Source organism: Manis pentadactyla, chromosome 2 (genome assembly GCF_030020395.1).
Source record: "Manis pentadactyla isolate mManPen7 chromosome 2, mManPen7.hap1, whole genome shotgun sequence".
Classification (NCBI taxonomy): Eukaryota; Metazoa; Chordata; class Mammalia; order Pholidota; family Manidae; genus Manis; species Manis pentadactyla.
The window spans coordinates 157,689,715-157,791,703 of record NC_080020.1 but is presented as its reverse complement, the minus strand read 5'-3'; the positions used below and the strand labels follow the sequence as shown (position 1 = coordinate 157,791,703).

At 37.2% G+C, this 101,989-nt stretch overlaps 1 protein-coding gene across 1 annotated transcript; it reads right to left on the bottom strand.

The window, feature by feature from the left end:
• Positions 1-17,859: 17,859 nt before the first annotated feature.
• On the bottom strand, positions 17,860-99,347 carry ZC3H6 (zinc finger CCCH-type containing 6). Its single transcript, XM_036905051.2, has 12 exons — positions 98,361-99,347; positions 53,384-53,564; positions 47,716-47,838; positions 40,516-40,840; positions 38,479-38,612; positions 33,969-34,085; positions 33,304-33,415; positions 31,114-31,223; positions 30,419-30,672; positions 28,685-29,193; positions 28,139-28,366; positions 17,860-25,659 (listed from the first exon to the last, which is right to left on the bottom strand). The coding sequence occupies exons 1-12, from the start codon at positions 98,390-98,392 to the stop codon at positions 24,191-24,193; spliced, it is 3,594 nt and encodes a 1,197-aa protein (XP_036760946.2). The 5' UTR covers positions 98,393-99,347; the 3' UTR covers positions 17,860-24,190.
• Positions 99,348-101,989: the final 2,642 nt, after the last annotated feature.

Sequence of the window (101,989 nt, the reverse complement as noted above, 5' to 3'; positions counted from 1 at the left end):
TGAGAGTTCTTTGCATATTCTGGATACAATCTGATAAGTTTGTTGAGTATGTGATTACAAACATTTTCTTCCAGTCTGTAGCTTAATTTTTTTAATTCATATAATGGTATCTTTCAATATTTAAGTATAATTTATCAACATTTTTGGTTTATTGATCATCCTTTTCATATCCTAAGAACTCTTTGCCAAATTTATGTCACAAGATTTTCTCCTGTGTTTTCCTCTTAAAAATTGAGAGTTTTACATTTTACTTTTAGATATATGATATTTTGAATGAATTTTTGTTTAAACTGTGAGGTATAGGCCAAGGTTTGTTTGTTTGTATCTGGAATGCCTAAATGCTCCAACACGATTTGTTGAAAATAGTATCTTTTTTTTTTTTAGCATTGAATTGCATTTGCATCATTGGCAAAAACAACTGACCATATTTGTGAGGATCTGTTTCTAAAATCTTTATTTTTCTTCCATTGATCTGCATATCTAAAGATTTAAAATTGGGTAGTGTGAGACCTCCAGGTTTGTCGTTCTTTTGCAAAATAGTTTTGGCTATTTATCTTTTCTTTTCTTTTTCTCTTTTTGCTTTTGTGTACATTTTAGAAGCAGCTTGTTTGTATCTCCAAAAAAGCATGCTTGAGTTTTGATTAGAATTATATTAAATCCATAGATGAGTTTGGGGAAATTTGACATTTTAATTGTGTTGAAACTTCCAATTCATGAGCACAGGATATCTCCAACATTTTGTAACTTTTAGTTTAGTGTCCTATATATGTTTTACATATATTTATATCCAGGCTTTTAACTTTTCAAAGTTATTGTAAGTGGCACCGTTAAGAAATCTGCTTCAAGTTTTTTTACTAGTATACAGAAATATGACTGATTTTATGTTGACTGGGTGTCCTAGTATATTGCTAAACTCACTTATTGCTCTTAGGAGCTTTTTTTTGCAGATTCCTGAGGATTTTCTATGTAAACAGCACTGTCATTAGTGAATAGGAAAAATTTAATTTTTTTCCTTTCTAATCCATATGCATTTTATTTGTTTTCCTGGTCTCATTGCACTGACTAGAACTTCTAGTATCATATTGAAAAAAAGGAGTGGGGATTAAAGATGGCAGCGTGAGAGGAGAGACAGAGGATTCCTCCTAAAATCACATATAATAAGAAAATATAATCAATACAACTGATCCTGAAAGAGCAACAGGAAAGCAGACTGTACCAGACTGCATACACGTGGAGAAAACAGCAGACCTCACAGAGAAGGGTAATGTATCAAAGTTGTGGCCTGGTGGCGGGACCCAAGACCTTCCCTCACCCCAGCTCACTGGCTGGAGGAAGAGAAATGGAGTGGGGAGGGAGTGGAGGCCTAGGACTGCTGAATACCTAACTCGGGAGATCTGCATTGGGAGCACAAACCTACATTTCAAGGTGCTTTCATGATACTCTCGTAACTAGGCAATTGAAAAGCTAAGACAGGCAGAATTCCTGGGGAGACTGAGACTCCAGCCGCTTGTGGAAAGCAGGGATCCATATCCCACTGCTCTGGGACCAAAGAAACATGGGCAGTCTGAGAGATTTCCTAACAAGGAAGCCCTTAGCAAGAGGGCTGCTAAAGGGGCAGGGATTGCACAGAGCTTACTGCTCAGGAGAAAGGACAGGTAGACAAAATTGTCTGTGTGCACTCTGCTCGGCAGGCAGGGAGCTTTCACGATTTCCAGGTGTTCCAGCTCCCGGGCTGGCTACACAGCTCCAAGGACCCCCTCCGTGATAGGCGGCCTACTGCGTCTTTCTCCTGGCCAGCCCCACCTGGTTCGCAAACCGGCAAACCCTACCCTGGCATTTAGGCCAGCCAGAGGGAAGATCTGTCTACATCAAATACAAATGCACAGCAGAGAGGTTTATACCTGTGTGACCAGCCCACTGACTCAGGCAGTGGAGACAGGCATAGCAGCCAGGAAGCAGGAAACAGCGCTTTCCTCCCCCCAGTCACCAATACCACTCCCCTGTGACCCCTGACATTGCCTCAGGGACTAAGCACCTCCAGAGTGTAGAGTTTCTGGGCACCAGAGGGCACCATATACAAATATGAAATGCCAAAGGAACCTGGTTCAGAGTAAAATTATTAATACAACTCCTGAGAAAGATGACATGGATCTTGTGACTCTTCCTGAAAGGGAGTTCAAAATAAAAATCATTAACCTGCTAATGGAGGTATGGAAAGATATTTAAGAACTCAGGAATGCATTCCAGTTGGAGATCCAATCATTGAAGAGCACAATGGAGGGTACTAAAAGCAAATTGGATATGGTGGAGGAGACAATAAATGAAAAAGAAACTAGAGAAGAGGAATATAAAGAAGCTGAGGCACAGAGAGAAAAAAGGATTTCTAAGAATGAAAGAATATTGGGAGAACTGTGTGACCAATTCAAATGGAACAATATTTGCATTATAGGGGTACCAGAAGAAGAAGAAGAGAGAGAAAGGGTTAGAAAGTGTCTTTGAGGAGGTAATTGCTGAAAACTTCCCCAATCCGGGGAAGGAGATAGTCTTTCAGGACATGGAGATCCACAGATCTCCCAACACAAGGGACCCAAGGAAGACAACACCAAGACTTATAGTAATTAAAATGGCAAAGATCAAGGATAAGGACAGACTATTAAAATCAGCCAGAGAAAGAAATAAGATCACATTAGAAGGAAAGCCCATCAGGCTAACATCAGACTTCTCAGCAGAAACCTTACAGGCCATAAGGGAGTGGCATGATGTATTTAATGCAATGAAGCAGAAGGGCCTGGAACCAAGATTACTTTATCTGGCAAGATTATCATTTAAATTTGAAGGAGGGATTAAACAATTTCCAGATAAGCAAAAGCTGAGATAATTTACCTCCCACAAACCATCTCTACAGTCTATTTTGGAGGGACTGCTACAGATGGAAGTGTTCCAAAGGTTTGATAGCTGTCACTAGAGGTAATAAAACCACAGTAAAGAAAAAAGAACACCTAATTACTAAACAAATGCAAAATTAAATTAACTATCCCCAAAGTCAATCAAGGCATAGACAAAAGTACAGAATATGATACCTAATATATAAAGAATGGAGGAGGAAGAAAAAGGAGGAGAAAAAGAAAAGAACCCTTAGATTGTGTTTGTAATGGCATATTAAGTGAGTTAAGTTAGACTCTTAGATAGTAAGGAAGTTAACCTTGAACCTTTGGTAGCCACAAATCTAAAGCCTGCAATGACAATAAGTACATACCTATCGATAATCACCCTAAATGTAAATGGACTGATTGCACCAATCAAAAGACACAGAGTCACTGAATGGATAAAAAAACAAGACCCATCTATATGCTGCCTAGAAGAGACTCACTTTAAACCCAAAGACATACACAGACTAAAAGTGAAGGCATGGAAAGAGATATTTCATGCAACTAATAGAGAGAAAAAAGCAGGAGTTGCAGTCACAAGAGACAAAGAAGGACATTACATAAGGATAAAGGGGTCAATCCAACAAGAAGATATAACCAATATAAATATCTATGCTCCCAACACAGGAGCACCCATATATGTGAAACAAATACTAACTGAATTAAAAGGGGAAATAGAATGCAATGCATTCATTCTAGGAGACTTCAATACCCCACTCACTCTGAAGGACAGAGCAACCAGATAGAAGATAAGTAAGGACACAGAGGCACTGAACAACAGAATAGAACAGATGGACCTAACAGACATCTACAGAATTCTCCATCCAAAAGCAGCAGAATACACACTCTTCTCAAGTGCACATGGAACATTTTCAAGAATAGATCATATACTATGCCACAAAAAGAGCCTCAGCAAATTCAAAAAGATTGAAATTTTATCAACCAGTTTCACAAACCACAGAGGTATGAAACTAGAAATAAATTACCCAAAGAAAATGAAAAATTCCACAAACACATGGATACTTCACAACATGCTCCTAAATAACCCATGGCTCAATGACCAAATAAGAACAGATCAAGCAATATATGGAGACAAATGGCAACAGTAATTCAACACTGTACAATCTCTGGGACGCAGTCAAGGCCGTGCTAAGAGGAAAGTATATTGCAATACAGGCCTACCTCAGGAAAGAAAAACAATCCCCTATAAGCAGTCTAAACAATTAATGAAACTAGAAAAAGAAGAACAAATGAGGCCCAAAGACAGTAGAAGGAGGGACATAATAAAGACTAGAGCAGAAATAAATAAAATTGAGAGGAATAAAACAATAGAAAGAATCAATTAAACCAAGAGCTGGTTCTTTGAGAAAATAAACAAAATAGATAAACCCCTAGCCAAACGTATCAAGAAAAAAAGGGAATCTACACTCATAAACAGAATCAGACATGAGAAAGGCAAAATGACTACAGACACCAAAGAAATACAAAGAATTATTAGAGAATACTATGAAAAATTATATGGTAACAAACTGGATAACCTAGAAGAAATGGACAACTTTCTAGAAAAATACAACCTTCCAAGGCTGACCAAGGAAGAAACAGAAAATCTAAACAGACCAATTACCAGCAATGAAATTGAACTGATAATCAAAAAACTACCCAAGAACAAAACTCCTGGACCAGATGGTTTCACTGCTGAATTTTATCAAATATTTAGTGAAGACCTAATACCCATTCTCCTTAAAGTTTTCCAAAAAATAGAAGAGGAGGGAATACTTCCAAACTCATTCTATGAGGCCAGCATCACTCTCATATGAAAACCAGGCAAAGACACCAAAAAAAAAAAAAAAAAAGAAAAGAAAATTACAGACCAATATCCCTGATGAATATAGATGCAAAAATACTCAACAAAATATTAGCAAACCAAATTCAAAAATACATCAAAAAGGTCATCCATCATGATCAAGTAGGATTTATCCCAGGGATGCAAGGATGGTACAACATTCGAAAATCCATCAACATCATCCACCACATCATCAAAAAGAAGGACAAAAACCACATGATCATCTCCATAGATGCTGAAAAAGCATTTGACAAAATTCAATAACCATTCATGATTAAAAACTCTCAACAAAATGAGTATAGAGGGTAAGTACCTCAACATAATAAAGGCCATCTATGATAAACCCACAGCCAACATTATACTTAACAGCGAGAAGCTGAAAGCTTTTCCTTTAAGACGGGGAACAAGACAAGGATGCCCACTTTCCCCACTGTTATTCAACATACTACTGGAGGTCCTAGCCTCAGCTATCAGACAACACAAAGAAATAAAAGGCATCCAGATTGGCAAGGAAGAAGTCAAACTGTCCCTGTTTGCAGATGACATGATATTGTACATAAAAAACCCTAAAGAATCCACTCCAAAACTACTAGATCTAATATCAGAATTCAGCAGAGTTGCAGGATACAAAATTAATACATAGAAATCTGTGGCATTCCTATACACTAACAATGAACTAGGAGAAAGAGAAATCAGGAAAACAATTCCATTCACAATTGCATCAAAAAGAATAAAATACCTAGGAATAAACCTAACCAAGGAAGTGAAAGACCTATACTCTGAAAACTACAAGACATTCATGAGAGAAATTAAGGAAGATACCAATAAATGGAAACACATCCCTTGCTCATGGATACAAAGAATTAATATTGTCAAAATGGCCATCCTGCCTAAAGCAATCTATAGATTCAATGCAATTCCTTTCAAAATACAAACAGCATTCTTCAATGAACTAGAGAAAATTGTCCTAAAATTCACATGGAACCACAAAAGTCCTTGAATAGTCAAAGCAATTCTGAGAAGGAAGAATAAAACAGGGGCATTACACTTCCTGACTTCAAGCTCTACTGCAAAGCCACAGTAATCAAGACAATTTGGTACTGGCACAAGAACAGACCCATAGACCAATGGAACAGACTAGAGAGACCAGATATAAACCCAACCATATATGGTCAACTAATATATGATAAAGGAGCCATGGACATACAATGGGGAAATGACAGCCTCTTCAACAGCTGGTGTTGGCAAAACTGGACAGCTACATGCAAGAGAATGAAACTGGATTATTGTTTAACCCCATACACAAAAGTAAACTCAAAATGGATTAAAGACTTGAATATAAGTCATAGAACTATAAAACTCTTAGAAGACAACACAGACAAACATCTCCTGAATATAACCATGAGCAACTTCTTCCTGAACGCATCTCCTCAAGCAAGGGAAACAAATGCAAAAATGAAATCATGGGACTACATCAAACTAAAAACTTTCTGTACGGCAAAGGACATCATCAACAGAACAAAAAGGCATCCTACAGTATGAGAGACTATATTTGAAAATGACGTATCTGACAAGGGGTTAACATCCAAAATATATAAAGAACTTACATGCCTCAACATCCAAAAAGCAAATAACCTGATTAACAAATGGGCAGAAGATATGAAGAGACAGTTCTCCAAAGAAGAAATTCAGATGGCCAACAGACACATGAAAAGATGCTCCACATCACTAATCATCAGGGAAATGCAAATTAAAACTACAATGAGCAATCACCTCACACCAGTAAGGATGGCCAGCATCGAAAAGACTTAAGAATAAAAAATGCTGGCGAGGATGCGGAGAGAGGGGAACCGTCCTGCACTGCTGGTGGGAATGTAAGCTAATTCAACCATTGTGGAAAGCAATATGGAGATTCCTCAAAAAACTCAAAATAGAAATACCATTTGACTAGGGAATCCCACACCTTGGAATTTCCCAAAGAATACAACTTCTCACATTAAAAAAGACATATGCACCCCTATGTTTATCACAGCACTTTTTACAATAGCCAAGATATGGAAGCAACCTAAGTGTCCTTCAGTAGATGAATGGATAAAGAAGATGTGGTGCATATACTCAATGGAATACTATTCAGCCATAAGAAAGAAACAAATACTACCATTTGCAACAACATGGATGGAGCTGGAGGACATTTTGCTCAGTGAAATAAGCCAGGCAGAGAAAGAAAAATGCCAAATGATTCCCTCATTTGTGGAGTATAACAATTAAACAAAACTGAAGGAACAAAATGGCAGCAGACTCAGAGACTCCAAGAAGGAACTAGAGGTTACCAAAGGGGAGGGGTGTGGGAGGGTGGGAGAAGGGGATGAGGGGTATTATGTTTAGTCCACATGGTATGGGGAATCACAGGGAGAACAGTGTAGCACAGAGAAGGGACATAGTGGATCTGTGGCATCTTACTGCACTGATGGACAGTGACTGCATTGGGGTATGGGTGGGGACTTGATAATATGGGTAAATGTAGTAACCACATTGTTTTTTCATGTGAAAACTTCGTAAGAGAGTTTTTCAATCATACCTTAATAAAAAATAAAAAATAGAAAAAGAGTGGGAGTGGACATCCTTGCCTTGGTAGGGGGAAGCATTAAATCTTTCACTATTAAGTGTAAGACTAGCTGTAGGCTTTTTTGATGAATGCCCTATATCAGACTAAGAAAGTCCTACTATTTTTAGATTGGAGTATTTCAGCATGAATGAATGTTAAATATTGTTAAGTGCTTCTTATGCATTAATTAATATAACTGTGTAGGGTTTTTTGTTTTGCTTATTAATATGATAATTACATTGATTGATTGATTTTCAAATGTTTAACCTACCTTGCATTCTTGGGATAAATCTCACTTGGTCATGATGTATTATTCTTTCGATATATTGTTAGATTTTGTTTGCTAATATTTTTGTTTAGGATTTTTATGTCTATGCTTATAAGAAATATTGGACTGTAGTTTTATTTTCATGTACTGTTACTGATTTTGGTAATAAGGTAATCCTGGCTTCATGAAAGGAGTTCAGTGTTCCCTTCTATTTTCTGGCTGAGAATTGGTATTATTTCTTTTTTAAATGTTTGATGGAATTCAACAGCAATACTGTATGAGCCTGGTGTTTTCTTTATGGGAAGATGTTAATAAAAAATTTTTTTCTTAAGTAGGTGTAGGATATTTAGGGTGAATGTTGGTAGTTTGTGGAATTCAATGAATTATTTTAAGATCAAATTTATTGACAAAGTTATTCATAGTATATTCTTATTATCCTTTTAATATCTGTAGGATATGTATTTATGTCATTTCTCTCATTCCTGATGTTGGTAGTTTGTGTCTTCTTTTTTTTCTCAATCAGTTATGTAGAGATTTCTCAGTCTTATTTATCTTTTTTAATAGCCAGCTTTTGCTTTCATTGACAATCTCTCTTAGATTCTGTGAATCTTATGTCATGGATTCCTTGTCTTATTGATAAAATTTCTTTTCTTCTGATAGCTTTGGGTTTGATTTGTTGTCCTCTTTCAAGTTTCTGAATGTAGAAGGAAAGGTCAATGTTTTGTGGCATTTTTCTTTTCTAATTTTTCATCTCTCACCTGGGAGACTGCAGGTTTCTGCCTGGATTCCCCCTCCTTGCACTATATCCTTGAATTCCAGAAAGTGAGCTGGGTTAGTCTAAGGGCTCATCTTTTTTTGTTTCTCCTCTCTCAAGGATCACTGTCCTGTGCTGCCTGGTGTCCAGTTTCTGAAGACCGTTGTTCTGTACATTCCATCCGGCTGTGCAGGTCCTCTGGATGGGGTGTATGTGTGTGTGAATCTACTCTTTGTTGCTCTGTCTTGACCACCAGTAGAAGTACTCCCTCTCCTTTGAACTGTATTTCCTCTGGCTCATGTTGAGTCTCCTTTTTTTCAGTAACATTTTCTGCTTCTTCTCCTTCCAGTCACAACCAAGTTCCTATAAAGAACAGTCTATCTTTATTGTTTTGTTTTTTTACCAGCCACCAAATCTTCAAAAATCTGGATTAGTTTTCCATTTTTTCCAACTCATCAGATCCGATGAGGTCTTCTCAGAATGTGCTTGACTCTTCCAGTTCCAATGACCTCTTCCTTCTTGACTCTGTCTCCTCCGTTGGCCCCTCTGCAGTTTTCCTTTTTGCTGTGTATGGCTTTTTACTCCTGTTGCTCCACCCCACCTACACCGATTACCTCCTCCATACTGTTGTAATTTTAAACACTCTAATTTACAATTTTACTCATGTCTCTGGCTTTAAATCCTTTACCCCAAGCACAAGGCTGAGCATGAATGAGGAGCCAGCCTGTACCCACTCTCTAGCCCTTTCTGAAGAAACTTTGCATCATCAGAGCAAACTATGGTAAGGGTAGGCTTGCCCCCTCAGGAAGCCAGTCTCTACCTGGTGCCTTAATGGGAAGAGAGAGAGAGGCCTTCCCAGGGTGTTCCAAACAGTTGTGGGGGAGGCTTGTGTGTGTGAGGAGGGGAGACAGAATGTTCTGGGGGTTGAGGCAAAGCTGGGTTGAGTTTTGCTAGATCTCCAGACCGAGCGCACCAGAGGCATGGGATCTTGTGTGTGTGTGTGTGCCTTCTCATTTCACCCCTAAGCCTAACACAGAGCCCAAAGTGTTCATGTTTGTGGATACAGGCATGGGATGGATGTTGGTATTCCATCTGTGAGCATTTATTCATTCTGCCTTCTGTATGGCAATCACACTCAGCTGTCCTGCCTGCAAGAGGCTGAAATGGTAGACAGGCCAGGTTCCTCCCTGGAAAAGAGGGAGGGTCACACCTGTGTCTTTCTCCAGTACACTGTGTCTCAGCAGCCCCAAGATGTGGCACTTGGCACATTGTAATCTCATGCTTAATGCATGTCAGGCTCCTCCTTGCAACTGTAAACTACAAGCCTGTCTGTCCCACTTACTGTTGAATCCCAAGGGCCCAGTGCCAAGACAGACAAAGAGTAGGTACTTACTATCTGCTGAATGAGTAAACAATCAAAGCACAGGCAGTTATTCACAACTAACTGATATATCTTCCTGTACAATCTTGCAGCACAGAAAACTATGCATATGGACATCCCATTTTTCTTAAATCTATGTAGTCAATGAACAAAAATTTAATGAACACTCCATAGCAAAGCTCCAGATTTACAGAACAATGAGCCCTATTCTCTCTATTCCAGGATATTTTTTATATGTAAATTCTGGATTGGAAATAGAGACATGTGATGACCTCCATATGCCCTAGGTACACTCATTTCTAAATATTTTATGAACCCCACTAATATATATATTTTAAACAATAAATTGTCTTTCAAAGAATTTAAAAGTCAATTTAGAAAAATATTTATAATTTCTAATACTCTTCATTCCTTTATACCATTTCATTTTGTCCACCCTAAGAACTTACATTAGTATGTCCTATTTAAATATTTTTTAATTTATAGTTTTTAATAAATGTTTTATGAATGTATTTATATTTATATTTATAAAATTAATTTTATTAATCTGAGGGCAAAAGAGTCTCTCAGCTTTTGTTCGTATAAAATTGCCTTTATTTTTTCCCTCATTTGTGAAAGGTACTTTCACTGGTTACCTAATTCTACATGGACAGTCCTTTAAAGAAGTCTTTCCATTGTCTTATGGTTTCTGACAAGAAGTAGGCAGCTGTTGGTAGGCTTATTTCTCTGTGTATAATGTAATGTGTCTTTTGTTTCTGTCAAGTTTCTCTTGCTCACTGATTTTCAGAAATTTGACTGTGATGTGTCTGGGTGTGTTTTTCTTTGTGTTTATCGTGCTTGGGGTTCATTGAGCTTCTTGTATCTGACCTTAGTTTTCATCAAATTTTGAAGTTTCTGCTGTTATTTGTTCAAAAATGTTTTCCATTCTTCCTTCCTCCACCAAACCACCTCTTTGAAGTCCAATTACATGTATATCAAACTGTTTCATATTGTCTCATTCTGTTATTTTGTTTTCTTAATTTTTTCCCCTCTGTGCTCCATTTTGGATACTTACTCTTGCTACATCTTCAAGTTAACTAATGTTTTCTTCTGCAGTGTCTTACTGCTTTTAATTATAGAAAGTGAATTTTTTATTTCAAATATTATATTATTCAGTTCTAGAAGTCCCATTCTTTTTTTAAAAAAATTTTTATTAAGGTATGATTGATATACACTCTTATGAAGGTTTCACATGAAAAAACAATGTGGTTACTACATTTACCCATATTATCAAGTCCCCACCCACACCCCAATGCAGTCACTGTCCATCAGTGCAGCAAGATGCCACAGATCCACTATGTGCCTTCTCTGTGCTACACTGTTCTCCCCATGATCCCCCACCCCATGTGTACTAAACATAATACCCCTCAATCCCCTTCTCCCTCCCTCCCTACCCGTCCTCCCACACCCCTACTCTTTGGTAACCACTAGTTCCTTCTTGGAGTCTGTGAGTCCGCTGCTGTTTTGTTCCTTCAGTTTTGCTTCATTGTTATACTCCACAAATGAGGGAAATCATTTGGCACTTGTCTTTCTCTGCCTGGCTTATTTCACTGAGCAAAATGTCCTCCAGCTCCATCCATGTTGTTGCAAATGGTAGGATTTGTTTCTTTCTTATAGGTGAATAGTATTCCGTTGAATATATGTACCACATCTTCTTTATCAGTCACATTCTTTTTAAAAAAATATCTTCCATTTCTCTCCTCACTTGTTTTCTCTTAAATACATACACTTCTTTATAATAACTGCTTTAAATCCCTGTTGGCTAATTTCATCAATCTATACTTTCTGATTATGTTTCTTTTGACATTGCCTCCTGACAAAAGACCCTACATTCCTGCTTCTTGGAATGTCTACCAATTTTCGGTTGGATGCTGGACATGGTGGATCTGATGTCACTGATTGTATGGATTGTGTTGTCTCTTTAAAGAGCATTCAGCTTTATTCTGGCATGCTGTGAAGTCATTTGTGGTTCAGTTTTGTCCTTTTAAAGCTTATTTTTAAGCTTTGTTATGTCAGATAGAGAGTAGTACTTAGGTGAGGGATACTTTAAACCTGCTATTAAGCTGTGGCCTTTCTGGAGTCTCTGCTGAATACTGAGTCAATGAGAACTCTCCCTACTGGCTGTAGGAAGCCTAAACAATTCCCAGCATTGGAAGAGTTCCTGGAACAGTATAACTCACAGCTCCCCAGCCCTCTTTACCCAATCTTTTGGAGTTTCACTCTACAAATTCACATTTTAGTATTCAAAGGAGGCTCAAGGGGACCCCTAACACATATTTCTGGAGTTCTGTTTCTGCTAGCTCAGTCCTCTTCAGAACTCTGCCACACAGCTGCCTCTGCCTCCAACTTCCATCTTTGCCTCCCCTGGTGGCATTGCTGTGCTCTGCCTGGAATCCTCCTCCACACTGTGGCCCAGCATGTAACCACAGGCAGAACGCTGGAGTGAGTATGGGGCTTCCCTAATCAGTCTTCTTATCTTAGAGATCGATGTCTTTCATGGCCTGTAGTCCAATGCCTCAGAGTAATTTCACACATTTTTCCAGTTTTCTAGCCGTTTAAGGTAAGGAGATAAATCCAGTCCCTGTTACTACATCATGACCAGAAAGAGAAGTCCTGTTCAGTGGCTTTCACTGGGGAAATAGAGGCATGTGTATAGGTGAAGTTAGTGTAGTACAGGGCCTGAATAGAAAAGGGATGCCTGGAAAAGCAAATGCTTAGGGGAAGGAGGAGAGCAGTCAAGATTGGGAAGTGGAAAGGTAGACAGATAACCCTTCTCTGCAACAAAAATAAGGTAAAAACTGATTTAAAAAAACCAAACTAAACTAAACTAAAAACCTCAGTATGTTTGGAGATCACAAAACAGAAGAGGACTGGGAGGGGGTCTTGGAAGGAGCAGATAGGCAAGCAGGCCAGTTCTGTTCCTTCAGTCCTGCACACCAAAACTGGAATATTCAGGAAAATCATATGTTGAGGAAAAGGAAAACATTCTTTTTCCCTTCATTTCTTAACATTATTATGGGACCAAACAGCTCCTATGATGGTTTATACATAATTCCCAAAATAATTCTCTTAACATCCTACATATAACTCTGAACTGAACTGGTAGTACCTTTGTCCTGATTATCTGGACCCAATAAGTATCTGGCACCAATTCCAAAACCAAACTAAACCCTGGTACATCTGGTATGTCAGCAAAACACACGCACGTGCACACACACACTTAAAATGGACTCATAGACCCAGAAACATACATAATTACTATTTTGAATTTGGAACAAGAAATTTCATCCTTCAAGTTAAACAGGTTATTTGACTGAGGAGACAACCAAATCCCATATATAGGGCCATGGTATAATGATAATAACTTAAAAACTCCAAGCCAGTCTTAGCGCAGTTGCAAAATGAATGAAAACCTTTGTGAGACCATCTTACTGCTTCCTAGGCCAACTATGTCCGTATCAGTTGTTTGCTAAACTTGCACTCAGCTCATCAAACGAAATCATAGTTTGGCCTTCTATTTATTTTTCCTCTGGCACTCATTTATTTTTATTAAGGTGTCATTGATATATAATCTTATGCTAAGTTTCACATGAACAACACTGTGGTTACTACCTTCCCCCTATTATAAAGTCCCCTCCACATACCTGTAACAGTCACTGTCCATCAGCATAGTAAAATGTTATAGAGTCACTATTTGTCTTCTCTGTGCTAAACTGCCTTCCCCGTGCTCCCCCATCTTTTGTGTACTAGTCATAATACCCCTTAATCCCCTTCTCCTTCCCTTCCCACCCACCCTCCCCAGCCCTCTTCCCTTTGGTAATCACTAGCCCCTTCTTGGAGTCGGAGTCTACTGCTGTTTTGTTCCTTCAGTTTTGCTTTGTTCTTATACTCCACAAATGAGTGAAAACATTTGGTACTTGCCTTTCTCTGCCTGGCTTATTTCACTGAGCATAATACCCTCTAGCTCCATCCATGTTGTTGCAAATGGTAGGATCTGTTTTCTTCTTATGACTGAATAATATTCCATTGTGTATATGTACCACATCTTTATCCATTCATCTACTGATGGACACTCAGGTTGCTTCCATATCTTGGCTATTGTAAATAGTGCTGCGATAAACATAGGGGTGTATCTGTCTTCTTGAATCTGTGATCTTGTTTTCTTCGGGTAAATTCCTAAGAGTGGAATTCCTGGGTCAAATGGTATTTCTATTTTGAGTTTTTTGAGGACCCTCCATATTGCTTTCCACAATGGTTGAACTAATTTACATTCCCAACAACAGTGAAGGAGGGTTCCCCTCTGGCACTCATTTTGATTACTTTTCTATCTAGCCTCTCTAACTACGATGCACTCAGCCTTGCCATGACACATTCTTCCTTTCTGTGTATCCTGAAGAGCTCATTGCCAGATTTTCAGTGTCTTCCTTCCTGGAAGTAGATGGCTTAGCCCTGTCTCCTAGACATCTAACAGGGTATTTTCTCAGTAAACCCTGGCTCCGTGTAAGAACGGCACACCCTTTGGAACATCTTGTGGACTCTCTCTGAGCCAGTGTTTGAGGGAAATAGCAGCCAAGGCCTCAGAGTAAAAACTGTTATTCAGTTTGCTATAGTGAGCTCTGGGGTACCACAGGCTCCAGATGCTTGAGGGAAAGTAGGTTCCTTTTCAGTGTCTATGTAGCTACAGACTTGCTCACACAACTCAGATGTGCAAAGGATTTTTTTGTAATCTATCTGGCTTCCTCCTGAACTCCCACTCAGTGATTAGCAGGTTTAAATGTCCAAACTGGTTTAAAAGCTTAGGAGGATCTAATCTCGCCCTTAAATGGTTATCTACGTGTGTGAGGAGGTGAAGCAGAGGATATGGTAGGAGTGGTTTTTATGCCTTGTTTGGCATTGGGATAGGAGGCCTTGTAACTGTGCTGGTCCTGGGGTGACTACTGGTTGATATCCGTTGTTCTGATAACTGACCACACCTGCTGGCCTTTCATGCTGTGTCTACAGCGGGGTGAACTGTAAGCCTTGTAGGGGGCTCCACCAACTATCCTCACTGACTTTGCATCTCCACTCTTAATAGCTGAAGCCCACAGGGGATTCCCTTCCCTGTTTTCTGCTGTGTTCACTTCATCTCATCACAGAGGGTACGCGTGCCACACAGGAACTGAGTGAGTCCCAGAGAATCAGGACATTTTTGGCGAATGCTCTCACAGAAGGTTGGCTGCCCATCGGTGATGGGATCTCAGCACTGCAGTCTTCTCCCAGAATCTCAGACAAGGAACTAAAGCTGTCATTACCCTCTAACCCAGGAAAACAACTCTAGACACACATCTGATGAATCCACTCTTCTTTTTTTCAGAATTCTCCAGGGACAGAAAGAAAAAGGCTTTCATCCTTCCCCCATTCCTCTTCTGCTTGGCCCTCCTTGAAGCGTAACTCTGGTCATTGATATTGAAGGGAGAATCAACATTAGAAAATCATTTCAAATCAGGTTATGGTATTACTGCAAAACCCCATTTTAGTGTCAAAGCTGAATATTACCTTTATTCTCTGTATACTTTTTAACCAGCCACAATAGTTTCTTCCTCTCCTTTATTCCGTCATCCATTTGGATGGATGTCAGAAGCCAATGAGACAAATAGTTTGCAAACTATTCAGAAAGACAGAAAAGAAAGCCCATTAATAACTTAAAAAGGAACACACCTTTTAAGGACTGTTTCTGATGCTACTTAGGGACAGGAGATGGATATCAGGGATGGAGAGAGGCTTGACTCACTTTTGGGAAAAGTGCTCCTGAGGATAATTAAAGACACTAATTATCCTTGAGAGACCTGCTGTGTTGCACGCCTGTAAGATCAATGGAAAGCTTGTTCTCAGTTACTGCTAATACATTCTATTTTGGAACTCTGCTTTGCTTTACAGGAACATTTCAGCCTTTTCTCTTCTTCGACTGCCATCAATAGGACAGTGGTGCCCATAATTCAATTCACCTTCCCCAGCTGATTGATTTATTATCTTAGAAACATCAGAGAAAGACCCATAAGCATTCTTTCCTACTTTTTAGGTACTCTATGTGTGCAAGGCACAGAAGGAGGTAATTGCAAGTGTATGAGCCTTTCTAAAGCATATCTAAGTTGAAATTTATCCAGTCATTAAATATTTATTGATGGAGTTTAAGAATTTGTCATAGTGAAAAAAAGTAGCCTACATGTACATATCATGGTGAATATTTAATGAATATCTACTGCCGGGCTATATTTATTTAATTCTGGTTGGTTCCCTACTTTAGCTTAAAGTAAAACTGTAACCACTTACAGAAACAAGTTCTTTATTCTTTCTAACCTTTGATTATCAAAAAGGGGGATTTAAGATCATCTTGTCTGAAGTCTCAAGAATTTAAAACAACTATGATTTTAATTCTTTAGATAAAATTAAAGATTTTTCTGCATGTAAACATGTCTTCAGTAGACCGGAAGCTTTGCTGTACAAGAGGTAGCCAGACCCAACAATCTTTGGAAAGCTAAAGTGAATATTTGAGGTCCTAAAAAGGATCTACTTACCACTCATTTCAACAAAATTCAGAATGTGTTTCTAAAGCCCCAGAAAAGAGTCTAGGAAGACCATGGAAAATAGTCATTCCTAGTTCTGATGGTGTGAAACCTGACAACCATTGCTTGAGAAGTTGTTGGATTAGCAAAATGAAACAAATTAGTTTAAACTAAGCAGGGGTAAAAATAAACAAACACCTACCAGAGGGCACTTGAGGACAATGGAATGAGGTCTTACGAGCTGCAAAGTTGGGGATTGCTGTTCTAAGTCTATGCCCTATGTGAACACTGGAAAGCAGTATGGTACTATAGTTAAAAATACTAGTTTGGGCCCAGGTAGGTATGTTTAAATCCTAGCTCCATCAGCTCTATGACCTTAGGCAAGCTGTCTGTCATCTCTAAATTGCTCACCTTTGAAATGGTGATGAGGGCCTCCCTCACTGGAATTTGCTGGGGTGGAATAATTGCCCCAAATACGAGCTATTGGGTTGGTGAGATGATGCATATAGATCCCCAAGCACACTGCCCCTACCCAACTAGCATGTATGGAGGTTTTACTGTAATTATAAACACTTTGGGACTCAAAAATGCTGAGGAGCCAGGTAGGTGTGCTATTGTGGGAGACCAACTACCAGCAATGAGAGGATGTTGGAGAGGGGCATGGTTTAATTTGAAAAAGTCAGATAACACTATGTCTACCATACCTTACATTTGTCCATTATAGTTTCTAAAATGTATCTTCTATACCTGAACATTTGATATCACCACAAAGCAGTGTGACTTCATTCACTTTTCAGTAAGTTTTATTCAAAACTTATGTCATATCCATCTGTGCAACTCAGCACCTAATAGCACATGTTAAGTGCTCAATCTTCCTTAAGTAAGTGTTGAATCCCCATTTTGTTGATGAGGAAAGTTGACTTGTCCAGTGTTACCTTGCACAGGAGTGTACGAGAAGTAGACTGTGTAAGTGCTCATGGAAGAAGTTTCTACAGAGTCCCTCAGTAGTAAATCCAGTAAAGAACTAGGCTTCCTTATTCGGGGCAGTGCATCATTGGCCTCTGAACATACTAGAACAGAAGTCAGAAAACATATTTTAAAGAGGTTTCCTGACCTCAGAGGGAAGCATGGCCAGTTGCTCTCTGAGCCTATTTTGATCCTGCAAGTTCCTGCTCTACTCTAGCAGCTCGTTTGCTAGCAACCTGTTTGATTCAAATCCTTTAAAAGAAAATTAATTTAAGCTAATGTAAGAGATACTCCCAAGTTAAAGGCAGTATCAGGAAATAGGACTTTAAATGCTGTTAATCCATGTGGTAAAGTGAGTCACAGTCTGCCTACTAAGGAGGTGCTGGAGAGCAAAAGGCTCTCTGCTGTCCCCTTCTCTCAGGAAGGCCAGTGGGGGAGCCATTTACAAGTTCTTACCAGAGTACACTGCTTCCCAACATGCTGTCTTTAAATGCTGAAGATTTATTAAAGCAAAGCAAAACACTGCCAGACAGATATTACTAGAAATACTTTTATTTGAATTAGGACAATAGAAAGTATCACAGCAAAAATTACAGAAACTTGCAATAGAATGTAACTTGGGCTAGTTATTAGTAAATGAGAAGTAGTAGAAGATATTCTTGATTTTACCAAGTGATTTGTTAGTCCTGTAACAGAATAATTGACCAAGTCAGCCAAACACACCCCTTGCTGGTATCTTTTGAACAGACAGTAGATTAACAACTCAGGTAGTCCACTAAATTGGTATCTGGTAACACCTTCCAAACTGAAACAGTAAAGGCAGCATTTCCCCAACACTTAAGATACAACTTGGGGAATTGAAATAACACTAGGAAGTTAAAAAAAAATTCCATCTCATTCTGAATAGGTTTAACCTGGATTTCAGCCCACAGCTGTTGCCTGTGGATCTGATAGAAAATGGGTGATCATTACGTCTGGACACAGTAACTCCCTACACACACACATACACACAGCGTCCCTAGGACACAAGAGCCATCAAGGCCCTTGTCATGTGCAGGCACAGAAGCCCTAGACTAACAACAAAATTACCGGGGCCCTGGAATCCTGGGACTACACTGAGCCCCTTCTTAGTGGTGGATGGGGAGCAGAGGATTTAGGGTAAGGAACGTACATTTTTAAAAAAACTTTGGCAAATAAGTATACAAATTACTATTTCTTGTCACTTTTATAAGGAAATATAATTCTACCTCTTGAATAGATATTCTATCTTATTTGACTTCCCTCTCAAACACTTAAATGGAGGACAGACGTAAAATAGAGGTGGACAAAAACCTCCTACCTGTAGTAATAGATAATTTATTATTTTTCACCTCTATTTAAAAAGCATATAAAATGTGTAGTCTATCACTGACATCCCCAAGATACTGCTTGTAATAGAGGTTTGGGAGCAACATGACTAATTTTTTAAAAAGTCAGGCCTATATATATGTAATTCCTTTACAATAAACTATGTATCAGACCCCTGACAAAATATTAGCTAAAGCAAATTTCATTGCTCCTCTCAACCTTAATATATTCATAGAGATATTAAATCAGTATAGTAGTAAGCCAAGAAGTATGGGGCCCAATAATTCACAGAGGTGATTTTTTCCTAAAATACTGTAATTAGCTGTATGTCAACTTTTTTCTTATAAATTCTTGGTTTAAAAAACAGAGATTCAAGGATAAACAAAGCTATAAAATACTATTACAAGAACTCACAATCTCATTTGAAGATACAGGTTTTCTTTAGCCTACAATGAGTTTGCCAGTTGTAGCACGATTGTTCTATTCCAAAGGGTAATGAAGGGTGTTTAAGGACCAGACACAAGACCCAAATTTAGAGTCCAATTCATGACATGAAGGGGTAAATTACTGTTTATGGTGTTAGGATAAAAGAAATTTTAAATGCTATTTTTAGACGTATCTTCATAATCTTAGTTGATATTTTGAGGCGAACAGGAAAATTAAAGAAATACATTTTGAAATAAAAATACAGGACTCTGGTTATGCAGTTCTTTCGGATTACAGAAAGAAACCCTCATAGATCTACAGGAATAGATTATTGACTTATTCAAACCTCACCACGAAGTAGTAAAGTTACCTTGTGAGTCTGGAGGACTCTTAAGAGTTATGAATTACTGTAGAAACATTTAACTCTTAAATTAAGCTGCCACAGCCCTACCTTCACATTGTTTGGTTGGTTTGGTGGATGGGTGGACAAAACAAGAGAAGGTAGGTGTCCTGTATCTCCTTAAAGAGATACAATTTATGAATAGTACTCTTTCTAATTATGATATAATACAGAATGGTCTGCCACGTCTGCTCTAATGGGCGACAGCCCCTGTAATACCTAAGCTTGGATGGATGTGGGGAAGCATCAACAAGCAGTTAATAAAGTGCCCACTGTGCACCTAGAACTAGGCTTGTTGCTATGGGGAAACAGAAAAGTCTGGAGACACGTAAGGATTCTGTCTCCAAAAGCATAAAGTACAGTTTAAAATTCCTTATTATTTCTTATTAAAAAACAGAAATTCTAAATATTATGTTGGTATTATCTCAGAATCCTTTCTTTGGTCTGTATTCTTTCCAAGAAAGGCAGTTTAATTGGGGCTTTTACAACTGGCAGATACTGCTAACATACTCAAAAACTAAACTCCAGCAATATAGTGATTGGTAGCTACTGAAACTGGTTCTGCAAATCACAAGCTACTTGGGGAAAAGGCATTACATAAATGCTAACTCATAACAGGTAAGTGAAGAAAACAGCTTTAAATGCTCAGGTCCTATTTGGTGACATTTTGTCAAAGCTTAGATTCCCTAAAGTAAGCCTTATTAAGTTTACTAACGACTTTTATATCTTACTAAACTTAATTTTGAAGATATTACCAAGTGCTGCCAAATCATTTCTGAGAACATAATTACAACTCTTTCTTTTATAGGAATTTACAGAAAGCCAATCAGTTAAATTTGCAGGGGCTCTATCAGTGAACTGCTTGACTGCAGACCACCCCTCCCAGGTACAGCCTTTTAACACACACTACCCCTCCCAAGTGTAACCCCCAGCGAGAAGGGTGAACTCAGGAAGAACATCTCCACCATGAGACTCTAGGTTGTGCAAATGGAAAGATTTGGACAAGACCTCACATCTAAGCCTTAGGAACTTCCAAATTTCACGTTGCCATTAACTAAAGGAAAATGATACCTTTATCAAGCAAGTGTTTACTCAGAAAGACTTCATTTTACATGTTTGTAGAAACATATACTAAGAGGTGGGAGTAAATATGTTTGTAATTTCTAAGAGCAAATGGCTTTTATTCTGAATGAATTGGCCACTTTGCCCACACCACACAGGCTATGATTTAAACAAACACACCATACAACATGGACAGTCACAGCATTTTTAGCCCTCCATCAATATCCAACCTGTACAAAATGGGCAGAGGGGTCAAATCTTGAACAGATACTACAAGTCTATATAGCTCTGAAGTAGGGAAGTCCTGTGTCTTACTAAGACACAAAATGTTTAAGGAAATTGCTAACTTGATAGGTTAATATTCTCTGAAACAGTTTCTTAGGCAATTCTATTGTGTCTTCAATGTATATTATCTGAAACTTCATAAAACTGGTGAACCACACAAACCAGAGCATATTATTTTTGCATTTGTATAACTTAATGCACCCTAGTGGGTGATTTTATAATGGCCAAGCTTGCAGAAGTTGTAAAGCAACTTTATATTTACAAATACTTTAAAATAATAATTTATTCACTCGTATCAAATCTGTGAGCACTCAAAATTATACCCATTTCACAGATAATGGACTAGACATAAGACAAAAGGCCTATAAATAAATTCAGAGCAAGAATATGAATTCATTGTCTTTAAACCTCCAGTCCTCGTAAATTCTCCTTTCTTCCATCTTTTCTAATTAAGCAAAGTGACATATTTGAACACTCTTTCAAGATTTCCTCACTAATCAACCATCAATTCTTAAGACAAAGACTAACAAAGAAAACTACGCGAAGTTCCACAGCAAGTTAACAGAAATAGAAACCTCAGCAACATCATTTCATAATTAGGCTGCTTTGGTTGCAACCTTATTCTGGGGTTTGGTGCACACAGCTGTGTAAAGACAGAGGTTTCAGACAGAAACAGACCTAATGCTGAGAGAAGCAAGAGTTGGAAATCACTCCAACATATGGTTCATTTTCAAGGTTCAAAACGAGTTCCTAACTGGGAAGTGCCAGAGATAGGAATTTTAAATGAAAACTAAGCAAGATATGGGAAAGTAGTTGCTCAAATTATGATCATCTGATTGTACCACTTCAATGTCCTGTGGTATATCCCACTTTATTTAACATCAAAATGAACAGGTGGTAAGAATTCTGTCACAAACCAGTATGAACAGATAAACTGTATACCAATTAGTTTAATCCAGATTCTTAAGATACACTTCTTTCTGCTATCTATAATGTATGGCTCCCAAAAATAGAGATATCATGTACTTTTTAGTGTACTGGTGTAAATTAAATTATATGGATTATAAAAACACCAATTCCCCTTAAAAAGGAGCTTATTTACTGGGGGAAATGGCTACTTTTTAAATTTTGGTGAGAAAGTAGGAAAAAAAAGAGTATTAAAATAATCCAGGCAGACAGGATATAATAGAATATTCCCTAAACTAAAGATATCTCAAGTTAAAAAGCATCAGAAATAAAAATTCTTATTTTAAACATAAATAAAACATTTTCATATAAATATATTCTTAAATTTGAAAGTAAGCCCAAATTTTGTTGTAAAATAGATTCTGTAACAGGGAGTCAAGAATTCTGAGTAAATGAACATCATAATTTGCGTTGTTTTTGAATCTGACTTTTAAATTAGTTTTTCTCTTTCTTAGTAAAAATCATACTCTATTAAGAATTTGGATTCTATTTTGATCTCTAACAAGTCAAATTACCTTTTTTTTATGATATCTAAAATATCATAAAAACAGCATTATTTACTTAACAGTAGTTATAAAATATAAGAGCGAAATAAATATTTGCTAAACATTTCAATTTAGTTACTAAAATTCAGATATTTTTCTGATAAAAAAACATTGCATGTAATTTTTTCTATCAGTTTTATCCACTTTATTGACTTTTTAATTATCAATAAAGTTCACTTGGAGAGTAACTCAGAAAATAACTTCTGTGGTGGTTTTGAACTGAAATTTTTAACCCCAAAATGTTATCCAGAGCCTTTTTGGGCAACAATGGAATCTAGGTATAAATAGAAATTCACAGTCCCTTGAACAACTAACTGTACTTCCACCTATAATGCAATGAACTTCTTAGGCAGGCAAAGTCCCTGTTCACATAACTGCAACCCCATTTCAGCATGGAATCAAGAGAAAAAAAAAAGTGTATGTATTAACATTAAACCATTTGTTGAATGTTAGGTTCCCACAGAAATATTTGCTGTGTATTTTTAAAATCACTTCTCAAGGTTAGTTCTTCATCTAAGGACTGTTCTTGTACTTTGATTATCTTTCATAATGAGATGCTTCATTTCAAGTTACTTGTTGGAGTTGCTACCAGTGAACACTGTCATATATACCTCCAGTTCAAGATATATCAGTGTAATACTTAATTTCAGTTATAAATAATACATATATAAAACAAATAGGGCTGCCATTATTTGTATACTGCAACAAATACACAAGAATGAATACAAATTATTTTTCATAAAAATACAATTTCTAGTCAGTTTAGGAGATTTCCAAACTATGAGGATATTAAATACTTAAAACACCAGACAGTCTCTGTTATAGAATGCCAGTCAGGTAAGATATGAAAAAGATTCTTTATTGGTAGCCATATACAGCTGACTATACCATCTCTGTGTTTTCTTGCTATTTAAGAAAAAATACAGAACCTGGACATTTAAAACATTATTAATGCAATAATCACTAAATTTTCATAAATTTATTTAAATCACTAACTTTGTTAAAAACTGCCAAAGTCATGATGAATACAATTATTGCAGCTACATCATTTGAAAAAGTAATATAAATTATGCTGCTGAAGACAAAAAACATTAAAACACATAAACATCACAATATAACAAGGCAGTAACTTATAACTAATGTGAAAAATTAAATTTAAAAAGTTGTATTAGAGAAACTGGGAATATTTCACTTTAGCAAACAATCTATACATCTCCAACTTCTATGATAACAGTATACAATAAAATATTTTAATGACATTCAAATGCTTCCTTTACACAAATAATATTGTCAATACTAACAAAAGTGATGCCCTTAACCATGAACTGCTCTAATTGTGGTTTAAAAATGTTTTCTTTACTTCATTTTACATTTTAGTTATCAGTGAGCATTACATATTAATCAGTTCTGTGTGGACAAATAGGATCCTAGTCAAAATACTGTTCTTCAAAAGTAATGTACATCATATTGCTTGAAACTAACAACCATATAAAATTGGTAATCATTTATCTAAACATCAATTATGAAAGACAATCAGCATATATTCAGGCAGAGTGTTGAGTTCATGATGGTTTATTTACAATAAAAGTACTTTTACTGATGCTAACATGATATATAGGTTTCTATGTCAATTACTACAGTTTCTCAAAGTTATAAAAATATTATATAAAATACTACAGGCTTCAGATGATATAATTTCATGTGGTTCTGACACTAGCAGCTGAAAAGTGTTTATAATTTAAAAATAAATAAACTATAGAGGTAAACCAGTTACAAAACAGCAGAGGACTGCAACAGTCACAAGAGTGAAAAGAATTGCTTAGTTACACAATAGCTAACAAAACGGTGAAGCAGTTGGATCAAAAGTTTTAAAAACCTCTTTCAGAGATTTATCATCAGTTTCTCTACTGGGATCATTATCTGGATTGGGGCTCACCTGTCCCGGCTGCCGTGGCTGCCTTGGATCGCTGTACTGGGGTCTAATTAAGCCTGTTAATGCCTGGATAGGGAGGCTGTGCACTGCTGGGGCCTGAGCCATGCCGGAACTCCTGAGGCTATCTCCCTGTGGGTCAGCTGGCCCATCAGCAGTCTCTTCCACATTTGCAGTGGTTTTCTGTGGCAGGATTGCTTTTCCAGGAGAAGAAGGCTCATTTATGTCACTACTTTTTAAACCATCACTGTTTTTCTGGTTCTCTGCATTCTCTGTTGCTAGCTCTGATGCAGACACTGACCCATGCTCCCTGGGGTCATACAAACTAATACCACTAAGAACTGAACTTGGAGTTCCCAGTAAAAGGCCAGCTGAAGAGAGTTTCGGAGCATATGGAGGCAATGCCCCAGGACCAGAATTGCCAGTTATGGCCCCTGAGGGCTGTGAGGGCCTGGGGTTTGATCTGGCTAACTGAGGGGCACCCTTTGATGTATGTGAATCCTTCATAACCGTCACTTGATGAGACTCTGTATTGTGCAGTCTGTGAAGTCTAGGATCAAAATTTTTTTGGAGCCTCGGGTCTCCTAATTTACTTCCTGAACCATGTAAATCTCCAAATTGTTCAACGTGGCCTTCCCTGTTTGTGTTCATTTTGGCTTTCACTGCTAATTTTGACTCAAGGGGCACTGTGTTTTGATGAAGGTCGCTTTTTGTATTCAATAACCTATTGAGTCTCTGGTCAGCTATAAGAGGGGGCAGAGGTAAATTGATTGAAGATACTGGGTCAGGTTTAGGTAAAGGGACTGGAAGTAAGTCTTCTGGAGCCCACACAATATGTTTTGCAAAGTTGGGTTTGGTTAGGATAATATCCATTTTAATGTGACTGAATTGTCTCAATTGTGACCTTGGATCTTGGAGTACTACACCAGGGGAAGAATCCAAAGGTATTAAGAAAGCTTTTTCTCTCAGTTCTCTTTCTGCATCTTCATCATCATCATCTCCTCTTTTGTGTTTGACATTAGTGCCAGCACTTGCATGATGTAAATCAGACTTCGCTCCCCCAGAAGAGCTAACATGACCACTTCCATTCCCTCTCAGTTTCCTGGGATCCCATGCAAGTCTACGGTCCAGTGGGGCAGACTCAGAAGACTTCCTAATGTCTTGCCTTTGGATAGTCCTAAGTCTAGGGTCAACAATTTGGTTCCCTTTATTTTTCTCTTTAGCAAGTCTCGGATCAGTGGGAGTGCTGAGCTCTGTAGAAGGCTGTTGCTGATTCCTTAAAGTTTCTGTTTGTTTCTGTAATGTTCTCAGTATTGACTTGACACTGCTTCCTTCTTCCTCTTCACTACTGGAATACCAGTTAACAGTATCATCTAAATGCAGACAAAAACTTACTGTAAAGAATGAAGCATTCATGTTTGGTTTTAATTAAGATAAGAACACCACATGCTATTTCTGAAATAAGTGTAGCGTAACCAAGAAAATGCCTCATGAAAAAGCCAGAATTTCAACACTGGAACAAGATAAGATGTGGGATGACAATTACCAATTCAGTTACTATACTCTGTAAAGTAAGAGGCATGGTATTACTACACGTGCAATGTCCTTCAGTTAGGATCTTTCATTCTGAGTGGCCAAAGGGAAATCAGAAACGTGTAGTATGACAGGGCTGGGGAAGAAGGGAAAATACCCTTGGGAAGGAATGCTAAAATTTGGATCTCTTTAATTCAAGTGATCTTTAAGCTTCATAGCTCTGGATTTTATCAAGATAACAAGGGAGAGACATAAAAAAAATCTGCAAAGAAAAAAATGCTAATATTGATAGTTAAGGAAGCAATGGGAACTGAACAAATGAAGGAAGAGGCAGAGAATTCATTTACACTTTATTATGTTTTTAGATGTTTGACCTATGTGAATATATTAGCTAATCAAATATTAAAAATATTAAATTAAAACTAACAAATAAAACTAACATCCTAAAATTTATATACTTTAACATCATGAGAACATGTGGGACCTTACTCCTAAAGCCTATCTAACCTCAGTGTGTTAGACACGTTAAGAAGCTTAATTGTCACAGGTCTTCTCTCTGGTAGAGTGGGAGAAACTGTAAATTGATGCTCCAGGAGGGTGTGTCTCCTTTCTCTCCATTAAAACATCCATAGGTTGACCCTGAATTAGCTACATACATTCGCGCGCACACACACACACACACACACACACACACACACAAACCCTAGACTATTTTAGATCGATAGAATATTGTAGATACTCTCATTTTCACTTCATCTCACTGCTCACTAAGGTATTTCTATTACATGGAACTTTAATGGGAACAGAGTAGTGCTTACAAAACAAGCATTGGGCTTTGGGTGGGGATTTGGTTTAAAATAGTACATACCATATCATACTGGAAAAAAGATTTACTTGGATCTTGGTATCTGCAAAAACCACTTTTAGACACTAGATCTCTTTTCTCCTTTGGCCTCCAGGAAGTCTGGGGCTCAGCCTGTGATTCATTTTTGCCTGTTTCAGTTATTTCAGAGTCCAGAGTGCTAACCATGTTTCAATTATTTCAAATATTTCTGCATACCATTTCATTCCTCATCGAATTTGTTCCTTAATCCAAATTGGTAAGATGATCCAAATCTGATCCTAATAGATAGGATGCTATTTTATTTTCACTTTCATATCAATATACTTTATAAACAGTCTTAAAAACAGTCTTAAATCCTTTTTGTTACGAGAATGAATATAGAAGAAGGAAAGTAGAAAAGTACAGATAGGCCAATAGGAAGTAGATATTAGATAGGAGATGATAGCTTTTTATCAGCTTTTTATCATAGAACCGACAAAATGTATAAAGGCATTAAACTTTATAAAAATGAACACGAAAAAACTCTAGCTGTTCAAGAATATTTCCTATATACAGAGAAAACAACCCCCTTAAATACCACCAATTATATATTATAGCACAAAATTTTCTATCATCTAGAAAAGTTGTAATTTTCTTGTTTATGAAAATATAAAGTTTCATAAGACTTCATATAAAGATTACCATTAAAACAGCTGTTTCTTAAAATTAAGTTTTAGCACTTAAAGGAGTAAACATATATCATACACGAAATAAACCTATTAGGAATCTTTTATTTCCCTGTGATGTTAAATAAATGAAGAGAATATTACCTTCTTTGAATATGTACCAAATAATGTTCAAAGAGTAGCTTGTAACTACCTAGTGTTACCTAGTTTTACATAGTTACTTCCAAATTTTATATTTAAGAGTGGCCAAACATATCAATTTAGTAATTCATTAGAACTGGGTGCTTTAAATTTTTCTCTCTTTAACTGAATTAACTAATTGCTGTAGACTTATTGATACCAAAAACACTAAAGTAAAACTAGTGTCTCCACATTATCTTTTAAATTAACAATAATATTCATTAATAATATACCAGAATCTGAAATATATAGCTGATACCCATAAAAAGTTCTCTAATAACTGAATCATTTTGAACTTGAGCTAGAAGTAAAAATTCCTGAACTGGAAGGTGTCCTGCTTCTGTTCTACTTCTTTTATTCCAAATAAAGAAGACTTAATTGCAAGTCTGCTTGACCAGGCCTCACACTCTAGCCTCAGATCTATTCACTGCTTCAAGGTAAACCCTTTGCAATTAATTACTAATGGCACTGGAAACCACAATCAATCCCAAGAAGACAGAAGCTACAAGGTAAATTGGAAATAGAATAAATAGTCCAGAGCAACTCAGTTTTCAAAGTCTAACCTATTCAAGACCATTCAGGAACTGAGTGATCCAAACAGGTAAGATGCTATCATAACAACGAACACACCTTCTTCCTTGCTTGGCGCCCTTTGAAGCTGGGTGCTGCTTGGCTCTTCATCTTGGTACTTCTGAGTAAGTCGGACAAAAAGAGCTCTCTGCACTGCAGGGAGCAGACCCGGAGTGGGCAGGGGGCTGGGGCCTGTCCTGTTGCTGCCATCAGACCCACTCCCGTGGTCAGGTGAGTCTTGAACTATGGGAGGCTGATGCGGGGCAAATTCACCAGGCCACATTCCATCTACATACATAACATGGAAAGAGACAGGCAGTGATTGAGCACATAATACTACAGAGTACCACTGTAAGTTACAAGAAACTGAAGCTCTAATACAATCACATTTGATTATCAAATTATTATGTGATTGTAAATGTTTTTAAAAGTTATCTGAAGTTCTATTGTTACAAATGTTTGGTCAAATTTAAAACATATCTTAAGATTTCAATTCCGTCATATTTTACTTAGCTTTACTTAAAACATATATTCTTACCATGCTTTTAATGTAAAATAGGACTCTGCTTACTTAAAATGATAAGTTATTTCAAAAGGTCAACTTACCACCAGAGTTACTGGGTGGCTGAAAAGTATGTACGGCATGCTGTGAATAGTAATTATCATAAAACTCAGCTGGGTTCTGTAAGGACTCATAATTGGTGCTGAGCTGCACTTCACCAGTACTTTGCATGTGTGCTGAACCCGGACAACAGTGATTCTCTCCAGGCACTTTCACCATGTGCTCTGGAAAGCCTGGGCAATGGTAAGCACCACTCATACTTGGTGGTGTCAAAGGTATGTCTGGTTGAACAAGTACTCCAGCTTGACCATGAGGGTCTACAACTGGTGGACCAGGCGGCAATGGTGGGCTCTGTGACATTGGGAGACCAGGAGGTCCTGCACAGGGATGATGCCCAGGGGAGCCTAGGTGCATCACAGGACTATGGTGTCCCTGAGACATATTAGGTCCAGGACCTGGACTTGACCCAGAACTATAGATATGTTGAGGATGTGGGCTGCTATCCTGAAATTGTGGTCCTGGTGGTGAGGCACTGTTATAAAATGCTGGTGGCCTGTAGACAAAAAGAATAATATTTCTTAGTTCAAAGAAAAGAGACAAACAAGAATGTTACATTTCTAAATAGAGACTGGTTAAGTGTTGGTTTCTATATCAGAATAGAATACTATGTTTTTAAGAAGCAACTGATTCCACATTATCTGTAAGTGGAAACACCAACATATGTATCTTGCTTTCAGTTTAACCCACAGTTTTCTTAATTGCTGCTTACTATCAGCTATTCTAGAACTTATTTCCTGATAGTTTGAAAAATACAGAAAAGTACAAAGATAAATAAGAATCACTTCTAATCCCCTCACCCAGCAATAAATTTGATTAGTTTTCCTCTAGTCCTTTTTTAAAGCATATGCAGATCTTTTTTGTAACAAAATTTATATTATACTATACAAACATATACAACTTTTCAATTTCTAATTAGTTATTGCTGGCATATAAAAACACTTTTTGAATGTTGCTCTTCTTTCTGGACACCTTATTAATTTAACTACTATTTCCAATAGTTTATCAGTTGATTCTTTTAGGTTTACTGAGGGAAACTGACCAAATGTTTGCCTCTCCATTTAAAATCTTTATATCTAATCTCTGTCTTTTTACATTGACTAAGATCTGATCTACAATATTAGCTCAACAGTGGACACACTTGTCTTCTTGACAGAAGATATAATGGCTCACATTAATTGTGATGCTTGCTATGGATTTCTTGTTCCTTTTTTTGCTGATATCTCATTGCTTCCCTGAGTGTTCAGGGTTAAGAGAATAACCAACTGTGGGATTTAGAACACAGGCACACAGACCCTGTGAGATGGACAACAGGACTGGAATGGTGGTGTTAGAAAACACAAATCTGGATCCCCCTTACTCAGAAGTTTTCCTCTAACAGCTCAGGAAATATTTCTCCAAAAGAACCAAATATACTGAGGACTTTTACCCACATTGAAGATACAATCAACAGCAATGCAGCCTCATAACAAGGTGGGAGGAATGTCAGTGTGGAGAGGTTTCTGGAGCTGCATTAAGAGTTCCATAGAGAAAAGCACTGATAGCAGGCAGTAGACTGGCTAGGGACAAAGAGGAAATGGGAAGCAGCAATAGGGGTGCATGCCAGATAGCTGCTTTTTCTACCTAAGTTTAATTACATGATTAACATGGAATACAAATTAGTTTCTCATTAAGAATTTTTAGGGGGGAAAAAGCCATCATTTTTATAAGTTTTAACTTACTTCTTCCCAATCTTATGTGCTAAATCCATAGTAGGTTTTACAACTATTTCAAAAAGAGATGGAATTTTCTTGAAATCATCAGAGAGCTCTGTCTGAAAATCATCTTCAGGATCAGAAAAGGGAAAATGCTCTGGTGGGGTTGGCAGAAGCCCAACTCCGGGAGGTGGTTTGGGAAGAGGAGTTATGCCACGCCTTCTAAGTTCTTCTAATTCTCTTTCATCTTCATTTATGGATTCTTCTTCAGTATTCAACACCTAAAAAATAATTGACAAAGATTATTATTTAAAAACAAGCTTTCTTCCCCACTTAAAACTAGGAAGACTTCAGTAAACTAGTTTTGTTAATAGAAAATATAGTATTAAAGTTGAAATGGCTCAGAGATAGCTATCTCATTTTTGATGAACAGAATGAGGTTCAGAGAGGTAAAGAATATTTTTACCAAAATTAATTTACCAAAGTAAATTTTCTCTTTTAATGGCAGAATAGGAATAAGAATAAAATATTCTTAATTCCTAGTCTAATAATTCTGCTTTTCTAACATATTATATTTATAGAATAAAACATAAAATAACAAACCCTTGATTTTTCAAGAGTTTTATAAAATATGATCTATATATGAACTATAAACATGACTCTGGTCAAATGAATCTATAGACAGACCTAACAAATAATCAAGGTACAAAAACATTACTCACTTTGTCCAAAAGTTTCTTTGTTTCTTTAGTCAGATCATCATGTGAAAATTTACACTTATCTCCTTGATAACATTTTGCTCCACTATGATAGAACTTGCATGGAAATTCATGTAAACAAAAATATTAAGGAACACACCAAATAAAACCAAACTTTAATATTTTAAAGCCAAAAAGCATAATTGCACTGAATTAGTAAGACTGTATTATTTACTACATATTGTATTAAATTATATATAATCATGTTATATAATACAGATCTAACTTTCTTATATTATTACTTAAACAATTCTTATTTTAAGATTAAATATTTTAATTATGCAGCAAAACATTCAAAATTTTTAAATCTTATTCCATTAAACTAGAAAATTATTTTTTAAAGAAAAAGTATTTATAATTATAAAAATACTATAGTATTTTAATTACATAAGCCCTGTTAATTTCCAGTAAAATATTACACAAAACAAATTTTGTAGCAAGAGTTTGTATTTGTGGAGAAAATAAAGGTGCTAGATATGTCATGTTAAAGTCAAATATCCCAACATGAAAACTACAGGCTAACCTTTTGGATTTTGGAGATAAACATCTTAAAAAAATATTAAATCCAGAAGTATAACAAAAAATATACTATTTTCAGGTGGTTTGTGTCCAGAAAATTCCTGGGTGGCTTTATGAAATTTATTACTGTAATCATCACATTGATAAGATCATGAGAGAAAAACTATGCTCATCTCAGCAGACGTAAAAGGCAACTGATAAAATTCAAAATCCTTTTTTGATTTAAAAAACTCATAGTAAAATAAAGATATACTTACTTAACTTCATTTTTTTAAAAAACTATCTTAAAATTACAGCCACAAGCCAAAGCAAAACGGCACTGCCATTACAACATGTATTAATGTCTGCTACAAACATTGTTAGCTAAACATTATCTGGCAATGTAGCCAAAACCATTAAAATTAGATAAGAGGCATTAAATATCATGAAAGAAGTAAAATTATCATTACTTACAAATGGCATGACTAATGAGTAAAACATAAGAATAGACTGAAAGCCTTTAGAAACAATTCAATAGTGTCTGATTTCTAAAGAAATATACCAAATCTTTAAAATTTTTACTTTTTCTTAAGTAAGACAAATTATTTTAACATTTTGATAGAGGAAGATTATTTGCCTTACAAAAATATCACACTATTATAGAGGGGAATAGCACAACGTATAATATTTGTACAGAAGTAGAACTGTGCACATAAGGAAATTAAGAAACTAGTTAAAGGTGCCATTTTAAATCAGTGAAAGTGAGACAATTAATTAACCATGTGAAAAAAACAAGATTCTTACTGCACATCATACTTTAAAATAGAATCCATATGAACTAAAGATGTCAATGTTAAATAAAAAATACAACCTTTACAATCATAGCTGGATCATTATTTTTGTAAAAAATTATGTGCAAAATTTATGACACATATATACATCCACTCACACATAGATACTTCAGCATAAAAAAATATCTGAAAGACTCAGACTTCATGCCATTTTGTTGGCATGGATATCCCTCAAGAGTGAGACCACTTAGGATTAAAAAAAAAGTTAGTTTGAAAACTATCAAACATATACCAAAGTAGAGAGAATAAAAAATGAGCCCCTTCATGCTGGCCATGTAGATTCAATAATTTTCATCATATGGTGATTTTTAAGATCTATACCAGTCCTAAAATACAGTGAAATGCCAGTTGGGTGGTGAGGGGTAGGGGAGGCAGGAGTAAAATTTCAATGTATAGATTTCCAAAGGAAGAAGTAAGCAAGAATATACTGTGTTTAATCATTGGGTGGTAAGATTTGGCAAGACTTTGATTTTATCGTTTTCAGTTATGATAATTTGTTACTCTTGAACCTAAGTAGAAATACAGTCTCTTGGAATACTTATAAGCTGAGTATATTAAATATAAAGTATCTTTATTTCAGTGTTTTTTCCCAAAGGAAAGTTATTTAATTTCCTTAAAGAATAAAACTCAGTTTTGAGTTTTATTTTTTGAAGTACAAAAGTACAAAAGCTGACTAGACTTGGTTTAAGTATTATTTTAAATTTAAAACCAAACTAGGCTTTCTAGGTTGTACTTACAATTTTTAAAACCTCAATGATGCTTTAAAACCTCAGTATTTTGGTTAACATATTTTAATAAAGGATATTATGCATATAAATGCAGTTCTCTCCTTTGGTACAATACCCTTGTAAATAAAATTTGCAGATCTCTTTTCTCTTCTCCAACTCTGCATCATGATCAAATTTACATTGATCTCCCTGTTTACAAAAAAGAAAAGAAAGTAGAGGGAAAAAAGGAAACAATTGAAGTGAATTTTCTCTATGGTGTTTCAGGGTGGAACTATGGTCTTTTCTTCAGTCTTTAAATAATAAGCTAATAATAATTCAAACAATCCCGCAGAATTCTTGCCCGAGGAAGTGGACGTGTCTGTGTGGGGAGGCAGCACCCGTAAGCATGACCTCACTTGGGTTCACCAGCACTCACGATTTCTAGCATAGCTACTTAACTTCTTGGTTTGGCCATGTTTAAAATGGGGATAACACTAACTACTTCATAGGGTCACTGTAAAGATTAAAACACTTAATATTAGTAATCCCTTTGAGCAGTACTTGCCACACAATCAGCATTATGTTTGTTAAATAAAATCTGACTTCAACAAAGCTCTGTTGTACAGCATATCCATGCAAGACACATTCTGAAGAACTAGTTTTACTACAACTATTTGAAAAATGAAACTAAGCACCCCCCAAAAAGACTTTAAATTTTAAAGATTATTTTGGAAGTTAAAATATGATACCCCTAGAAACTTACCTTAATACATCTCCCTTCCAGAAAGTATTTACAGATTTGTTTTCCTTTGTGTTCCACTGTGTGCTGATTAATAAATTCCTGAGTCATAACCTTCCATTTTTTCCCTGGTTTACTATACTGAAAGAAAAAGAAATTAGAGTGCAACATATGAAATATTAAGTAGGTATTAAAATGTATAGTCAAATGGATCTGGAAAGCAGTATACAAATTAACTATTTAAAGTGGTCAAGACTGGACACTCTGATGCTATTCATTTATTTGGAGAGTGATACCATTCTAACAAACTGCTTATTGCTACCAGTGGTTACAAAGAAACTTTTTTCTATTTTAAGAAGGATGCATAACTATATTTGTAAAAATAAAATTATGAAAAGCTTGAAAATTAACAATAATACTCAGTTTTGGCAAAGGTACAATAAAATATTCACTCTCACGTTTGTTGATAGGTATGTTATAAAAGATTTAAGATATCTATATTGTTTGACTCAGAACTGCACTTTTCAGGATTATTCTGAAGGAATTGTCAGGGAGGTACACAAAGATTAATTCACAAAAATAAATACTGCAGAATTATTTACACAGCAAAACAAAACCAACCGACCAACCAACCTAGAAACACTCTACACATCCCAAGTTAGGAGGCTGGTCAAATACATTATAATACATTTAGGTGGTAGACTATTAATGCAATTATTCAAAAATCATGGGATGGAAAGACAATTTAGGGACACAGGGATTTGTTCACAGTGCTTTACTAAGTGAAAAACTGATCCCAATTTTATGATAATAAAGAAAAAGAAAAAAGACTAAAAGGATATAACCCAATATTCAATAATGTATGTCTCTAGACAGATCTCTAAAAAAACCGAGATTTTTTTGCATGTGCTTTCTTTAGGCAAAAAAAATTCAGGGAGGATGTAGTACCTTAAATTTTTTTTTTTTTGAGAGGGCATCTCTCATATTTATTGATCAAATGGTTGTTAACAACAATAAAATTCCCTTTAATTTTTAAGTTTAAAAAAATTAAGAAAAATTAGTGTATGGTACCTTAATTCTTCTCAGTCCCCTATTCAACTTTTGCTATGAGTGTAAGGCTAAGAAGCAAGATAGTGCAATACTCAGTCAGCAGAGGACCCCATTGTGAGTCTATGAGGCAATGCTGTTCTTCAAGCACCTGGCATGCACTGCGCATCAACACATCGAAGAAGTGCAAGGACTATCTGCTTTTCTCATTTGATTTCAGTGTCCCCCCCTTCCCTCAATTTGCTGGGAGAAGGAGAACAAAGCACAACCTACTGAAAATAAATGAACACTTGAGGCAATAAATAGTGAGACTTAAATCAGATCCTCAGCACTCACAGCTGAAATAAAAGTTTTATTATAAGAATTTTGAAGAAAAGTACAAAATACCAAGAAAACAGATAATCCCAGAGGTTTTTTTAAAAAAATGTAAGTATACCCAATTTGCCACAACGAAACTACTTAAACTACACTCTGATAGGATCATTTAAAATGTCTTAAATCTATATAAATTTGACTCACAAACATTTTCTGTTTCTAGGCTCATTTAGAACAAGTAGGTAGAGATAAATGGTTAACTCACATGTGCCTCTGTACAAAGAATTGTGGCTACAATAAAACAGGTAGCCAAAGACAGTGCATTATACAAAGTCAATGAGCCAACTTGAGGAACATGATTGAAATTACAAGTATTAGGTCATCACCAAAAACACCCTGAAAAATGCACCAAATTGTACCTGAGTTTCATTAATAACTCACTCTTTCTATGTTACCTTCTAATGATATGTCTCATTCTTTTAATAGAGGATTTGGGGGAGTTGTTTCATTTTTTAGATTGAAATGACTAGAAAGTATCTCAGTACCTGTAACTATGGGAATCCTGATCAAGGTATTATAGAAAATACAAAGCAATTTTAACAATAAAATTTTGGATAAAACAAAGTGCTAAGATATCTGACCTTTTAACTTTGAACCTATAAAAGAAACACAAATGTCCTCTACTCTTAAGATCTCTGTAAGTGTTAATACCACAGAAGTAATCTAGTTCATCATGTTCATTGGACAAATGGGAAAACTGAAGATGAATTAGTAATTTGCCAAAGGTCACATGGTGAATTAGCAGTCAGGATAGAACTTTTTGCACTGTATCATACTATCTCTAAGAAAATACAATTCAAGAAAGAGGGAGAGAAGAAAGATAGAGAGAGGAAAACTAAACTACCTGCTTGGTCATTTAAAATTTTATTTACTCTAAAGATGTGTTATATTGGTATAAGAAACAAGAGCATAAAATTTTCTTTAAATATATAAGAAAGAGGAAATGAAAGGATCTACCAGAAAAAATATGTATTTACAGAAAATTTAAAGCTACTATAAAGACAAAAAACTTTAAGAGTTTTATGGGCAAACAGAATAAAAGTTCTTAATACCCGTCAAAAGTTTGCTTGTTCTGTGACTGCCCTTGAGTTTTCAAGAAAATTCGTGTGGACATACAGGTATCCCTGAATTTATCTGGCCTTTGGGGGATCTTATACTCCCTGAAAAGGCCAGGTTGGAAGCGGACCTATGCTAGCTACTCTAGCACGTTCAGTCTACCTCGGGTGGGCCTCCCCCTGCCACTCCTGAACTGGAGCTGCTTCCCTGGGCTCTGGCACTCTCCTGGTTGTTTCTGGAATCATAAGAAGAAATCTCTCATGACAGCCAGTGAACTGACACAGTTGATAACATATTTAATCTTGATAAACAAAAGGAAAAATATTCTAAATTTGATGAATGCAAAAGAAAGAATTTATCTGATTTAGTATTACATGGTAAAGAATCTTTTAGTTGCATCCCAGATCTGTAAACATCTGAAATGTTAGTCCTTGAAGGGGTCCTTAAAGTTAATTTTATACTATATGCTCGTTTTACAAATTAAGCAAATTGCAGCTCAGAGACAGACAGTAACTTGCTCAAAGCCACACTTTCTTGGAAGCTATTTCTTTTTTCAGCTATAGCGTGTAAATAGGAGAAGGCTTACTTAGAAAGCATTCATATTAATTTGTTCTAGGGAAAGCAGAACATTCTAGAGGTGTCAGGAAGATGGACAGGCAGGTTATAATCACTCAGAAATTCTAGGCTTGTTTCCAAAGCTGCTATTCCATGGAACAATGAATGGTTCAGTGAATGTTAATAGATGTGTGGGGGTAAAACAGAGTTCAAGTAAATTTTGAAAATGTCGGATTGAAAAAAATAAAACAGGCTTCTTTATGCCTAACCTGCTAGCGCCTTTAATACATTCATGTTGACTGAAAATCCCCACAAGTAGTGTGGGTGCAACTTAATTCTCAAATAATTACTACTATCAAACAAATGTAATTTGTTAGACAAATTATGGTATATATATTTAATTGAATAGAATGTAGGCATTAAGAGCTACTCACTAATGTAAGAATGAATGAGATAAAATTCATAGTTAAGTGCTGGGTTTCACAAATTTATTTGGACCTGAACTTCCTTTCTTAGGTCACACCTATTAACATCTCCCTAATAGTATACTGAGGAATATATATTAAGAAATCTTTGTCTATTATCTTTAAACTCAGAGATCAGATTGACATCAATTCTTTTCAAATTACAATATACTATTATCCCTTTGCTCTCACTCAAGGTTGCAGTTTTAAATAACCCATCCTTGCTCTGAATGACTCATTTAAATCTTGCTGGAATACAGGAATTGGACCACACTAATCCAGAGAGCTTCTACAGGGCTGAAAAGTACGTTCAGAGTTCAATTCAATTCAGTATATATTTATTCAATACCTACTATACAGAAGATATATATATAAGTTCATCTTTCCAACCACTTATATCCCCTTTTCTTCTCTTCAATGCTTTCAATTCTATTAAGTTAATTTACCACTATAGTATCTCCGTTGTTGGCCCTGCTACATACTGAGCTATTAGAATATTATTGCCATTTGCATCTGGGGTAAATGACTCCCCAGGAAGGGGAGGAAAATACAATAGAGAACTAATAGAGTGTACATTTCTGCTTTCAGACATAACTATTTTATTTTGAGATGATTTCAAACATACTGATTTTACTTCGATGTCACCTAAATTTACATTTCTAGATTAACATCATGACTAATTAAAACAACAATTCTTTCTTGGGAATTTGTACTCATTTGATCTAAGCTGGAAATTTTTTATTTACTACAAAAGTAGCATTAAAACCACAATGCTTTCCAGTACAGCATGGAGAAGACAAGTAATGACTCTATAGCATCTTACTACGCTGATGGACAGTGACTGCAATGTGGGGGGAGGTGAGGACTTGATAATATGGATGAATGTTGAAACCACAATGTTGTTCATGTGAAACCTTCATAAGATAGTATACCAATGGTACTTTAATTTTTAAAAAAATCAATCACAATGCTTTCTTTGCAGCCGAACAGGTTAAAAGATGGAAAAGCTTCTCTCATCATATATACATTCTCAGTACCTCTTGAAAGTCATCCATTCCTGAAAAAATATTAGGCCCTTTATTGGCTCTTCCCCCACGGTCTTTGCGTTTGATTTTCTTCGGCAAACCACGTCCACGACCAACATTAAAACTTTTAACCCTCTGTTCAATACCTAAAAAAGTTAAAATGTACTTCAAATATTATAGAAAGACAAGAGACCTGTCAATCTATTAGTTTATAGGAACAGCATATTTTACATAGTCTATAATGTACAGTGCACTCTTTTTTTTCCTTTCTAGATTCAATGAACAATACTAATTAAATTTTTGCATTTTACTGCCTGAGTACTGCTTAAACTATTCTGTTTCTTAAGGATGTTAACAAGGTAAGGAGGGCAAGAACAGGAATAGCATTGGTAGGGATTTGGAGAAATTGGCATTTTCACATGCTGGCAGGGGTGTTATAAATTAATACATTGTCTTTTTGGATGTCAACTTGTTACACAGTTCAAAAATCTTCAAATGTGTGTGTATGTCTTTTGACTAAATGCTACATTTCAGAATTTATTCTTTTTTTTAAATGTTTACATTATTCAGAATTTATTCTTAAGAAAAAATGTTTGCCAAGATGTTTTCTGAGATATATATAAATATTCAGGGTTAATCTCGGAATTTGAAAAAAAGGGGCAATTTAAATTTCAAAGAATTACTATCAAATAAGCCTAACCATCTGTTGGACATATTATGGTATATCTATTTAAACTGAATAGAATGTAGGTATTAAAAGCTACTCATTAACATAAGAATATCTGAGATACAATTCATAGTTAGGGGGGAAAAAAATAACTTCCAACAACACATACAGTTTTTCATTAAAAATAATCATCAGAAAAATTCTGGAAAAACGTACCTTGGAAATATGAATACTAATTACCTCTGAGTGTAGGGATTCAAATTATTTTTATCTTTGATCTTCACTGGGTTAACTTTTCTACAGAGAAATATTTTCTGCATTTGACCATATATAACTTTCATAATTTAAGGGGAAAAATTAATGTCAAAAATAAAACGTCATATTCAACTCTTTAACAGAAAAACAGGAAGATCTTGAAAGAAAAAACCCCGGGTGGGAAGGGAAGAGCAAGGCCTCTTCATGCTCTCCTTACCCCACAAGGGGAATGACCTCACACCACTATGTCTAGACTGCAGGAAGAAATGTACTAATTACAATAGCATATGCAGAAACAAATTCCTTTCTCTTTAGTTCATCAAAACTCAGATTAATATTTCTCAAAGGACTTTTTCTAGCAAATGAAGAAAAACAAAGACATAGAAATAACTAAATTACTCGTATCTGTCTTTTTTTTCAACAATAATTAAAAGATAGTTACATAGGGCTTTGTGCTCACTGCTTCACCTCCACCTCATCTTGATTCAGTTCTCCTGAAGCACCCACACTGACTAGACAATTCTTAAGATTGATTTGCCCCGTATGTGACCCATAATTTCTATGGCAACTTGCCCTGGTTTTTGCAGGGACCATGTGCCTCAAGATAGCAATGAATGTAAATGATCACTCCAGAAATTTCTTTAGATTATGTTTTTATTTCCAATCTTGAAGGATGTCCATAACCCTAAGTGCAGATACACTTCAATAGCAAAGTTGATTACCATATTTCAGAGCCTAATAAAATAATAGCTTCCCAGCATTCTGTCCTTAACAGTCTAAAACATAAAACAATATATAGAGTAACAGAGAGAACTGAAAAATGTACATTACTATTTCAGGATACTGAGGTATAGAGGGGAGAGGGAAGTGTAACAAGAAAAGTATCTTACATTTTTATATACTCTTAAAATACTAGGGTATCTTTCTAAATCAAGATATCATACAGATTGAAATACTTATAGATTTTTTTCCTCAAGGTCTACAAAATAAAGAAAAACAAATTCAGGAACCATAAGAATAAGCTGTTCATGAGAAAGGACTAAGAAATTTAAGTTTTTACTCCATAGCTACCTACCTGTTTTAATAAAGTTCTTATATTCAAAACAGATTGACAATTTCAAACTTACCTTGCTGAATTCCTTTCATTCTTTGTTTTTTCCCTGTTTCTTTGGAAAATGATGATCCTAAAGCAGTATTTGAGGTTTCTTTAGCTTGTCTGTAGTGTTTCAGCTGGTTGGCAAAATCTTCCTCTGTTTCATGACCATAGGTACCAAAGCTGTCATCGCCGTAGGTACCAAAGCTGTCATCACCATAGGGGCCGAAGTTGTCATCATCGTAGGGAATGAAGTTGTCATCACTGTAGGTACTGTACTCACCATACTCCTTACTTTTACATTTTTTGTTATGTTGACTCTTCTTTGATGCCATGTAGCTTCCTGATATATGTCCATGCTAAGTGAAAATGGACAATCATTATCAGGATTTTTCAATAATACATAGGAATTGACAGTAGCACAGGACATCTTTTTTTCCCCCAGAAAGTTGCAAGATAGAAGGGAAAAAGATACTTACTAGTTTTGCTCCTGGTAGGTACTCATCTATGTCACTCTTTAACTTCAAAAGCTAAATGCTACTCTGACATAATGGTTATTAAACTTTATAACATTCATAGATCCTTGCTGGTAAGTATGTTTTGTTCATTTTTTGTTTTCCATGTCCCATGTCTTTTGTTTTCTATGTTCCATGTCTCAATATTTGAATACATAGGAATACTTAAAATCCACACCATCATACATGAATTTCTTCTCCAAAAAACTGAAAAGGTCTTTTTGAAAATAAGGAAAAGATAGTAAAATACCTTGGGAAGGGACAGAAAAAATGTATATTTACTTAACACTGAAAAATTCCCAAATGACATGTTTAAGCATGTTATATTTAATAAAAAACTGTATGTGTAGGAAATTTTATAAAAAGAAAATTTTTATCTGAGGTTTAATAAGAAAACCAGAGATTACCCTAAAAGTAAAAAACATCTAATGAATAAATTGCTCATTAGGAACTGCTCATTACAGTATATATTATTAATTTCATTAATTTACAAAACGATATGAACACAAAGAGTACACTTTAGTCCTAGAATTTGATTTAATGTGATGTATTTGAGTTTATCTCTATTCAATAAAATATTTTTATTAGTTATATCATTTCTGTCAATTTTTTTATAAGCAAGAAAGAAAAAGTACACAAATTCAATTTGAGGATCTAGAAAAACCCAGACCATGATTCATCTTCACCTCAGTGTAGTACATTTTAAATGCAATATAAAAATGCTGCCTGGGCAGAATACCAACATGACAGTCTGTATTTTTAATAAAAGTCAGAGAATTATTAACATCTTTTCAGTAATTATAAAATAGAAAAAAATATATAACTTAAAACAATCAAGAAAATCAATTGGCTCATCAATTTTAAATTTTGAAGAAAGTGTATTAGATTACTGACTTGGTTTTAAGCAGTATTTTTTTATTGAGGTATATAAATTAAAATGCACAAATCTTAATGTAAGCTCAGTGAATTCTGAAGTGTGTATATACTCATATAACCATCACCCAGATGAAACATTCTCAATAATTTTTCCTCCTTCAACTATTTCACCCATTTCCTCAACCCCTTCCCCTACGGTGACCAGCAATCTATTCTCTGTGTTTAGGAGTCTATTTCTATTTTGTTTGTTTAGTTGTTTGTTTTTCAGATTTTACATACAAGTGAAATCATACGGTATTTGTCTCTCTGACATTTCACTTAGCGTAATATCCTCGAGGTCCATTCATGTTGCCACAAATGGCAAGATTTCATTCATTTCTATGGCTGAGTAATATTCCATTGTATATATAACATCATCTTTATCCATTCATCTATGAATGGACATTTAGTTTGCTTCCACATTATGACCATCTTAAATAATGCTGTGATAAACAGGGGTGACTATATATATCTAATCAAATTAATGATTTTGTTTTCTTGGGGTAAATTTCCAGAAGTGGAATTACTCGGTCATCTACTTTTAGTTTCCTAAGAAAACTCAGTACTTCAATATTTTTAAAGTTATAAACTGTTCTCAATCTAACATTTCAGAAAGTCAAGAGGAGATATACAACTGTAGCCAAAAGGCAGTGTTTTTGACATTTTTTAATAAAGTCACTAATAAAACAAAAATTGCTTAGATTAAGTTGAGATTAATTAGTTGAGTGTTCCTACATTTCCTTTTATAAAAAAAGTGAGTATATTAATGCTTCCATGATATATTTCAATGCTTTATGACTGAAAGATTACTCTTTAATAAGAATAAATTTCCTCTACAAATTAGATGCCTGTCATAAAATTTTATTTTAATATTTCAATATTTTAATATTAGTAATTACAATTATTAAAATTAGTTATTTTTAAATTAACATTAAAACTTTAATATTTTTAAATATTTTTAATTCTTAATATTAATTCAATCCTCTGATTTTTCACAGCCTTTACAAAAATAATTTCCATATTCTTACTTCTTAAAATAGAATTATCCCAAAGTTTTCTATTTATCCCCTCCCTATTTTTCCCAACTGCCAGTATTCCTAATAACCTTCTAATGATGAAAACCTCCCACCCCAGGGCTCATTCTGCAGGAAAAGACACTAATGTGGCTAGATGAGCTGAGGAGTTCAGTGTTTGGATAAGAGGACCACCTGTGTGGTCAGCTCTCCCAGAAGCACTAAGTGGGTGACAGTTACAGAGTAGTCCTGTCTCTGGGGGACTATCTCCTATGCCTCTCATGTTCGTCATTTAGAATGAGCAAACACATACCAGCAAGGATAAAGCAAGCATTTTTTAAAGTCCTCCTGAAAGAAGATCAAAAAAATGGAAAAGACTATAAATTCTACCAAAGGATATAGTTTCTCTGATCACTTTTCTGATTACTAGGAATACACATGGCTAGAATGTCTGTGGGGGCAGATGGGGTTTCTGTAAAACAAACTGGCCCTGTGCAATCACTGTAACCATGAAATAAGGGAACAGGAGGCCCTGAACAAGGATGAGGTAAAGGGAAGATAAGTCCTCTAATTTAATAGCTAGAAGTTAATACTATTCTATTTTGGACCAGTAATTGTAGAAGTTATACAACAGACACCTGTTATCTAAGAAAATAAGATTTTTAGGATGTATTTAGGGTATTTTTTAAATCTCAGTGAGTTAACTTTAAATAAAACACATGTGGAGGAAATGGTACTGACTTTCTTTTCTCCTAATAGCAGACTAGGTAATTCAGGCCAGTCCTCCTACACAACATAGAAAAGACAGACAACGTAGAAAAGACAGACAGCGTAGAAAAGACAGACAGCTGAAAATCCTAGGAAATGAGCAGCACTTGGAGCAGTTTTTGTTCTGAAAGCATCAGCCATCATGAAAAGCTGAAAGGTTCAACAGCACTATTGACTACCACAATCTATGGGAACAAAAGGGGAAGTCCAGAATCTGGAAAAAGTGGAAGACTTATGAACTGGGTCTGCCAATTTGTCCAGAATCTCAAAATGTGAATCAAAGGCTACAGGCCTATCTTAAATCATCTGGATGGCCCAGAAAAGTTGCAAATCCTGAAATTGAAATAGTTTGTAAGGATCACTAAGAATCTGGCAGGGCAGGTGAAAAATTCTCTCTGGAAGAAATAAACATGATCCTAAGCCTCAAATGGTTTCTACAAAATGCATTATATTTTGCAAATACAATACTCAGCAGACAATATAAAACAAAACAAACTATCAGGAGATAAGACCACCTAACAGAGAACCAGCAAAAGCAACAGGTGATAAAAACATGTACTTCAGATACTACATTGGAACTTAGGTGACACAGATTTTAAAATATTTGTGCTTGTGGAGAAGACAAGTAATGACTCTATAGCATCTTACTATACTGATGGACAGTGATTGCAATGGGGTGGTGGGGAGACTTGATAATATGGGTGAATGTTGAAACCACAATGTTGCTCATGTAAAACCTTTATAAGATTGTATATCAATGATACCTTAATTAAAAAAAGGAAAACGCTGATATATATCTGTGCTTGCTCTTTTCAGGCAAAAGATGAGAATTTCAACAGAGAACTGGAAACTATAAAAATAACTGAAGATTTCAAAAAGAATCAAATTTCTAGATGTGAAAAACACAAACACTAAAATTAAGAACTTAATAGAGAAGATGAGGGAGAAAAGGATGAAGCAAAGCATATGCAATAAAAAGTGAACAATTGCGGACTCTGGGTAAAAGACATATAGGAGTTCTTTTTACCATTATTGCAACTTTTAAGTCATTATGACAAAAGTTATTAAAAATAAGAGTGCAACAATTTCTTAACATATAAAAGCTGAAATAATTTATTGAGAGCAAACCTTCACTACAAGAAATGCTGAATAAAGACTAAATGAAGTACTTCAGGTTTAAAGAAGTATTTGAAACACCAGATTGAAACTCAGATCTACACAAAGGAATGAAAAGTGATGGAAATGAAATGTGGGTAAATATAAAATATCAACGTTTTCCTTTTCTTAATTTCTTTAACTGACTTTTTGAAACAAAAACAATTACATTGTATCTGTACATATGATAGTGAGTAGAATGACAGTAAGTAACTACAATTTTAAGAAAACATGAGTGACTTAAAACAAATGCATTATTGTTCATACCTACAAATTGATCCTGTCCTTAGAGGGCTACGTAAAATACTTCTGCCACTGTTTAAATGTTCTGTACCTCCTCTTCTGGTGGCAGCTTATAAATCTCATTACTTGATATTTTCAAATGACTTAGTACCTGAAATAGTAATGTCCATTCTGAGCATTTGGAAAAGTCTCCAAATGACTTTTGACTATTTATAAAAAATAAATTCAACTGCAAATGTTGAAATTTAGGTACCATATCAGTGTTTACTGAATTGAACTGATTAAAAAATTTGTAATTAATTTTTAATTAAAATAATTCTAATAATTAAATATTTAATTTTAATTTAATTCTAATAATTAAATAATTAAAATAATTCTAATGAATAGTCGTTAAAATGTTCTGAGAAATAGCACCATTCACTCCAAAATTACTAGACATGCTGAATACATACACATACACACACAATTATGTGTGTGTGTATTCTAAAATGCACCTAACTACATAAAATAATTAGCTAGAGTATAATTCCTTTCAAATTTTAAAAGAAGACATTTAAATAAAACCTCATTTATTCAATAGTCACTTACTGAGCAACCTCAACTATAAAGAAGGCAATAGAAAGAACTCTAACATAGTATTGTGTTTTCTAAGCTCACAGTAAATACATAGCAGTGAGGAACATCAACTTAGGAGAATGAATTGAGTTCTTGTAGACAAGTATATTGACAGACTGGCAGAAAACAGAACTTCAGAAATCTGGGGTTTTCAGACAAGTGCACATTAACCTGAATATTCCCCAGTGCTCCTAACAGTATCATGTTTTTCTAGCACAAAATACTGAACACTGCTCGTACACAGCAATATGATAAAATTTGTAGCATCTATGAGAATATTTGTGGCATAAATAAGAAGCCCTAACTTTCAGTACCTCAAAATGTGACTGTGTTTAAAGGGGGGGGCCTTAAAGAGGTGATTAAGTTAAAATGAGTCGAAGTGGGCCATGATCCTGTCTGACTGGTGTCCTTATAAGAGGAAATATGGACACACAGAGAGACAACAGTGATGTGCATGCACAAAAGTATGGCCATATGAGAACAAGGCAGTGAGAAGGTGACCATCTACCAGCCAAAATGAGAGGCCTCAACAGATCCTTCCCTTATGATCCTCAGAGGAAAACAACCATGCCAGCATTTTGATCTTGCACTTCTAGCCTCCAGACTAGGAGAAATTAAAAATCTGTGGTTTAAGCCACTAGGCAGTGGTATTTTGTTATGGCACCACCAGCAAACTAATACATGATGTAGTCTTTTATTTTCAAAAACTTAAAATTTGTAGCGTATGTCTTACAAAGCATTTTTTCAAAAAATCAGAAAGCAAAGAATAAAATTGGAAGTTTTATTTTCCCTTTAAAATGCAATACCTCAAAAGTACAATGAGATACCATTTCACATCCATTAGGAAGGCTATTATTAGAAAAAAAAGAAAACAGAAAATAACAATTTTGGCAATGATGTGGAGAAACTGGAAAAATCTCATGTATTGTTGGTGGGAATGTAAAATAGTGTAGCCATTATAGAAAAGAGTTTGGCAATTCCTCAGAAAGTTAAACACAGAATTATCATATGATCCAGCAACTCAACTTATAGGTATATATACCAAAGAATTGGAAGCAAGGTCTAAAAAAAGATATTGTACACCAATGCAGAGCAGCATTATTCACAGTAGCCAAAAGGAAGAAGCAATACAAATGTCCATTAACAGAGGAATGGATAAATAAAATGTGGCATATATATTCAGTGGAGTATTATCTAGCCTTAAAAAAGAATGAAATTCTGATACATGCTACAACATAGATAAGCCTTGAAAGAATTATGGTAAGTGAAATAAGCTAGACACAAAAGGACAAATGCTGTATGATTCCACCTGTATGAGGTACTTGGAATAGGCAAATGCAAAGAGACAGAAAGTAGATTAGTGGTTACCAGGGGCAAGGGGGAAGGGGAAATGAGGAGTTAATGCTTGATGGGTACACAGCTTCTATTTGGGAATGATGACAAGGTTCTGGAAATGGATAGTGGTGATGGCTGTATAACATTGTAAATGTACTTAATGTCACTGAATTGTATTATTTAAAAATGATTAAAAGGGTATATTTTCTGTTCTGAACATGGATGGAGCTAGAGGATATTATGCTCAGTGAAATAAGCCAGGTGGAGAAAGCCAAGTACCAAATGATTCCCCTCATTTGTGGAGTATAACAACAAAGCAAAACTGAAGGAACAAAACAGCAACACTCACAGACTCCAAGAAGGAACTAGCGGTCGGGGGTGGGGAGGGAGGGAGAAGGCAATTGAGGGGTATGATTAGTATACATGGTGTGTGTGGGGTATCATGGGGAAGATAGTGTAGCACAAAAGACAAGTAGTGACTTTGTGGCATCTTACTACACTGATGGGCAGTGACTTCATGAGGTATGGGGGGGACTTGATAATATGGGTGAGTATATTAACCACAATGTTTTTCATGTGAAACTTTCATAAGAATCTATATCAATGATACCTTAACAAAAAAAAAATTTCTGTTCTGTATATTTGACCACAAAAAAGAAAAAAAAAAGGCAATACCTGAGGAAATGGAATGTCATAATCCCTGTAGAAACCAGTTCTTTTTTTGTGGGAACTTTCTGTATGTTCAACATCTGAATCAAGGCTGTAGTCTGAACTATCATCACTAGATGGAGAATTATGCTAAAAGAAGGGAAAAAACAAATATGTGACATTTGCAAAAGGAAAAACATTTCACTAGCAACTAGATAAGCCTGTTTCAGCCAGAGGTGCCAACCAATAGGTTATATTATCCTGGTAGGTTCTGAAGTATTAACTGAAAAATTCTTGTTCCAAAGGCCACGACCACCCCAACTTCCCTAAAATCTTCTGAGGAAAAGTGTATTTTCACCTCTTCCTAGGGACTTTATGGCAGCATTTTTCTCATCAACCCTTTGGGCCAAAGGACTTCAAATGGAAATACTGCCACCTCTGTGCTCTAAAGTGATCTTAGATTTAAGTCAAACTTTAAAGAAATAAAATTGGCTCCTCATCACCAAAAAGGATTCAAGAACATGAATACAGTATGAATTAGTTTATTTTTACATAAAATGGCTTTAGAGTTCTTGTTCTACAGGTGCCTAAGCACCCTGTAGCTAAAAGATACCAAAACATTCCAAATTATAAGTATGAAATAAATCCAACCCATAAAACTGAACAGAAGTGAAATGGAAACCACAGGTAGTTGATAATGATTGACAGGAGGGTACAACTTCCTGTTATGTTTCTAACAGAAGTTACAAATTTCCTGACAGCAAAGTGGACTGCTGGAATGTACCCACTTCATTAATAGTTGTGCTACTTGCTTTCTAATGCAAGTAACTGCTTTCTCAAAAATCAAAGAAACGTGGTATACACTTCGAATCAATAGGTAGAATTTGTGGATCCAGTAAAAATGTATCCTCTCATACTCCCAAGAATTTGTGCTTCCTGTCTCTGAAACCTCAAAGTTCTGTTGGACTAGAGGTCCTAGAAGGAGGGATACAGGGGGAGTGCAGATTCTTAATTCAAAGGACACAGTAAATGTCCTTTCTTCTTCTGTATTTTACAGATAGAGAAGTTTGCTAATTAATTCCTTATTGTTTAAGACCTTGGATCATAGTTAAGTTTCTCTACTCCCTGGTAATAGAGGACTTCACCCCTGTTTTATTCTAATACTTGTATAGGTTTTATTTTTTACATTTAAATCTTTGATCTATCTGGAATTTATACTGATGTAAGAATAATCCACTTTTATGTCCATATCACTATCCAACTCTCTCAACACTGCTTATTTAATAAGTTAATCTTTTCACACTAGTTTGAGATGCTCCTCTATCATAAACTAAATTTCTATGTGCATTTGGTCTGTGTCTGATTTTTCTATTTTTCCATGCACCAGTGCTACAGTAATACTTTAATGCTTTAAAAAATACCAGTAATTGTTCACTATGTAACTTATTCATTATGTAAGAATTTGTTCTCCATGTAAGAACTTGTTTGTTATGCCTGAGAAGATTGGAGACTGACGAAAATTAGGCTTGGGGTGGATTAATGATTGTGCATTGAGCATTGACTCCCCTATACAGAATTTTATTGTCGTTAACAATCATTTGATCAATAAATATGAGAGATGCCCTCACAAAAAAAAAATAAAAAATAAAAAAAATAAAAAATAAAAAATAAAAAATAAAAAAAAAAAGACCAAAATCCAATTTATTAAAAAAATTTGGCTGGGGAAATTAAAAAATATATCATAGTAAAAGAAATGCATATGGCCCTTAAATATGAAAGAAAAGTAAAAAAATAAAAATTGTTCAGAATAAAAAAAAAAAAAATACCAGTACTGCTTTAATAACAAAACAAAGGCTTTACTGTGCTTTAATATGTTAGGGACACCCCACATATTCTTTCTTTTCAGGTTTTCCTATCTGTCCTTGGGTGGTAGCTTTAAAGATAAGTCCACAAATTCTTTATTACTCCTTCCCTCAAGAAGTGGAGATTAATTTCTCTCCCCTTGAGAGTGGGATGACTTGGGAACTTGTTTCTAGCAAATGAAATATGTCAGAAGTGATGGCATATATTATGTTATAAAAAAGACTATAGCTTTCATTTTGGGTGCTTTCTTTCACTCTTGGTTTACCAGCTTTGGAGGAAGCTAACCCTTATCAGGAGGACACTGAGGCAGCCTGTAAAGAGGTCCATGTGATGAGGAACTGAGGACTGCCAAGAGCCATGTAAATGAACTTGGAACCTTGAGATGACTGCAACATCATTAGAAAAGCTGAGTCAGAATCACCAAGTTAGGCCTCACCCAGATTTCTGCCCACAGAAACTGGGAAATAAATTTTTGTTGTTTTTAGCTTCTAAGTTGGGGTAATATGTTTTGCAAAACTAATATTTATTTTGGTGTCTGGAAATGCCAAATATTTAAAGGTGGGAGGGGTTTTGGAACCAGGAAGTGGATAGAACCTGGAAGGACTTTCTAAGACAACTTAAAGTGAGAGATACCCTATTACAACTGGAAGAGGGAAGATCCTTGTTATACAGTGGTATAAAATTTAGTAACTTTCACATTCAGTAATGTGGAAAGCAGATGTGTCTGATGAGTTAGGTGATCTACTCAAGATTTTCAAGCAAAATGTTGAAAGTACCTGTCAGAGAACATAAATTAAAGGAAGGACTGTTTCAAAAGAGACAGAACTTGATGGGTTCAAAAGTTCTTGGCTTCAACATTTCTAATTTTATTTTTACTTTTCCTTTTTTTCTTCATTAGTTTGGCCAATGATTATGTATGCTGTTAATCTTTTTAAAATAGCCATTGATTTTTCATTTTATTTGTTCAGTCCTGCAGGTAACTTCAGTAAATCTTCTATAACTTTTCTTCTAAAAACTGCTTAAGCTATATTCCATGAATACTTGTATGTCAAGATTTTATCATTATTTTCATGAAATTCTGAAGTTTTAATATTGTTTCCCCCATGTCTCACAGGCCATCTATATCAAGTATCTGAATTATAAAAACAGAAAGGCATTTTTGTTTTTCTACTTTGGTATTACTGTCTAGTTTTATTGCATTGTGCTTTGAGATTACACTTTGTATGATTTCTTCTCTATCAGATTAATTGGAGTTTTCTTTGTGGCCTATGATACGGTCACTTTTTATGCATATTCTAAGTATATTTGAGAGAAAGATGTATTCTTAGGATTACAGGTTTACTATTTATTTATAATGTCTCTTTAATATCCTTACTACCTTTCAACCCCTTGATCTCTCTCTTTGGATTAAGAAGGCATACTGGTGTATCTCCTTTTACTAGTGTATTCCTGTCTATTTCTTCTCACAACTCCTATAGTTCCTGCTTTATGAAAGTTGCTTTTGGGGAGATATTTAAAAAGTTAACTTCTACTTCATTGTGAATTGTAACTTTTAACATTATAAAAAGCCCTTGTTTCTTTCAATGCCTTTTTAACATAAATTTGACTTTTTCAGATATAAAATTATGACCTCTGCCTCTGTCTTTGCATTTGCCTGGCACAGCTTTACCCATTTGTGAAATCTCCCTCTTGTGCATCACTTAAGAGTGGGACTTTGCATTGTTGGGAGTCTATTGTTTGGTATTTAGAGAAAGGTTTGTATTTTTCAATTTATTCCCTTCATATTACCTCTTCCCAATAACCTTAGTCACTCTCCCTTCTTGGCATACTATTTGTTTACTAATAGGCCAAATATTGAAATTAGACAGTAACCTCTTCTACATTCTCTTTTTCATTCCAAGAATAATAATTTGAAGTAATAACCTTCACTCTGAGTTAATAACTATAAGGCAACCAGTAAGCTTATCTTTCTTGCCATATACTCTTCCGCTTTTCCTGACATTTTTTAGTTATAATGTTCAGATACAAAATACACTTCTCCCCTTATGTCCATCATTTAGTCTTAGTTTTACAAGTAAATATGTCTGTGTGTATAGATCAGTCTCTCTCCCCAACCCTCACTTCGGTTATCCAAACTTGTTTTCTAATAGACTCTATAGGAAGGCTCATGATAGTATTTTCCGAGTACTCTTATCCACAGTTTTTCTGAGGATTTTATATTTGAAGATTAGAATTTAGTTGGATATAAAATCCATGGCTCACATCTTATTCAAATATGTTACTCCATTATCTTCCAGCATGAAATGTTGATACCAAAAATTTTTATGAAAATCCAATTTCTTTTTCCTAATATAGGACTTGATCTTTTTGCCTAGATGACCAAAGGATATGCCTCCAAATACTACTTATGCTGTTGGATCAGAACTTGTATTGTTTTCTTAATTTTTTTTAACCATTGTGAAATATTAGGTTAAGTGTTTCATGTTTTGTGGACATTCTTTCTTTTCTGGAAGAATATTCTTCTCTCCATTATTCTCTTTTTATAGTAACAGTATATATGGAATGCTATCTTGGTCTTGCCTTGTTGCTCAATGTGTAAGGGAAATGGGTCAGGAAGATGTTCCTGGCTTTCCTTCTCGAGGGCTGTTTCTTCTTTTGCTAGCATGAAGTATTAAAAATTAAGCCGGTGTATCTCGGAGATATACTTCCCCTGCTCCCTTCCTCCACTTTTTATCTGACCATTCTTGTCCTTGGCCCTACAGTATGCTTGTCCTCTCAATTTAGATTCTACTGCCAGGGGTAAGCTTCTCAGTGTGAGACTCTGTCCTAGAAAAGGGATTTAGCTGACTAGCACTAGGAGCTCATCAGGCCCAGACAGTTCCAGCACCATCCAATTTTTTATGTGGTTACCTCACACTCACCTGAAATAGAACCAGTAAATCTCCCTCCCAGTTTGTTGGCTGTTCTCAGTTTGACCCAGGGGCTTTTCTCATTGAGTGAACACTATCTGACATGAGTACCTGGTTGGCAATTTGCTTTCTGGTAGTCCCATTGCCTTCCCTCTGCTTCCTCACGCACAGTTCCTGATCCTATACTCATCTGTTGCTGTCCAAGGTTTGGCCTTATCCATTTGTATTTTTGAAGTCTGTGGGAACAACCTGTTATTCATTTCTTGGTAGATGTTGCTAATGAGTTTTTGGTTTTGCTATTCCTATTGATGATGTTAATGGGGAATTTCAGGGAGTTTCAAAAGCTATACCACCACTGCTGTCAACTTTTCTTGAGTTGTCCATCAGCACAGGTTTCCTCTCCTTCCTACCCCAAACCATATTTCCTCTATCCAGCACACTACTGTTTCCTTGGTAGCGTTTGCTTTCCATCTGTTCACTGCCTCTCTCCTTCCCATTTCAATGTAATCTTGGTAGAGTAGAGACTGCTTCATTTACCACTATAACCCCTGGCATAGAACAAAGACTCCCATTGCCAGCATGCCATAATACATATAAATGAATAAACAAGTGAATGGATGGAAATATCAATGTCATTAATCAATAACTGTAGAAAATGAGACTTCCTTCCTTAACCTTTCAGGAAAGGTGTATAATCTTCCATCAATTAAAAAGATGTATTTTAACTTTCATTAAAAGCTTCCTTATTTTTTAAATCTTTAATTCATATAATCTTTATGTTCAGAAAATTTATTAATCACATAAATAAAAAGATATGACCCAGGTGTTATAAAAAAATAGGCAATGATTTCTACTTTCCAATTTTCATTATTTTATATTCCACAAAAATTCAACAAAAGAATAAAAAGTAGATTCTAACTAACCTTATGTTTCTCACGTTTTCTCCTTTTGGATTTTTTCTTCTCTCTCTCCTTCTTGTGTTTTTTCCTTGATTTTCTGTAGGTTTTCTCATTTTTCTGCTTTTCACCCTCTTTTGCTTCCTCTTCTTGGGTTTCTTCAAATCCAGCATCATCTATTTCACCATCTTCTAATTCACCATCTTCTCTATAAATGGCAATGAAATTTTTATTTTCAAATGTCAATCTAAAATGAATTTTACAGAACATTTCCAAAAGAAAAAATGCACATCACAAGAATTACGTTGTATTCATTTATACCAAGGGTTGTTAAACTTTCTCTGTAAGGGGCCAGACAGTAAACATTTCACATTTGCAGGCCACATTTCTGTTGTAAATTCTTTTCCTCTTAATAAGACCCAGTCACAGCAGCCAGTTTTCTAACCTCTGAGTTACAGTAAGATCACTAACTTCACCAAATGAATGACTGCATGCATGAATGCAGTGCTATCCCAAAGTATTACAATAGTTGCCATCCACTAAATTACCTTTTTAAAAAACATTAAACTAAAACACTTCAGGAAGTAAACATTCTCATTACAAGAAGGACTTTTTAATTTAGTTGCCTATAGACAGCTAAAATAGCTTTAAAATACAAGCAATCTATTTTCTCACCATCAAAGTAAGCTTCAGTAAGAAAACAAATTTCAACAGATAGGTAAGTAATAAAACATGACCCACAAAAGCAGAATAGTAAATTCCTCAACTGGAATCTGTAAAAAATAGTCATCATAAAACTGGAAACCTAATTCCACTTTCCAAATACTAGTATCTTTGCTATTATGGAGATTGAAATCTAGAAACAAAAACTTTTACACTGATTATGACATTTTTATAGTTATAGAAGCCAAAATGTTCATTAATAGCATTTTTAAATGCAAATTAACCAATTGATCTATATAGGAATATAAATACATAAAATAATTTTAACAGTTAATCATGCTTCCATATAGTTTGAAAAAATACAACTACTACAAGTAGTACACAGTGATGCAGAAAGACAAAGGTCTTTATATGACTAGAAGCAAGTAAGAAGAACGCAGACTATGGTGAACATATTTTAAAGATACTTTTTAATTACTAGCTATGTGTCATTTCTAAAACGCAGAACGTATCATGCCACTCTCCTGCTCAACATCTTCAGTAATGATGAAATATCTCAGATTTGCTTCAGAACCACCCACTGGATATGGAGGAACGGGTCTCAACAAGATTGGTCATGAGTTAGTAAATGCTGAAACTGTGGGATATGTATATGAAGATTCACACAGTATTCCCTTTATATGTATTTGAAGCTTTCCGTAGCAAAAAAAATATGGTATCAATAATATTCTTCTGACCTTAGGATGGTGTCAAAACTGCTTGATACTGACTGAAGGCCCTTTCTAACTGCAGCCCTGCTTATCCAGTTACTTTCGATTTCTCACCTCCAAGCCTTATACACTGCCTCAAAAATTCTCACTGCCCTGCTCTTCTCAAAACCCACCCCCTCACCCGCTTCACCTCGGTATATCCAATTCCATCTTTAGGACCGGGTTGTTATTTCCTCCATGATGATCCCACTGACTACCCAGGTTTAGGTGAGATGCTCCATCCAAAGTACTACCCTGATAATTCTCACTTCATTATCACTCCTACACATGTTCAAATTTTATTGATTGGTAGAAGCAGGATATATGGCTGTGTCTTTCACGGCTGTATCTCTAACCCCTAGCATGGAGCGCTGCTGTTTACTGAATGAAAGTATTATACCTTTAACTCTTGCATTATAGGACGGGCATGTGATATGACCCAAAACTGGCTATGCAGTCAATGTCATTTTTCCCTCATTTCTAATAAACTCAAAAGAAGTATGTATCCATTTAGGAGGACTTGAAAATTTCTTGTGAAGCAGGCTTGGCTGTTTTACTAAAAAAAATTTCTAAACTTTTGAAATACTATAAAACCTCTGGCCCAAGAAAAATGAGTGGATATATTCACCACAGACATCTGTGGTGACAGAAGTCAGGACAGTGATTACCTCTTGGAGAGTTGTAACTGACAAAAAGGGGTACCAAGGAAACTTCTAGGGTGTTAAAATACTCTGTATATCAATCTGTGTGGTGATTATTTAATATATGTGTGTGTGTGTATCTCTGTGTGTAAAATCATCAAGTTGTACATTTAATATGTGTACTTTGCCATCTATATTTATATAATAAAACTTAAAATACAAACAATAAAAAAACCTGTGGCCATTCATCCTTTCTTTCATCCCCTCTCTCCTCCAACTTGAGTTCCTTAAAGCATAAAAAATTTTATATCTTAAATCACTAATTCATATTTAGCATTTTGACTAGAGCTATTTAAATACATAAAGTATTCAAGCTGAAAATGTTAATATGAATTTATATCATACTTTATATAAATTCTTGAACTGTGAAATATAGAATTTATATTTTCTGTTAGATACAAACATTAAAAGTTCTTTTATTTTTCTTCCCTCTCTCTTAGCCTATTTATCATTTCAGCACTCATAAAATAACAAATTTAAATTTGCAAATTTATGTTTGGTTACAAAAAAAAGGAGAGAAAAAGGAAACAAAGAACAATGATCCACACTTCTCTGAACTAAAAAGTCAGCCTTGGGCACAAGTGGAGAGCATGTGTGGTGTAATGGAAAGAGAAGGAGACTTAATGGGAAGAAAGTTGGATTCTAATTCCAATTCTGTCACCAAAAGAAAGTAAGGCTTTTTTGACCAAGTACCTACAAATGTGTCATATACTAATCTAGCTCTGAAAAATGAAAAACAGAAGAGATAACACAAGTAATTAAAGAGTGTTTGGAATTCCCTAGTTTCTTAATTAGCTCAACACTATTATAAAGGTGTTTTGTTATACATACAGATTACAAGATAATTTTTAAAAAATTAATAAATAAAAAAGAGAAGCTACTAAGTCAATTATATATGGGTGACTTTTTATTAATGTAATAGAGTGTTATGTCCTTTTTAGGAAGAGGCATATTAATGTTTATGGACATGGAAATAACTGCCCAGTTTAATAAACAAAATTATTTTTTAAAGAACTGATCTTTTAGGCAAATCCATAGAGACAGAAAATAGATTAGGGGTTGCCAGGTAGATTAGAGGGAGAAATAGCAAGTGGTTGCCATTGGGCATGAGGTTTCTTTTTGGAGTGCTGAAAATATTCTAAAGTGAGATAGGGGTAATGGCTGCACAACTCTGTGACCATCCTAAAAACCAGCGAATTGTATACTTTAAAAGGGTGAATTTTATCTCTATTAAATAAAGTTTAAAAAGGTTTTATCTCTAGATGTACATCTAGATTGGAGACAACTGGAGAAAACCATAGAGCACCACGATATTAAAGACTCTGAACTGGTTAATGCCCTCACTGTCCATCATACATTCTTATTTTGAGCTAAATTATTCACTAAATCCTTATACACTGACATGTCTCATAGAGGATTCTACTTTTCTCCATTCTGATATTGTTGGCTATTAAAATTAATTAACCCAAACTATTCAGTCTTACCTCCAGAGGTAGTTTCTCCTTTTTCCTTACACTTGTCTAAAGGCTCTTATTACAAGCTACAGATCAGAAACTGAGTCTTCTGGAAGAAACAAAAAAGCCTCAATAAGACTATACAAGTACTCCTGATAGATGATATTACAAAGACATTACTTGTCAACACAAGCTCTCTGGGATAGGCTGATAGGATCACCACAAAAAAAGATGTTTTGTAGAATCAATTTTCAGTACCAAGTGACTGTGTTAGGATGCCCAGGATTTCTTCACAGTCCAAGACAGGAGCATACAACCTTAGAGTAGGCTGGTTATCCTAAGAACAATAGAACACAAATTTCCTAGCTTCTTGAAACTATTGCTTGTAATAATTTTCTCTCCATGCTTTTGTTCTAATTCACCCTGTCATTTCTCCTTTACCATGGATGACAATTTAGGAGAACTGCTCTGTACTGAAGCCCTGACACCTTCCATGTCTCCACAGAGGCCATACAGGTAAGACTCAACCACAGGCTGACCTAAGCCTTGACAGAATGCCATCATCCTCCAGAATATGGAAAGATAGGCAGCCTTGGGCAGTGCTGCTACAAGGCTATTTCTCCTCACTTTCCTATAGTCTCCTCAAATAGCACCTGTTCCTTAGCACCTCTCCCACCACTCCCCGTGTCTAAAATAGTCTGGCCTTTTTGATTTCAGGGTTACCGACTGGGATGAGGGACATGCGGAGCTGACACCATGCAGATCATGCATTTGTTGTCTGTGTAAGTAATGAACTGTCTGAATCTTCCTGGCTGAATCTGTTAGCATGCTTGGCAGAAAACTTGCTTGAGTTTTGGCTTTGCCCGTGCCTACCCTGATCTTTTCCCTCAACTTATACAGCTTACATCTGATCTTCCTGATTAAGCCATACCTAACTCCCTACCTTACCCCTCCCAAACTAGGTATTTCCCCTCAAAGAAATACTGTTCAGTCATACTGGGGCCATGGAAAAGCTACCAGACATGCATTTTTGTGATTTGATGTTTATCTCAAAAGTGGACCTTGAACATTTACATCCTAGATGGCTTACTTATTTGTTTCAGAAAAAGTTTCCCTTTACACTATTACTGGTGGTAACATCTGATGGGTATCTTCAAAGTGTTCTTACACCTTCTGGAACGTATTTGTTTTGCAGAAACTAAGCTTAACCCCTTTTTGACTATCTACAGCCATGGCGATTTTTACTTGATTTGTTTTACTACTTGAGCCATTTCTAGAATTTGTCAGAGACTCAACCCAAATATAAATTCCTTTAGAAACGGGACTTGAAGAGGCGCGGAAGATGGCGGCGTGAGCAGAGCAGCGGAAATCTCCTCCCAAAACCACATATATCTATGAAAATATAACAAAGACAACCCTTCCTAGAATAAAGACCAAAGGACACAGGACAATATCCAGACCACATCCGCACCTGAGAGAACCCAGCGCCTCGCAAAGGGGGTAAGATACAAGCCGGGCCCGGCGGGAGCTGAGCGCCCATCCCCACAGCTCCGGGTGGGAGAAGAATAGGCAGAGCGGGAAGGAGACGGAGCACAGGACTGCCGAACACCCAGCCCCAGCCATCCGGGCCAGAGTGCAGACACAGTACGTGCCCAGGGGGCCCTGGATGCTAGGGAAACAGGGCAGCAAGAACAGTGAGCGGGCACCGGTGGCCTGGCGCTGGAGGACACCAGAAAAGCTAGCGACCATTTTATAATTTTTTTTTTCTTTTTTGCTGTTTTGTTCTGGCGAGTGCTTTTTGGAAGTCTTAAAGGCATAGGGAACCCAATACTAGGGAAACAGGGCAGCAAGACTGGTGAGCAGATGCCTGAGGCTGGCGCCGGAGAATAAAGAAAAACTTATTATTATTTTTTTTTCTGGTCGTTGTTTTGTTTTGGCAGGTGCTTTTTGGAAGTCTTAAAGGGGCAGGGTGGGGCACTTAATCCAGAGTTAGGGAATCCGGGGATCTCTGGGCACCCTAACCCCTGGGCTGCAGGGAGCAGGGAGGCCCCTTACGGAGATAAATAGCCTCCAGGCCGCTCCCCTCCAACGCGATTCCACCACTTTGGAGCAGAGGTCCGAACCAGGCCACGCCCACAGCAACAGCTGAGATAAACTCCATAGCAGCCGGGCAGGAAGCAGAAGCCCTGTCTGCGCGCAGCTGCCCAGAACAAGCCACTAGAGGTCGCTGTTCTCCCAGGAGAGGAGGGCCACAAAGCAACAAGAAGGGAAGTTCTTCCAGCCGTCACTCGTCCCAGCTCTGCAAACTATTCCTATCACCATGAAAAGGCAAAGCTACAGGCAGACAAAGATCACAGAGACAACACCAGAGAAGGAGACAGACCTAACCAGTCTTCCTGACAAAGAATTCAAAATAAGAATCATAAACATGCTGACAGAGATGCAGAGAAATACGCAAGAGAAATGGGATGAAGTCCGGAGGGAGATCACAGATGCCAGAAAGGAGATCGCAGAAATGAAACAAACTCTGGAAGGGTTTATAAGCAGAATGGATAGGATGCAAGAGGCCATTGATGGAATTGAAACCAGAGAACAGGAACGCATAGAACCTGACATAGAGAGAGATAAAAGGATCTCCAGGAATGAAACAATGTTAAGAGATCTGTGTGACCAATCTAAAAGGAACAATATCCGTATTATAGGGGTTCCAGAAGAAGAAGAGAGAGGAAAAGAGATGGAAAGTATCTTAGAAGAAATAATTGCTGAAAACTTTCCCAAACTGGGGGAGGAAATAATCGAACAGACCACAGAAATACACAGAACCCCCAACAGAAAGGATCCAAGGAGGACAACACCAAGACACATAATAATTAAAATGGCAAAGATCAAGGACAAGGAAAGAGTTTTAAAGGCAGCTAGAGAGAAAAAGGTCACCTATAAAGGAAAACCCATCAGGCTAACATCAGACTTCTCGACAGAAACCCTACAGGCCAGAAGAGAATGGCATGATATATTTAATACAATGAAACAGAAGGGCCTTGAACCAAGGATACTGTATCCAGCATGACTATCATTCAAATATGACGGTGGGATTAAACAATTCCCAGACAAACAAAAGCTGAGGGAATTTGCTTCCCACAAACCACCTCTACAGAACATCTTACAGGGACTGCTCTAGATGGGAGCACTCCTAGAAAGAGCACAGAACAAAACACCCAACATATGAAGAATCGAGGAGGAGGAATAAGAAGGGAGAGAAGAAAAGAATCTCCAGACAGTGTATATAACAGCTCAATAAGCGAGCTAAGTTAGGCAGTAAGATACTAAAGAGGCTAACCTTGAACCTTTGGTAACCACAAATTTAAAGCCTGCAATGGCAATAAGTACATATCTTTCAATAGTCACCCTAAACGTTAATGGGCTGAATGCACCAATCAAAAGACATAGAGTAATAGAATGGATAAAAAAGCAAGATCCATCTATATGCTGCTTACAAGAAACTCACCTCAAACCCAAAGACATGTACAGACTAAAAGTCAAGGGATGGAAAAACATATTTCAAGCAAACAACAGCGAGAAGAAAGCAGGGGTTGCAGTACTAATATCACACAAACTAGACTTCAAAACAAAGAAAGTAACAAGAGATAAAGAAGGACACTACATAATGATAAAGGGCTCAGTCCAACAAGAGGATATAACCATTCTAAATATATATGCACCCAACAAAGGAGCACCAGCATATGTGAAACAAATACTAACAGAACTAAAGGGGGAAATAGACTGCAATGCATTCATTCTAGGAGACTTCAACACACCACTCACTCCAAAGCATACATCCACTGGGCAGAAAATAAGTAAAGACACGGAAGCACTGAACAACACAATAGAGCAGATGGACCTAATAGACATCTATAGAACTCTACATCCAAAAGCAACAGGATACACATTCTTCTCAAGTGCACATGGAACATTCTCCAGAATAGACCACATACTAGGCCACAAAAAGAGCCTCAGTAAATTACAAAAGATTAAAATCCTACCAACCAACTTTTCAGACCACAAAGGCATAAAACTAGAAATAAACTGTACAAAAAAAGCAAAGAGGCTCACAAACACATGGAGACTTAACAACATGCTCCTAAATAATCAATGGATCAATGACCAAATCAAAATGGAGATCCAGCAATATATGGAAACAAATGACAACAACAACACTAAGCCCCAACTTCTGTGGGACACAGCAAAAGCAGTCTTAAGAGGAAAGTATATAGCAATCCAAGCATATTTTAAAAAGGGAGAACAATCCCAAATGAATGATCTAATGTCACAATTATCGAAATTGGAAAAAGAAGAACAAATGAGGCCTAAGGTCAGCAGAAGGAGGGACATAATAAAGATCAGAGAAGAAATAAATAAAATTGAGAATAAAACAATAGCAAAAATCAATGAAACCAAGAGCTGGTTCTTCGAGAAAATAAACAAAATAGATAAGCCTCTAGCCAGACTTATTAAGAAGAAAAGAGAGTCAACACAAATCAACAGTATCAGAAACGAGAAAGGAAAAATCACGACAGACTCCACAGAAATACAAAGAATTATTAGAGAATACTATGAAAACCTATATGCTAACAAGCTGGGAAACCTAGGAGAAATGGACAACTTCCTAGAAAAATACAACCTTCCAAGACTGACCCAGAAAGAAACAGAAAATCTAAACAGACCAATTACCAGCAACGAAATTGAAGCGGTAATCAAAAAACTACCAAAGAACAAAACCCCCGGGCCAGATGGATTTACCTCGGAATTTTATCAGACATACAGGGAAGACATAATACCCATTCTCCTTAGAGTTTTCCAAAAAATAGAGGAGGAGGGGATACTCCCAAACTTATTCTATGAAGCTAACATCACCCTAATACCAAAACCAGGCAAAGACCCCACCAAAAAAGAAAACTACAGACCAATATCCCTGATGAACATAGATGCAAAAATACTCAACAAAATATTAGCAAACCGAATTCAAAATTACATCAAAAGGATCATACACCATGACCAAGTGGGATTCATCCCAGGGATGCAAGGATGGTACAACATTCAAAAGTCCATCAACATCATCCACCACATCAACAAAAAGAAAGACAAAAACCACATGATCATCTCCATAGATGCTGAAAAAGCATTTGACAAAGTTCAACATCCATTCATGATAAAAACTCTCAGCAAAATGGGAATAGAGGGCAAGTACTTCAACATAATAAAGGCCATCTATGATAAACCCACAGCCAACATTATACTGAACAGCGAGAAGCTGAAAGCATTTCCTCTGAGATCGGGAACTAGACAGGGATGCCCACTCTCTCCACTGTTATTTAACATAGTACTGGAGGTCCTAGCCACGGCAATCAGACAAAACAAAGAAATACAAGGAATCCAGATTGGTAAAGAAGAAGTTAAACTGTCACTATATGCAGATGACATGATACTGTACATAAAAAACCTTAAAGACTCCACCCCAAAACTACTAGAACTGATATCAGAATACAGCAAACTTGCCGGATACAAAATCAACACACAGAAATCTGTGGCTTTCCTATACACTAACAATGAACCAACAGAAGGAGAAATCAGGAAAACAACTCCATTCACAATTGCATCAAAAAAAATAAAATACCTAGGAATAAACCTAACCAAGGAAGTGAAAGACTTATACTGTGAAAACTACAAGTCACTATTTAAGAGAAATTAAAGGGGACACTAACAGATGGAAACTTATCCCATGCTCGTGGCTAGGAAGAATTAATATCGTCAAAATGGCCATCCTGCCCAAAGCAATATACAGATTTGATGCAATCCCTATGAAACTACCAGCAACATTCTTCAATGCACTGGAACAAATAATTCAAAAATTCATATGGAAGCACCAAAGACCCCGAATAGCCAAAGCAATCCTGAGAAAGAAGAATAAAGTAGGGGGGATCTCACTCCCCAACTTCAAACTCTACTATAAAGCCATAGTAATCAAGACAATTTGGTACTGGCACAAGAGCAGAGCCACAGACCAATGGAACAGACTAGAGAATCCAGACATTAACCCAGACATATATGGTCAATTAATATTTGACAAAGGAGCCATGGACATACAATGGCAAAATGACAGTCTCTTCAACAGATGGTGCTGGCAAAACTGGACAGCTACATGTAGGAGAATGAAACTGGACCATTGTCTAACCCCATATACAAAAGTAAACTCAAAATGGATCAAAGACCTGAATGTAAGTCATGAAACCATTAAACTCTTGGAAGAAAACATAGGCAAAAACCTCTTAGACATAAACATGAGTGACCTCTTCTTGAACATATCTCCCTGGGCAAGGAAAACAACAGCAAAAATGAGTAAGTGGGACTATATTAAGCTGAAAAGCTTCTGTACAGCAAAAGACACCATCAATAGAACAAAAAGGAACCCTACAGTATGGGAGAATATATTTGAAAATGACACATCCGATAAAGGCTTGACGTCCAGAATATATAAAGAGCTCACACGCCTCAACAAACAAAAAACAAATAACCCAATTCAAAAATGGGCAGAGGAACTGTATTTCTCCAAAAAAGAAATACAGACGGCCAACAGACACATGAAAAGATGCTCCACATTGCTAATTATCAGAGAAATGCAAATTAAAACTACAATGAGGTATCACCTCACACCAGTAAGGATGACTGCCATCCAAAAGACAGAGAACAACAAATGTTGGCGAGGCTGTGGAGAAAGGGGAACCCTCCTACACTGCTGGTGGGAATGTAAGTTAGTTCAACCATTGTGGAAAGCAGTATGGAGGTACATCAAAATGCTCAAAACAGACCTACCATTTGACCCAGGAATTGCACTCCTAGGAATTTACCCTAAGAATGCAGCAATCAAGTATGAGAAAGATCAGTGCACCCCTATGTTTATCGCAGCACTATTTACAATAGCCAAGAATTGGAAGCAACCTAAATGTCCATCAATAGATGAATGGATAAAGAAGATGTGGTACATATACACAATGGAATACTACTCAGCCATAAGAAAAGGGCAAATCCAACCATTTGCAGCAACATGGATGGAGCTGGAGGGTATTATGCTCAGTGAAACAAGCCAAGTGAAGAAAGAAAAATACCAAATGATTTCACTTATCTGTGGAATATAAGAACAAAGGAAAAACTGAAGGAACAAAACAGCAGCAGAATCACAGAACTCAAGAATGGACTAACAGGTACCAAAGGGAAAGGGACTGGGGAGGATGGGTGGGTGGGTAGGGATAGGGGGGGGGAGAAGTAGGGGGGTATTAAGATAAGCATGCATGGGAGGTAGGAGAAAAGTGAGGGCTCTACAACACAGAGAAGGCAAGTAGGGATTCTACAACATTTTGCTATGCTGATGGACAGTGACTGTAAAGGGGTTTATAGGGGGGACCTGGTATAGGGGAGAGCCTAGTAAACATAATATTCGTCATGTAAGTGTAGATTAGTGATACCAAGAAAAAAAAAAAGGGCAGTTCCTGTGTGGTAACCTCCAATGAGTTCTACACAAGAGTATAAAGGGCATATAAAAGTGTAGGCAAAGGGTCTGTTTGTGTTTATACAGAGGATGAAAGCCTAATTGGGCTACCCTGAAATGAACTAAGATACGATATGAAAAAGAACTTCCAACATCAGCACTTTCTGGAAGACTCATGCCAGAAGATGATCATCAAAAAACCCCAACAAAGATCCATGCACTGCTACAGCTGTAGATGCACTCAACCCACCAGTTCCTGGACTTGCCATGGGAATGAGGAAGGAGATATCTAAGCTGGCCTGTGCATACAGTAAAACAGCAAATTTGGCTGGATCTATACTGTTGGAACTCAATCAAGAATTAGGAGAAGTGCAAATTGTAGCGCTCCAAAATCTTACAACTACAGACTATTTAGTGTTAAAAGAACATAAGAGATGTGAACATTCCCCAGGAATGGGTTGTTTTAATTTGTCTGATTTCTCTCAGACTGTTCAAGTTCAGTTGGACAATATCCACCAAATCATAGATAAGTTTTCACAAATGCCTAAGGTGCCTAACTGGTTTTCTTGGTTTCACTGGAGATGGCTGGTAATTACAGGTATGCTTTGGTTATGTAACTATACTCCTATTATGTTAATGTGTGTGCGCAATTTAAGTAGTAGCTTAAAACCTATACATGCTGAAGTTACTCTACAAGAAGATATGTCAAAGAAATAATCAATCTTCCCAGGTTTTCTGCCGCCTGCTACTTCTATAGCTTTTCTTCTTCCTTCCTAATTACAACCCTTAAATAGAATTCGTGCCTCATATCGAATTTACCGAGTATCATAATTCTTCCAAGTGGTAAAGATACCTCAAGACAAATGCTGGGCATAGAAGCTACAGGGCATAAATATGCAAAGAAGTAAAAAGCTAACCATTTCAAACAATAAGGCTTCTCTCTCACTTACCAACTTTACATTTCCCTGTATGGCCCCGGAAGATGACTGGTTAGCCAGAGACAGGTAAGATTCCTCAAGGGAGGAACAACCTAAGACAGGCACAGTCGCAGGGGGGTCATCAGGTGAGAAATTGTGGATCAACAGAGGTGAGGTTTAGAACCTCACCCCCCCGTTCTGAGAGAAATCTTCTGCATATGTGGATGTTTTATTGCCCTTGTCTAGCTTGGATTAACACATAGTCTACAGGCACACACTTGATCATCTACATTTGCTCTCTTACAACACTAAACTATGTTTTCTACCTTTATCTTGTATCTGCCTACCACTTCAGCATTTTATTAAAAATAATAATAATAAAGAGAGAAATGTGGTATCCACATATAAATCAAGTATAAAAATCAAATGAGTATTCATATTTGAACTGACTGTTTATAGTTCATAATGCATGAGCAAAACCGAAGGTTTCTGTGATGGCTGCCCTTGTACTGTTCACCATGTAAGAACTTATTCACTATGTAAGAATTTGTTCTCCATGTAAGAACTTGTTATGCCTCAGAAGATTGGAAACTGACGAAAATTAGGCTTGGGGTGGATTAATGATTGTGCATTGAGCATTGACTCCCCTATACAGAATTTTATTGTTGTTAACAACCATTTGATCAATAAATATGAGAGATGCCCTCACAAAAAAAAAAAAAAGTATACACTTCCAATGGTAAAATAATAAGTAACCGGGATGTAATGAATATAGTCAAGATATTGTAACAGCTTGGTATGGTGATAGCTGGTACCTAGAATTGTCATGTATATAAATGTTGAATCACTATGTTGTACACCTGAAACTAATGTAATGTAATACTGTGTGTCAACTACCCTTCAATAAAAAAATAATTAGCTATAAAAAATAAATAAATAAATAAATATGGGGGAAAAAAAAAAGAAAGAAACGGGACTTGATACAAATATATACATAAAATTACAACTTTTAATCAGCCTAACATCCTCCATAGTCCTAGGACAACCTCTGCAAATTTAGGTTAACTCTATGTAAGTTATCTGCACCCCAGAGATAATGGAGAATTCTTTTCTTAGTAACTTTTGTTACAAGTAATTCCACTGTGATTTTTACAACTATATGTGGCCATTCTAATCTTTTATTTCTTGAATCAACAACATGCTTACTCATATTTGCCTCATCAAAACCTAACTTGCATACACAGATAATAACTAAATGTAAAAAGGTAACAATTAGACAGTTTTAGATATCTCCTTCCCGTCTTCTTCAGGAGACCATGTTCCTCTGGGAGTGTCTGAAGGGACAATGATCTCCATGGAGAAAAAAAGAATGTTCCCTTTATACTAGAATCATTGGAGGTGTATTTTCAATTACAGGGGCCTTCTAACTTGAAAAATTCATCAAAAATTAGTTAATAACATGGACTTAAAAGATACATAATACTATAAAGCCCTAGATATACAACAAACAAAAGTCATTAATCCAAGTGATTGTGGATAATAGCACAGCTTGAGATTTCTTGCTGACAAGCCAAGAAAAAAATACAAAATATTGATAATACTTCCTGCTATCCATGCAGATATACCACAAAGTTGAACAATCTATATTCAAACTAAAACAAACAACAACTCGGCTATCAAAGGTGGACATGTAAGTCTGTTTTAAGATTTGATCTGATCTCCTGGTCAAAGTGGGAGACTACTTGGTCATCACTCTCAAGTGCCTTGCAGGCTCTCCTTATAAGTCCTGGCTACTCTTGTCTCACACTCTTCCAAGGCCTGGTCTCCATAGTCATACATGTTATGGCACATTACTGTTATTTCATCAGATGATACAAAAAATTTATATTGCAACAGAAGGAAAACCAAGGGACTCTGATACTCTGTCAGGCTAAATACAAGGCCTTTGATCAGAACTCCTGCAAAGATCATAACCTATAGAGCAGTGAACATATAACCTACTGTTCTACATGGGTAGGACTAAGAGACAATTGTTAAAATTCTGCCAAGCTCAGAGCCTGTGCAAACAAAAGTGCTAACTGTATATCCCTGAGCCTAACAGATACATTCATATCTCAACTCAGACCTCTTTATAAAGTAATGCCTGTTTTTGTGACATAAGCAGAAAAAAAAATCAAAAAGAATTTCTAGTTCTCAAATGACCCAATCAGAACATAAAACCTTGAATTCTTCCCAATACGTAACAGAATTTTTATTTTCCTCTTTATCCCTCCTACTTTCACATAGAGAGACACAGTAAATTCATTTCTTATCCAGCAAGTAGATTAACTTATCTTAAAAAAAAAATCTCTGGTGGAGTTTTATTATTTTTTGAAAGCTATTTATACAGCCTTTTATTGAACAGGATATAGAGTATGTTAAAATTGTAAAGATTAAGATGAAGCTGAGACTGAGATTAGTTTACACAGGGGTATACCAGAAATCCCTGACTAATTTTGGGCCGTAAACTGCAAATTTGGCTCTGAGCTTCAGGAAACAGGATTAGGTATAAGACAGGAGTGCTTCCAAGACAAAAACAGACCAGTTGCTCAAGAGAAGCAGTATTTCCAGAACTGAAACCAAAGATAAATTCCTCCTTTGAGTCCTCATAAAGAAAGTATTACCTGATACAAGGGATAGTATTTGATACAATGGCACTATTCTCAAGAGTGTCCACAGAACCAATACAATAGTTTATCACTTACAGCAAACCCCATTTGAGCCAAGGGCATGCTGCCAAAGTTCAACTGAGAAAAAGCAATTTATATGAGAAAACAAAGTAACATTGTCCAAGAATACAACTGTTTGATCTCCCCAGCAAAAAAAAAGAAAAGAAAAAGAAAATCAAAAGGCATTCATTCATTTAATATATATTTATTCACCACCTTCTCAGTAGGTATACAACGATAAACAGCAAAGAAACATGGTTCCTTCTTTGATGAAGTTTTCAAACCAGTGGTAGGGAGACAGACATCAACCAAAGAATCACACAAATATAAAATGACAACCATACAAGTATATGGAGGTAAACAGTGGTGACTGCACACACAATAGAGGAAAGCCACCTGTCAGGGAAATTGGGAAGACTCTCCCTGAGGAAGTCATGAGTGAACTGAGGAGAGGAGTCCTTCTGAGAGATAAGGGGTAGGGTAAGAACCTCTTTCCCAGACAGAGGAAACAGGATGAGCAAAATTTCTGTGTAGAACTGAGACAGGAACCATGACAAGGCCAATGTCACTAGTTCATAAAGTAAAAGGGAGCAGTTGGTTCACAATTATTCTGGACTGATGGGTAGTATTATATCACACAGAACTTTGACCACGTTTGGAGTTTATCCTAAGAGAAATGAGAAAGCACTGAAATGGTTCTAGGAAAGGAGGTGATGTAATTGGATGTCCACTCTGAAAGATAACTGAGAGTAATATGCAGATATAGAGCAAAAATAAAACAAATGCTTGAAAGCAGTTAAGATGCTGCTGCAATAATCCTCCAAGAGGACAAAAGAAGAATGGAACCTATCTGGGGAACCTGGTAGACATTCCTCACTGAAATTGATGAGAATGTTTTTCTCTAACAGTGTTGAGGCAAAAAAAATTATCTGGAAACTACTAATATATAGTAATGAAAAGACTGTTACCCTTCAGGCAACCCTCCACGAATATTACAAACATTCCCATAATTTATAACTTTAAAATGTCACTTCATTATTGCTGAGGCCATTCCTTTGACTAGGGTAAGGATTTTCCTTAAAAGTAATAAGGATATGGAGGAGGAGCCAAGATGGTGGCGTGAGTAGGGCAGCGGAAATTTCCTCCCAAAACCATATATATTTTTGAAAATACAACTAATACAACTATTCCTAAAAGAGAGACCAGTGGATACAGTACTACAGCCAGGCTACATCTACATCTGCGAGAACTCAGCATCTCACCAACAGGGTAAGATACAAGCCGCGGATGGGCGGGACCTGAGCACTCCCCCCACCCCAGCTCCCCAGCGGGAGGAAGGAGTCGGAGCGGGGAGGGAGTGAAGCCCAGGACTGTGAAACAACCAGCTATAGTAAGCTGCATCGGGAGCACAGACTCACACTGCATGGTGTGCTGGATATTAGAGAAATGGAAAAGCAAAATCTGCGAGCGGGTCCCCACAACCGGCTCCCCTGGGACAAAAGAAAAGTGAGTGCTTTTTGAAAGTCTTAAAGGGACAGAGGCCTAACACCTGCATAGAAGCATCCCGGCACACTCAGCCCAGCAGGCTGGGAATCCTGAGGAACGACAGGTGCCCCAGCCCCCTGGGTGGAAACACAGCCCTGAAGCCCCTCACAGTGATAAGCAGCCTGCCAGTCATTCCCCCGGCCAGCGTGGCCCCACCAGAGTGGCCCAGTAGCCGGAGAGTGGCTGCGCTCATCCAAGGCGGTGGTGGAGCAGCACGGGAGCGGCTGCACGAGCCCCCAGCAGCGGCAGAGCAGCCCAGGTGGGACCGCGCATGCCCGCGGGGTCAGAGCAGCCCAGGAGCAGCCACACCCCCAGCAGCTGCCAAGAATTTACTCCCAGCGCAGAGCTGCCAGGGCCAGACCCAAAGGCCGCCATTGGTGTGCAGCTGCCCAGTGCAGGCAGAAGAAACCAGAGCAAGACACGAAGGGGTACCACTCTAGCAGGAGAGCACACCCAGCGAGCCTGCCACTCCCAGCAGGGCTCTGGGATACCCTGACGGTGACCACACCCACAGCAGCATAGGGAATTAATCCAGAGGCTGTCCCAGGAGTGCAGGTAACCGACAAAGGCAGCGGAGAAGGGCAAGGTGACCAGCAAACAGGAAAAGACATTGTTCTCCCAGCTGACACACGTGCTACCTGCCTACACCTACCTCTATCACCATGGAAAGGCAGAAGAATTTGGTCCAGTCCAGAGTTACCCAGACAACCCCCAAGAGAGGGCGTGGGGAGACAGATTTAACCAATCTTCCTGAACAAGAATTCAAAATAAAGGTCATAACCATGCTGATGGACATGCAGAGAAATATGCAAGAGCTAAAGGAGCAAGTAGGGAGGGAGAAAACAGAAATAAAACAATCTCTGGAAGGACTTAAGAGCAGACTGGATGAGGTGCAAGAGGCCGTTAATGGAATAGAAATCAGAGAACAGGAATATGGAGAAGCTGAGGCAGAGAGAAACAAAAGAATCTCCAGGAATGAAAGAATATTAAGAGAACTGTGTGACCAATCCAAATGGAACAATACTCGCATAATAGGAGTACCAGAAGAAGAAGACAGAGAAAAAGGGATAGAAAGTGTCTTTGAAGAAATAATTGCTGAAAACTTCCCCAAACAGGGGGAGGAAACAGTCTCTCAGACCATGGAAGCCCACAGAACTCCCAACACAAGGGACCCAAGGAGGACAACACCAAGACATATAATAATTAAAATGGCAAAGATCAAAGACAAGGACAGAGTATTGAAGGCAGCGAAAGAGAGAAAAAAGGTCACCTATAAAGGAAAACTCATCAGGTTATCATCAGACTTCTCAATAGAAACCTTACAGGCCAGAAGACAATGGCATGGTATATTTAATGCAATGAAACAGAAGGACCTTGATCCAAGAATACTGTATCCAGCATGATTATCATTTAAATATGAAGGAGGGAATTAAACAATTCCCAGACAAACAAAAGTTGAGAGAATTTGCCTCCCACAAACCACCTCTACAGGATATTTTAAAGGAACTACTCTAGATGGAAGCACTCCAAAGGCTAAATAGATGTCAACAGAGAAAATAAAATCACACCAAAGAAAGCAGACCAACCAAATACTAACTAAAGGCAAAAACCAAAATCAACTACTCAAAAAAGCAGTCAAAGGAAACACAAAAGAGTAAAGAATAAAACACCTAACATATAAAGAATGGAGGAGGAGGAATAAGAAGGGAGAGGAATAAAGAATCGTCAGACTGTGTTTACAATAGCTTAATAAGAGAGTTAACTTAGACAGCTACATAGTAAAGAAGCTACCTTTGAACCTTTGGTGACCACAAATCTAAAGCCTGCAATGGCAATAAGTACATATCTTTCAATAATCATCCTAAATGTAAATGGACTGAATTCACCAATCAAAAGACACAGAGTAACAGAAAGGATAAAAAAGCAAGACCCATCTATATGCTGCTTACAAGAGACTCACCTCAAACCCAAAGACATGCACAGATTAAAAGTCAAGGGATGGAAAAAGATATTTCATGCAAATAATAGGGAGAAAAAAGCAGGTGTTGCAGTACTTGTATCAGACAAAATAGACTTCAAAACAAAGAAAGTAACAAGAGATAAAGAAGGACACTACATAATGATAAAGGGGTCAGTCCAACAAGAGGATATAATCATTATAAATAAATATGCACCCAATACAGGAGCACCAACATATGTGAAATAAATACTAACAGAATTAAAGGAGGAAATAGAATGCAATGACTTCGTTCTAGGAGACTTCAACACACCACTCACTCTGAAGGAAAGATCCACCAGACAGAAAATAAGTAAGGACACAAAGCCACTGAACAACACACTAGAACAGATGAACCTAATAGACATCTACAGGACTCTACACCCAAAAGCATCAGGATACACATTCTTCTCAAGAGCACATGAAACATTTTCCAGAATAGACTACATACTAGGCCACAAAGAGAGCCTCAGTAAATTTAAAAAGATTGAAATTCTACCAACCAACTTCTCATACCACAAAAGAATAAAACTAGAAATAAATTGTACAAAGAAAACAAAAAGGCTCACAAACACATGGAAGCTTAATAACATGCTCCTAAATAATCAATGGATCAATGACCAAATTAAAACAGAGATCAAGCAATTATATGGAGACAAATGACAACAAGAGCATAAAGCCCCAACTTCTGTGGGATGCAGTGAAGGCAGTTCTAAGAGGAAAGTATATAGCAATCCAGGCCTATTTAAAGAAGGAAGAACAATCCCAAATTAATAGTCTAAAGTCACAATTATTGAAACTGGAAAAAGAAGAATAAATGAGGCCCAAAGTCAGCACAAGGAGGGACATAATAAAGATCAGAGAAGGAATAAATAAACTTGAGAAGAATAAAACAATAGAAAAAAATCAATGAAACTAAGAGCTGGTTCTTTGAAAAAATAAACAAAACACATAAGCCCCTAAAGAGATTTATTAAGGGAAAAAGAGAATCTACACACATCAACAGAATCAGAAATGAGAAAGGAAAAATCACGACAGACCACAAAGAAATACAAAAATTATTAGAGAATACTATGAAAATCTATACGTTAGCAAGCTGGAAAACCTGGAAGAAATGGACAACTTCCTAGAAAAATACAACTTTCCAAGACTGACCAAGGAAGAAACATAAAATCTAAACAGATCAATTACTACCAAAGATATTGAATCAGTAAACAAAAAATTACCCAAGAACAAAAGCCCTGGGCCAGATGGATTCACCGCTGAATTTTATCAGACATATAGAGAAGACATAATACCCGTTCTCCTTAAAGTTTTCCAAAAAACAGAAGAGGAGGGAATACTTCCAAACTCATTCTCTGAAGCCAGCATCACTGTAATACCAAAACCAGGCAAAGACCCCACCAAAAAAGAAAATTACAGAACAATATCCCTGATGAACATACATGCAAAAATACTTAACACAATATTAGCAAACCAAATTCAAAAATATATCAAGAGGATCATACACCATGACCAAGTGGGATTCATCTCAGGGATGCAAGGACGGTACAACATTTGAAAATCTATCAACATCATCCACCACATCAACAAAAAGAAGGACAAAATCCACATAATCATTTCCATAGACACTGAAAAAGCATTCGACAAAATTCAACATTCATTCATGATAAAAACTCTTAACAAAATGGGTGTAGAGGGCAAGTACCTCAACATAATAAAGGCCATATATGACAAACCCACAGCCAACATCATACTTAACAGCGAGAAGTTGAAAGCTTTTCCTCTAAGATCAGGAACAAGACAGGGATGCCCACTCTCCCCACTGTTATTCAACATAGTACTGGAGGTCCTAGCCACGGCAATCAGACAAAATAAAGAAATACAAGGCATCCAGATTGTTAAAGAAGAAGTCAAACTGTCACTATTTGCAGATGACATGATACTGTACATAAAAAACCCTAAAGACTCCACTCCAAAACTACTAGAACTAATATCAGAATTCAGCAGAGTTGCAGGATACAAAATCAATACACAGAAATCTGTTCCTTTCCTATACATTAACGATGAACTAACAGAAAGAGAAATCAGGAAAACAATTCCATTCACAATTGCATCAAAAATAATAAAATACCTAGGAATAAACCTAACCAAGGAAGTGAAAGACCTATACTCTGAAAACTACAAGACAGTCTTAAGAGAAATTAAAGAGGACACTAACAAATGGAAACTCATCCCATGCTCTTGGCTAGGAAGGATTAATATTGTCAAAATGGCCATCCTTCCCAAAGCAATCTACAGATTCAATGCAATGCCTATCAAAATACCAACAACATTCTTCAACGAACTAGAGCAAATATTTTTAAAATTCATATGGAACCACAAAAGACCCCGAATAACCAAAGCAATCCTGAGAAGGAAGAATAAAGCAGGGGGATCTCACTTCCCAACTTCAAGCTCTACTACAAAGCCACAGTAATCAAGATAATTTGGTACTAGCACAAGAACAGACCCACAGACCAGTGGAACAGAATAGAGAGTCCAGATATTAACCCAAACATATACAGTCAATTAATATATGATAAAGGAGCCATGGACATACAATGGGAAATGACAGCCTCTTCAACAGCTGGCATTGGCAAAACTGGACAGCTACATGTAAGAGAATGAAACTGGATCATTGTCTAACCCCATACACAAAAGTAAATTCGAAATGGATCAAAGACCTGAATGTAAGCCATGAAACCATAAAACTCTTAGAAAAAAACATAGGCAAAAATCTCTTCTACATAAACATGAGCAACTTCTCCATGAACATATGTTCCTGGGCAAAGGGAAAAAAAGCAAAAATGAACAACTGGGACTACATAAAACTGAAAACCTTCTGTACAGCAAAGGACACCACCAATAGAACAAAAAGGCATCCTACAGTATGGGAGAATATATTCATAAATGACAGATTCAATAAAGGGTTGACATCCAAAATATACAAAGAGCTCATGCACCTCAACAAAGGAAAAGCAAATAAGCCAATTAAAAAATGGGCAGAGGAACTGAACAGTTCTCCAAAGAAGAAATTCAGGTGGCCAACAGATACATGAAAAGATGCTCCATATCGCTAGTCATCAGAGAAATGCAAATTAAAACCACAATGAGATATCACCTCACACCAGTAAGGATCGCCACCATCTAAAAGACAAACAACAACAAATGTTGGCAAGGATGTAGAGAAAGAGGAACCCTCCTACACTGCTGGTGGGCATGTAAATTAGTTCAACCATTGTGGAAAGCAGTATGGAGATTCCTCAAAAAACTGAAAATAGAAATAACACCTGACCCAGGAATTCCACTCCTAGGAATTTACCCTAAGAATGCAGCAGCCCAGTTTGAAAAAGACAGATGCACCCCTATGTTTATCACAGCACTATTTACAATAGCCAAGAAATGGAAGCAACCTAAGTGTCCATCAGTAGATGAATGGATAAAGAAGATGTGGTACATATACACAATGGAATATTATTCAGCCATAAGAAGAAAACAGATCCTACCATTTGCAACAACATGGGTGCTCAGTGAAATAAGCCAGGCGGAGAAAGACAAGTATCAAATGATTTCACTCATCTGTGGAGTATAATAACAAAGAAAAAACTGAAGGAGCAAAACAGCAGCAGACTCACAGAACCCAAGAATGGACTAACAGTTACCAATGGGAAAGGGACCAGGGAGGATGGGTGTGAAGGGAGGGATGGTGGGGGGAGAAAGGGGGCATTATGATTAGTATGCATAATGGGGGGGGGCACAGGGAAGGTTGTACAGCACGGAGAGGAGGTAGTGATTCTACATCATCTTACTATGCTGATGGATAGTGACTCCAATGGGGTATGTGGGGGAAACTTGCTAATGGGGGGAGTCTAGTAAACATAATGTTCCTCATGTAATTGTAGATTAATGATACCAAAATTTTAAAAAAAGTAGTAAGGATATGAATGAATAATCTGTTCAATTTTTATATTGTAGCAGCACATAATCTCAATCATTTCTGCCTCAAAATTTTCCAAGAGGGCAGTATACTCTGATGCAGGTAATGGATATATCAGTGATACATTAATGAAACACCTAAATTCAAGCAATGTAACTTCCCGGTGAACTTCCTAGTACAAATTTGGTGATTACATCATGTAGTTATTAATTAAAAGACTTTCTAAACAAAGAAAAGGAATCCTCAGAGGGAGATTCATGTTTTTATTTAAACACATTTCTCAGAAATAAGAAAGGTTAAAAACAAATGAGCCAACATTCAACTAAAGAACTTAGTAATTGGTAAAAACCAAAAGAAGAAGAAAAAATGATAAATTTAAGGACAGATATCAACAAAACACTGAACAAAAACAATAGAGAGTATAAATAAAACTAATGGCTACTTTTTAAAGAAGCACACCATTCACATTCACTATAGTGCCAGTCTGTCTGAGGAGTCCGGTAATCATTCAAATCTAGAACCATTTTAACTGTCTCTTTTCTAAAAAAGGATAAGCTAACTTTGTTGTTTTCCCTATAAAGGCCAAAATACTGCCTGGAACAGAACCTTTAAAAAGCCTGGGACCATCAGAGGATTATGGATTTGTTAACTTTAACAAATAATAATTCTCAGCAATTTTTAGTCTACATTTTTTGTGTAATTCTTTTATTATCTAAGTCTATATTCAATTCCAGCTAATGTGTTCATGATAAAGTAACAGTAATTCTGAAGTAAAATAATATCTTGATTCAAATTTATAGTAAAAAAATAAAAACTAGTATGATGATAATTATTGAGCACTTAACAATGCTGTCATGGATGTTAGATCATTTCATCTTCCTGTTAACTCTATGAAATACTATTATTATCCCCATTAAACAGAAGAAGAAAGGAGACTGCTAGCAGATGACAGCTAGGATACACACTCAAGAAGCCTGATTCTCCATGTTTCTTCACCATGTTTCTTAATAGTCACACACGTTTGATCTTAGGAAACTGCAAGCAGCCAAACCACCTAATAGAAGCTGATGTAAATAACATTATTAAAGAGCCTCACCAACTGGTAGATAGGATATTGGGGTGTTTCCTGTAAAATTCTTTCCAACATCTTTGTATGTTTGACATTTCCATTAATAAAATGTTAGAAAAGAAACTTCATCCACACATTTAAGTGGTAGTGTAAGGGGTGATACAGAAAAACTGTTAAGGTCTGAAAGCTGCATTTCTCCTCCCAAAACCACATATATCTATGAGAATATAACAAAGACAACTCTTCCTAGAATAAAGACCAGAGGACAAAGGACAACATCCAGACCACATCCACACCTGCGAGAACCCAGTGCCTCGTAAAGGGGGTAAGATACAAGCCCCGGCCCGGTGGGACCCAAGCACCCCTCCCCCCAGCTCCCAGTGGGAGAAGAATAGGCAGAGCGGGAGGGAGACGGAGCCCAGGACTGCTGAACACCCAGCCCCAGCCATCCAGACCAGAGCACAGACACAGTGCATGTGCGGGGCCCTGGATACTAGGGAAATAGGGCAGCAAGAACGGTGAGAGGGTACTGGAGGCCTGGTGCTGGAGGACATAAGAAAAGCGAGCGGCCATTTTTTTTTTTTCTGTTTTGTTTTGGCGAGCGCTTTTTGGAAGTCTTAAAGGGATAGGGACCCCAATACTAGGAAAACAGGGCAGCAAGACCGGTGAGAAGATGCCTGAGGATGGCGCTGGAGAAAAAAGAAAAACGATAGGCCATTTTTTATTTATTTATTTATTTATTTAATTAAAAAAAAAAAATTTTTTTTTTGTGGTCGTTGTTTTGTTTTGGCGGGTGCTTTTCGGAAGTCTTAAAGGGGCAGGGTGGGACACTTAATCCAGAGGTAGGGAATCCAGGGATCTCTGGGTACCCTAATCCCCTGGGCTGCAGGGAGCAGGGAGGCCCCTTAGGGAGATAAATAGCCTCCCGGCCGCTCCCGCTCCAACGCGACTCCACCAGCTCGGAGCAGAGGCCGGAGCCAGGCCACACCCACAGCAACAGCGGAGATAAACTCCATAGCAGCCAGGCAGGAAGCAGAAGCCCTCTCTGCGCGCAGCTACCCAGCACAAGCCACTAGAGGTCACTGTTCTCCCAGGAGAGGAGGGCCACAAACCAACAAGAAGGGAAGTTCTTCCAGCCGTCACTCGTCCCAGCTCTGCAAACTATTCCTATCACCATGAAAAGGCAAAGCTACAGGCAGACAAAGATCACAGAGACAACACCAGAGAAGGAGACAGACCTAACCAGTCTTCCTGACAAAGAATTCAAAATAAGAATCATAAACATGCTGACAGAGATGCAGAGAAATACGCAAGACATATGGGATGAAGTCCGGAGGGAGATCACAGATGCCAGAAAGGAGACCGCAGAAATGAAACAAACTCTGGAAGGGTTTATAAGCGGAATGGATAGGATGCAAGAGGCCATTGATAGAATTGAAACCAGAGAACAGGAACGCATAGAAGCTGACATAGAGAGAGATAAAAGGATCTACAGGAATGAAACAATATTAAGAGAACTGTGTGACCAATCCAAAAGAACAATATCTGTATTACAGGGGTAACAGAAGAAGAAGAGAGAGGAAAAGGGATGGAAAGTATCTTGGAAGAAATAATTGCTGAAAACTTCCACAAACTGGGGGAGGAAATAATCGAACAGACCACGGAAATACACAAAACCCCCAACAGAAAGGATCCAAAAAGGACACAACAAGACACATAATAATTAAAATGGCAAAGATCAAGGACAAGGAAAGAGTTTTAAAGGCAGCAAGAGAGAAAAAGGTCACCTATAAAGGAAAACCCATCAGGCTAATGTCAGACTTCTCAACAGAAACCCTATAGGCCAGAAGAGAATGGCATGATATATTTAATGCAATGAAACAGAAGGGCCGTGAACCAAGGATACTGTATCCAGCACGACTATCGTTTAAATATGATGGTGGGATTAAACAATTCCCAGACAAACAAAAGCTGAGGGAATTTGCTTCCGACAAACCACCTCTACAGGACATCTTACAGGGACTGCTCTAAATGGGAGCACTCCTAGAAAGAGCACAGAACAAAACACCCAACATATGAAGAATCGAGGAGGAGGAATAAGAAGGGAGAGAAGAAAAGAATCTCCAGACAGTGTATATTACAGCTCAATAAGTGAGCTAAGTTAGGCAGTAAGATACTAAAGAGGCTAACCTTGAACCTTTGGTAACCACGAATTTAAAGCCTGCAATGGCAATAAGTACATATCTTTCAATAGTCACCCTAAATGTTAATGGGTGGAATGCACCAATCAAAAGACACAGAGTAAGAGAATGGATAAAAAAGCAAGACCCATCTATATGCTGCTTACAAGAAACTCACCTCAAACCCAAAGACATGTACAGACTAAAAGCCAAGGGATGGAAAAACATATTTCAGGCAAACAACAGCGAGAAGAAAGCAGGGGTTGCAGTACTAATATCACACAAAATAGACTTCAAAACAAAGAAAGTAACAAGAGATAAAGAAGGACACTACATAATGATAAAGGGCTCAGTCCAACAAGAGGATATAACCATTCTAAATATATATGCACCCAACAAAGGAGCACCAGCATATGTGAAACAAATACTAACAGAACTAAAGGGGGAAATAGACTGCAATGCATTCATTCTAGGAGACTTCAACACACCACTCACTCCAAAACATACATCCACTGGGCAGAAAATAAGTAAAGACACGGAAGCACTGAACAACACAATAGAGCAGATGGACCTAATAGACATCTATAGAACTCTACATCCAAAAGCAACAGGATACACATTCTTCTCAAGTGCACATGGAACATTCTCCAGAATAGACCACATACTAGGCCACAAAAAGAGCCTCAGTAAATTACAAAAGATTGAAATCCTACCAACCAACTTTTCAGACCACAAAGGCATAAAACTAGAAATAAACTGTACAAAAAAAGCAAAGAGGCTCACAAACACATGGAGGCTTAACAACACGCTCCTAAATAATCAATGGATCAATGACCAAATCAAAATGGAGATCCAGCAATATATGGAAACAAATGACAACAACAACACTAAGCCCCAACTTCTGTGGGACACAGCAAAAGCAGTCTTAAGAGGAAAGTATATAGCAATCCAAGCATATTTTTAAAAGGGAGAACAATCCCAAATGAATGATCTAATGTCACAATTATCGAAATTGGAAAAAGAAGAACAAATGAGGCCTAAGGTCAGCAGAAGGAGGGACATAATAAAGATCAGAGAAGAAATAAATAAAATTGAGAAGAATAAAACAATAGCAAAAATCAATGAAACCAAGAGCTGGTTCTTCGAGAAAATAAACAAAATAGATAAGCCTCTAGCCAGACTTATTAAGAAGAAAAGAGAGTCAACACAAATCAACAGTATCAGAAACGAGAAAGGAAAAATCACGACGGACTCCACAGAAATACAAAGAATTATTAGAGAATACTATGAAAACCTATATGCTAACAAGCTGGGAAACCTAGGAGAAATGGACAACTTCCTAGAAAAATACAACCTTCCAAGACTGACCCAGAAAGAAACAGAAAATCTAAACAGACCAATTACCAGCAACGAAATTGAAGTGGTAATCAAAAAACTACCAAAGAACAAAACCCCCGGGCCAGATGGATTTACCTCGGAATTTTATCAGACATACAGGGAAGACATAATACCCATTCTCCTTAGAGTTTTCCAAAAAATAGAGGAGGAGGAGATACTCCCAAACTCATTCTATGAAGCTAACATCACCCTAATACCAAAACCAGGCAAAGACCCCACCAAAAAAGAAAACTACAGACCAATATCCCTAATGAACATAGATGCAAAAATACTCAACAAAATATTAGCAAACCGAATTCAAAAATACATCAAAAGGATCATACACCATGACCAAGTGGGATTCATCCCAGGGATGCAAGGATGGTACAACATTCGAAAGTCCATCAACATCATCCACCACATCAACAAAAAGAAAGACAAAAACCACATGATCATCTCCATAGATGCTGAAAAAGCATTTGACAAAGTTCAACATCCATTCATGATAAAAACTCTCAGCAAAATGGGAATAGAGGGCAAGTACTTCAACATAATAAAGGCCATCTATGATAAACCCACAGCCAACATTATACTGAACAGCGAGAAGCTGAAAGCATTTCCTCTGAGATCGGGAACTAGACAGGGATGCCCACTCTCTCCACTGTTATTTAACATAGTACTGGAGGTCCTAGCCACGGCAATCAGACAAAACAAAGAAATACAAGGAATCCAGATTGGTAAAGAAGAAGTTAAACTGTCACTATATGCAGATGACATGATACTGTACATAAAAAACCTTAAAGACTCCACCCCAAAACTACTAGAACTGATATCAGAATACAGCAAACTTGCCGGATACAAAATCAACACACAGAAATCTGTGGCTTTCCTATACACTAACAATGAACCAACAGAAAGAGAAATCAGGAAAACAACTCCATTCACAATTGCATCAAAAAAAATAAAATACCTAGGAGTAAACCTAACCAAGGAAGTGAAAGACTTATACTGTGAAAACTACAAGTCACTCTTAAGAGAAATTAAAGGGGACACTAACAGATGGAAACTCATCCCATGCTCGTGGCTAGGATGAATTAATATCGTCAAAATGGCCATCCTGCCCAAAGCAATATACAGATTTGATGCAATCCCTATGAAACTACCAGCAACATTCTTCAATGCACTGGAACAAATAATTCAAAAATTCATATGGAAGCACCAAAGACCCCGAATAGCCAAAGCAATCCTGAGAAAGAAGAATAAAGTAGGGGGGATCTCACTCCCCAACTTCAAGCTCTACTGTGAAGCCATAGTAATCAAGACAATTTGGTACTGGCACAAGAACAGAGCCACAGACCAATGGAACAGACTAGAGAATCCAGACATTAATCCAGACATAAATGGTCAATTAATATTTGATAAAGGAGCCATGGACATACAATGGCGAAATGACAGTCTCTTCAACAGAAGGTGCTGGCAAAACTGGACAGCTACATGTAGGAGAATGAAACTGGACCATTGTCTAACCCCATATACAAAAGTAAACTCAAAATGGATCAAAGACCTGAATGTAAGCCATGAAACCATTAAACTCTTGGAAGAAAACATAGGCAAAAACCTCTTAGACATAAACATGAGTGACCTCTTCTTGAACATATCTCCCCAGGCAAGGAAAACAACAGCAAAAATGAACAAGTGGGACAATATTAAGCTGAAAAGCTTCTGTACAGCAAAAGACACCATCAATAGAACAAAAAGGAATCCTACAGTATGGGAGAATATATTTGAAAATGACAGATCCGATAAAGGCTTGACGTCCAGAATATATAAAGAGCTCACATGCCTCAACAAACAAAAAACAAATAACTCAATTAAAAAATGGGCAGAGGAACTGAACAGACAGTTCTCCAAAAAAGAAATACAGACGGCCAACAGACACATGAAAAGATGCTCCACATCGCTAATTATCAGAGAAATGCAAATTAAAACTACAATGAGGTATCACCTCACACCAGTAAGGATGACTGCCACCCAAAAGACAGAGAACAACAAATGTTGGCGAGGCTGTGGAGAAAGAGGAACCCTCCTACACTGCTGGTGGGAATGTAAATTAGTTCAACCAGTGTGGAAAGCAGTATGGAGGTACATCAAAATGCTCAAAACAGACTTACCATTTGACGCAGGAATTGCACTCCTAGGAATTTACCCCAAGAATGCAGCAATCAAGTTTGAGAAAGACCAATGCACCCCTATGTTTATCGCAGCACTATTTACAATAGCCAAGATTGGAAGCAACCTAAATGTCCATCGATAGATGAATGTACAAAGAAGATGTGGTACATATACACAATGGAATACTACTCAGCCACAAGAAAACGGCAAATCCTACCATTTGCAGCAACATGAATGGAGCTGGAGGGTATTATGCTCAGTGAAACAAGCCAAGCGGAGAAAGAGAAATACCAAATGATTTCACTCATCTGTGGAATATAAGAACAAAGGAAAAACTGAAGGAACAAAATAGCAGCAGAATCACAGAACTCAAGAATGGACTAACAGGTACCAAAGGGAAAGGGACTGGGGAGGATGGGTGGGTAGGGAGGGATAAGTGGGGAGGAAGAAAAAGGGGGTTATTAAGATTAGCATGCATGTGGGGGGTGGGAGAAAGGGGAGGGCTGTACAACACAGAGAAGGCAAGTAGTGATTCTACAACATTTTGCTATGCTGATGGACAGTGACTGTAAAGGGGTTTATAGGGGGGACCTGGTATAGGGGAGAGCCTAGTAAACATAATATTCGTCATGTAAGTGTAGATTAATGATACAAAAAAAAAAAGGTAGTTCCTGTGTGGTGACCTCCAATGAGTTCTACACAAGGGTATAAAGGGCATATGAAAGTGTAGGCAAAGGGCCTCTTTGTGTTTATACAGAGGACCAAAGCCTAACTTGGCTACCCCAAAAATGAACTAAGATATGATATGAAAAAGAACTTCCAACGTCAGCACTCTCTGGAAGACTCATGCCAGAAGATGATCATCAAAAAACCCCAACAGAGATCCACGCACTGCTACAGGTGTAGATGCACTCATCCCACCAGCTCCTGGACTTGCCATGGGAATGAAGAAGGAGATATCTATGCTGGCCTGTGCATACAGTATAACAACAAATTTGACTGGATCTATACTGTTGGAACTCAACCAAGAATTAGGAGAAGTGTAAATTGTAGCGCTCCAAAATCTTACAACTACAGACTATTTACTGTTAAAAGAACATATGGGATGTGAACAGTCCCCAGGAATGGGTTGTTTTAATTTGTCTGATTTCTCTCAGACTGTTCAAGTTCAGTTGGACAATATCCACCAAATCATAGATAAGTTTTCACAAATGCCTAAGGTGCCTAACTGGTTTTCTTGGTTTCACTGGAGATGGATGGTAATTACAGGTATGCTTTGGTTATGTAACTATACTCCTATTATGTTATTGTGTGTGCGCAATTTAATTAGTAGTTTAAAACCTATACATGCTGAAGTTACTCTACACGAAGATATGTCAAAGAAATAACCAATCTTCCCATGTTTTCTTCCGCCTGCTACTTCTATAGCTTTTCTTCTTCCTTCCTAATTACAACCCTTAAATAGAATTCGTGCCTCATATCAAATTTACCGAGTATCATAATTCTTCCAAGTGGTAAAGATACCTCAAGACAAATGCTGGGCATAGAAGCCACAGGGCATTAATATGCAAAGAAGTAAAAAGCTAACCTTTTCAAACAATAAGGCTTCTCTCTCACTTACCAACTTTATATTTCCCTGTATGGCCCCGGAAGATGACTGGTTAGCCAGAGACAGGTAAGATTCCTCAAGGGAGGAACAACCTAAGACAGGCACAGTCGCAGGGGGGCCATCAGGTGAGAAAATGGGGATCAACAGAGGTGAGGCTTAGAACCTCACCCCCCCTGTTCTGAGAGAAATCTTCTGCATACATGGATGTTTTATTGCCCTTGTCTAGCTTGGATTAACACATAGTCTACATGCACACACCTGATCATCTACATTTGCTCTCTTACAACACTAAACTATGTTTTCTACCTTTATCTTGTATCTACCTACCACTTCAGCATTTTATTAAAAATAATAATAATAAAGAGAGAAATGTGGTATCCACATATAAATCAAGTATAAAAACCAAATGAGTATTCATATTTGAACTGACTGTTTATAGTTTATAATGCATGAGCAAAACCGAAAGTTTCTGTGATGACTGCCCTTGTACTGTTCACTATGTAACTTATTCACTATGTAAGAATTTGTTCTACATGTAAAAACTTGTTTGTTATGCCTCAGAAGATTGGAGACAGACAAAAATTAGGCTTGGCGTGGAATAATGATTGTGCATTGAGCATTGACTCCCCTATAGAGAATTTTATTGTCGTTAACAACCATTTGATCAATAAATATGAGAGATGCCCTCACAAAAAAAAAAAAAAAAAAAAAAAAAAGAAGGACAGACTTCCAATGGTAAAATAAATTAGTAACCGGGATGTAATGTATAGCATAAGGAATATAGTCAAGATATTGTAACAGCCTGGTAGGGTGATAGCTGGAACCTAGAATTATGTATATAAATGTTCTACCACTGTGTTGTACACTTGAAACTCATGTAATGTAATACTGTGTGTCAACTACCCTTCAATAAAAAATAATTATTAAAAGAAAAAAAAAAAATAGAAAATTCAGAGGTGATGAGGCATCATGTTGGCAATTTACTCTAAAATGGGAAATAAATGTCCTTCTTTCTTACTGATAAAAATAATAATAATAATAATAATAATAAAGAGAGAAATGTGGTATCCACATATAAATCAAGTATAAAAATCAAATGAGTATTCATATTTGAACTGCTTGTAGTTCATATTGCATGAGCAAAACTGAAAGTTTCTGTGATTACTGCCCTTGTACTGTTCACCATGTAACTTATTCACTATGTAAGAATTTGTTCTCCATGTAAGAACTTGTTCATTATGCTTCAGAAGATTGGAGACTGACGAAAATTAGGCTTGGGGTAGATTAATGATTGTGCATTGAGCACTGACTCCCCTATACAGAATTTTATTGTTGTTAACAACCATTTGATCAATAAATATGAGAGATGCCCTCACAAAAAAAAAAAAAAAAAGTACACACTTCCAATTGTAAAATAAATAAGTAACCGGGATGTAATGTATAGCATAAGGAATATAGTCAAAATATTGTAACAACTTGGTATGGTGGTAGCTGGTACCTAGAATTATCATGTATATAAATGTTGAATCACTGTGTTGTACACCTGAAACTAATGTAATACTGTGTGTCAACTACCCTTCAATAAAAAATAATTATCTATAAAAAATACATATATATATATACAAAGAGCTCCTACAGATTAATACAGAAAGGACAGACAACCCAGTAGAAAAATTGGCAAAAGATCTGAATGTGCACCTCGCAAATGATGTTGTCCGGATCAATAAATATGAAAACGTACTCAACTTACTAACCACCATGGAAATTTAAATCAAAATGGTAAGGAGATACCACCTCACAACCACAGAAACAGCTGAGATGGGTGAAGATATGAAGCAACGAGTGCTCTTATGTGCTCCTGCAGGGAGTGACCACCGGACCCTGGACAATTGCTTGACAGAAATGGAATGTACATTTACCCTAAGACCCAGCAATTCTACTCCTGGATATATCTGCCTCCTCCCCAAAATGCATAAAAGAAAGTGCTTTCATTAGTATTATCTGTAACAGTTACAACCAGAAGCAACCCAAATGTCCCTCAATAGAATAGACAAGTCCACTCTGTGGCATATTCACACGATAGTATCCTGTACGGCAACGAAATATGCTCTGTGTTGTGACGTGAATGAATCACCTGAACATAATGTTGGCAAAATAAGCCAGAAACCGAACACATTCTGTATGATTTAATTTACGAAAAGGTTAAAATCAGGCGAAAGTAACCCAAGATGCTGGAAATGAGGATAGCAGTCGCTTCTGGGAAGGAGTCTGGCCAGCTCCTCATGACCTCTGCCTCCCCCCAAGAGAAGGAGGTGGTGGGTTTCCTGTGTGAAATGTGTGCATTGTTTGGTGTACCTGTTGTTTCCCACCAAAGTATACTTAGAAAAAACGCAGAGATGAACTTCAGGGTCTCTCTCTACAAATACCCAAATAAAATCTGTGGTGAATGTTAAAAAAAAAAAAAAAAAGAGGCAAAAAGATAAGTGATTTTCTGGGAAACAGGGTCTCCACATTTCATTTCAGAGCCCCAGACAAGTTGATATAAAGAGTGGTGCAGTTTAGATAACAGCCTACTAGGTAAAAGCATCTACATAAAAGTCAGAAGAGGGAAGAAAAGAGATGCTGGAAGAAATAAAAATTGCTATGTTGTTATAAGGTTTGCTGTTTAGCTAAAATAAAAAGTAGCTAAGCACCAATATCCAGAAAACAGAGTAGAATGCTAATGAGATGGTTGGCTGCTACAACAGCAATTTTCACCTAACGTTAAAAATTACCCAAACAAAAAACCACCTCTTATTTACTGAGGACCCAGGGTTCTGGCAATGTGAAGTCACCTGAACCTGAAAATTAAAGTAGGAGTGTTAAATAAGAACAATAACCAACAACAAAAGATTTCTTAAAAGGACTACTTAATGCACTAAACTTGAGGCATATTAAAACTGATTGCTTAAACAAACATCATAGTAGAGTGGAAGAACAAAAGCTTTAGAGCCAGAACATCTGGTTTCAAATTCTGCTTCCCAATCATGTATTAGCTATATGAGCTTGAACAAATTATCTCACTCCTTAATATTCAGTTTCCTTATCTACAAAATGAGATTAATCAATTTATCACCACAGAGTTAAGGATTAATAAAGTTATGTAATTACTTTGCACTGTACCTGATAAATAACCCTCAACTACACTTCCCTTTCCTTTTGTGGTTTACCTGAAATACATGCATTTGAATGAATGGATATGCTAGACTATAGGTACTGTGAGGAAAATGGAAGTTCCTATGGCCAGGATCCTCACCTGGCCCTAAGCTACTTGATGATGTAACTGGTCTACTGCTACGCCAATGCTTCCACACCCACAGGCAATAAGCTATTATTGCCTGAGTGCTCTGAGCAGAGGCAGAGATGGAGGTGGATTATGGACCTGCAGACTGCTGGATGCAGACATGATTCTAGTTCTCAATCTACCGCCGGGAGAATAAAGCCAGGTATAAACCCTTTTACCCCAAGAATGTTCCTTTGTCATTTCTCAGTCTCACTGAATCCATAGTGAACTTGCCCTGAGCTGAAACCCTTCAGGCAAGAAAGATACTTTCATAGAAACTGGGAAAGTTTTTATATTCAAAGAAAATGGATTCCAAGGGAAAATTTCCCTTCAGAGAATAACAATGAAAACCTATCTGAAACAAGTCAAAAAAGAAAAGAAGCTGGGGTATACAGAGTTTCAAGTCTGTTTCCAAGGGTATTTCTATTTTATCCTGTCATTAAGCAACACTTAGCAACAGTTAGTGTGAAAGCCTCCCATATTTCCAAAGTCTCCTGAACACAAGAATTAAACACAAGATGGAGTATGATGCCTAGTGTTCATGGAGATTTATGGTGACAACAGATATTCCTGAGGATCCAAAGTAACTAAGAAAAGGATAAATCAGGAGCGAACTAGCAGGAGACAGGGCTGAGAAATTATTACTGCATAGTACTGTCCTATTTTTAAAACTAGACCACTCTAATAATAAATTAGAATACTTTGAGGGACAATACGTCAGATTTATTCACATATTCCAGAAGTTTAATTTATGATGATGATTGGGTTTATTAGTCCCAGCTTTGATCAAACACTGGTTTTCACACTTAGACATTTGCTATTCAGAGAAAGTGTGTATTTGGTGCCATATATACAGTCAAAATATGTAGGTATTTCTTACATAAATGCATTTTAGTTCCCTTTTCACTTACATAAAATTTTAAAACAGGTTCCTATGTATATTAAGGATCTAGAAAAGAAATCAACCCACAGCCTCCTATATGGGCCAAAGAGTACAGGTTGTGAAGAACTCAACCCCACATTCAACCCCAGTGAGCTAACATTTTACTGTCAACAGCCAGTAATCAAGGAAAATCCAAACAAAACAGGTGTCAGTTCTGACCTTTATGCATTTTCAATAAATTCCCTTAATAGGTTAAAATGTATCTACAAAAGAGAAATTATTGTATTCTGTAGTTAAAAACTTGCAGATCTAAGTTAGCTACTTTTAATTGATTATTGATTTCAAATTCTCTTAAAATCGAATAGGAAAACATTAATTTTTATAAACTCAATTTTTAACACTGAAAGATTTAGAAAAAGCCTTTGTCATAGAATATTTTATAATAAAACAAGATGAAATTGCCTGTGACCAAGTAATATCTAAAAAAATATATGTAAGGGTTCAATATGCCAATCCAGAATCTGATAACAGGTTTACTTCATCATAGGGCAATGGAGGCAGCAGAGAGAGTACTGAAACTGAATGCCGAAGACATGACTGGTTCTCCCTCAGTTGCTTAGTTACCTTAGACAAGTTATTTACCCTCTAAATCTGTTTCCTAAATTATAAAATGAATATATTAATATCTGTTGTGTCTATATGGAGCAAATACAAACACAATAAGGATAAGCAAGAAGGACTCCATTTTAAAATGAATCTCCCATCTTGGGGCTTAAAGGTAAAATTCATAGAAGTGGATTGGATTAAAGATGGCGGCATGAGAGGTGAGACAGAGGCTTCCTCCTAAAACCACATATAATACGAAAATATAATTAACACAACTAATCGTGAAAGAGCAACAGGAAAGAGGACCGCACCAGACTGCATATACCTGGAGAAAAGAATAAACCTAAGGGAACAGAGTAACGTACCAAAGCCATGGCCCTGCAGGACCCAAGCCCTTCCCCCACCCCAGCTCACCAGCGGGAGGAAGAGAAACAGAGCAGGGAGGGAGGGGAGGCCTGGGACTGCTGAACACCTAGCTCTGGAGATCTGCTCTGGGAGCACAAACCTACATTACATGGTGCTCTCATGATTAGGGGGGCTGGAAAGCTAAGACAGGCAGAATACCTGGAGAGACTGAGATTCTAGCCACTTGTGGAATAGGGATCCCTATCCAGCTGCTGCTCTAGGAAAAAAGAAAAGTGGGCAGTCTGAGAGACTTCCTAACAGTGAGAGGGCTGCCAAAGGGGCAAGGATTGCATAGACCTTACTGCTCAGGAGAAAGGACAGGTAAACAAAATTGTCCAGGTGCACTCTGCCCAGCAGGTTGGGAACTTTCACAATCTTCAGGTGCTCCAGCCCCCTGGCTGGCTACACAGCTCCAAAGTGCCCCTCCATGATATGCAGCCTGCTGCGCTTCCTCCTGGCCACCCTGCACCTAGCTTGCAAACCCACAAATTCTGCCCTGGCGTCAGGCCAGCCAGAGGGAAGCGGCGCCTACAGCACCTACAAATGCAAAGCATAGAGGCTTATACCTGTGTTCTTGGCCCACTGGTTCTGGCAGTGGAGACAGGTATAGCAGACGGAAAGCAGAAAACAGCTCTTTCCTCCCCCCAGGCAGCAACATGGCTCCCCTGCCACACCCAACATTGCTCGAGGGGCTGAGCAGCTCCGAGGGTAAAGCTTCTGGGCACTAGAGGGCGCCACATACAAATGCAAAATGTCAAAGGAACCTGGTTCAAAGCAAAATTATAAATACACCAGAGAAAGATTCAAGTGAAATCGAACACATGAATTTTCCTGAAGGATATTTCAAAATAAAAATCATAAACATGCTCATGGAGGTACAGAAAAATATTCAAGAACTCAGGAATGAATTCAGGGTGGAGATCCAATCATTAAGGAACACAGTATCAGAAATGAAACATACAATGGAAGGTTTTAAAAGCAGATAACATACGGTGGAGGAAATGATAAATAAAATAGAAATTAGGAGGAATACAAAGAAGCTGAGGCTCAGACAGAAAAAAGGATCTCTAGGAATGAAAGAATATAGAGAGAACTATGTAACCAATCCAAACAGAATAATATTCACATTATAGGGGTACAAGAAAAAGAGAGAAAGAAAGGGATAGAAAGGGTCTTTGAGGAGGTAATTACTGAAAACTTCCCCAGGCTGGGGAAGAAGAGAGTCTCTCAGGCCATGGAGATCCACATATCTCCCAACACAAGGGACCCAAGGAAGACAACACCAAGACATACAGTAATTAAAATGGCAAAGATCAAGGATAAGGACAGACTATTAAAGCAGCCAGAGAGAGAAATAAGATCACATACAAAGGAAAGCCCATCAGGCTAACAGACTTCTCAGCAGAAACCTTACAGGCCAGAAGAGAGTGGCATGATATATTTAATGCAATGAAGGAGAAGGACCTAGAACCAAGAATACTTTATCTGGCAAGATTATCATTTAGATTTGAAGGAGGGATTAAACAATTCCCAGATAAGCAAAAGCTCAGAGAATTTACCTCCCACAAACCACCTCTACAGTCTATTTTGAAGGGACTGCTATAGATGGAAGTGTTCCTAAGGTTTAACAGCTGTCACCAGAGGTAATAAAACCACAGTAAAGAAAGTAGAACAGTTAAGTACTAAGCAAATGCAAAATTAAATCAACTACCCCCAAAGTCAGACAAGGGATAGACAAAGAGTACAGAATATGATACCTACTATACAAAGAATGGAGGAGGAAGAAAAAGGAGGAGAAAAAAAGAATCTTTAGGTTGTGTTTGTAATAGCATATTAAGTGAGTTAAGTTAGACTCTTAGACAGTAAAGAAGTTAACCTTGAACCTTTGGTAACCACGAATCTAAAGCCTGCAATGGCAATAAGGACATACCTATCGATAATCACCCTAAATGTAAATGGTCTGAATGGACCAATCAAAAGACATAGAGTCACTGAATGGATAAAACATCAAGACCCATCTATATGCTGCCTACAAGAGACTCACTTTAAACCCAAAGACATACACAGACTAAAAGTGAAGGGATGGAAAAAGATATTTCATGCAACTAACAAAGAGAAAAAAGTAGGAGTTGCACTACTTGTATCAGACAAAATAGACTTCAAAATAAAGAAAGCAACAAGAGACAAAGAAGGACATTACATAATGACAAAGGGGTCAATCCAACAAGAAGATATAACCATTATAAATATCTATGCACCCAACACAGGAGCACCTACATATGTGAAACAAATACTAACAGAATTAAAAGGGGAAATAAAAAGCAATGCATTCATTCTATGGGACTTCAACACTCTACTCACTTCAAAGGACAGTTCAACCAGACAGAAAATAAGTAAGGAGACAGAGGCACTAAACAACACATTAGAACAGATGGACCTAACAGACATCTACAGAACTCTACACCCAAAAGCAGCAGAACACACATTCTTCTCAAGTGCACATGGAACATTTTCAAGAATAGATCATATACTAGGCCACAAAAAGAGTCTCAGCAAATTCAAAAAGATAGAAATTGTACCAACCAGTTTAGCAGACCACAAAGGTATGAAACAAGAAATAAATTACCCAAAGAAAATGAAAAATCCCACAAACACATGGAGGCTTCACAACATGCTCCTAAATAACCAATGGGTCAATGACCAAATAAAAACAGAGATCAAGCAATATATGGAGACAAATGACAATAATTCAACACCACAAAATCTGTGGGACACAGTGAAGTCTGTGCTAAGAGGAAAGTATATTGCAATACAGGCCTACCTCAAGAAAGAACAACAATCCCATATAAGCAGTAAACTCACAATTAATGAAAAAGAAGAACAAATGAGGCCCAAAGTCAGTAGAAGGGGGGACATAAGAAAGATTAGAGAAGAAATAAATAAAATCGAGAAGAATAAAACAATAGAAAGAATCAATGAAAGCAAGAGCTGGTTCTTCGAGAAAATAAACAAAATAGATAAACCCCCTAGCCAGACTTATCAAGAACAAAAGTCTACACACATAAACAGAATCAGAAATGAGAAAGGCAAAATGACTACAGACACCACAGAAATACAAAGAATTATTAGAGAATACTATGAAAAATTATATGCTAACTGGACAACTTTCTAGAAAAATACAACCCTCCAAGGCTGACCCAGAAAGAAACAGAAAATCTGAACAGACCAATTATCAGCAATGAAATTGAATTGGTAATCAAAAAACTACCTAAGAACAAAATGCCTGAATCCAATGGCTTCACCGTTGAATTTTATCAAACATTTAGCAATCAAGTAACACTTCCAAGGACCCAAACACCTCAAAAAAGATAATGGAAATAAGAATGCCCTCAGAAAGTTCAACCATGAAACCAAAATACAATGAACCAGAACAGATATAGGCAAGTTGCACACACAGTACTAAGGAAAAGAAGACTAACTAAATTAAAGATATTAACATGTAATGAATAGAAACATGCCTAACAGAAAGAGAGTTGGTTAGCAAAAGTGACAAAAAACAGAAGAGAGAAACAAAGGTGAGCAGTGCCCACGTAAGCACTGTGTACAAGAGAGGTATCCTGTATGGCAAACAGAAACAAGTGTCCGCTTGACAGAAATATTACGGAAATGGAAATATCACTTTATCAGAGGTTGATGCCATTTAAAATTCTAGTCATTTATAATCAACTTCCTCATTCAAATCCCATATTCCTGTTTACTAGGGAACTTTTGATAATTTGGCTTTCCATGTAACATCTACATGGAGAGAATACACTCCCTGATGAAAACATCTCATACTCATTTTACATGACTAGTGGAGAATACAAGGCAAGGCTCATGCCTTTCAAACACAAATATTTTTAAACATTCTGTCAGCCAAACAACAGTGTTGGCAGAGTTTAGGCCTGAAGGCCAGTTGTTTCCAAACCCTGCAGCACTCTTTCAACCAAGTTTTTAACTAATTTAGTATATTTTGGGGCCAATTATTCAACCCTTACTTTCCTTTACCTGCTCTGTAATCATACTTTCTTTGAAATTTTCTCCTTTCTTGGCTTCTAGAAAACTTGTCTTCTTGGTGGCTCACTACAGACATACCTGGGTGATATCATTTCAACTAACATCTCTGCTAAAAACTCCCAGATCTTTATCTCCAATTCAATCAATTCTAAGAAATCTCTCATGAATGTTGCCTTTTTGCTTTCTCATTGCCAATGCTTTTTGATCAGGTCCTCACTACTCAATTTCTAGACTTTCACAGTACCTCTGATTCATTCCTTTCTTTCATGCTTCACATCCATCCATCAGCAAATCCTACTGGTTTTACCTCCAAGCCGTATCCAAAATCCATTTTCACCTCATTGGCCTAAACCATCACTACCCTGGCCACTTGATAACTGTAAACAGCCTCCTTTTTACTTTTATCACAGCATAACCCTGCCCCACCTTTTTCAAATCCCCCAGTGGCTTCCATGCCACTCAGAGTAAAATTCAAGTTCCTTACAATGGCTTTATAAGGCCTATACAATCGCCGTCCCCCACCCCCCGCCCCGTTGCCCATCTAACTTCATCCCACTGCTCTTCTCCCTTGCTCATTCTTTCCCCTAGCCACACTGCTCTCATTTTATACTTACATAGGCTCATGGCTGGCTCTAGGCTTTCTCCACTTTGTTATCTAGAATGCTCTTTCCCAAGATGTACTGGGCCTGGATTGCTCTCCTATTGCAGAGCTTTACTCAACTGCTACTTTTTCATTAAGTGCTTCCCTAAGCACCCTATTTAAAATAGAAATATCCTCCCCACACACCTAGGATGTGTCCTTCATCATCATCTAACACATTCTCATGTTTATTGTCTCTCTCTCCAAAGAAAACAGAAGCTCCATTAGGCAAGGATTTTTTTCTTTCCTGCTGCTTTCCCCAAGCCCATACATATTAAATATCAGGTGCTTAATATTTAATGAAAATGAATAAAAGCTCCCTCACTTATCTTTCAACTGTAGTCCACCCCCTCCTAGCCCTCAAGTATCCTACCAAAAACATACATCTGATCATTCTCCTGCTTAAAAAACTTTTGAGATCTTTACATCCTCATTTAAGCCTTTTCCTCATTCTCCCAAAGTTGTACACGCTTCACATATTAGCACTTTTATCATCCCTGAACCTATCATGCCATTTCAGTTCTTTATGCTTTTCATATATTTCTGTCTCTGTTCAGCCAAACTTTTATTCATCCTCCAGACATAGTTTCCCACAATGCCTCCCTAAAGCCCCCATCTATGCCCACTACTGTGCTCAGTTTGTACCTCCACTTAGCACTGGTGCTGTACCTATGCATTTACCAATTTGATTCTCCCACCAGATTATAAGATCCTGCAGAGCAAGTTCAGTGATGGTGTATTCAGATTTGTTCTCCCAGTGCTTAAAACTGTACTTGGCACAGAATAGTGTGTTGAATGAAAATAAATGAAACTTAAAAGTGAATAAAATAATTCATTTTTGAGGGGCTGGGAAAAGAAGAATGTCTTCCTAAAGAGTCAAAGTGCTTTTCAACATCAAACTGGAACATGATGTATAACTTGAGGTTTTTATATTTGCTAAAGAAAAACTCACTTTGATAGCTTTAACAATAAATTAGTAGATTCAGGAATAAAAAATAAGTTGATAGAGTTTACGTTTTGCAAGATGAAGAGAATTCTGGAGATTGGCTACCCTACAATGGGAATGTACTTAACACCACTGAACTGAGGCTTAACATGGTTAAGATGGTAAATTTTATATGTGTATTTCACCATTGAAAATAAATTAATTCATAGCTTAGTGAGGGAAAGCACTGGTTGCAGTTAACTAGTTGCAGTTTTGTTGTTCTTGCTTTACATGGGGAGAAAGTGGAGAGAGGAGGAAAAGAAGGTGGAACAGTTGTTCACAATGGTTGAAAAATAACCTCCTCCCAAAGGAAAGTACAATCCATACCTCTTAACAATCAAAGACTGGGGATCACAAACTCTTACACTGTTCAAGTTAAAATCATCTTTTTTTTCCAGTGTGGACCCTGTAAACTTTTTCCCTTTAGCATATTTCAGAAAATTATGTAATAGTTACTTGGTATATATTTATCTTTCCTACTCTTCTGCAGATGTATCTAAAGCAGAGACTTAGTATTTAGCATTTAAGAGTTGTTTGTGAACTGTTTTAATTGAGTCAACATCCAGCTAAAATATAAAGCTAGGTGGCTGGAGCTGTGCTTAAGAGAACTGGATCAAAGATGAGTGTATGAAAAGAGAGACAAGAATTTTATTGCCTTTGGCTTCCCCCAACTCATCCACCTCTATTCTTTATTTCTCAACATCTATGCAGAAGTCCTTTACTGACATTCTATATATATCCACAAGTTTATTTTTAGGTATTTTTATATTAATAGCACTTAAAAAAAAAACAACGAAAAAAACCCACAATGTTTTCACCCCAGAAAAGTACATAAAATGGGTATTTTTTTTAAAAAAAGCTAACTCATTTGGTAAACAAATCTCGTGCAAAATGTTCACCATATAAAATGTGCAAGAAAACAATTTTTAAAGGAGAAAAAAATTGTGCCTTCTATGAATTTCCATTTACATTTAGAATCTCATTGTCATGTAAACTGCAATAGCAATGTTTTAATTTGTACAATCAAAGCAGTTGTAAATAAAAATCACACTTTCTTCCTGTACTCACAATATACCTTAATTTTCAAAACTGTCAGTCCCATGCCTAGTTCGAAACACCGTAATTCATGTATTTTCTCCACCTAATTCACAGAAACTTTTATTACAGTGCAAAATAATATGGAAGCATAGAATATTTAGAGATTCCACGGATTAGTCCATTTTTTTCCCAGATCTCTTTTAAGAGTCATCTGGGGAGCCTTTTAAAAATACAGATTACTATAATCCTTCCCTAGAGATCTGGCTCAGCTGCTCTCAGCAGGACAAAAAAGCTTTTACTCTGCAAAGTGATTCTGATTAGTTTAAGACTGGGAAACATGGATCTAGTACAGTGTTGTCAATTTGGCATATTTGAATTACCTGAGGAGGTTTTAAAAATCTTAAAATCTAGGCTGAAGCTCATACCAATGGAAATGATATCAACACTTTTTAAAAAGCTCCCCAAAGAAGGCTGAGAAACAGTGATCTTGTAGAACTTGAAAAATTCCTGTAGAACCTTCTTACCATTAAGAAACTAGATTTGCTCAAATTCACAAATAAGTGGTAGCAAAACTGGGGCTAGAACCATTTCTCCTGTTACCTAGTCTACTTTGCTTTTTGAGGTAGTTTCGTTTTTCATGATGGTTGACAAAAAAATGTGTGAAAAAGATAAACCATCTCTTTTTACCTTAGAATACTACTGCCAATTGCCAATTAACGAGTTCAGTTAAAATAAAGCTGAACTTTTTGTCTCAGAAATCACTAGAGAATATTATTTTCTTAGTCCTAATATAAAACAAAAAAACTAAGTATCACTACTGCTTAATCTTTAGTTTTTAGTACTAAGCTGTTAATATATCTTACAAAGAACTGGCATTTTCTATTAAATTGTTAACTTTTTCTTAAATTGAGTATCTTAAAAGTTCTAATTTTTTTTTAAGTCTGGCATCACACTTCTTTACTAGCAGAACTATTTGATATCTGAATTTGGCAACATGGTTACTTCATTAGGTAGAATAGGTACTTTTACATATTGAAGTGCTCTGTGAGCCAAGAAGAGATTACCTTCTCCCATACAAAAGAATGAATTTTATGCTGCATTAGCAAAACGCCATCATTGGTTGGTCCATAGACATTGAGTGGGAAACTTCTCAAGACATTACTTAACCCATTCCAACAATTTTCCCATTTTAATGACTCAATGTAAAATCATGAGAACGGTGTCAAACTGAAAGCTTATATAGCCATAATTTTTAAGTGTTGTTTACTTTCTAGAAATGACTACATGTTTAATGGACTTGCCACCTGGAGATTTATTACTATAGTACCACTGTTGTTGAAATATCAATATTCCTCTCAAAGTTACCAGATATTTAGATATTTCAAAGTTCAGTGATGCTTGTGAGCTCTGCTTCCGGGTTAAAAAAAAACAAAAACATTTGGAATGCTTTACCAAAAGCAGATCACATTACTCCACAAGTAACACTTCAGCAATTCGTATACAGTCTAGAGTACAATGGATACTTCTGATTACTTCTGTTCACAAAGGAGTAACCGCCAGGTTCTACATTTTTAAGTATTCTAGTAAGAATCAGATGCAATGGATTTTGTTCCAGTGATTTTAATAAACGAAAGCCCTTTTTGTTTCAATAAATCAAAAATCTAGACAAAACTTAAGTATGCTATTTGCACTATTTAAAATATGTCCAAAACCAAACCACTAAATGGAACCAAAAATGTGCATCTTTAGGCATAGGGAAAAAACCCCACCAGAATCTGTTAAATGTCCAAATTATACGAACTATTTAGAAAATCGAGGTAGAACTGCATATCCATCCAGTTTTTACTTCACAAGGAGACTGTGCTGTATACACTGTTTGCAAACCCTAAGTATTTGGTGTTAACATTTTTAACTTGACACCTGCCGTCTCAAATTCCGAGGGGCAAGGCTACTTAACTACAAAGTCTTTGGGGCTGCTGAAAATTTTCCTTACCAAAAAAAGAGAAAAAAAAAAAAACCCAAGACATGTTTATTTTTGGAGTGTGCTAGGGCAGAGACGTCAACTGAAACTCGTTATCCGAGGTTCGGCTGGTGCTACGTGGAGGGTGGCCCAGCCCCAGCCCGGGCCGAACCGCAGCCCGGAGCCAGCGCGTGGGCGCCCGACAGGCCCAAGCCCGGGGGCGGGGGGCTCTCCTGGGGCGGGGCGGGGCCGGCCGGGACCCCGGGAGGGGGGCGGGCGCGGCCGGGCGGCCTCCCCGCGGCCGAGGCCTGGGTGACAGGAGGGCGCACGCCAAGGCCCTGGGGCCACACAGAGACGTCCAAGTCATGCAGGAGGCGCGCGGCCCGGCCCGCTCCCGCCGCCCCAGACCCCTCCTCTCCTCCGACAGAAAGACAGACAAGGGTTCCCGACCTGTCGTGCCCTGCATGTTCAGAGTCTGTCATGTTTGGTCAAGAACGGGGCGGGGCTGGAGGGCAGGTCTGGGAGGACCCCTGCGCCGCCTGCGGGTGCCTGCTCCCGGCCGCCGCCGAGGTGACGAGGTGGTAAAAACTCACGGTTACTAGTGAGCGACACAGACACAGACTTTCCAGTCTATTAACAACCACGCCAGAGAGGTGGGGCTCTAACTGCAAACACTGGGCCACGGGCCCGCGCTGCCGGCGCTGCCGCTTTAGTCTCTATTCGCCGCCGGTGGCTGAGGCTGGGGAGCGGGCGCGCGGCGTGCACCGTCGCGGGGATTTGGACTGTGGCCGTAACGGTGATTTCTCCTCACCAACATGGCGGCACCCGAGACCGGCGGCTTGATAAAATGGCGCCGGCCGCAACACCTCGCCCGGGACTAAGGGACGAGAGAGATTCCTCCGCGTGCCGCGGCCCTGGGCCAGCCCGCCGGGGCCGAGCGCGCTGGCCATTGGAGGATACAGCCCGTCAGTCACCTCCAGGGGCGGGTCCCTACCCTCTGTGAAGCGGCGGAGGAGCGGCCGGTCGGCGGGCGGAGTCCGCAGATGTTCGGCGTGGGGACAGTGGCTGCGGTCTCCGCGCTGTGGGTGCGCGCCTCCGGTTTTGGACTGACCGTGGTTTTTCCTGCAACACGCCGCCACCCAGAGGCTGAGGCGTGCCGGAGAGCCTCCCAAAGCTGTTACCGGCGCGGATGGGAGGCGGATAACACGGCGGCAGTGGAGTCTCCTTTAAAAAAAAAAATCCTTAATTGCTTAAATTCTAGGGGAATGTGCTTTCTCCTCTACGGTTGTAGCAAATCGCTGTTTTTGTAATGTTGAATGCCCAGAATCACGTTTTGGGGAAAATAGTTTGGCATGTAACTCTTTCCTATATTTAATACCAAACTTACCCGATTATTAGTCTATAGTAAAAAAAAAAATAGCTATTAAAGGTATTATATAAACTTTTACTTCATAAGAATATTAACATTTCATATATAAAATATACACGAGTATTCTATAAACAACTAGCCAGTAAATTTCTTACACTTAGGAATATGAACTTTAGAAATAATTTTTTGATAAGTCAATGTTTTGATCTTCTTAGTATATTACCATGTATTATTAGTTAATATAGTTAACAATATCATGAATACTATAATTAGTTCTGAAGGAAATGTCCTTATTTTTATTAAAGTGATGGAGTTAATGGTTGCATTAACTATAATAATCTAAATTTCTATGTCTTAGTAAAAGGGTTTTGCTAGTGCATAAATGCAGCGCATTCGGAAGCAATTGCACTTAGTACAGTCAATTTAGAATTAAAAATTGGGGGTATGTACATTGAATAAAAGACATTGTACTTATCTAAGTTGGATGTAGCGGTTACATTGGACCTGTACAATGATAATTCTGCAGACATCTGCCACATTTAGACACAATGTATTTCTAGGATACTTTCAAAGAGCACATACATCTATGGTAGTTCCTCTGGAGTAACAGTAATTACAGTTTGGGGTTACAGTAGAATCTTAGGACTGTCTCTATGGTAGCTATTTTCTGTGACTGAGGCCATAACTGTAGCTAATTTGGATAACTCATTTCTTTGCAGTTATCCAAAGGCGTTTGAGGTAAACAGTTGCAGTTGTCCTTTCTGTTTGTTTTCCCTGTATGTGGAGTTCTCAGGATCTCTTTCAAACCTTCTTTAAGGTCTTTGGTTTGTGTGTGGAACAATGCAGTTCTCCCTAAGGGAAAAGCCTCTTTCCTAACCCTTGGTGTGCACCACTTACCAAGTTGGAAGCTAAAATATGGTGTCAGGCCCTGGCCTTCCTCCTTTGGTACCAGGAAGGGAGCGAGCATGTATCTGGTATGCAGGGTAGGAGGCAGCGCTCCCACCTTGGAAACTGCAGGTTTTGAATTTAGAAGCGCCCAGAGATCTTAAGACAAAATTCTTTTTAAGTTACAGGCTAAACCTAACATTCCCTACCTTGTCTTTAACTGTGTCAGTTAAGAAGGACTGCATCAATCACAGAGATTAAACTAAATCATTAGTTTTTCAACCTAATAGATTTTACTTAACAGTGGAATGTGGACCATAAGAACTGCAGAACTCTCAGCACACAACTCCGTCTAAACCTCTACAACTAGGAGCTGGCCATACACTAGCATGACTCCTAGCAGCCTAAGGCCATGTCCCTGGGATGGCACCAGTCCCCCATATTAAAATACCTGAGAAAGCTCACTGCTGCCACGAGAATTACGGTTTGCTCTGGCCGACACCTGACAGAGGCCCTGACTTTCCTTTCTTAGAGCATTTACTGAGAAGGGCTTTTAATTGTAAATCTTTCCTCCATCACTTTGAGATCTATGTGTTATTTCCTACAACTCAGCAGCATGTTTGTGAAGGACCTGAAAGCCATTCCTTTGAAATGTAATCATCAGGAAGAATAAGCCTCTGTCTCCCAGTCTCTGGAAGGCTAGAACCCTAACCTCCACAAATACCAGCAAGCAGACACAGCTGGCCTGCTCATATGTACAGTGTCTGGCCCTTTGTAATTTTGCACGTGTCTCCCCCTGCCCTCTTCCTCATTCTTCCTTTATTTTTTAAGAGCAACTCTATCAATATATGAAGTAATACCATAAAATTCACCCATTTTAAGTGTAGAATTAAATAATTTTCAGTACATTTACCAAGCTGTGAAGCCATCACCAACATTGTTTTAGAACATTCCATCGACCCAGGTGCCTGTTTGTAATTAATCCTGTCTTGCCATCCCTGCTCCAGGCAACCACTAATCTACTTTCTGTCTCTACAGATTTGCCTTTTCTGAACATCTCATATAAATTGAATTACACAATATGTGTTATTTCGTTCTCCCTTTAAAACGCCCAATCACCTCTGCACAAATTGGAATGGGGCTCTACTCTTTCCCCTCCAGTCAATAGCTACTGAATAAAAAGTTTTCATTGATGTCTGGCTTTGTTTACCTTTGACAATCCTCCCCACCCCCAATGCACACAAAACATTTTATTTTGTCAAATAAAGATGTTTAAAAAAATCTCATCATAGTTATTTTATAAAAGGATATTTTATACCATGTTTTATACTAACCAGATAGGGTGTACTTAGAATAAAGCTAATTCCTTTAAATTGAGTATGGTCAGCTTCAAGAAATTCATTTCATTGTCCTTGTTTTGTGCCAGGCCAATAAGAATAAGCCCTGGCATACCACGACTCCCAATTATGGCAAAAATTTCAGGGACCTGATGTGACCCAGGAGCAGTAGATCACTAGACATTCAAACAGAATGCCTGTTTAGGGGGACTTCTTCTCACCCTTACTGGAAGCTTGTAAATTTCCTAAATGCTTGTGGGACCCTTTGTAGGGGGATAGAGCCCCCATGACAACAGTGTTTACTGCCTGCCTACCAGTTAGGGACTTAAACTTGGATTTAATTTGGGGAAAAAATATTCCTGGACAGTGCACTTCAAGGTTACAAATGAATACCTGCCGTATTCACATTCATTGGAAAGTTTCCAAAAAAACTAATCATCTGGGTGTGAGCCCAGTCTTTGCTGTAGTACTTTCAAAATGTTGCTTCC

Coding starts and splice junctions, on each gene's coding strand:
- ZC3H6 (XM_036905051.2), bottom strand. CDS start 98,392: ATGACAGACTCTGAACATGCAGGGCACGACAG. Junction 33,416..33,968: donor TGGAAGGGAGATGTATTAAG/GTAAGTTTCTAG, acceptor TTTTGTAAACAG/GGAGATCAATGTAAATTTGA. Junction 25,660..28,138: donor GGCGCCAAGCAAGGAAGAAG/GTGTGTTCGTTG, acceptor GTCTGCATTTAG/ATGATACTGTTAACTGGTAT.